We start from the raw sequence: 144179 nt of genomic DNA, 5'->3' as shown, positions 1-144179 counted from the left end.
AGGAAAGTGCGCATTGTGATTGTTGTATTCAATGCCGATGCAATTTCTGTGTTTCATCAACTCCTGGATTGACCACAGATTACAGAATGCCTCCAGATGTGCATCGGAAACTACTACTGGTTTTCGAAGGAACGATCAAAGCATAGATGTTTGAGACATTACTCCCATGGAGGAAAGTGCGCATTGTGACTGTTGTATTCAATCACGATGCAATTTCTGTATTTCATCAACACTTTGAAGGTCCACAGATTACAGAATGCCTCCAGATGTGCATCGGAAACTATTACTGGTCTTCAAGGGAACGATCAAAGCACAGACTGTTTGAGACATTACTCACATTGAGGAAAGTGCGCATGGATGAATGTTGTTTTCAATCCCGATGCAATTTCTGTGTTTCATCAACACTCAGTTAGTCCACAGATTACAGATAGCCTCCAGATGTGCATCGGAAACTTCTACTGGTCTTCCTGGGAACGGCCAAATGCATAGACTGTTTGAGACATTACTCCCATGGAGGAAAGTGCGCATGGTGACTGTTGTATTCAATCCCGATGCAATTTCTGTGTTTCGTCAACACTCGGATAGTGCACAGATTACAGAATGCCTCCAGATGTGCATCGGAAATTTTACTGGTCTAACAGGGAACGATCAAAGCGTAGAATGCTTGAGACATTACTCCCATGGGGGAAAGTGCGCATGATGATTGTTGTATTCAATCCCGATACAATTTCTGTGTTTCATCAACACTCAGATAGTCCACAGATTACAGAATGATTCCAGATGTGGATCGGAAACTACTACTGGTCTTCCAGGGAACGATCAAAGCGTACACTGTTTGAGACATTACTCCCGTGGAGGAAAGTGCGAATGGTGACTGTTGTATTCAATCCCGATGCAATTTCTGTGTTTCGTCAACACTCTGCTAGTCCACAGATTACAGATACCCTCCAGATGTGCATCGGAAACTACTACTTGTCTTCCTGGGAACGATCAAAACATAGACTCTTTGAGACATTACTCCCATGGGGGAAAGTGCGCATGGTGACTGTTGTATTCAATCACGATGCAATTTCTGTATTTCATCAACACTTTGAAGGTCCACAGATTACAGAATGCCTCCAGATGTGCATCGGAAACCACTACTGGTCCTCCAGGGAACGATCAAAGCGTAGACTGTTTGAGACATTACTCCCATGGAGGAAAGTGCGCATTTTGACTGTTGTATTGAATCTTGATGCAATTTCTGTGTTTCGTCAATACTCTGATAGTCCACAGATTACAGAATGCCTCCAGAAGTGTATCGGAAACTTTTACTGGTCTAACAGGGAACGATCAAAGCGTAGAATGTTTGAGACATTACTCCCATGGGGAAAGTGCGCATGGTGATTGTTGTATTCAATCCCGATGCAATTTCTGTGTTTCATCAACACTCTGGTAGTCCACAGATTACAGATAGCCTCTAGATGTGCATCGGAAACTACTACTGGTCTTCCAGGGAACGATCAAAGCATAGACTGTTTGAGACATTACTCCCATGGAGGAAAGTGCGCATGGTGACTGTTGTATTCAATCACGATGCAATTTCTGTGTTTCATCAACACTTTAAAGGTCCACAGATTACAGAATGCCTCCAGATGTGCATCAGTTACTACTACTGGTCTTAGAGGGAACGATCAAAGCAAAGACTGTTTGAGACATTACTCCCGTGGAGGAAAGTGCGCATGGCGACGTTTGTATTCAATCCCTATGCAATATCTGTGTTTCATCAACACTCAGTAGGTCCACAGATTACAGAATGCCTCCTGATGTGCATCGGAAACTACTACTGGTCTTCCAGGGAACGATCAAAGCTTAGACTGTTTCAGACATTACTCCCATGGAGGAAAGTGCGCATGGTGACTGTTGTATTCAATACCGATGCAATTTCTGTGTTTCATCAACACTCAGTTAGTCAACAGAATACAGAATACCTCCAGATGTGCATTGGAAACTACTACTGGTCTTCCAGGGAACGATCAAAGCGTAGACTGTTTGAGACATTACTCCCATGGAGGAAAGTGCGCATGGTGACTGTTGTATTCAATCCCGATGCAATTTCTGTGTTTCATCAACACTCTGATTGTCCACAGATTACAGAATACCTCCAGATGTGCATCGGAAACTACAACTGGTCTTCCAGGGAACCATCAAAGCGTAAACTGTTTGAGACATTACTCCTTGGAGGAATGTGCGCATGGTGACTGTTGTATTCAATCCCGATGCTATTTCTGAGTTTTGTCAACTCTCTGATAGTCCACACAATACAGATTGCCTCCAGATGTGCATCGGAAACTGCAACTGGTCTTCCTGGGAACGTTCAAAGAATAGACTCTTTAAGACATTACTCCCATGGAGGAAAGTGCGCATGGTGACTGTTGTATTCAATCACGATGCAATTTCTGTGTTTCATCAACACTTTGGAGGTCCACAGATTACAGAATGCCTCCAGATGTGCATCGGTAACTACTACAGGCCTTAGAGGGAACGATCAAAGCATAGACTGTTTGAGAAATTACTCCGATGCGCATGGTGACGTTTGTATTCAATCCCGATGCAATATCTGTGTTTCATCAACACTCAGTTAGTCCACAGATTACAGAATGCCTCCAGATGTGCATCGGAAACCATTACTGGTCCTCCAGGGAACGATCAAAGCTTAGACTGTTTGAGACATTACTCCCATGGAGGAAAGTGCGCATTGTGACTATTGTATTCAATCCTGATGCAATTTATATGTTTCATCAACACTCTGATAGTTCACAGATTACAGAATGCCTCCAGATGTGCATCGGAAACTTTTACTGGTGTAACAGGGAACGATCAAAGCGTAGAATGTTTGAGACATTACTCCCATGGGGGAAAGTGCGAATGGTGATAGTTGTATTCAATCCCGATGCAATTTCTGTGTTTCATCAACACTCTGATAGTCCACAGTTTACAGAATACCTCCAGATGTGCATCGGAAACTACTACTGGTCTAACAGGGAACGGTCAAAGCATAGAATGTTTGAGACATTACTCCCATGGGGGAAAGTGCGCATGGTGATTTTTGTATTTATTCCCGATGCAATTTCTGTGTTTCATCAACACTCAGATAGTCCACAGATTACAGAATGCCTCAAGATGTGCATCGGAAACTACTACTCGTCTAACAGGGAACGATCAATGCGTAGAATGTTTGAGACATTACTCCCATGGGGGAAAGTGCGCATTGTGATTGTTGTATTCAATCCCGATGCAATATCTGTGTTTCATCAACACTCAGATAGTCCACAGATTACAGAATGCCTCCAGATGTGCATCAGAAACTACTACTGGTCTTCCAGGGAACGATCAAAGCGTAAACTATTTGAGACATTACTCCAATGGAGGAAAGTGCGCGTGGTGACTGTTGTATTCAATCCCGATGTAATTTGTGTGTTTCATCAATACTCTGATAGTCCACAGATTACAGAATGCCTCCAGAAGTGCATCGGAAACTACTACTGGTCTTCCTGGGAACGATCAAAAGCATAGACTGTTTGAGACGTTACTCCCATGGGGGAAAGTGCGCATGGTGACTGTTGTATTCAATCACGATGCAATTTCTGTATTTCATCAACACTTTGAAGGTCCACAGATTACAGAATGCCTCCAGATGTGCATCGGAAACTACTACTGGTCTTCGAGGGAACGATCAAAGCATAGACTGTTTGAGACATTACTCCCGTGGAGGAAATTGCGCATGGTGACTGTTGTATTCAATCCCGATGCAATTTCTGTGTTTCATCAACACTCAGATAGTCCACAGATTACAGAATACCTCCAGATGTGCATCGGAAACTACTACAGGTCTAACAGGTAACGGTCAAAGCGTAGAATGTTTGAGACATTACTCCCGTGGAGGAAAGTGGTCATGGGGACTGTTGTATTCAATCCCGATGCAATTTCTGTGTTTCATCAACACTCAGTTGGTCCACAGATTACAGAATGCCTCCAGATGTGCATCGGAAACTACTACTGGTCTTCCAGGGATCGATCAAAGCGTAGACTGTTTGAGACATTACTCCCATGGAGGAAAGTGCGCATGGTGACTGTTGTATTCAATCCCGATGCAATTTCTGTGTTTCATCAACACTCTGATAGTCCACAGATTACAGAATGCCTCCAGATGTGCATCGGAAACTACTACTGGTATTCCAGGGAACAATCAAAGCGTAAACTGTTTGAGGCATTACTCCCTTGGAGAAATGTGTGCATCGTCACCGTTGTATTCAATCCCGATGCAATTTCTGTGTTTTATCAACACTCTGATAGTCCACAGATTACAGAATGACTCGAGATGTGCATCGGAAACTACTACTGGTCTTCCAGGGAACGATCAAAGCGTAGTCAGTTTGAGACATTACTTACATGGAGGAAAGTGCGCATGGTGACTGTTGTATTCAATCACGAAGCAATTTCTGTGTTTTATCGATACTCTGATAGTCCACAGATTACAGAATGGCTCCAGATGTGCATCGGAAACTACTACTGGTCTAACAGAAAATGATCCAAGCGTAGAATGTTTGAGACATTACTCCCATGGGGGAAAGTGTGCATCGTAACAGTTGTATTCAATCCCGATGCAATTTCTGTGTTTCATCAACACTCAGATACATGACAGATTACAGAATGCCTCCAGATGTGCATCGGAAACTACTACTGGTCTAACAGGAAAAGATCCAAGCGTAGAATGTTTGAGACATTACTCCCATGGGGGAAAGTGTGCATCGTGACAGTTGTATTCAATCCCGATGCAATTTCTGTGTTTCATCAACACTGAGATAGTTGACAGGTTACAGAATGCCTCCAGATGTGCATCGGAAACTACTACTGGTCTTCCTGGGAACGATCATTTTGTAGACTGTTTGTGACATTACTCCCACGGAGGAAAGTGCGCATGGTGACTGTTGTATTACATCGCGATGCAATTTCTGTGTTCATCGACACCTGGATTGACCACACATTACAGAATGAATCCAGATGTTCATCGGAAACTACTACTGGTCTTCACGGGACGACCGAATCGATCACAGTTTGAGATATTACTACCATTTAGGAAAGTGCTCATGGTGACCGTTGTATTAAATCCCGATGCAATTTCTGTGTTTCATCAACACTCTGATAGTCCACAGATTACAGAATGCCTTCAGATGTGCATCGGAAACTACTACTGATCTTCCAGGGAGCGATCGAAGCGTAGACTGTTTGAGAAATTACTCCCGTGGAGTAAAGTGGTCATGGGGACTGTTGTATTCAATCCCGATGCAATATCTGTGTTTCATCAACACTCAGTTAGTCCACAGATTACAGAATGCCTCCAGATGTGCATCGGAAACTACTACTGGTCTTCCAGGGATCGATCAAAGCGTAGACTGTTTGAGACATTACTCCCATGGAGGAAAGTGCGCATGGTGACTGTTGTTTTCAATCCCGATGCAATTTCTGTGTTTCATCAACACTCTGATAGTCCACAGATTACAGAATGCCTCCAGATGTGCATCGGAAACTACTACTGGTATTCCAGGGAACAATCAAAGCGTAAACTGTTTGAGGCATTACTCCCTTGGAGAAATGTGTGCATCGTCACTGTTGTATTCAATCCCGATGCAATTTCTGTGTTTTATCAACACTCTGATAGTCCACAGATTACAGAATGACTCGAGATGTGCATCGGAAACTACTACTGGTCTTCCAGGGAACGATCAAAGCGTAGTCAGTTTGAGACATTACTTACATGGAGGAAAGTGCGCATGGTGACTGTTGTATTCAATCCCGAAGCAATTTCTGTGTTTTATCGATACTCTGATAGTCCACAGATTACAGAATGGCTCCAGATGTGCATCGGAAACTACTACTGGTCTAACAGGAAATGATCCAAGCGTAGAATGTTTGAGACATTACTCCCATGGGGGAAAGTGTGCATCGTGACAGTTGTATTCAATCCCGAAGCAATTTCTGTGTTTCATCAACACTCAGATACATGACAGATTACAGAATGCCTCCAGATGTGCATCGGAAACTACTACTGGTCTTCCTGGGAACGATCAAAGCGTAGACTGTTTGAGACATTACTCCCATGGAAGAAAGTGCGCATGGTGACTGTTATATTCAATCCCGATGCAATTTCTGTGTTCATCAACAGTCTGATAGTCCACAGATTACAGAATGCCTCCAGAAGTGCATCGGAAACGACTACTGGTCTTCCAGGGAACGATCAAGGCGTAGACTGTTTGAGAATTACTCCCATGGAGGAAAGTGGTCATGGGGACTGTTGTATTCATTCCCGATGCAATTTCTGTGTTTCATCAACACTTTGAAGGTCCACAGATTACAGAATGCCTCCAGATGTGCATCGAAACTACTACTGGTATTTCAGGGAACGATCAAAGCGTAGACTGTTTGAGACATTTCTCCTGTGGAGGAAAGTGCGAATGGTGACTGTTGTATTTAATCCCGATGCAATTTCTGTGTTTCATCAACACTCTGGTAGTCCACAGATTACAGATTGCCTCCAGATGTGCATCGGAAACTACTACTGGTCTTCCTGGGAACGATCAAAGCATAGACTCTTTGAGACATTACTCCCATAGAGGAAAGTGCGCATGGTGACTGTTGTATTCAATCACGATGCAATTTCAGTGTTTCATCAAGACTTTGGAGGTCCACAGAATACAGAATGCCTCCAGATGTGCATCGGTAACTACTACTGGTCTTAGAGGGAACGATCAAAGCGTAGATTTTTTGAGACGTTACTCCCATGAGAGAAAGTGTGCATGGTGACTGTTGTGTTCAATCCCGATGCAATTTCTGTGTTTCATCAACACTCAGATAGTCCACAGATTACAGAATGCCTCCAGATGTGCATCGGAAACTATTACTGATTTTCCAGGGAGCGATCAAAGTGTAGACTGTTTGAGACATTACTCCCATGGAGGAAAGTGCGCATGGTGACTGTTATATTCAATCCCGATGCAATTTCTGTGTTCATCAACAGTCTGATAGTCCACAGATTACAGAATGCCTCCAGATGAGCATCGGAAACTACTACTGGTCTTCCGGGGAACCGTCAAGTCGTAGACTGTTTGAGAATTACTCCCATGGAGGAAAGTATGCATTGTGACTGTTGTATTCAATCCCGATGCAATTTCTGTGTTTCATCAACACTCTGATAGTCCACAGATTACAGAATGCCTCCAGATGTGCATCGGAAACTACTACTGGTATTCCAGGGAACAATCAAAGCGTAAACTGTTTGAGGCATTACTCCCTTGGAGAAATGTGTGCATCGTCACTGTTGTATTCAATCCCGATGCAATTTCTGTGTTTTATCAACACTCTGATAGTCCACAGATTACAGAATGACTCGAGATGTGCATCGGAAACTACTACTGGTCTTCCAGGGAACGATCAAAGCGTAGATTTTTTGAGACGTTACTCCCATGAGAGAATGTGTGCATGGTGACTGTTGTGTTCAACCCCGATGCAATTTCTGTGTTTCATCAACACTCAGATAGTCCACAAATTACGGAATGCCTCCAGATGTGCATGGGAAACTACTGCTGGTGTTCCAGGGAACGATCAAAGCGTAGACTGTTTGAGTCATTACTCCCATGGAGAAAAGTGGGCATCGTGACTGTTGTATTCAATCCCGATGCAATTTCTGTGTTTCATCAACAACTGGATTGACCACAGATTACAGAATGCCTCCAGATGTGCATCGGAAACTATTACTGATTTTCCAGGGAGCGATCAAAGTGTAGACGGTTTGAGACATTACTCCCATGGAGGAAAGTGCGCATGGTGACTGTTATATTCAATCCCGATGCAATTTCTGTGTTCATCAACAGTCTGATAGTCCACAGATTACAGAATGGCTCCAGTTGTGCATCGGAAACTACTACTGATATTCCAGGGAACGATCAAGGCGTAGACTGTTTGAGAATTTCCAGAATGAGATTTTCACTCTGCAGCGGAGTGTGCGCTGATATGAAACTTCCTGGCAGATTAAAACTGTGTGCCCGACCGAGACTCGAACTCGGGACCTTTGCCTTTCGCGGGCAAGAGCTCTACCAACTGCATGCATGTTTCGCAGAAGAGCTTCTGTAAAGTTTGAAAGGTAGGAGACGGATACTGGTAGAAGTAAAGCTGTGAGTACCGGGCGTGAGTCGTGCTTCGGTAGCTCAGTTGGTAGAGCTCTTGCCCGCGAAGGGCAAAGGTCCCGAGTTCGACTCTCGGTCGGGCACACAGTTTCAATCTGCCAAAATGTTTGAGAATTCCTCCCATGGAGGAAAGTGGTCATGGTAACTGTTGTATTGAATCCCGAAGCAATTTCTGTGTTTCATCAACACTCTGGTAGTCCACAGATTACAGATTGCCTCTAGATGTGCATCGGAAACTACTACTGGTCTTCCAGGGAACGATCAAAGCATAGACTGTTTGGGACATTACTCCCATGGAGGAAAGTGCGCATGGTGACTGTTGTATTCAATCACGATGCAATTTCTGTGTTTCATCAACACTGTGGAGGTCCACAGATTACAGAATGCCTCCAGATGTGCATCGGTAACTACTACAGGCCTTAGAGGGAACGATCAAAGCATAGACTGTTTGAGAAATTACTCCGATGCGCATGGTGACGTTTGTATTCAATCCCGATGCAATATCTGTGTTTCATCAACACTCAGTTAGTCCACAGATTACAGAATGCCTCCAGATGTGCATCGGAAACTACTACTGGTCTTCCAGGGAACGATCAAAGCGTAGAATGTTTGAGACATTACTCCCATGGAGGAAAGTGCGCATGGTGACTGTTGTATTCAATCCCGATGCAATTTCTGTGTTTCATCAAGCATCTGATAGTTCACAGATTACAGAATACCTCCAGATGTGCATCGGATACTGCAACTGGTCTTCCAGGGAACGATCAAAGCGTAAACTGTTTGAGACATTACTCCCATGGAGGAATGTGCGCATGGTGACTGTTGTATTCAATCCCGATTCAATTTCTGTGTTTCATCAACACGCTGAAAGTCCACAGATTACAGAATGACTCGAGATGTGCATCGGAAACCACTACTGGTCTTCCAGGGAACGATCAAGGCGTAGACTGTTTGGGACATTACTCCCATGGAGGAAAGTGCGCATGGTGACTGTTGTATTCAATCCCGAAGCAATTTCTGTGTTTCATCAACACTCTGATAGTCCACAGATTACAGAATGGCTCCAGATGTGCATCGGAAACTACTACTGGTCTAACAGGGAAAGATCTAAGCGTAGATTGTTTGACACGTTACTCCCATGAGAGAAAGTGTGCATGGTGACTGTTGTGTTCAATCACGATGCAATTTTTGTGTTTTATCAACACTCAGATACTCATCAGATTACAGAATGCCTCCAGATGTGCATGGGAAACTACTACTGGTCTTCCAGGGAACGATCAAAGCGTAGACTGTTTGAGTCATTACTCCCATGGAGAAAAGTGTGCATCGTCACTGTTGTATTCAATCCCGATGCAATATCTGTGTTTCATCAACACTCAGATACTCATCAGATTACAGAATGCCTCCAGATGCGCATGTGAAACTACTACTGGTCTTCCAGGGAACGATCAAAGCGTAGACTGTTTGAGTCATTACTCCCATGGAGAAAAGTGAGCATCGTGACTATTGTATTCAATCCCGATGCAATTTCTTCGTTTCATCAACACTCAGATAGTCGACAGGTTACAGAATGCCTACAGATGTGCATCGGAAACTACTACTGGTCTTCCAGGGAACGACCAAAGCGTAGACTGTCTGAGTCATTACTCCCACGGAGGAAAGTGCGCATGGTGACTGTTGTATTAAATCGCGATGTAATTTCTGTATTCATCAACAACTGGATTGACCACAGATTACAGAATGCCTCCAGATTTGCATCGGAAACTACTACTGGTCATCACGGAACGATCAAATCGATCACAGTTTGAGACATTACTCCCATGGAGGGAAGTGCGCATGGGACCGTTGTATTCAATCTCGATTAAATTTCTGTGTTTCATCAACACTCTGATAGTCCACAGATTACAGAATGCCTCCAGATGTGCATCGGAAACTACTACTGATCTTCCAGGGAGCGATCAAAGCGTAGACTGTTTGAGACATTACTCCCATGGAGGAAAGTGCGCATGGTGACTGTTGTATTCAATCACGATGCAATTTCTGTGTTCATCAACACCTGGATTGACCACAGATTACCGAATGCCTCCAGATGTGCATCGGAAACTATTACTGATCTTCCAGGGAGCGCTCAAAGCGTAGACTGTTTGAGACATTACTCCCATGGAGGAAAGTGAGCATGGTGACTGTTATATTCAATCCCGATGCAATTTCTGTGTTAATCAACAGTCTGATAGTCCACAGATTACAGAATGCCTCCAGATGTGCATCGGAAACTACTACTGGTCTAACAGGGAACGATCTAAGCGTAGATTGTTTGAGACGTTACTCCCATGAGAGAAAGTGTGCATGGTGACTGTTGTGTTCAATCACGATGCAATTTTTGTGTTTCATCAACACTCAGATACTCATCAGATTACAGAATGCCTCCAGATATGCATGGGAAACTACTACTGGTCTTCCAGGGAACGATCAAAGCGTAGACTGTTTGAGTCATTACTCCCATGGAGAAAAGTGTGCATCGTCAATGTTGTATTCAATCCCGATGCAATATCTGTGTTTCATCAACACTCAGTTAGTCCACAGATTACAGAATGCCTCCAGATGTGCATCGGAAACTACTACTGGTCTTCCAGGGAACGATCAAAGCGTAGACTGTTTGAGACATTACTCCCATGGAGGAAAGTGCGCATGGTGACTGTTGTATTCAATCCCGATGCAATTTCTGAGTTTCATCAACACTCTGATAGTCCACAGATTACAGATTGCCTCCAAATGTGCATTAAAAACTGCTACTGGTCTTCCTTTGAACGATCAAAAATAGACTCTTTCAGACATTACTCCCATGGAGGAAAGTGTGCATCGTGACTGTTGTATTCAATCCCGATTCAATTTCTGTGTTTCATCAACACTCAGATACTCATCAGATTACAGAATGCCTCCAGATGCGCATGTGAAACTACTACTGGTCTTCCAGGGAGTGATCAAAGCGTAGACTGTTTGAGACATTACTCCCATGGAGGAAAGTGCGCATGGTGACTGTTATATTCAATCCCGATGCAATTTCTGTGTTAATTAACAGTCTGATAGTCCGCAGATTACAGAATGCCTCTAGATGTGCATCGGAAACTACTACTGGTCTTCCAGGGAACGATCAAAGCGTAGACTGTTTGAGTCATTACTCCCATGGAGAAAAGTGTGCATCGTGACTGTTGTATTCAATCCCAATGCAATTTCTTCGTTTCATCAACACTCAGGTAGTCGACAGGTTACAGAATGCCTACAGATGTTTATCGGAAACTACTACTGGTTTTCCTGGGAACGATCAAAGTGTAGACTGTTTGTGACATTATTCCCACGGAGGAAAGGGCGCATGGTGACTGTTGTATTCATTCCCGATGCTATTTCTGAGTTTCATCAACACTCTGATAGTCCACAGAATTCAGATTGCCTCGAGATGTGCATCGGAAACTGCTACTGGTCTTCCTGGGAACGATCAAAAAATAGACTCTATGAGACATTACTCCCATGGAGGAAAGTGCGCATGGTGATTGTTGTATTCAATCCCGTTGCAATTTCTGGGTTTCCTCAACACTCAGAAACTCATAAGATTACAGAATGCCTCCAGATTTGCATCGGAAACTACTACTGGTCTTCCAGGGACCGATCAAAGCGTAGACTGTCTGAGTCATTACTCCCATGGAGGAAAGTGCGCATGGTGACTGCTGTATTAAATCGCGATGCAATTTCTGTGTTCATCAACAACTGGATTGCCCACAGATTACAGAATGACTCGAGATGTGAATCGGAAACTACTACTGGTCTTCCAGGGAACGATCAAGGCGTAGACTGTTTGGGATATTACTCCCATAGAGGAAAGTGTGCATGGTGACTTTTGTATTCAATCCCGAAGCAATATCTGAGTTTCATCCACACTCTGATAGTCCACAGATTACAGAATGGCTCCAGATGTGCATCGGAAACTACTACTGGTCTAACAGGGAACGATCAAAGCGTAGATTGTTTGAGACGTTACTCCCATGAGGGAAAGTGTGCATGGTGACTGTTGTGTTCAATCCCGATGCAATATCTGTGTTTCATCAACACTCAGATAGTCCACAGATTACGGAATGCCTCCAGATGTGCATCGGATACTACTACTGGTCTTCCTGGGAACAATCAAAGCGGAGAACGTTTGGGACATTACTCCCACGGAAGGAAAGTGCCCATGATAACTGTTGTATTCAATCCCGAAGCTATTTCTGAGTTTCATCAACACTCTGATAGTCCACAGATTACAGAATGGCTCCAGATGTGCATCGGAAACTACTACTGGTCTAACAGGGAACGATCAAAGCGTAGATTGTTTGAGACGTTACTCCCATGAGGGAAAGTGTGCATGGTGACTGTTGTGTTCAATCCCGATGCAATTTCTGTGTTTCATCAACACTCAGATACTCATCAGATTACAGAATGCCTCCAGATGTGCATGTGAAACTACTACTGGTCTTCCAGGGAACGATCAAAGCGTAGACTGTTTGAGTCATTACTCCCATGGAGAAAAGTGTGCATCGTGACTGTTGTATTCAATCCCGACGCAATTTCTGTGTTTCATCAACACTCACATAGTCGACAGGTTACAGAATTCCTACAGATGTGCATCGGAAACTACTACTGATCGTAGAGGGAACGATCAAAGCATAGACTGTTTGAGACATTACTCCCATGGAGGAAAGTGCGCATGGTGACTGTTGTATTCAATCACGATGCAATTTCGGTGTTTCATCAACACTTTGAAGGTCCACAGATTACAGAATGCCTCCAGATGTGCATCGGTAACTACTACTGATCGTAGAGGGAACGATCAAAGCATAGACTGTTTGAGACATTACTCCTGTGGAGGAAAGTGCGCAAGGTGACGTTTGTATTCAATCCCGATGCAATACCTGTGTTTCATCAACACTCAGTTATTCCACAGATTAGAGAATGCCTCCAGATGTGCATCGGAAACTACTACTGGTCTTCCTGTTAACGATCAAAGAGTAGACTGTTTGTGACATTACTCCCACGGAGGAAAGGGCGCATGGTGACTGTTGTATTCATTCCCGATGCTATTTCTGAGTTTCATCAACACTCTGATAGTCCACAGAATACAGATTGCCTCCAGATGTGCATCGGAAACTGCTACTGGTCTTCCTGGGAACGATCAAAGAATAGACTCTATGAGACATTACTCCCATGGAGGAAAGTGCGCATGGTGATTGTTGTATTCAATCCCGATGCAATTTCTGGGTTTCCTCAACACTCAGAAACTCATAGGATTAAAGAATGCCTCCAGATTTGCATCGGAAACTACTACTGGTCTTCCAGGGAACGATCAAAGCGTAGACTGTCTGAGTCATTACTCCCATGGAGGAAAGTGCGCATGGTGACAGTTGTATTAAATCGCGATGCAATTTCTGTGTTCATCAACAACTGGATTGACCACAGATTACAGAATGGCTCCAGATGTGCATCGGAAACTACTACTGGTCTAACAGGGAACGATCTAAGCGTAGATTGTTTGACCCGTTACTCCCATGAGAGAAAGTGTGCATGGTGACTGTTGTGTTCAATCACGATGCAATTTTTGTGTTTTATCAACACTCAGATACTCATCAGATTACAGAATGCCTCCAGATGTGCATGGGAAACTACTACTGGTCTTCCAGGGAACGATCAAAGCGTAGACTGTTTGAGTCATTACTCCCATGGAGAAAAGTGTGCATCGTCACTGTTGTATTCAATCCCGATGCAATTTATGTGTTTCATCAACACTCAGATACTCATCAGATTACAGAATGCCTCCAGATGCGCATGTGAAACTACTACTGGTCTTCCAGGGAACGATCAAAGCGTAGACTGTTTGAGTCATTACTCCCATGGAGAAAAGTGAGCATCGTGACTATTGTATTCAATCCCGATGCAATTTCTTCGTTTCACCAACACTCAGATAGTCGACAGGTTACAGAATGCCTACAGATGTGCATCGGAAACTACTACTGGTCTTCCAGGGAATGACCAAAGCGTAGACTGTCTGAGTCATTACTCCCACGTAGGAAAGTGCGCATCGTGACTGTTGTATTAAATCGCGATGTAATTTCTGTATTCATCAACAACTGGATTGACCACAGATTACAGAATGCCTCCAGATTTGCATCGAAAACTACTACTGGTCATCACGGAACGATCAAATCGATCACAGTTTGAGACATTACTCCCATGGAGGAAAGTGCGCATGGTGACCGTTGTATTCAATCTCGATTAAATTTATGTGTTTCATCAACACTCTGATAGTCCACAGATTACAGAATGCCTCCAGATGTGCATCGGAAACTACTACTGATCTTCCAGGGAGCGATCAATGCGTAGACTGTTAGAGACATTACTCCCATGGAGGAAAGTGCGCATGGTGACTGTTGTATTCAATCACGATGCAATTTCTGTGTTCATCAACACCTGGATTGACCACAGATTACCGAATGCTTCCAGATGTGCATCGGAAACTATTACTGATCTTCCAATGAGCGCTCAAAGCGTAGACTGTTTGAGACATTACTCCCATGGAGGAAAGTGCGCATGGTGACTGTTATATTCAATCCCGATGCAATTTCTGTGTTAATCAACAGTCTGATAGTCCACAGATTACAGAAAGCCTCCAGATGTGCATCGGAAACTACTACTGGTCTAACAGGGAACGATCTAAGCGTAGATTGTTTGAGACGTTACTCCCATGAGAGAAAGTGTGCATGGTGACTGTTGTGTTCAATCACGATGCAATTTTTGTGTTTCATCAACACTCAGATACTCATCAGATTACAGAATGCCTCCAGATGTGCATGGGAAACTACTACTGGTCTTCCAGGGAACGATCAAAGCGTAGACTGTTTGAGTCATTACTCCCATGGAGAAAAGTGTGCATCGTCACTGTTGTATTCAATCCCGATGCAATATCTGTGTTTCATCAACACTCAGTTAGTCCACAGATTACAGAATGCCTCCAGATGTGCATCGGAAACTACTACTGGTCTTCCAGGGAACGATCAAAGCGTAGACTGTTTTAGACATTACTCCCATGGAGGAAAGTGCGCATGGTGACTGTTGTATTCAATCCATATGCAATTTCTGTGTTTCATCAACACTCTGATAGTTCACAGATAACAGAATACCTCCAGATGTGCAACGGAAACTACAACTGGTCTTCCAGGCAACAATCAAAGCGTAAACTGTTTGAGACATTACTCCCATGGAGGAATGTGCGCATGGTGACTGTTGTATTCAACCCCGATTCAATTTCTGTGTTTCATCAACACACTGATAGCCCACAGATTACAGAATGACTCGAGATGTGAATCGGAAACTACTACTGGTCTTCCAGGGAACGATCAAGGCGTAGACTGTTTGGGATATTACTCCCATAGAGGAAAGTGTGCATGGTGACTTTTGTATTCAATCCCGAAGCAATATCTGAGTTTCATCCACACTCTGATAGTCCACAGATTACAGAATGGCTCCAGATGTGCATCGGAAACTACTACTGGTCTAACAGGGAACGATCAAAGCGTAGATTGTTTGAGACGTTACTCCCATGAGGGAAAGTGTGCATGGTGACTGTTGTGTTCAATCCCGATGCAATATCTGTGTTTCATCAACACTCAGATAGTCCACAGATTACGGAATGCCTCCAGATGTGCATCGGATACTACTACTGGTCTTCCTGGGAACAATCAAAGCGGAGAACGTTTGGGACATTACTCCCACGGAAGGAAAGTGCCCATGATAACTGTTGTATTCAATCCCGAAGCTATTTCTGAGTTTCATCAACACTCTGATAGTCCACAGATTACAGAATGGCTCCAGATGTGCATCGGAAACTACTACTGGTCTAACAGGGAACGATCAAAGCGTAGATTGTTTGAGACGTTACTCCCATGAGGGAAAGTGTGCATGGTGACTGTTGTGTTCAATCCCGATGCAATTTCTGTGTTTCATCAACACTCAGATACTCATCAGATTACAGAATGCCTCCAGATGTGCATGTGAAACTACTACTGGTCTTCCAGGGAACGATCAAAGCGTAGACTGTTTGAGTCATTACTCCCATGGAGAAAAGTGTGCATCGTGACTGTTGTATTCAATCCCGACGCAATTTCTGTGTTTCATCAACACTCACATAGTCGACAGGTTACAGAATGCCTACAGATGTGCATCGAAAACTACTACTGATCGTAGAGGGAACGATCAAAGCATAGACTGTTTGAGACATTACTCCCATGGAGGAAAATGCGCATGGTGACTGTTGTATTCAATCACGATGCAATTTCGGTGTTTCATCAACACTTTGAAGGTCCACAGATTACAGAATGCCTCCAGATGTGCATCGGTAACTACTACTGATCGTAGAGGGAACGATCAAAGCATAGACTGTTTGAGACATTACTCCTGTGGAGGAAAGTGCGCAAGGTGACGTTTGTATTCAATCCCGATGCAATACCTGTGTTTCATCAACACTCAGTTATTCCACAGATTAGAGAATGCCTCCAGATGTGCATCGGAAACTACTACTGGTCTTCCAGGGAACGATCAAAGCGTAGACTGTCTGAGTCATTACTCCCATGGAGGAAAGTGCGCATGGTGACAGTTGTATTAAATCGCGATGCAATTTCTGTGTTCATCAACAACTGGATTGACCACAGATTACAGAATGGCTCCAGATGTGCATCGGAAACTACTACTGGTCTAACAGGGAACGATCTAAGCGTAGATTGTTTGACCCGTTACTCCCATGAGAGAAAGTGTGCATGGTGACTGTTGTGTTCAATCACGATGCAATTTTTGTGTTTTATCAACACTCAGATACTCATCAGATTACAGAATGCCTCCAGATGTGCATGGGAAACTACTACTGGTCTTCCAGGGAACGATCAAAGCGTAGACTGTTTGAGTCATTACTCCCATGGAGAAAAGTGTGCATCGTCACTGTTGTATTCCATCCCGATGCAATTTCTGTGTTTCATCAACACTCAGATACTCATCAGATTACAGAATGCCTCCAGATGCGCATGTGAAACTACTACTGGTCTTCCAGGGAACGATCAAAGCGTAGACTGTTTGAGTCATTACTCCCATGGAGAAAAGTGAGCATCGTGACTATTGTATTCAATCCCGATGCAATTTCTTCGTTTCACCAACACTCAGATAGTCGACAGGTTACAGAATGCCTACAGATGTGCATCGGAAACTACTACTGGTCTTCCAGGGAATGACCAAAGCGTAGACTGTCTGAGTCATTACTCCCACGTAGGAAAGTGCGCATCGTGACTGTTGTATTAAATCGCGATGTAATTTCTGTATTCATCAACAACTGGATTGACCACAGATTACAGAATGCCTCCAGATTTGCATCGAAAACTACTACTGGTCATCACGGAACGATCAAATCGATCACAGTTTGAGACATTACTCCCATGGAGGAAAGTGCGCATGGTGACCGTTGTATTCAATCTCGATTAAATTTATGTGTTTCATCAACACTCTGATAGTCCACAGAATACAGATTGCCTCCAGATGTGCATCGGAAACTGCTACTGGTCTTCCTGGGAACGATCAAAGAATAGACTCTATGAGACATTACTCCCATGGAGGAAAGTGCGCATGGTGATTGTTGTATTCAATCCCGATGCAACTTCTGGGTTTCCTCAACACTCAGAAACTCATAGGATTAAAGAATGCCTCCAGATTTGCATCGGAAACTACTACTGGTCTTCCAGGGAACGATCAAAGCGTAGACTGTCTGAGTCATTACTCCCATGGAGGAAAGTGCGCATGGTGACAGTTGTATTAAATCGCGATGCAATTTCTGTGTTCATCAACAACTGGATTGACCACAGATTACAGAATGGCTCCAGATGTGCATCGGAAACTACTACTGGTCTAACAGGGAACGATCTAAGCGTAGATTGTTTGACCCGTTACTCCCATGAGAGAAAGTGTGCATGGTGACTGTTGTGTTCAATCACGATGCAATTTTTGTGTTTTATCAACACTCAGATACTCATCAGATTACAGAATGCCTCCAGATGTGCATGGGAAACTACTACTGGTCTTCCAGGGAACGATCAAAGCGTAGACTGTTTGAGTCATTACTCCCATGGAGAAAAGTGTGCATCGTCACTGTTGTATTCCATCCCGATGCAATTTCTGTGTTTCATCAACACTCAGATACTCATCAGATTACAGAATGCCTCCAGATGCGCATGTGAAACTACTACTGGTCTTCCAGGGAACGATCAAAGCGTAGACTGTTTGAGTCATTACTCCCATGGAGAAAAGTGAGCATCGTGACTATTGTATTCAATCCCGATGCAATTTCTTCGTTTCACCAACACTCAGATAGTCGACAGGTTACAGAATGCCTACAGATGTGCATCGGAAACTACTACTGGTCTTCCAGGGAATGACCAAAGCGTAGACTGTCTGAGTCATTACTCCCACGTAGGAAAGTGCGCATCGTGACTGTTGTATTAAATCGCGATGTAATTTCTGTATTCATCAACAACTGGATTGACCACAGATTACAGAATGCCTCCAGATTTGCATCGAAAACTACTACTGGTCATCACGGAACGATCAAATCGATCACAGTTTGAGACATTACTCCCATGGAGGAAAGTGCGCATGGTGACCGTTGTATTCAATCTCGATTAAATTTATGTGTTTCATCAACACTCTGATAGTCCACAGATTACAGAATGCCTCCAGATGTGCATCGGAAACTACTACTGATCTTCCAGGGAGCGATCAATGCGTAGACTGTTAGAGACATTACTCCCATGGAGGAAAGTGCGCATGGTGACTGTTGTATTCAATCACGATGCAATTTCTGTGTTCATCAACACCTGGATTGACCACAGATTACCGAATGCTTCCAGATGTGCATCGGAAACTATTACTGATCTTCCAATGAGCGCTCAAAGCGTAGACTGTTTGAGACATTACTCCCATGGAGGAAAGTGCGCATGGTGACTGTTATATTCAATCCCGATGCAATTTCTGTGTTAATCAACAGTCTGATAGTCCACAGATTACAGAAAGCCTCCAGATGTGCATCGGAAACTACTACTGGTCTAACAGGGAACGATCTAAGCGTAGATTGTTTGAGACGTTACTCCCATGAGAGAAAGTGTGCATGGTGACTGTTGTGTTCAATCACGATGCAATTTTTGTGTTTCATCAACACTCAGATACTCATCAGATTACAGAATGCCTCCAGATGTGCATGGGAAACTACTACTGGTCTTCCAGGGAACGATCAAAGCGTAGACTGTTTGAGTCATTACTCCCATGGAGAAAAGTGTGCATCGTCACTGTTGTATTCAATCCCGATGCAATATCTGTGTTTCATCAACACTCAGTTAGTCCACAGATTACAGAATGCCTCCAGATGTGCATCGGAAACTACTACTGGTCTTCCAGGGAACGATCAAAGCGTAGACTGTTTTAGACATTACTCCCATGGAGGAAAGTGCGCATGGTGACTGTTGTATTCAATCCATATGCAATTTCTGTGTTTCATCAACACTCTGATAGTTCACAGATAACAGAATACCTCCAGATGTGCAACGGAAACTACAACTGGTCTTCCAGGCAACAATCAAAGCGTAAACTGTTTGAGACATTACTCCCATGGAGGAATGTGCGCATGGTGACTGTTGTATTCAACCCCGATTCAATTTCTGTGTTTCATCAACACACTGATAGCCCACAGATTACAGAATGACTCGAGATGTGCATCGGAAACTACTACTGGTCTTCCAGGGAACGATCAAGGCGTAGACTGTTTGGGACTTCACTCCCATAGAGGAAAGTGTGCATGGTGACTGTTGTATTCAAGACCGAAGCAATTTCTGAGTTTCATCAACACTCTGATAGTCCACAGTTTACAGAATGGCTCCAGATGTGCATCGGAAACTACTACTGGTCTAGCAGGGAACGATCAAAGCGTAGATTGTTTGAGACGTTACTCCCATGAGGGAAAGTGTGTATGGTGACTGTTGTGTTCAATCCCGATGCCATATCTGTGTTTCATCAACACTCAGATAGTCCACAGATTACGGAATGCCTCCAGATGTGCATCGGATACTACTACTGGTCTTCCTGGGAACAATCAAAGCGTAGAATGTTTGGGACATTACTCCCACGGAAGGAAAGTGCGCATGATGACTGTTGTATTCAATCTCGAAGCTATTTCTGAGTTTCATCAACACTCTGATAGTCCACAGATTACAGATTGCCTCCAGATGTCCATTAAAAACTGCTACTGGTCTTCCTCTGAACGATCAAAAATAGACTCTTTCAGACATTACTCCCATGGAGGAAAGTGTGCATCGTGACTGTTGTATTCAATCCCGATTCAATTTCTGTGTTTCAACAACACTCTGATAGCCTACAGATTACAGAATGACTCGAGATGTGCATCGGAAACTATTACTGATCTTCCAGGGAGTGATCAAAGCGTAGACTGTTTGAGACATTACTCCCATGGAGGAAAGTGCGCATGGTGACTGTTATATTCAATCCCGATGCAATTTCTGTGTTAATTAACAGTCTGATAGTCCGCAGATTACAGAATGCCTCCAGATGTGCATCGGAAACTACTACTGGTCTTCCAGGGAACGATCAAAGCGTAGACTGTTTGATTTATTACTCCCATGGAGAAAAGTGTGCATCGTCACTGTTGTATTCAATCCCGATTCAATTTCTGTGTTTCATCAACACTCAGATACTCATCAGATTACAGAATGCCTCCAGATGCGCATGTGAAACTACTACTGGTCTTCCAGGGAACGATCAAAGCGTAGACTGTTTGAGTCATTACTCCCATGGAGAAAAGTGTGCATCGTGACTGTTGTATTCAATCCCAATGCAATTTCTTCGTTTCATCAACACTCAGATAGTCGACAGGTTACAGAATGCCTACAGATTTTTATCGGAAACTACTACTGGTTTTCCTGGGAACGATCAAAGTGTAGACTGTTTGTGACATTACTCCCACGGAGGAAAGGGCGCATGGTGACTGTTGTATTCAATCCCGAAGATATTTCTGAGTTTCATCAACACTCTGATAGTCCACAGATTACAGAATGGCTCCAGATGTGCATCGGAAACTACTACTGGTCTAACAGGGAACGATCAAAGCGTAGATTGTTTGAGACGTTACTCCCATGAGGGAAAGTGTGCATGGTGACTGTTGTGTTCAATCCCGATGCAATTTCTGTGTTTCATCAACACTCAGATACTCATCAGATTACAGAATGCCTCCAGATGTGCATGTGAAACTACTACTGGTCTTCCAGGGAACGATCAAAGCGTAGACTGTTTGAGTCATTACCCCCATGGAGAAAAGTGTGCATCGTGACTGTTGTATTCAATCCCGACGCAATTTCTGTGTTTCATCAACACTCACATAGTCGACAGGTTACAGAATGCCTACAGATGTGCATCGGAAACTACTACTGATCGTAGAGGGAATGATCAAAGCATAGACTGTTTGAGACATTACTCCCATGGAGGAAAGTGCGCATGGTGACTGTTGTATTCAATCACGATGCAATTTTTGTGTTTCATCAACACTTTGAAGGTCCACAGATTACAGAATGCCTCCAGATGTGCATCGGTAACTACTACTGATCGTAGAGGGAACGATCAAAGCATAGACTGTTTGAGACATTACTCCTGTGGAGGAAAGTGCGCAAGGTGACGTTTGTATTCAATCCCGATGCAATACCTGTGTTTCATCAACACTCAGTTATTCCACAGATTAGAGAATGCCTCCAGATGTGCATCGGAAACTACTACTGGTCTTCCTGTTAACGATCAAAGAGTAGACTGTTTGTGACATTACTCCCACGGAGGAAAGGGCGCATGGTGACTGTTGTATTCATTCCCGATGCTATTTCTGAGTTTCATCAACACTCTGATAGTCCACAGAACACAGATTGCCTCCAGATGTGCATCGGAAACTGCTACTGGTCTTCCTGGGAACGATCAAAGAATAGACTCTATGAGACATTACTCCCATGGAGGAAAGTGCGCATGGTGATTGTTGTATTCAATCCCGATGCAATTTCTGGGTTTCCTCAACACTCAGAAACTCATAGGATTTAAGAATGCCTCCAGATTTACATCGGAAACTACTACTGGTCTTCCAGGGAACGATCAAAGCGTAGACTGTCTGAGTCATTACTCCCATGGAGGAAAGTGCGCATGGTGACAGTTGTATTAAATCGCGATGCAATTTCTGTGTTCATCAACAACTGGATTGACCACAGATTACAGAATGGCTCCAGATGTGCATCGGAAACTACTACTGGTCTAACAGGGAACGATCTAAGCGTAGATTGTTTGACCCGTTACTCCCATGAGAGAAAGTGTGCATGGTGACTGTTGTGTTCAATCACGATGCAATTTTTGTGTTTTATCAACACTCAGATACTCATCAGATTACAGAATGCCTCCAGATGTGCATGGGAAACTACTACTGGTCTTCCAGGGAACGATCAAAGCGTAGACTGTTTGAGTCATTACTCCCATGGAGAAAAGTGTGCATCGTCACTGTTGTATTCAATCCCGATGCAATTTCTGTGTTTCATCAACACTCAGATACTCATCAGATCACAGAATGCCTCCAGATGCGCATGTGAAACTACTACTGGTCTTCCAGGGAACGATCAAAGCGTAGACTGTTTGAGTCATTACTCCCATGGAGAAAAGTGAGCATCGTGACTATTGTATTCAATCCCGATGCAATTTCTTCGTTTCATCAACACTCAGATAGTCGACAGGTTACAGAATGCCTACAGATGTGCATCGGAAACTACTACTGGTCTTCCAGGGAACGACCAAAGCGTAGACTGTCTGAGTCATTACTCCCACGTAGGAAAGTGCGCATCGTGACTGTTGTATTAAATCGCGATGTAATTTCTGTATTCATCAACAACTGGATTGACCACAGATTACAGAATGCCTCCAGATTTGCATCGAAAACTACTACTGGTCATCACGGAACGATCAAATCGATCACAGTTTGAGACATTACTCCCATGGAGGAAAGTGCGCATGGTGACCGTTGTATTCAATCTCGATTAAATTTATGTGTTTCATCAACACTCTGATAGTCCACAGATTACAGAATGCCTCCAGATGTGCATCGGAAACTACTACTGATCTTCCAGGGAGCGATCAAAGCGTAGACTGTTTGAGACATTACTCCCATGGAGGAAAGTGCGCATGGTGACTGTTGTATTCAATCACGATGCAATTTCTGTGTTCATCAACACCTGGATTGACCACAGATTACCGAATGCCTCCAGATGTGCATCGGAAACTATTACTGATCTTCCAATGAGCGCTCAAAGCGTAGACTGTTTGAGACATTACTCCCATGGAGGAAAGTGCGCATGGTGACTGTTATATTCAATCCCGATGCAATTTCTGTGTTAATCAACAGTCTGATAGTCCACAGATTACAGAAAGCCTCCAGATGTGCATCGGAAACTACTACTGGTCTAACAGGGAACGATCTAAGCGTAGATTGTTTGAGACGTTACTCCCATGAGAGAAAGTGTGCATGGTGACTGTTGTGTTCAATCACGATGCAATTTTTGTGTTTCATCAACACTCAGATACTCATCAGATTACAGAATGCCTCCAGATGTGCATGGGAAACTACTACTGGTCTTCCAGGGAACGATCAAAGCGTAGACTGTTTGAGTCATTACTCCCATGGAGAAAAGTGTGCATCGTCACTGTTGTATTCAATCCCGATGCAATATCTGTGTTTCATCAACACTCAGTTAGTCCACAGATTACAGAATGCCTCCAGATGTGCATCGGAAACTAGTACTGGTCTTCCAGGGAACGATCAAAGCGTAGACTGTTTTAGACATTACTCCCATGGAGGAAAGTGCGCATGGTGACTGTTGTATTCAATCCATATGCAATTTCTGTGTTTCATCAACACTCTGATAGTTCACAGATAACAGAATACCTCCAGATGTGCAACGGAAACTACAACTGGTCTTCCAGGCAACAATCAATGCGTAAACTGTTTGAGACATTACTCCCATGGAGGAATGTGCGCATGGTGACTGTTGTATTCAACCCCGATTCAATTTCTGTGTTTCATCAACACACTGATAGCCCACAGATTACAGAATGACTCGAGATGTGCATCGGAAACTACTACTGGTCTTCCAGGGAACGATCAAGGCGTAGACTGTTTTGGACTTCACTCCCATAGAGGAAAGTGTGCATGGTGACTGTTGTATTCAAGACCGAAGCAATTTCTGAGTTTCATCAACACTCTGATAGTCCACAGTTTACAGAATGGCTCCAGATGTGCATCGGAAACTACTACTGGTCTAGCAGGGAACGATCAAAGCGTAGATTGTTTGAGACGTTACTCCCATGAGGGAAAGTGTGTATGGTGACTGTTGTGTTCAATCCCGATGCCATATCTGTGTTTCATCAACACTCAGATAGTCCACAGATTACGGAATGCCTCCAGATGTGCATCGGATACTACTACTGGTCTTCCTGGGAACAATCAAAGCGTAGAATGTTTGGGACATTACTCCCACGGAAGGAAAGTGCGCATGATGACTGTTGTATTCAATCTCGAAGCTATTTCTGAGTTTCATCAACACTCTGATAGTCCATAGATTACAGATTGCCTCCAGATGTCCATTAAAAACTGCTACTGGTCTTCCTCTGAACGATCAAAAATAGACTCTTTCAGACATTACTCCCATGGAGGAAAGTGTGCATCGTGACTGTTGTATTCAATCCCGATTCAATTTCTGTGTTTCAACAACACTCTGATAGCCCACAGATTACAGAATGACTCGAGATGTGCATCGGAAACTATTACTGATCTTCCAGGGAGTGATCAAAGCGTAGACTGTTTGAGACATTACTCCCATGGAGGAAAGTGCGCATGGTGACTGTTATATTCAATCCCGATGCAATTTCTGTGTTAATTAACAGTCTGATAGTCCGCAGATTACAGAATGCCTCCAGATGTGCATCGGAAACTACTACTGGTCTTCCAGGGAACGATCAAAGCGTAGACTGTTTGAGTCATTACTCCCATGGAGAAAAGTGTGCATCGTCACTGTTGTATTCAATCCCGATTCAATTTCTGTGTTTCATCAACACTCAGATACTCATCAGATTACAGAATGCCTCCAGATGCGCATGTGAAACTACTACTGGTCTTCCAGGGAACGATCAAAGCGTAGACTGTTTGAGTCATTACTCCCATGGAGAAAAGTGTGCATCGTGACTGTTGTATTCAATCCCAATGCAATTTCTTCGTTTCATCAACACTCAGATAGTCGACAGGTTACAGAATGCCTACAGATTTTTATCGGAAACTACTACTGGTTTTCCTGGGAACGATCAAGGTGTAGACTGTTTGTGACATTACTCCCACGGAGGAAAGGGCGCATGGTGACTGTTGTATTCATTCCCGATGCTATTTCTGAGTTTCATCAACACTCTGATAGTCCACAGAATACAGATTGCTTCGAGATGTGCATCGGAAACTGCTACTGGTCTTCCTGGGAACAATCAAAGAATAGACTCTATGATACATTACTCCCATGGAGGAAAGTGCGCATGGTGATTGTTGTATTCAATCCCGATGCAATTTCTGGGTTTCCTCAACACTCAGAAACTCATAAGATTACAGAATGCCTCCAGATTTGCATCGGAAACTGCTACTGGTCTTCCAGGGAACGATCAAAGCGTAGACTGTCTGAGTGATTACTCCCATGGAATAAAGTGCGCATGGTGACTGCTGTATTAAATCGCGATGCAATTTCTGTGTTCATCAACAACTGGAATGACCACAGATTACAGAATGCCTCCAGATTTGCATCGGAAACTACTACTGGTCTTCAGGGAACGATTAAATCGATCACAGTTTGAGACATTACTCCCATGGAGGAAAGTGCGCATGGTGACCGTTGTATTCAATCTCGATTAAATTTCTGTGTTTCATCAACACTCTGATAGTCCACAGATTAGAGAATGCCACCAGATGTGCATCGGAAACTACTACTGATCTTCCAGGAAGCGATCAAATCGTAGACTGTTTGAGACATTACTCCCATGGAGGAAAGTGGTCATGGGGACTGTTGTATTCAATCCCGATGCAATATCTGTGTTTCATCAACACTCTGGTAGTCCACAGACTACAGATTGCCTCCAGATGTTCATCTTTAACTATTACTGGTCTTCCTGGGAACGATCAAAGCATAGACTGTTTGAGACATTACTCCCATGGAGGAAAGTGTGCATGGTTACTGTTGTATTCAATCACGATACAATTTCTGTGTTCATCAACACCTGGATTGACCACAGATTACAGAATGCCTCCAGATGTGCATCGGAAACTATTACTGATCTTCCAGGGAGTGATCAAAGCGTAGACTGTTTGAGACATTACTCCCATGGAGGAAAGTGCGCATGGTGACTGTTATATTCAATCCCAATGCAATTTCAGTGTTAATTAACAGTCTGATAGTCCGCAGATTACAGAATGCCTCCAGATGTGCATCGGGAACTACTACTGGTCTTCCAGGGAACGATCAAGGCGTAGACTGTTTGAGAATTACTCCATGGAGGAAAGTGGTCATGGGGTCTGTTGTATTCAATCCCGATGCAATTTCTGTGTTTCATCAACACTCTGATAGTCCACAGATTACATAATACCTCCAGATGTGCATCGGAAACTACAACTGGTCTTCCAGGGAACGATCAAAGCGTAAACTGTTTGAGCCATTACTCCCATGGAGGAATGTGCGCATGGTGACTGTTGTATTCAATCCCGATTCAATTTCTGTGTTTCATCAACACTCTGATTGCCCACAGATTACAGAATGACTCGAGATGTGAATCGGAAACTACTACTGGTCTTCCAGGGAACGATCAAGGCGTAGACTGTTTGGGATATTACTCGAATAGAGGAAAGTGTGCATGGTGACTGTTGTATTCAATCCCGAAGCAATATCTGAGTTTCATCCACACTCTGATAGTCCACAGATTACAGAATGGCTCCAGATGTGCATCGGAAACTACTACTGGTCTAACAGGGAACGATCAAAACGTAGATTGTTTGAGACGTAACTCCCATGAGGGAAAGTGTGCATGGTGACTGTTGTGTTCAATCCCGATGCAATTTCTGTGTTTCATCAACACTCAGATAGTCCACAGATTACGAAATGCCTCCAGATGTGAATCGGATACTACTACTGGTCTTCCTGGGAACAATCAAAGCGTAGAATGTTTGGGACATTACTCCCACGGAAGGAAAGTGCGCATGATGACTGTTGTATTCAATCACGATGCAATTTCTGTGTTTCAACAACAATTTGAAGGTCCACAGATTACAGAATGCCTCCAGATGTGCATCGGTAACTACTACTGATCGTAGAGGGAACGATCAAAGCATAGACTGTTTGAGACATTACTCCTGTGGAGGAAAGTGCGCAAGGTGACCTTTGTATTCAATCCCGATGCAATACCTGTGTTTCATCAACACTCAGTTATTCCACAGATTACAGAATGCCTCCAGATGTGCATCGGAAACTAACACTGGTCTTCCAGTTAACGATCAAGGCGTAGACTGTTTGAGAATTACTCCCATGGAGGAAAGTGGTCATGGTGACTGTTGTATTCAATCCGGATGAAATTTCAGTGTTTCATCAACACTCTGATAGTCCGCAGATTACAGAATGCTACCAGATGTGCATCGGAAACTACTACTGGTCTTCCTGGGAACGATCAAAGAGTAGACTGTTTGTGACATTACTCCCACGGAGGAAAGGGCGCATGGTGACTGTTGTATTCATTCCCGATGCTATTTCTGAGTTTCATCAACACTCTGATAGTCCACAGAATACAGATTGCCTCCAGATGTGCATCGGAAACTGCTACTGGTCTTCCTGGGAACGATCAAAGAATAGACTCTATGAGACATTACTCCCATGGAGGAAAGTGCGCATGGTGATTGTTGTATTCAATCCCGATGCAATTTCTGGGTTTCCTCAACACTCAGAAACTCATAAGATTAAAGAATGCCTCCAGATTTGCATCGGAAACTACTACTGGTCTTCCAGGGAACGATCAAAGCGTAGACTGTCTGAGTCATTACTCCCATGGAGGAAAGTGCGCATGGTGACAGTTGTATTAAATCGCGATGCAATATCTGTGTTCATCAACAACTGGAATGACCACAGATTACAGAATGCCTCCAGATTTGAATCGGAATCTACTACTGATATTCCAGGGAGCGATCAAAGCGTAGACTGTTTGAGACATTAGTCCCATGGAGGAAAGTGCGCATGGTGACTGTTGTATTCAATCCCGATGCAATTTCAGTGTTCATCGCAATCTGATAGTCCACAGATTACAGAATGCCCCCAGATGTGCATCGGAAACTACTACTGGTCTTAATGGGAACGATCAAATCGTAGACTGTTTGAGACATTACTCCCATGGAGGAAAGTGCGCGTGGTGACTGTTGTATTCATTCACGATACAATTTCTGTGTTCATCAACACCTGGATTGACCACAGATTACAGAATGCCTCCAGATGTGCATCGGAAACTATTACTGATCTTCCACGGAGCGATCAAAGCGTAGACTGTTTGAGACATAACTCCCATGGAGGAAAGGGCGCATGGTGACTGTTATATTCAATCCCGATGCAATTTCTGTGTTAATTAACAGTCTAATAGTCCACAGATTACAGAATGCCTCCAGATGTGCATCGGAAACTACTACTGGTATTACAGGGAACGATCAAAGCATAGACTGTTTGAGACATTACTCCCGTGGAGGAAAGTGCGCATGGTGACTGTTGTATTCAATCCCGATGCAATTTCTGTGTTTCATCAACACTCTGATAGTCCACAGATTGCAGAATACCTCCAGATGTGCATCGGAAACTACAACTGGTCTTCCAGGGAACGATCAAAGCGTAAACTGTTTGGGACATTACTCCCATAGAGGAAAGTGTACATGGTGACTGTTGTATTCAATCCCGAAGCAATTTCTGAGTTTCATCAACACACTGATAGTCCACAGATTACAGAATGGCTCCAGATGTGCATCGGAAACTACTACTGGTCTAACAGGGAACGATCAAAGCGTAGATTGTTTGAGACGTTACTCCCATGAGGGAAAGTGAGCATTGAGACTGTTGTGTTCAATCCCGATGCAATTTCTGTGTTTCATCAACACTCAGATATTCCACAGATTACGGAATGCCTCCAGATGTGCATCGGATACTACTACTGGTCTTCCTAGGAACAATCAAAGCGTAGAATGTTTGGGACATTACTCCCACGGAAGGAAAGTGCGCATGATGACTGTTGTATTCAATCCCGAAGCTATTTCTGAGTTTCATCAACACTCTGATAGTCCACAGATTACTGATTGCCTCCAGATGTGCATTGGAAACTGCTACTGGTCTTCTGGGAACGATCAAAAATAGACTCTTTCAGACATTACGCCCATGGAGGAAAGTGTGCATCGTCACTGTTGTATTCAATCCCGATGCAATTTCTGTGTTTCATCAATACTCAGATACTCATCAGATAACAGAATGCCTCCAGATGTGCATGTGAAACTACTACTGGACTTCAAGGGAACGATCAAAGCGTAGACTGTTTGAGTCATTACTCCCATGGAGAAAAGTGTGCATCGTGACTGTTGTATTCAATCCCGACGCAATTTCTTTGTTTGATCAACACTCACATAGTCGACAGGTTACAGAATGCCTACAGATGTGCATCGGAAACTACTACTCTTTTTCCTGGGAACGATCAAGGCGTAGACTGTCTGAGTCATTAGTCCCACGGAGGAAAGTGCGCATGGTGACTGTTGTATTCAATCCCGATGCAATTTCTGTGTTCATCAACAGTCTGATAGTCCAAAGATTACAGAATGCCTCCAGATGTGCATCGGAAACTACTACTGGTCTTCCAGGGAACGATCAAGGCGTAAACTGTTTGAGAATTACACCCATGGAGGAAAGTGGTCATGGGGACTGTTGTATTCAATCCCGATGCAATTTCTGTGTTTCATCAACACTCTGGTAGTCCACAGATTACAGATTGCCTCCAGATGTGCATCGGAAACTACTACTGGTCTTAATGGGAACGATCAAAGCATAGACTGTGTGAGACATTACTCCCATGGAGGAAAGTGCGCATGGTGACTGTTATATTCAATCCCGATGCAATTTCTGTGTTTATTAACAGTCTGATAGTCCACAGATTACAGAATGCCTCCAGATGTGCATCGGAAACTACTACTGGTCTTCCAGGGAACGATCAAAGAATAGACTCTTTGAGACATTACTAACAAGGAGGAAAGTGCTCATTGTGATTGTTGTATTCAATACCAATGCAATTTCTGTGTTTCATCAACTCCTGGATTGACCACAGATTACAGAATGCCTCCAGATGTGCATCGGAAACTACTACTGGTTTTCGAGGGAACGATCAAAGCATAGACTGTTTGAGACATTACTCCCATGGAGGAAAGTGCGCATGGTGACTGTTGTATTCAATCACGATGCAATTTCTGTGTTCATCAACACCTGGATTGACCACAGATTACAGAATGCCTCCAGATGTGCATCGGAAACTAGTACTGATCTTCCAGGGAGCGATCAAAGCATAGACTGTTTGAGACATTACTCCCATGGAGGAAAGTGCGCATGGTGACTGTTATATTCAATCCCGATGCAATTTCTGTTTTCATCAACAGTCTGATAGTCCACAGACTACAGAATGCCTCCAGATGTGCATCGGAAACTACTACTGGTCTTCCAGGGAACGATCAAGGCGTAGACTGTTTGAGAATTACTCCCATGGAGGAAAGTGGTCATGGTTACTGTTGTATTCAATCCCGATGCAATTTCTGTGTTTCATCAACACTTTGAAGGTCCACAGATTACAGAATGCCTCCAGATGTGCATCGGAAACTACTACTGGTATTACAGGGAACGATCAAAGCGTAGACAGTTTGAGACATTACTCCCGTGGAGGAAAGTGCGAATGGTGACTGTTGTACTCAATCCCGATGCAATTTCTGTGTTTCATCAACACTCTGGTAGTCCACAGATTACAGATTGCCTCCAGATGTGCATCGGAAACTACTACTGGTCTTCCTGGGAACGATCAAAGCATAGACTGTTTGAGACATTACTCCCATGGAGGAAAGTGCGCATCGTGACAGTTGTATTCAATCACGATGCAAGTTCTGTGTTTCAGCAACACTTTGAAAGTCCACAGATTACAGAATGCCTCCAGATGTGCATCGGTATTTACTACTGGTCTTAGAGGGAACGATCAAAGCATAGACTGTTTGAGACATTACTCCCGTGGAGGAAAGTGCGCATGGTGACGTTTGTATTCAATCCCGAAGCAATATCTGTGTTTCATCCACACTCAGCTAGTCCACAGATTACAGAATGCCTCCAGATGTGCATCGGAAACTACTATTGGTCTTCCAGGGAACGATCAAAGCGTAGACTGTTTGAGACATTACTCCCATGGAGGAAAGTGCGCATGGTGACTGTTGTATTCAATCCCGATGGAATTTCTGTGTTCATCAACAGTCTGATAGTCCAAAGATTACAGAATGCCTCCAGATGTGCATCGGAAACTACTACTGGTCTTCCAGGGAGCGATCAAGGCGTAGACTGTTTGAGAATTACTCCCATGGAGGAAAGTGGTCATGGGGACTGTTGTATTCAATCCCGATGCAATTTCTCTGTTTCATCAACACTCTGGTAGTCCACAGATTACAGAATGCCTCCAGATGTCCATCGGAAACTACGCTTTGATCGTTCCCCGTAATACCAGTAGTAGACTGTTTGAGACATTACTCCCGTGGAGGAAAGTGCGAATTGTGACTGTTGTATTTAATCCGGATGCAATTTCTGTGTTTCATCAACACTCTGGTAGTCCACAGATTACAGATTGCCTCCAGATGTGCATCGGAAACTACTACTGGTCTTAATGGGAACGATCAAAGCATAGACTGTTTGAGACATTACTCCCATGGAGGAAAGCGCGCGTGGTGACTGTTGTATTCAATCACGATGCAATTTCTGTGTTCATCAACACCTGGATTGACCACAGATTACAGAATGCCTCCAGATGTGCATCGGAAACTATTACTGATCTTCCAGGGAGCGATCAAAGCGTAGACTGTTTGAGACATTACTCCCATGGAGGAAAGTGCGCATGGTGACTGTTATATTCAATCCCGATGCAATTTCTGTGTTTATTAACAGTCTGATAGTCCACAGATTACAGAATGCCTCCAGATGTGCATGTGAAACTACTACTGGTCTTAAAGGGAACGATCAAAGCGTACACTGTTTGAGTCATTACTCCCATGGAGAAAAGTGTGCATCGTGACTGTTGTATTCAATCCCGATGCAATTTCTGTGTTCATCAACAGTCTGATAGTCCAAAGATTACAGAATGCCTCCAGATGTGCATCGGAAACTACTACTGGTCTTCCAGGGAACGATCAAGGCGTAGACTGTTTGAGAATTACTCCCATGGAGGAAAGTGGTCATGGGTCTGTTGTATTCAATCCCGATGCAATTTCTGTGTTTCATCAACACTTTGAAGGTCCACAGATTACAGAATGCCTCCAGATGTGCATCGGAAACTACTACTGGTATTACAGGGAACGATCAAAGCAAAGACTGTTTGAGACATTACTCCCGTGGAGGAAAGTGCGCATGGTGACTGTTGTATTCAATCCCGATGCAATTTCTGTGTTTCATCAACACTCTGATAGTCCACAGATTACAGAATACCTACAGATGTGCATCGGAAACTACAACTGGTCTTCCAGGGAACGATCAAAGCGTAAACTGTTTGAGACATTACTCCCTTGGACGAATGTGCGCATGGTGACTGTTGTATTCAATCCCGATTCAATTTCTGTGTTTCATCAACACTTTGATAGCCCGCAGATTACAGAATGACTCGAGATGTGAATCGGAAACTACTACTGGTCTAACAGGGAACGATCTAAGCGTAGATTGTTTGAGACGTTACTCCCGTGAGGGAAAGTGTGCATGGTGACTGTTGTGTTCAATCCCGATGCAATTTCTGTGTTTCATCAACACTCAGATAGTCCACAGATTACGGAATGCCTCCAGATGTGCATCGGATACTACTACTGGTCTTCCTAGGAACAATCAAAGCGTAGAATGTTTGGGACATTACTCCGACGTAAGGAAAGTGCGCATGATGACTGTTGTATTCAATCCCGAAGCTATTTCTGAGTTTCATCAACACGCTGATAGTCCACAGATTACAGATTGCCTCCAGATGTGCATTGGAAACTGCTACTGGTCTTCTGGGAACGATCAAAAATAGACTCTTTCAGACATTACGCCCATGGAGGAAAGTGTGCATCGTCACTGTTGTATTCAATCCCGATGCAATTTCTGTGTTTCATCAATACTCAGATACTCATCAGATTACAGAATGCCTCCAGATGTGCATGTGAAACTACTACTGGTCTTAAAGGGAACGATCAAAGCGTAGACTGTTTGAGTCATTACTCCCATGGAGAAAAGTGTGCATCGTGACTGTTGTATTCAATCCCCACGCAATTTCTGTGTTTCATCAACACTCACATAGTCGACAGGTTACAGAATGCCTACAGATGTGCATCGGAAACTACTACTGGTTTTCCTGGGAACGATCAAGGCGTAGACTGTCTGAGTCATTAGTCCCACGGAGGAAAGTGCGCATGGTGACTGTTGTATTCTATCCCGAAGCAATTTCTGTGTTCATCAACAGTCTGATAGTCCAAAGATTACAGAATGCCTCCAGATGTGCATCGGAAACTACTACTGGTCTTCCAGGGAACGATCAAGGCGTAGACTGTTTGAGAATTACTCCCATGGAGGAAAGTGGTCATGGGGACTGTTGTATTCAATCCCGATGCAATTTCTGTGTTTCATCAACACTCTGGTAGTCCACAGATTACAGAATGCCTCCAGATGTCCATCGGAAACTACTACTGGTATTACGGGGAACGATCAAAGCGTAGACTGTTTGAGACATTACTCCCATGGAGGAAAGTGGTCATGGTGACTGTTGTATTCAATCCGGATGAAATTTCAGTGTTTCATCAACACTCTGATAGTCCGCAGATTACAGAATGCTACCAGATGTGCATCGGAAACTACTACTGGTCTTCCTGGGAACGATCAAAGAGTAGACTGTTTGTGACATTACTCCCACGGAGGAAAGGGCGCATGGTGACTGTTGTATTCATTCCCGATGCTATTTCTGAGTTTCATCAACACTCTGATAGTCCACAGAATACAGATTGCCTCCAGATGTGCATCGGAAACTGCTACTGGTCTTCCTGGGAACGATCAAAGAATAGACTCTATGAGACATTACTCCCATGGAGGAAAGTGCGCATGGTGATTGTTGTATTCAATCCCGATGCAATTTCTGGGTTTCCTCAACACTCAGAAACTCATAAGATTAAAGAATGCCTCCAGATTTGCATCGGAAACTACTACTGGTCTTCCAGGGAACGATCAAAGCGTAGACTGTCTGAGTCATTACTCCCATGGAGGAAAGTGCGCATGGTGACAGTTGTATTAAATCGCGATGCAATATCTGTGTTCATCAACAACTGGAATGACCACAGATTACAGAATGCCTCCAGATTTGAATCGGAATCTACTACTGATATTCCAGGGAGCGATCAAAGCGTAGACTGTTTGAGACATTACTCCCATGGAGGAAAGTGCGCATGGTGACTGTTGTATTCAATCCCGATGCAATTTCAGTGTTCATCGCAATCTGATAGTCCACAGATTACAGAATGCCCCCAGATGTGCATCGGAAACTACTACTGGTCTTAATGGGAACGATCAAATCGTAGACTGTTTGAGACATTACTCCCATGGAGGAAAGTGCGCGTGGTGACTGTTGTATTCATTCACGATACAATTTCTGTGTTCATCAACACCTGGATTGACCACAGATTACAGAATGCCTCCAGATGTGCATCGGAAACTATTACTGATCTTCCACGGAGCGATCAAAGCGTAGACTGTTTGAGACATAACTCCCATGGAGGAAAGGGCGCATGGTGACTGTTATATTCAATCCCGATGCAATTTCTGTGTTAATTAACAGTCTAATAGTCCACAGATTACAGAATGCCTCCAGATGTGCATCGGAAACTACTACTGGTATTACAGGGAACGATCAAAGCATAGACTGTTTGAGACATTACTCCCGTGGAGGAAAGTGCGCATGGTGACTGTTGTATTCAATCCCGATGCAATTTCTGTGTTTCATCAACACTCTGATAGTCCACAGATTGCAGAATACCTCCAGATGTGCATCGGAAACTACAACTGGTCTTCCAGGGAACGATCAAAGCGTAAACTGTTTGGGACATTACTCCCATAGAGGAAAGTGTACATGGTGACTGTTGTATTCAATCCCGAAGCAATTTCTGAGTTTCATCAACACACTGATAGTCCACAGATTACAGAATGGCTCCAGATGTGCATCGGAAACTACTACTGGTCTAACAGGGAACGATCAAAGCGTAGATTGTTTGAGACGTTACTCCCATGAGGGAAAGTGAGCATTGAGACTGTTGTGTTCAATCCCGATGCAATTTCTGTGTTTCATCAACACTCAGATATTCCACAGATTACGGAATGCCTCCAGATGTGCATCGGATACTACTACTGGTCTTCCTAGGAACAATCAAAGCGTAGAATGTTTGGGACATTACTCCCACGGAAGGAAAGTGCGCATGATGACTGTTGTATTCAATCCCGAAGCTATTTCTGAGTTTCATCAACACTCTGATAGTCCACAGATTACTGATTGCCTCCAGATGTGCATTGGAAACTGCTACTGGTCTTCTGGGAACGATCAAAAATAGACTCTTTCAGACATTACGCCCATGGAGGAAAGTGTGCATCGTCACTGTTGTATTCAATCCCGATGCAATTTCTGTGTTTCATCAATACTCAGATACTCATCAGATAACAGAATGCCTCCAGATGTGCATGTGAAACTACTACTGGACTTCAAGGGAACGATCAAAGCGTAGACTGTTTGAGTCATTACTCCCATGGAGAAAAGTGTGCATCGTGACTGTTGTATTCAATCCCGACGCAATTTCTTTGTTTGATCAACACTCACATAGTCGACAGGTTACAGAATGCCTACAGATGTGCATCGGAAACTACTACTCTTTTTCCTGGGAACGATCAAGGCGTAGACTGTCTGAGTCATTAGTCCCACGGAGGAAAGTGCGCATGGTGACTGTTGTATTCAATCCCGATGCAATTTCTGTGTTCATCAACAGTCTGATAGTCCAAAGATTACAGAATGCCTCCAGATGTGCATCGGAAACTACTACTGGTCTTCCAGGGAACGATCAAGGCGTAAACTGTTTGAGAATTACACCCATGGAGGAAAGTGGTCATGGGGACTGTTGTATTCAATCCCGATGCAATTTCTGTGTTTCATCAACACTCTGGTAGTCCACAGATTACAGATTGCCTCCAGATGTGCATCGGAAACTACTACTGGTCTTAATGGGAACGATCAAAGCATAGACTGTGTGAGACATTACTCCCATGGAGGAAAGTGCGCATGGTGACTGTTATATTCAATCCCGATGCAATTTCTGTGTTTATTAACAGTCTGATAGTCCACAGATTACAGAATGCCTCCAGATGTGCATCGGAAACTACTACTGGTCTTCCAGGGAACGATCAAAGAATAGACTCTTTGAGACATTACTAACAAGGAGGAAAGTGCTCATTGTGATTGTTGTATTCAATACCAATGCAATTTCTGTGTTTCATCAACTCCTGGATTGACCACAGATTACAGAATGCCTCCAGATGTGCATCGGAAACTACTACTGGTTTTCGAGGGAACGATCAAAGCATAGACTGTTTGAGACATTACTCCCATGGAGGAAAGTGCGCATGGTGACTGTTGTATTCAATCACGATGCAATTTCTGTGTTCATCAACACCTGGATTGACCACAGATTACAGTATGCCTCCAGATGTGCATCGGAAACTAGTACTGATCTTCCAGGGAGCGATCAAAGCATAGACTGTTTGAGACATTACTCCCATGGAGGAAAGTGCGCATGGTGACTGTTATATTCAATCCCGATGCAATTTCTGTTTTCATCAACAGTCTGATAGTCCACAGACTACAGAATGCCTCCAGATGTGCATCGGAAACTACTACTGGTCTTCCAGGGAACGATCAAGGCGTAGACTGTTTGAGAATTACTCCCATGGAGGAAAGTGGTCATGGTTACTGTTGTATTCAATCCCGATGCAATTTCTGTGTTTCATCAACACTTTGAAGGTCCACAGATTACAGAATGCCTCCAGATGTGCATCGGAAACTACTACTGGTATTACAGGGAACGATCAAAGCGTAGACAGTTTGAGACATTACTCCCGTGGAGGAAAGTGCGAATGGTGACTGTTGTACTCAATCCCGATGCAATTTCTGTGTTTCATCAACACTCTGGTAGTCCACAGATTACAGATTGCCTCCAGATGTGCATCGGAAACTACTACTGGTCTTCCTGGGAACGATCAAAGCATAGACTGTTTGAGACATTACTCCCATGGAGGAAAGTGCGCATCGTGACAGTTGTATTCAATCACGATGCAAGTTCTGTGTTTCAGCAACACTTTGAAAGTCCACAGATTACAGAATGCCTCCAGATGTGCATCGGTATTTACTACTGGTCTTAGAGGGAACGATCAAAGCATAGACTGTTTGAGACATTACTCCCGTGGAGGAAAGTGCGCATGGTGACGTTTGTATTCAATCCCGAAGCAATATCTGTGTTTCATCCACACTCAGCTAGTCCACAGATTACAGAATGCCTCCAGATGTGCATCGGAAACTACTATTGGTCTTCCAGGGAACGATCAAAGCGTAGACTGTTTGAGACATTACTCCCATGGAGGAAAGTGCGCATGGTGACTGTTGTATTCAATCCCGATGGAATTTCTGTGTTCATCAACAGTCTGATAGTCCAAAGATTACAGAATGCCTCCAGATGTGCATCGGAAACTACTACTGGTCTTCCAGGGAGCGATCAAGGCGTAGACTGTTTGAGAATTACTCCCATGGAGGAAAGTGGTCATGGGGACTGTTGTATTCAATCCCGATGCAATTTCTCTGTTTCATCAACACTCTGGTAGTCCACAGATTACAGAATGCCTCCAGATGTCCATCGGAAACTACGCTTTGATCGTTCCCCGTAATACCAGTAGTAGACTGTTTGAGACATTACTCCCGTGGAGGAAAGTGCGAATTGTGACTGTTGTATTTAATCCGGATGCAATTTCTGTGTTTCATCAACACTCTGGTAGTCCACAGATTACAGATTGCCTCCAGATGTGCATCGGAAACTACTACTGGTCTTAATGGGAACGATCAAAGCATAGACTGTTTGAGACATTACTCCCATGGAGGAAAGCGCGCGTGGTGACTGTTGTATTCAATCACGATGCAATTTCTGTGTTCATCAACACCTGGATTGACCACAGATTACAGAATGCCTCCAGATGTGCATCGGAAACTATTACTGATCTTCCAGGGAGCGATCAAAGCGTAGACTGTTTGAGACATTACTCCCATGGAGGAAAGTGCGCATGGTGACTGTTATATTCAATCCCGATGCAATTTCTGTGTTTATTAACAGTCTGATAGTCCACAGATTACAGAATGCCTCCAGATGTGCATGTGAAACTACTACTGGTCTTAAAGGGAACGATCAAAGCGTAGACTGTTTGAGTCATTACTCCCATGGAGAAAAGTGTGCATCGTGACTGTTGTATTCAATCCCGATGCAATTTCTGTGTTCATCAACAGTCTGATAGTCCAAAGATTACAGAATGCCTCCAGATGTGCATCGGAAACTACTACTGGTCTTCCAGGGAACGATCAAGGCGTAGACTGTTTGAGAATTACTCCCATGGAGGAAAGTGGTCATGGGTCTGTTGTATTCAATCCCGATGCAATTTCTGTGTTTCATCAACACTTTGAAGGTCCACAGATTACAGAATGCCTCCAGATGTGCATCGGAAACTACTACTGGTATTACAGGGAACGATCAAAGCAAAGACTGTTTGAGACATTACTCCCGTGGAGGAAAGTGCGCATGGTGACTGTTGTATTCAATCCCGATGCAATTTCTGTGTTTCATCAACACTCTGATAGTCCACAGATTACAGAATACCTACAGATGTGCATCGGAAACTACAACTGGTCTTCCAGGGAACGATCAAAGCGTAAACTGTTTGAGACATTACTCCCTTGGACGAATGTGCGCATGGTGACTGTTGTATTCAATCCCGATTCAATTTCTGTGTTTCATCAACACTTTGATAGCCCGCAGATTACAGAATGACTCGAGATGTGAATCGGAAACTACTACTGGTCTAACAGGGAACGATCTAAGCGTAGATTGTTTGAGACGTTACTCCCGTGAGGGAAAGTGTGCATGGTGACTGTTGTGTTCAATCCCGATGCAATTTCTGTGTTTCATCAACACTCAGATAGTCCACAGATTACGGAATGCCTCCAGATGTGCATCGGATACTACTACTGGTCTTCCTAGGAACAATCAAAGCGTAGAATGTTTGGGACATTACTCCGACGTAAGGAAAGTGCGCATGATGACTGTTGTATTCAATCCCGAAGCTATTTCTGAGTTTCATCAACACGCTGATAGTCCACAGATTACAGATTGCCTCCAGATGTGCATTGGAAACTGCTACTGGTCTTCTGGGAACGATCAAAAATAGACTCTTTCAGACATTACGCCCATGGAGGAAAGTGTGCATCGTCACTGTTGTATTCAATCCCGATGCAATTTCTGTGTTTCATCAATACTCAGATACTCATCAGATTACAGAATGCCTCCAGATGTGCATGTGAAACTACTACTGGTCTTAAAGGGAACGATCAAAGCGTAGACTGTTTGAGTCATTACTCCCATGGAGAAAAGTGTGCATCGTGACTGTTGTATTCAATCCCCACGCAATTTCTGTGTTTCATCAACACTCACATAGTCGACAGGTTACAGAATGCCTACAGATGTGCATCGGAAACTACTACTGGTTTTCCTGGGAACGATCAAGGCGTAGACTGTCTGAGTCATTAGTCCCACGGAGGAAAGTGCGCATGGTGACTGTTGTATTCTATCCCGAAGCAATTTCTGTGTTCATCAACAGTCTGATAGTCCAAAGATTACAGAATGCCTCCAGATGTGCATCGGAAACTACTACTGGTCTTCCAGGGAACGATCAAGGCGTAGACTGTTTGAGAATTACTCCCATGGAGGAAAGTGGTCATGGGGACTGTTGTATTCAATCCCGATGCAATTTCTGTGTTTCATCAACACTCTGGTAGTCCACAGATTACAGAATGCCTCCAGATGTCCATCGGAAACTACTACTGGTATTACGGGGAACGATCAAAGCGTAGACTGTTTGAGACATTACTCCCGTGGAGGAAAGTGCGAATTGTGACTGTTGTATTTAATCCCGATGCAATTTCTGTGTTGCATCAACACTCTGGTAGTCCACAGATTACAGATTGCCTCCAGATGTGCATCGGAAACTACTACTGGTCTTAATGGGAACGATCAAAGCATAGACTGTTTGAGACATTACTCCCATGGAGGAAAGTGCGCGTGGTGACTGTTGTACTCAATCACGATTCAATTTCTGTGTTTCATCAACACTCTGATAGCCCACAGATTACAGAATGACTCGAGATGTGCATCGGAAACTACTAGTGGTCTTCCAGGGAACGATCAAGGCGTAGACTGTTTGGGACATTACTCATATGGAGGAAAATGCGCATGGTGACTGTTGTATTCAATCCAAAAGCAATTTCTGTGTTTCGTCAACACTCTGATAGTCCACAGATTACAGAATGGCTCCAGATGTGCATCGGAAACTACTACTGGTCTAACAGGGAACGATCAAAGCGTAGATTGTTTGAGACGTTACTCCCACGATGTAAAATGTGCATGGTGACTGTTGTGTTTAATCCCGATGCAATTTCTGTGTTTCATCAACACTCAGATAGTCCACAGATTACGGAATGCCTCCAGATTTGAATCGGATACTACTACTGGTCTTCCTGGGAACGATCAAAAATAGAATATTTCAGACATTACTCCCATGGAGGAAAGTGCGCATGGTGATTGTTGTATTCAATACCGATGCAATTTCTGGGTTTCCTCAACACTCAGATACTCATAAGATTACAGAATGCCTCCAGATTTGCATCGGAAACTACTACTGGTCTTCCAGGGAACGATCAAAGCGTAGACTGTCTGAGTCATTACTCCCATGGAGGAATGAGCGCATGGTGACTGTTGTATTAAATCGCGTTGCAATTTCTGTGTTCATCAACACCTGGATTGACCACAGATTACAGAATGCCTCCAGATTTGCATCGGAAACTACTACTGGTCTTCACGGAACGATCAAATCGATCACAGTTTGAGACATTACTCCCATGGGGGAAAGTGCGTATGGTGACCGTTGTATTCAATCTCGATGCAATTTGTATGTTTCATCAACACACAAATACTCATCAGATTACAGAATGCCTCCAGATGTGCATGTGAAACCACTACTAAACTTCCAGGGAACGATCAAAGCGTAGACTGTTTGAGTCATTACGCCCATGGAGAAAAGGGTGCATCGTGACTGTTGTATTCAATCCCGTTGCAATTTCTGTGTTTCATCAACACTCTGATAGTCCAAAGATTACAGAATGCCTCCAGATGTGCATCGGAAACTACTACTGGTCTTCCAGGGAACGATCAAGGCGTAGACTGTTTGAGAATTACTCCCATGGAGGAAACTGGTCATGGGGACTGTTGTATTCAATCCCGATGCAATTTCTGTGTTTCATCAACACTCTGGTAGTCCACAGATTACAGAATGCCTCCAGATGTCCATCGGAAACTACTACTGGTTTTCCTGGGAACGATCAAGGCGTAGACTGTCTGAGTCATTACTCCCATGGAGGAAAGTGCGCATGGTGGCTGTTGTATTCAATCCCGATGCAATTTGTGTGTTCATCAACAGGATGATAGTCCAAAGATTACAGAATGCCTCCAGATGTGCATCGGAAACCACTACTGGTCATCCAGGGAACGATCAAGGAGTAGACTGTTTAAGAATTACTTCTATGGAGGAAAGTGATCATGGGGACTGTTATATTCAATCACGATGCAATTTCTGTGTTCATCAACACCTGGATTGACCACAGATTACAGAATGCCTCCAGATTTGCATCGGAAACTAATACTGGTCTTCCAGGGATCGATCAAGGCGTAGACTGTCTGAGAATTACTCCCATGGAGGAAAGTGGTCATGGGGACTGTTGTATTCAATCCAGATGCAATTTATGTGTTTCATCAACACTCTGATAGTCCACAGATTACAGAATACCTCCAGATGTGCATCGGAAACTACAACTGTTCTTCCAGGGAACGATCAAAGTGTAAACTGTTTGAGACATTACTCCCTTGGAGGAATGTGCGCATGGTGACTTTTGTATTCAATCCCTATTCAATTTCTGTGTTTCATCAACACTCTGATAGCCCACAGATTACAGAATGACTCGAGATGTGCATCGGAAACTACTACTGGTCTAACAGGGAACGATCAAAGCGTAGATTGTTTGAGACGTTACTCCCACGATGGAAAGTGTGCATGGTGACTGTTGTGTTCAATCCCGATGCAATTTCTGTGTTTCATCAACACTCAGATAGTCCACAGATTACGGAATGCCTCCAGATTTGCATCGGATACTACTACTGGTCTTCCTGGGAACGATCAAAGCGTAGAATGTTTGGGACATTACTCCCACGGAAGGAAAGTGCGCATGGTGACTGTTGTATTCAATCCCGAAGCTATTTCTGAGTTTCATCAACACTCTGATAGTCCAAAGATTACAGATTGCCTCCAGATGTGCATTGGGAACTGCTACTGGTCTTCCTGGGAACGATCAAAAATAGAATATTTCAGACATTACTCACATGGAGGAAAGTGCGCATGGTGATTGTTGTATTCAATCCCGATGCAATTTCTGTGTTTCATCAACACTCAGATACTCATCAGATTACAAAATGCCTCCTGATGTGCATGGGAAACTACTACTGGTCTTCCAGGGAACGATCAAAACGTAGACTGTTTGAGTCATTACTCTCATGGAGAAAAGTGTGCATCGTCACTGTTGTATTCAATCCCGATGCAATTTCTGTGTTTCATCAACACTCAGATAGTCCACAGTTTACAGAATGCCTCCAGATGTGCATGTGAAACTACTACTGGACTTCCAGGGAACGATCAAAGCGTAGACTGTTTGAGGCATTACTCCCATGGAGAAAAGTGTGCATCGTGACTGTTGTATTCAATCCTGATGCAATTTCTGTGTTTCATCAACACTCAGATAGTCAACAGGTTACACAAAGCCTCCAGATGTGCATCGGAAACTACTACTGGTTTTCCTGGGACCGATCAAAGTGTAGACTGTTTGTTACATTACTCCCACGGAGGAAAGGGCGCATGGTGACTGTTGTATTCATTCCCGATGCTATTTCTGAGTTTCATCAACACTCTGATAGTCCACAGAATACAGATTGCCGCCAGATGTGCATCGGAAACTGCTACTGGTCTTCCTGGGAACGATCAAAGAATAGACTCTTTAAGACATTACTCTCATGGAGAAAAGTGTGCATCGTCACTGTTGTATTGAATCCCGATGCAATTTCTGTGTTTCATCAACACTTTGAAGTTCCAGAGATTACAGAATGCCTCCAGATGTGCATCGGAAACTACTACTGGTATTACAGGGAACGATCAAAGCGAGGACTGTTTGAGACATTACTCCCGTGGAGGAAAGTGCGAATGGTGACTGTTGTATTTAATCCCGATGCAATTCCTGTGTTTCATCAACACTCTGGTAGTCCACAGATTACAGATTGCCTCCAGATGTGCATCGGAAACTACTACTGGTCATCCTGGGAACGATCAAAGCATAGACTGTTTGAGACATTACTCCCATGGAGGAAAGTGCGCATGGTGACTGTTGTATTTAATCCCGATGCAATTTCTGTGTTTCATCAACACTCTGGTAGTCCACAGATTACAGATTGCCTCCAGATGTGCATTGGAAACTGCTACTGGTCTTTCTGGGAAGGATCAAAAATAGAATCTTTCAGACATTACTCCCATGGAGGAAAGTGCGCATGGTGATTGTTGTATTCAATCACGATGCAATTTCTGTGTTTCATCAACACTCAGATACTCATCAGGTTACAGAATGCCTCCAGATGTGCATGGGAAACTACTACTGGTCTTCCAGGGAACGATCAAAGCGTAGACTGTTTGAGTCATTACTCCCATGGAGAAAAGTGTGCATCGTCACTGTTGTATTGAATCCCGATGCAATTTCTGTGTTTCATCAACACACAGATACTCATCAGATTACAGAATGCCTCCAGATGTGCATGTGAAACTACTACTGGACTTCCAGGGAAGGATCAAAGCGTAGACTGTTTGAGTCATTACTCCCATGCAGGAAAGTGTGCATCGTGACTGTTGTATTCAATCCCGATGCAATTTCTGTGTTTCATCAACACTCAGATAGTCGACAGGTTACAGAATGCCTCCAGAAGTGCATCGGAAACTACTACTGGTCTTCCAGGGAAAGATCAAGGCGTAGACTGTTTGAGAATTGCTCCCATGGAGGAAAGTGGTCATGGGGACTGTTGTATTGAATCCCGATGCAATTTCTGTGTTTCATCAACACTCTGGTAGTCCACAGATTACAGATTGCCTCCAGATGTGCATCGTAAACTACTACTGGTCTTCCTGGGAACGATCAAAGCATAGACTGTTTGAGACATTACTCCCATGGAGGAAAAAGCGCATGGTGACTGTTGTATTCAATCCCGATGCAATTTCTGTGTTCATCAACACGTGGATTGACCACAGATTACAGAATGCCTCCAGATGTGCATCGGAAACTACTACTGGTCTTCCAGGGAACGATCAAGGCGTAGACTGTTTGAGATTTACTCCCATGGACGAAAAGTGGTCATGGGGACTGTTGTATTCAATCCCGATGCAATTTCTGTGTTTCATCAACACTTTAAAGGTCCACAGATTACAGAATGCCTCCAGATGTGCATCGGAAACTACTACTGGTCTTCCAGGGACGATCAAAGCTTAGACTGTTTGAGACATTACTCCCATGGAGGAAAGTGCGCATGGCGACTGTTGTATTCAATCCCCATGCAATTTCTGTGTTTCATCAACACTCTGATAGTCCACAGATTACAGAATACCTCCAAATGTGCATCGGAAACTACAACTGGTCTTCCGGGGAACGATCAAAGCGTAAACTGTTTGAGACATTAATCCCTTGGAGGTAAGTGCGCATGGTGACTGTTGAATTAAATCGCGATGCAATTTCTGTGTTCATCAACACCTGGATTGACCACAGATGACAGAATGCCTCCAGATTTGCATTGGAAACTACTACTGGTCTTCACGGAACGATCAATTCGATCACAGTTTGAGACATTACTCCCATGGAGGAAAGTGCACATGGTGACTGTTGTATTCAATCCCGATGCAATTTCTGTGTTTCATCAACACTCTGATAGTCCACAGATTGCAGTATGGCTCCAGATGTGGTTCGGAAACTACTACTGGTCTAACAGGGAACGATCAAAGCGTAGATTGTTTGAGACATTACTCCCATGAGGGAAAGTGTGCATGGTGACTGTTGTGTTCAATCCCGATGCAATTTCTATGTTTCATCAACACTCAGATAGTCCACAGATTACGGAATGCCTCCAGATGTGCATCGGATACTACTACTAGTCTTCCTGGGAACGATCAAAGCGTAGAATGTTTGGGACATTACTCCCACGGAGGAAAGTGCCCATGGTTACTGTTGTATTCAATCCCGAAGCTATTTCTGAGTTTCATCAACACTCTGATAGTCCACAGATTACAGATTGCCTAAAGATGTGCATTGGAAACTGCTACTGGTCTTCCTGGGAACGATTTAAAATAGACTCTATCAGACATTTCTCCCATGCAGGAAAGTGCGCACGGTGACTGTTGTATTCAATCCCGATGCAATTCCTGTGTTTCATCAACACTCAGATACTTATCAGATTACCTAATGCCTCCAGATGTGCATGGGAAACTACTACTGGTCTTCCAGGGAACGATCAAAGCGTAGACTGTTTGAGTCATTACTCCCATGGAGGAAAGTGCGCATGGTGACTGTTGTATTCAATCCCGATGCAATTTCTGTGTTTCATGAACACTCTGATAGTCCACAGATTACAGAATGCCTCCAGATGTGCATCGGAAACTACTACTGGTCTTCCAGGGAACGATCAAAGCGTAAACTCTTTGAGACATTACTCCCATGGATGAAAGTGTGCATGGTTACTGTTGTATTCAATCCCGATGCAATTTCTATGTTTCATCAATACTCTGATAGTCCACAGATTACAGAATGCCTCCAGATGTGCATCGGAAACCACTACTGGTCTTCCAGGGAACGATCAAAGTGTAGACTGTTTGAGACATTACTCCCATGGAGGAAAGTGCGCAAGGTGACTGTTGTATTCAATCCCGATGCAATTTCTGTGTTTCATCAACACTCAGATACTCATCAGATTACAGAATGCCTCCAGATGTGCATCGGAAACTACTACTGGTCTGCCAGGGAACGATCTAGGCGTAGACTGTTTGAGAATTACTCCCATGGAGGAAAGTGGTCATGGTGACTGTTGTATTCAATCCGGCTGCAATTACTGTGTTTCATGAGCACTTTGAAGGTCCACAGATTACAGAATGCCTCCAGATGTGCATCGGAAACTACTACTGGTCTTCCAGGGAACGATCAAAGCTTAGACTGTTTGAGACATTACTCCCACGGAGGAAAGTGCGCATGGCGACTGTTGTATTCAATCACGATGCAATTTCTGTGTTTCATCAACACTTTGAAGGTCCACAGATTACAGAATGCCTCCAGATGTGCATCGGAAACTACTACTGGTCTTCGAGGGAGCAATCAAAGCATAGACTGTTTGAGACATTACTCCCGTGGAGGAAAGTGCGCATGGTGACTGATGTATTCAATCCCGATGCAATTTCTGAGTTTCATCAACAATCTGATAGTCCACAGATAGCAGAATGCTTCCAGATGTGCATCGGAAACAACTACTGGTCTTCCAGGGAACGATCAATGCGTAGACTGTTTGAGAAATTACTCCCATGGAGGAAAGTGCGCATTGTGACTGTTGTATTCAATCCCGAAGCAATTTCTGTGTTTCATCAACACTCTGATAGTCCACAGATTACAGAATGGCTCCAGATGTGCATCGGAAACTATTACCGGTCTAACAGGGAACGATCAAAGCGTTGAATGTTTGAGACATTACTCCCAAGGGGGAAAGTGTGCATGGTGACTGTTGTATTCAATCCCGATGGAATTTCTGTGTTTCATCAACACTCAGATAATCCACAGATTACAGAATGCCTTCAGATGTGCATCGGAAACTACTACTCGTCTTCCAGGGAACGATCAAGGCGTAGACTGTTTGAGAATTACTCCCATGGAGGAATGTGGTCATGGTGACTGTTGTATTCAATCCCGATGCAATTTCTGTGTTTCATAAACACTTTGAAGGTCCACAGATTACAGAATGCCTCCACTTGTGCATCGGAAACTACTACTGGCCTTCTTGGGAATGATCAGAGCATAGACTGTTTCAGACATTACTCCCGCGGAGGAAAGTGCGCATGGTGACTGTTGTATTCAATCCCGATGCAATTTCTGTGTTTCATCAACACTCAGTTAGTCACAGATTACAGAATGCCTCCAGATGGGCATCGGAAACTACTACTGGTCTTCCAGGGAACGACCAAAGCGTAGACTGTTTGAGACATTACTCCCATGGAGGAATGTGCGCATGGTGACTGTTGTATTCAATCCCGATGCAATTTCTGTGTTTCATGAACACTCTGATAGTCCACAGATTACAGAATGCCTCCAGATGTGCATCGGAAACTACTACTGGTCTTCCTGGGAACGATCAAAGCATAGACTGTTTGAGACATTACTCCCATGGGGGAAAGTGCGCATGGTGACTTTTGTATTCAATCCCGATGCAATTTCTGTGTTTCATCAACACTCAGTTAGTCCGCAGATTATAGAATGCCTCCAGATGTGCATCGGAAACTACTACTGGTCTTCCAGGGAACGATCAAGTCGTACACTGTTTGAGAATTACTTCCATGGAGGAAAGTGGTCGTGGTGACTGTTGTATTCAGTCCCGATGCAATTGCTGTGTTTCATCAACACTTTGAAGGTCCACAGTTTACAGAATGCCTCCAGATGTGCATTTGAAACTACTATTGGTCTTCGAGGGAAAGATCAAAGCATAGACTGTTTAAGACATTACTCCTGTGGAGGAAAGTGAGCATGGTGACTGTTGTATTCAATCCCGATGCAATTTCTGTGTTTCATCAACAATCAGTTAGTCCACAGATTACAGAATGCCTCGAGATGTGCATCGGAAACTACTACTGGTCTTCCAGGGAACGATCAAGGCGTACACTGTTTGAGAATTACTTCCATGGAGCAAAGTGGTCGTGGTGACTGTTGTATTCAATCCCGATGCAATTTCTGTGTTTCATCAACAATCAGTTAGTCCACAGATTACAGATTGCCTCCAGACGTGCATCGGAAACTACTACTGGTCTTCCTGGGAACGATCAAAGCATAGACTGTTTGAATACAAAAGTCACCATGCGCACTTTCCTCCATGGGAGTAATGTCTCAATCCCGATGCAATTTCTGTGTTTCATCAACACTCAGTTAGTCCGCAGATTATAGAATGCCTCCAGATGTGCATCGGAAACTACTACTGGTCTTCCAGGGAACGATCAAAGCGTAAACTGTTTGAGACATTACTCCCATGGAGGAAAGTGCGCACGGTGACTGTTGTATTCAATCCCGACGCAATCTCTGTGTTTCATCAACACTCTGATAGTCCACAGATTACGGAATGCCTCCAGATGTGCATCGAAAACTACTACTGGTCTTCCAGGGAACGATCAAGGCGTACACTGTTTGAGAATTACTTCCATGGAGGAAAGTGGTCGTGGTGACTGTTGTATTCAATCCTGATGCAATTTCTGAGTTTCATCAACACTTTGAAGGTCCATAGATTACAGAATGCCTCCAGATGTGCATCGGAAACTACTACTGGTCTTCCAGGGAACGATCAAAGCGTAGACTGTTTGAGTCATTACTCCCATGGAGGAAAGTGCGCATGGTGACTGTTGTATTCAATCCCGATGCAATTTCTGTGTTTCATGAACACTCTGATAGTCCACAGATTACAGAATGCCTCCAGATGTGCATCGGAAACTTCTACTGGTCTTCCTGGGAACGATCAAATCATAGACTGTTTGAGACATTACTCCCATGGAGGAATGTGCGCATGGTGACTTTTGTATTCAATCCCGATGCAATTTCTGTGTTTCATCAACACTCAGTTAGTCCGCAGATTATAGAATGCCTCCAGATGTGCATCGGAAACTACTACTGGTCTTCCAGGGAACGATCAAGGCGTACACTGTTTGAGAATTACTTCCATGGAGGAAAGTGGTCGTGGTGACTGTTGTATTCAGTCCCGATGCAATTGCTGTGTTTCATCAATACTTTGAAGGTCCACAGTTTACAGAATGCCTCCAGATGTGCATTTGAAACTACTATTGGTCTTCGAGGGAAAGATCAGAGCATAGACTGTTTAAGACATTACTCCCGTGGAGGAAAGTGCGCATGGTGACTGTTGTATTCAATCCCGATGCAATTTCTGTGTTTCATCAACAATCAGTTAGTCCACAGATTACAGAATGCCTCGAGATGTGCATCGGAAACTACTACTGGTCTTCCAGGGAACGATCAAATCGTAGACTGTTTCAGACGTTACTCCCATGGAGGAAAGTGCGCATGGTGACTGTTGTATTCAATCCCGATTCTATGTCTGTGTTTCATCAACACTCTGATAGTCCACAGATTACAGAATGCAACCAGATGTGCATCGGAAACTACTACTGGTATTCCAGAGAACGAACAAAGCGTAGACTGTTTGAGACATTACTCCCGTGGAGGAAAGTGGGCATGGTGGTTGTTGTATTCAATCCCCATGCATTTTCTGTGTTTCATCAACACTCTGATAGTCCACAGTTTACAGAATGCCACCAGGTGTGCATTGGAAACCACTACTGGTCTTCCAGGGAACGATCAAAGCGTAGACTGTTTGAGACATTACTCCCATGGAGGAAAGTGCGCATGGTGACTGTTGTATTCAATCCCGACGCAATTTCTGTGTTTCATCAACACTCTGATAGTCCACAGATTACAGATTTCTTCCAGTTGTGCATCGGAAACTGCTACTGGTCTTCCTGGGAACGATCAAAGAATAGACTCTTTGAGACATTACTCCCATGTAGGAAAGTGCGCATGGTGATGGTTGTATTCAATCACGATACAATTTCTGTGTTTCATCAACACTCTGGTAGTCTACAGATTACAGATTGCCTCCAGATTTGCATCGGAAACTACTACTGGATTTCGGGGGAACGATCAAAGCATAGACTGTTTGAGACATTACTCCCGTGGAAGAAAGTTCGCATGGTGACTGTTGTATTCAATCCCGATGCAATATCTGTGTTTCATCAACACTCAGTTAGTCACAGATTACAGAATGCCTCCAGATGGGCATCGGAAACTACTACTGGTCTTCCAGGGAACGATCAAAACGTAGACTGTTTGAGACATTATTCCCATGGAGGAAAGTGCGCATGGTGACTGTTGTATTCAATCCCGACGCAATTACTGTGTTTCATCAACACTCTGATAGTCCTCAGATTACAGAGTGCCTCCAGATGTGCATCGGAAACTACTACTGGTCTTCCAGGGAACGATCAAAGCGTAAACTGTTTGAGACATTACTCCCATGGAGGAAAGTGCGCATGGTGACAGTTGTATTCAATCCCGATTCTATTTCTGTATTTCATCAACACTCTGATAGTCCACAGATTACAGAATGCCACCAGATGTGCATCGGAAACTACTACTGGTATTCCAGAGAACAAACAAAGCGTAGACTGTTTGAGACATTACTCCCGTGGAGGAAAGTGGGCATGGTGATTGTTGTATTCAATCCCCATGCATTTTCTGTGTTTCATCAACACTCTGATAGTCCACAGTTTACAGAATGCCACCAGGTGTGCATTGGAAACCACTACTGGTCTTCCAGGGAACGATCAAAGCGTAGACTGTTTGAGACATTACTCCCATGGAGGAAAGTGCGCATGGTGACTGTTGTATTCAATCCCGACGCAATTTCTGTGTTTCATCAACACTCTGATAGTCCACAGATTACAGATTTCTTCCAGTTGTGCATCGGAAACTGCTACTGGTCTTCCTGGGAACGATCAAAGAATAGACTCTTTGAGACATTACTCCCATGTAGGAAAGTGCGCATGGTGATTGTTGTATTCAATAACGATGCAATTTCTGTGTTTCATCAACACTCAGTTAGTCACAGATTACAGAATGCCTCCAGATGGGCATCGGAAACTACTACTGGTCTTCCAGGGAACGATCAAAGCATAGACTGTTTGAATACAAAAGTCACCATGCGCACTTTCCTCCATGGGAGTAATGTCTCAATCCCGATGCAATTTCTGTGTTTCATCAACATTCAGTTAGTCCGCAGATTACAGAATGCCTCCAGATGTGCATCGGAAACTACTACTGGTCTTCCAGGGAACGATCAATGCGTAGACTGTTTGAGTCATTACTCCCATGGAGGAAAGTGCGCATGGTGACTGTTGTATTCAATCCCGATGCAATTTCTGTGTTTCATGAACACCCTGATAGTCCACAGATTACAGATTGCCTCCAGATGTGCATCGGAAACTACTACTGGTCTTCCTGGGAACGATCAAAGCATAGACTGTTTGAGACATTACTCCCATGGAGGAAAGTGCGCATGGTGACTTTTGTATTCAATCCCGATGCAATTTCTGTGTTTCATCAACACTCAGTTAGTCCGCAGATTATAGAATGCCTCCAGATGTGTATCGGAAACTACTACTGGTCTTCCAGGGAACGATCAAGGCGTACACTGTTTGAGAATTACTTCCATGGAGGAAAGTGGTCGTGGTGACTGTTGTATTCAGTCCCGATGCAATTGCTGTGTTTCATCAACACTTTGAAGGTCCACAGTTTACAGAATGCCTCCAGATGTGCATTTGAAACTACTATTGGTCTTCCAGGGAAAGATCAAAGCATAGACTGTTTAAGACATTACTCCATGGAGGAAAGTGCGCATGGTGACTGTTGTATTCAATCCCGATGCAATTTCTGTGTTTCATCAACAATCAGTTAGTCCACAGATTACAGAATGCCTCGAGATGTGCATCGGAAACTACTACTGGTCTTCCAGGGAACGATCAAATCGTAGACTGTTTCAGACGTTACTCCCATGGAGGAAAGTGCGCATGGTGACTTTTGTATTCAATCCCGATGCAATTTCTGTGTTTCATCAACACTCAGTTAGTCCGCAGATTATAGAATGCCTCCAGATGTGCATCGGAAACTACTACTGGTCTTCCAGGGAGCGATCAAGGCGTACACTGTTTGAGAATTACTTCCATGGAGGAAATTGGTCGTGGTGACTGTTGTATTCAGTCCCGATGCAATTGCTGTGTTTCATCAACACTTTGAAGGTCCACAGTTTACAGAATGCCTCCAGATGTGCATTTGAAACTACTATTGGTCTTCCAGGGAAAGATCAAAGCATAGACTGTTTAAGACATTACTCCCATGGAGGAAAGTGCGCATGGTGACTGTTGTATTCAATCCCGATGCAATTTCTGTGTTTCATCAACAATCAGATAGTCCACAGATTACAGAATGCCTCGAGATGTGCATCGGAAACTACTACTGGTCTTCCAGGGAACGATCAAATCGTAGACTGTTTCAGACGTTACTCCCATGGAGGAAAGTGCGCATGGTGACTGTTGTATTCAATCCCGATTCTATGTCTGTGTTTCATCAACACTCTGATAGTCCACAGATTACAGAATGCAACCAGATGTGCATCGGAAACTACTACTGGTATTCCAGAGAACGAACAAAGCGTAGACTGTTTGAGACATTACTCCCGTGGAGGAAAGTGGGCATGGTGATTGTTGTATTCAATCCCCATGCATTTTCTGTGTTTCATCAACACTCTGATAGTCCACAGTTTACAGAATGCCACCAGGTGTGCATTGGAAACCACTACTGGTCTTCCAGGGAACGATCAAAGCGTAGACTGTTTGAGACATTACTCCCATGGAGGAAAGTGCGCATGGTGACTGTTGTATTCAATCCCGACGCTATTTCTGTGTTTCATCAACACTCTGATAGTCCTCAGATTACAGAATGCCTCCAGATGTGCATCGGAAACTACTACTGGTCTTCCAGGGAACGATCAAGGCGTACACTGTTTGAGAATTACTTCCATGGAGGAAAGTGGTCGTGGTGACTGTTGTATTCAATCCCGATGCAATTTCTGTGTTTCATCAACACTCTGGTAGTCCACAGATTACAGGTTGCCTCCAGATGTGCATCGGAAACTACTACTGGTCTTCCTGGGAACGATCAGAGCATAGACTGTTTGAATACAAAAGTCACCATGCGCACTTTCCTCCATGGGAGTAATGTCTCAATGCCGATGCAATTTCTGTGTTTCATCAACACTCAGTTAGTCCGCAGATTATAGAGTGCCTCCAGATGTGCATCGGAAACTACTACTGGTCATCCAGGGAACGATCAAAGCGTAAACTGTTTGAGACATTACTCCCATGGAGGAAAGTGCGCATGGTGACAGTTGTATTCAATCCCGATTCAATTTCTGTATTTCATCAACACTCTGATAGTCCACAGATTACAGAATGACTCGAGATGTGCATCGGAAACTACTACTGGTCTTCCAGGGAACGATCAAAGCGTAGACTGTTTGAGACATTACTAACATGAGGAAAGTGCGCATGGTGACTGTTATATTCAATCCCGACGCAATTTCTGTGTTTCATCAACACTCTGATAGTCCACAGATTACAGAATGCCTCCAGATGTGCATCGGAAACTACTACTGGTATTCCAGGGGACGATCAAAGCGTAAACTCTTTGAGAAATTACTCCCTTGGAGGAATGTGCGAATGGTGACTGTTGTATTCAATCCCGATTCAATTTCTGTGTTTCACCAACACTCTGATAGTCCACAGATTACAGAATGACTCGAGATGTGCATCGGAAACTACTACTGGTCTTCCAGGGACGATCAAAGCGTAGACTGTTTCAGACGTTACTCCCATGTAGGAAAGTGCGCATGGTGACTGTTGTATTCAATCCCGATTCTATGTCTGTGTTTCATCAACACTCTGATAGTCCACAGTTTACAGAATGCCACAAGTTGTGCATTGGAAACCACTACTGGTCTTCCAGGGAACGATCAAAAAATAGACTCTTTGAGACATTACTCCCATGTAGGAAAGTGCGCATGGTGATTGTTGTATTCAATAACGATGCAATTTCTGTGTTTCATCAACACTCTGGTAGTCTACAGATTACAGATTGCCTCCAGATTTGCATCAGAAACTACTACTGGATTTCGGGGGAACGATCAAAGCATAGACTGTTTGAGACATTACTCCCGTGGAGGAAAGTTCGCATGGTGACTGTTGTATTCAATCCCGAAGCAATATCTGTGTTTCATCAACACTCAGTTAGTCACAGATTACAGAATGACTCCAGATGTGCATCGGAAACTACTACTGGTCTTCCTGGGAACGATCAAAGCATAGACTGTTTGAGACATTACTCCCATGGAGGAAAGTGCGCATGATGACTGTTGTATTCAATCCCGAAGCAATTTATGTGTTTTATCAACACTCTGATAGTCCACAGATTACAGAATGACTCGGAATGTGCATCGGAAATTACTACTGGTCTTCCAGGGTACGATCAAAGCGTACACTGTTTGAGACATTACTCCCATGGAGGAAAGTGCGCATGGTGACTGTTGTATTCAATCCCGAAGCAATTTCTGTGTTTCATCAACACTCTGATAGTCCACAGATTACAGAATGGCTCCAGATGTGCATCGGAAACTACTACTGGTCTTCCAGGGAACGATCAAGCCGTAGACTGTTTGAGAATTACTCCCATGGAGGAAAGTGCTCATGGTGACTGTTGTATTCAATCCCGAGGCAATTTCTGTGTTTCATCAACACTTTGAAGGTCCACAGATTACAGAATGTCTCCAGATGTGCATCGGAAACTACTACTGGTCTTCCAGGGAACGATCAAAGCGTAGACTGTTTGAGACATTACTCCCGTTTAGGCAAGTGCGAATGGTGACTGTTGTATTCAATCCCGATGCAATTTCTGTGTTTCATCAACACACTGATAGTCCACAGATTACAGAATGCCTCCAGATGTGCATCGGAAACTACTACTGGTCTTCCTGGGAATGATCAAGGCATAGACTGTTTGTGACATTACTCCCACGGAGGAAAGGGCGTATGGTGGCTGTTGTATTCAATCCCGATGCTATTTCAAAGTTTCATCAACACTCTGATAGTAAACAGATTACAGATTGCCTCCAGATGTGCATCGGAAACTACTACTGGTCTTCCAGGGAACGATCAAAGCGTAGACTGTTTGTGACATTACTCCCACGGAGGAAAGGGCGCATGGTGACTGTTGTATTCAATCCCGACGCAATTTCTGTGGTTCATCAACACTCTGATAGTCCACAGATTACAGAATGCCTCCAGATGTGCATCGGAGACTGCTACTGGTCTTCCTGCGAACGATCAAAGAATAGACTCTTTGAGAATTACTTCCATGGAGGGAAGTGGTCGTGGTGACTGTTGTATTCAATCCCGATGCAATTTCTGTGTTTCATCAACACTTTGAAGGTCCACAGATTACAGAATGCCTCCAAAAGTGCATCGGAAACTACTACTGGTCTTCCACGGAACGATCAAAGCGTAGACTGTTTGAGACATTATTCCCGTGGAGGGAAGTGCGAATGGTGACTGTTGTATTCAATCCCGATGCAATTTCTGTGTTTCATCAACACTCTGGTAGTCCACAGATTACAGATTGCCTCCAGATGTTCATCGGAAACTACTACTGGTCTTCCTGGGAACGATCAAAGCATAGACTGTTTGAGACATTACTCCCATGGAGGAAAGTGCGCATGGTGACTTTTGTATTCAATCCCGAAGCAATTTCTGTGTTTGATCAACACCCTGATAGTCAACAGATTACAGAATGGCTCCAGATTTGCATCGGGAACTACTACTGGTCTAACAGGGAACGATCAAAGCGTAGAATGTTTGAGACATTACTCCCATGGGGAAAGTGTGCATGGTGACTGTTGTATTCAATCCCGATGCAATTTCTGTGTTTCATCAACACACTGATAGTCCACAGATTACAGAATGCCTCCAGATGTGCATCGGAAACTACTACTGGTCTTCTTATGAACGATCAGGGCATAGACTGTTTGAGACATAACTTCCATGGAGGAAAGTGCGCATGGTGACTGTTGTATTCAATCACGATGCAATTTCTGTGTTTCATCAACACTCAGTTTGTCGACAGGTTACAGAATGCCTCCAGATGTGCATCGGAAACTACTACTGGTCTTCCAGAGAACGATCAAAGCGTAGACTGTTTGAGACATTACTCCCATGGAGGAAAGTGCGCATGGTGATTGTTGTATTCAATCCGATGCAATTTCTGTGTTTCATCAACACTCTGATAGTCCGAAGATTACAGAATGACTCGGGATGTGCATCTGTAAATACTAATGGTCTTCCAGGGAACGATCAAAGCGTAGACTGTTTGAGACATTAATCCCATGGAGGAAAGTGCGCATGGTGACAGTTGTATTCAATCCCGAAGCAATTTCTGTGTTTCATCAACACTCTGATAGTAGGCAGATTACAGAAAGGCTCCAGATGTGCATCGGAAACTACTACTGGTCACCCAGGGAACGATCAAGTCGTAGACTGTTTGAGAATTATTCCCAAGGAGGAAAGTGGTCATGGTGACTATTGTATTGAATCCCGAGGCAATATCTGTGTTTCATCAACACTTTGAAGGTCCACAGATTACAGAATGCCTCCAGATGTGCATCGGAAACTACTACTGGTCTTCCAGGGAACGATCAAAGCCTAGACTGTTTGCGACTTTACTCCCACGGAGGAAAGGGCGCATGGTGACTGTTGTATTCAATCCCGATGCTATTTCTGAGTTTCATCAACACTCTGATAGTCCACAGATTACAGATTGCCTTCAGAGGTGCATCGGAAACTGCTACTGGACTTCCTGGGAACGATCAAAGAATAGACTCTTTGAGACAATATTCCCATGGAGGAAAGTGCGCATGGAGACTGTTGTATTCAATCCTGAGGCAATTCCTGTGTTTCATCAACACTCAGATAGTCCACAGATTACAGAATGCCTCCAGATGTGCATCGGAAACTACTACTGGTCTTCCAGGGAACGATCAAGTCGTAGACTGTTTGAGAATTTCTCCCATGGAGGAAAATGGTCATGGTGAATGTTGTATTCAATCCGGATGCAATTACTGTGTTTCATGAACACTTTGGAGGTCCACAGATTACAGAATGCTTCCAGATGTGCATCGGAAACTACTACTGGTCTTCCAGGGAACGATCAAAGCGTAGAATGTTTGAGACATTACTCCCATGAAGGAAAGTACGCATGGTGACTGTTGTATTCAATCCCGATTCAATTTCTGTGTTTCATCAACACTCTGATAGTCGACAGATTACAGAATGACTCGAGATGTGCATCGGAAACTACTACTGGTCTTCCAGGGAACGATCAAAGCGTAGACTGTTTGAGATATTACTCCCATGGAGGAAAGTGCGCATGGTGACTGTTGTATTCAATCCCGATGCAATTTCTGTGTTTCATCAACACTTTGACGGACCACAGATTACAGAATGCCTCCAGATGTGCATCGGAAACTACTACTGGTCTTCGAGGGAACGATCAAAGCATAGACTGTTTGTGACATTACACCCGTGGAGGCAAGTGCGCATGGTGGTTGTTGTATTCAATCCCGATGCAATTTCTGTGTTTCATCAACACTCAGTTAGTCCACAGATTACGGAATGCCTCCAGATGGGCATCGGAAACTACTACTGGTCTTCCAGGGAACGATCAAGGCGTAGACTGTTTGAGACATTACTTTCATGGAGGAAAGTGCGCATGGTGACTGTTGTATTCAATCCCGATGTAATTTCTGTGTTTCATCAACACTCTGATAGTCCACAGATTACAGAATGCCTCCAGATGTGCATCGGAAACTACTACTGGTCTTCCAGGGAAAGATCAAATCTTAAACTGTTTGAGACATTACTCCCTTGGATGTATGTCGCATGGTGTCTGTTGTATTCAATCCCGATTCAATTTCTGTGTTTCATCAACACTCTGATAGTCCACAGATTACAGAATGACTCGAGATGTGCATCGGAAACTACTACTGGTCTTCCAGGGAACGATCAAAGCGTAGACTGTTTGAGACATTACTCCCATGGAGGAAAGTACGCATGGTGACTGTTGTATTCAATCCCGAAACAATTTCTGTGTTTCATCAACACTCTGATAGTCCACAGATTACAGAATGGCTCCAGATGTGCATCGGAAACTACTACTGCTCTTCCAGGGAACGATCAAAGCGTAGACTGTTTGAGACATTACTCCCATGGAGGAAAGTGCGCATGGTGACTGTTGTATTAAATCCCAATGTAATTTCTGTGTTTCATCAACACTCTGATAGACCACAGATTACAGAATGCCTCCAGATGTGCATCGGAAACTACTACTGGTCTTCCTGGGAACGATCAAAGCGTATACTGTTTGAGACATTACTCCCGTTTAGGAAAGTGCGAATGGTGATTCTTGTATTCAATCCCGATGCAATATCTGTGTTTCATCAACACACTGATAGTCCACAGATTACAGAATGCCTCCAGATGTGCATCGGAAACTACTACTGGTCTTCCTGGGAACGATCAAGGCATAGACTGTTTGAGACATTACTCCCATGGAGGAAAGTGCGCATGGTGACTGTTGTATTCATTCACGATGCAATATCTGTGTTTCATCAACACTCAGTTAGTCCACAGATTACAGAATGAATCCAGATGTGCATCGGAAACTACTACTGGTCTTCGAGGGAACGATCAAAGCATAGACTGTTTGAGACATTACACCCGTGTAGGCAAATGCGCATGGTGGTTGTTGTATTCAATCCCGATGCAATTTCTCTGTTTCATCAACACTCGGTTAGTCTACAGATTACAGAATGCCTCCAGATGTGCATCGGAAACTACTACTGGTCTTCCTATGAACGATCAGGGCGTAGACTGTTTGAGACATAACTTCCATGGAGGAAAGTGCGCATGGTGACTGTTGTATTCAATCACGATGCAATTTCTGTGTTTCATCAACACTTTGAAGGTCCACAGATTACAGAATGCCTACAGATGTGCATCGGAAACTACTACTGGTCTTCCAGGGAACGATCAAAGCGTAGACTGTTTGAGATATTACTCCCATGGAGGAAAGTGCGCATGGTGACTGTTGTATTCAATTACGAAGCAATTACTGTAATTCATCATCACTCTGATAGTCCACAGATTACAGAATGCCTCCAGATGTGCATCGGAAACTACCACCGGTCTTCCTGGGAACGATCAAAGCGTAGACTGTTTGTGACATTACTCCCACGGAGGAAAGGGCGCATGGTGGCAGTTGTATTCAATCCCGGTGCTATTTCAAAGTTTCATCAACACTCTGATAGTAAACAGATTACAGATTGCCTCCAGATGTGCATCGGAAACTGCTACTGGTCTTCCCGGGAACGATCAAAGAATAGACTCTTTGAGACATTACTCCTATGGAGGAAAGTGCGCATGGTTATTGTTGTATTCAATCCCGATGCAATTTCTGTGTTTCATCAACACTCAGATACTCATCAGATTACAGAATGCCTCCAGATGTGCATCGGAAACTACTACTGGTCTTCCAGGGAACGATCAAGGCGTAGACTGTTTGTGAATTACTCCCATGGAGGAAAGTGGTCACAGTGACTGTTTGAGACATTACTCCCATGGGGGAAAGTGCACATGGTGACTGTTGTATTCAATCCCGATTCAATTTCTGTGTTTCATCAACACTCTGATAGTCCACAGATCACCGAATGGCTGCAGATGTACATCGGAAACTACTACTGGTCTTCCAGGCAACGATCAAAGCGTAGACTCTTTGAGACATTACTCCCGTTTAGGAAAGTGCGCATGGTGACTGTTGTATTCAATCCCAATGTAATTTCTGTGTTTCATCTACACTCTGATAGTCCACAGATTACAGAATGCCTCCAGATGTGCATCGGAAACTACTACTGGTCTTCCAGGGAACGATCAAAGCGTAAACTGTTTGAGACATTACTCCCTTGGAGGAATGTCGCATGTTGTCTGTTGTATTCAATCCCGATTCAATTTCTGTGTTTGATCAACACTCAGTTAGGCAACAGATTACAGAATGCCTACAGATGTGCATCGGAAACTACTACTGGTCTTCCAGGGAACGATCAAAGCGTAAACTGTTTGAGACATTACACCCGTGGAGGCAAGTGCGCATGGTGGTTGTTGTATTCAATCCCGATGCAATTTCTGTGTTTCATCAACACTCAGTTAGTCCACAGATTACGGAATGCCTCCAGATGGGCATCGGAAACTACTACTGGTCTTCCAGGGAACGATCAAAGCGTAGACTGTTTGAGACATTACTCCCATGGAGGAAAGTGCGCATGGTGACTGTTGTATTCGATCCCGATGCAATTTCTGTGTTTCATCAACACTCTGATAGTCCACAGATTACAGAATGACTCGAGATGTGCATCGGAAACTACAACTGGTCTTCCAGGGAACGATCATAGCGTAGACTGTTTGAGACATTACTCCCATGGAGGAAAGTACGCATGGTGACTGTTGTATTCAGTCCCGAAACAATTTTTGTGTTTCATCAACACTCTGATAGTCCACAGATTACAGAATGGCTCCAGATGTGCATCGGAAAGTACTACTGCTCTTCCAGGGAACGATCAAAGCGTAGACTGTTTGAGACATTACTCCCATGGAGGAAAGTGCGCATGGTGACTGTTGTATTCAATCCCGAGGCAATTTCTGTGTTTCATCAACACTCAGTTAGTCCACAGATTATAGAATGACTCGAGATGTGCATCGGAAACTACCACTGGTCTTCGAGGGAACGATCAAAGCATAGACTGTTTGAGACATTACACCAGTGGAGGCAAGTGCGCATGGTGGTTGTTGTATTCAATCCCGATGCAATTTCTGTGTTTCATCAACACTCAGTTAGTCCACAGATTACAGAATGCCTCCAGATGTGCATCGGAAACTACTACTGGTCTTCCAGGGAACGATCAAAGCGTAGACTGTTTGAGACATTACTCCCATGCAGGAAAGTGCGCTTGGTGACTGTTGTATTCGATCCCGATGCAATTTCTGTGTTTCATCAACACTGTGGTAGTCCACAGATTAGAGATTGCCTCCCGATTTGCATCGGAAACTACTACTGGTCTTCCTGGGAACGATCAAAGCATAGACTGTTTGAGACATTACTCCCATGAAGGAAAGTACGCATGGTGACTGTTGTATTCAATCACGATGCAATTTCTGTGTTTCATCAAGACTTTGAAGGTCCACAGATTACAGAATGCCTCCAGATGTGCATCGGAAACTACTACTGGTCTTCGGGGGAACGATCAAAGCATAGACTGTTTGAGACATTACTCCCGTGGAGGAAAATGCGCATGGTGACTGTTGTATTCAATCCCGATGCAATTTCTGTGTTTCATCAACACTCTGATAGACCACAGATTACAGAATGCCTCCAGATGTGCATCGGAAACTACTACTGGTCTTCCTGGGAACGATCAAAGCGTATACTGTTTGAGACATTACTCCCGTTTAGGAAAGTGCGAATGGTGATTCTTGTATTCAATCCCGATGCAATATCTGTGTTTCATCAACACACTGATAGTCCACAGATTACAGAATGCCTCCAGATGTGCATCGGAAACTACTACTGGTCTTCCTGGGAACGATCAAGGCATAGACTGTTTGAGACATTACTCCCATGGAGGAAAGTGCGCATGGTGACTGTTGTATTCATTCACGATGCAATATCTGTGTTTCATCAACACTCAGTTAGTCCACAGATTACAGAATGAATCCAGATGTGCATCGGAAACTACTACTGGTCTTCGAGGGAACGATCAAAGCATAGACTGTTTGAGACATTACACCCGTGTAGGCAAATGCGCATGGTGGTTGTTGTATTCAATCCCGATGCAATTTCTCTGTTTCATCAACACTCGGTTAGTCTACAGATTACAGAATGCCTCCAGATGTGCATCGGAAACTACTACTGGTCTTCCTATGAACGATCAGGGCGTAGACTGTTTGAGACATAACTTCCATGGAGGAAAGTGCGCATGGTGACTGTTGTATTCAATCACGATGCAATTTCTGTGTTTCATCAACACTTTGAAGGTCCACAGATTACAGAATGCCTACAGATGTGCATCGGAAACTACTACTGGTCTTCCAGGGAACGATCAAAGCGTAGACTGTTTGAGATATTACTCCCATGGAGGAAAGTGCGCATGGTGACTGTTGTATTCAATTACGAAGCAATTACTGTAATTCATCATCACTCTGATAGTCCACAGATTACAGAATGCCTCCAGATGTGCATCGGAAACTACCACCGGTCTTCCTGGGAACGATCAAAGCGTAGACTGTTTGTGACATTACTCCCACGGAGGAAAGGGCGCATGGTGGCAGTTGTATTCAATCCCGGTGCTATTTCAAAGTTTCATCAACACTCTGATAGTAAACAGATTACAGATTGCCTCCAGATGTGCATCGGAAACTGCTACTGGTCTTCCCGGGAACGATCAAAGAATAGACTCTTTGAGACATTACTCCTATGGAGGAAAGTGCGCATGGTTATTGTTGTATTCAATCCCGATGCAATTTCTGTGTTTCATCAACACTCAGATACTCATCAGATTACAGAATGCCTCCAGATGTGCATCGGAAACTACTACTGGTCTTCCAGGGAACGATCAAGGCGTAGACTGTTTGTGAATTACTCCCATGGAGGAAAGTGGTCACAGTGACTGTTTGAGACATTACTCCCATGGGGGAAAGTGCACATGGTGACTGTTGTATTCAATCCCGATTCAATTTCTGTGTTTCATCAACACTCTGATAGTCCACAGATCACCGAATGGCTGCAGATGTACATCGGAAACTACTACTGGTCTTCCAGGCAACGATCAAAGCGTAGACTCTTTGAGACATTACTCCCGTTTAGGAAAGTGCGCATGGTGACTGTTGTATTCAATCCCAATGTAATTTCTGTGTTTCATCTACACTCTGATAGTCCACAGATTACAGAATGCCTCCAGATGTGCATCGGAAACTACTACTGGTCTTCCAGGGAACGATCAAAGCGTAAACTGTTTGAGACATTACTCCCTTGGAGGAATGTCGCATGTTGTCTGTTGTATTCAATCCCGATTCAATTTCTGTGTTTGATCAACACTCAGTTAGGCAACAGATTACAGAATGCCTACAGATGTGCATCGGAAACTACTACTGGTCTTCCAGGGAACGATCAAAGCGTAAACTGTTTGAGACATTACACCCGTGGAGGCAAGTGCGCATGGTGGTTGTTGTATTCAATCCCGATGCAATTTCTGTGTTTCATCAACACTCAGTTAGTCCACAGATTACGGAATGCCTCCAGATGGGCATCGGAAACTACTACTGGTCTTCCAGGGAACGATCAAAGCGTAGACTGTTTGAGACATTACTCCCATGGAGGAAAGTGCGCATGGTGACTGTTGTATTCGATCCCGATGCAATTTCTGTGTTTCATCAACACTCTGATAGTCCACAGATTACAGAATGACTCGAGATGTGCATCGGAAACTACAACTGGTCTTCCAGGGAACGATCATAGCGTAGACTGTTTGAGACATTACTCCCATGGAGGAAAGTACGCATGGTGACTGTTGTATTCAGTCCCGAAACAATTTTTGTGTTTCATCAACACTCTGATAGTCCACAGATTACAGAATGGCTCCAGATGTGCATCGGAAAGTACTACTGCTCTTCCAGGGAACGATCAAAGCGTAGACTGTTTGAGACATTACTCCCATGGAGGAAAGTGCGCATGGTGACTGTTGTATTCAATCCCGAGGCAATTTCTGTGTTTCATCAACACTCAGTTAGTCCACAGATTATAGAATGACTCGAGATGTGCATCGGAAACTACCACTGGTCTTCGAGGGAACGATCAAAGCATAGACTGTTTGAGACATTACACCAGTGGAGGCAAGTGCGCATGGTGGTTGTTGTATTCAATCCCGATGCAATTTCTGTGTTTCATCAACACTCAGTTAGTCCACAGATTACAGAATGCCTCCAGATGTGCATCGGAAACTACTACTGGTCTTCCAGGGAACGATCAAAGCGTAGACTGTTTGAGACATTACTCCCATGCAGGAAAGTGCGCTTGGTGACTGTTGTATTCGATCCCGATGCAATTTCTGTGTTTCATCAACACTGTGGTAGTCCACAGATTAGAGATTGCCTCCCGATTTGCATCGGAAACTACTACTGGTCTTCCTGGGAACGATCAAAGCATAGACTGTTTGAGACATTACTCCCATGAAGGAAAGTACGCATGGTGACTGTTGTATTCAATCACGATGCAATTTCTGTGTTTCATCAAGACTTTGAAGGTCCACAGATTACAGAATGCCTCCAGATGTGCATCGGAAACTACTACTGGTCTTCGGGGGAACGATCAAAGCATAGACTGTTTGAGACATTACTCCCGTGGAGGAAAATGCGCATGGTGACTGTTGTATTCAATCCCGATGCAATTTCTGTGTTTCATCAACACTCAGTTAGTCCACAGATTACAGAATGCCTCCAGATGTGCATCGGAAACTACTACTGGTCTTCGAGGGAACGATCAAAGCATAGACTGTTTGAGACATTACACCCGTGGAGGCAAGTGCGCATGGTGGTTGTTGTATTCAATCCCGATGCAATTTCTGTGTTTCATCAACACTCAGTTAGTCCAGAGATTACAGAATGCGTCCAGATGTGCATCGGAAACTACTACTGGTCTCCCAGGGAACGAACAAAGCGTAGACTGTTTGAGACATTCCTCCCATGGAGGAAAGTGCGCATGGTGACTGTTGTATTCGATCCCGATGCAATTTCTATGTTTCATCAACACTCTGATAGTCCACAGATTACAGAATGACTCGAGATGTGCATCGGAAAGTACTACTGGTCTTCCAGGGAACGATCAAAGCGTAGACTGTTTGAGACATTACTCCCGTTTAGGCAAGTGCGAATGGTGACTGTTGTATTCAATCCCGATGCAATTTCTGTGTTTCATCAACACACTGATAGTCCACAGATTACAGAATGCCTCCAGATGTGCATCGGAAACTACTACTGGTCTTCCTGGGAATGATCAAGGCATAGACTGTTTGTGACATTACTCCCACGGAGGAAAGGGCGTATGGTGGCTGTTGTATTCAATCCCGATGCTATTTCAAAGTTTCATCAACACTCTGATAGTAAACAGATTACAGATTGCCTCCAGATGTGCATCGGAAACTACTACTGGTCTTCCAGGGAACGATCAAAGCGTAGACTGTTTGTGACATTACTCCCACGGAGGAAAGGGCGCATGGTGACTGTTGTATTCAATCCCGACGCAATTTCTGTGGTTCATCAACACTCTGATAGTCCACAGATTACAGAATGCCTCCAGATGTGCATCGGAGACTGCTACTGGTCTTCCTGCGAACGATCAAAGAATAGACTCTTTGAGAATTACTTCCATGGAGGGAAGTGGTCGTGGTGACTGTTGTATTCAATCCCGATGCAATTTCTGTGTTTCATCAACACTTTGAAGGTCCACAGATTACAGAATGCCTCCAAAAGTGCATCGGAAACTACTACTGGTCTTCCACGGAACGATCAAAGCGTAGACTGTTTGAGACATTATTCCCGTGGAGGGAAGTGCGAATGGTGACTGTTGTATTCAATCCCGATGCAATTTCTGTGTTTCATCAACACTCTGGTAGTCCACAGATTACAGATTGCCTCCAGATGTTCATCGGAAACTACTACTGGTCTTCCTGGGAACGATCAAAGCATAGACTGTTTGAGACATTACTCCCATGGAGGAAAGTGCGCATGGTGACTTTTGTATTCAATCCCGAAGCAATTTCTGTGTTTGATCAACACCCTGATAGTCAACAGATTACAGAATGGCTCCAGATTTGCATCGGGAACTACTACTGGTCTAACAGGGAACGATCAAAGCGTAGAATGTTTGAGACATTACTCCCATGGGGAAAGTGTGCATGGTGACTGTTGTATTCAATCCCGATGCAATTTCTGTGTTTCATCAACACACTGATAGTCCACAGATTACAGAATGCCTCCAGATGTGCATCGGAAACTACTACTGGTCTTCTTATGAACGATCAGGGCATAGACTGTTTGAGACATAACTTCCATGGAGGAAAGTGCGCATGGTGACTGTTGTATTCAATCACGATGCAATTTCTGTGTTTCATCAACACTCAGTTTGTCGACAGGTTACAGAATGCCTCCAGATGTGCATCGGAAACTACTACTGGTCTTCCAGAGAACGATCAAAGCGTAGACTGTTTGAGACATTACTCCCATGGAGGAAAGTGCGCATGGTGATTGTTGTATTCAATCCGATGCAATTTCTGTGTTTCATCAACACTCTGATAGTCCGAAGATTACAGAATGACTCGGGATGTGCATCTGTAAATACTAATGGTCTTCCAGGGAACGATCAAAGCGTAGACTGTTTGAGACATTAATCCCATGGAGGAAAGTGCGCATGGTGACAGTTGTATTCAATCCCGAAGCAATTTCTGTGTTTCATCAACACTCTGATAGTAGGCAGATTACAGAAAGGCTCCAGATGTGCATCGGAAACTACTACTGGTCACCCAGGGAACGATCAAGTCGTAGACTGTTTGAGAATTATTCCCAAGGAGGAAAGTGGTCATGGTGACTATTGTATTGAATCCCGAGGCAATATCTGTGTTTCATCAACACTTTGAAGGTCCACAGATTACAGAATGCCTCCAGATGTGCATCGGAAACTACTACTGGTCTTCCAGGGAACGATCAAAGCCTAGACTGTTTGCGACTTTACTCCCACGGAGGAAAGGGCGCATGGTGACTGTTGTATTCAATCCCGATGCTATTTCTGAGTTTCATCAACACTCTGATAGTCCACAGATTACAGATTGCCTTCAGAGGTGCATCGGAAACTGCTACTGGACTTCCTGGGAACGATCAAAGAATAGACTCTTTGAGACAATATTCCCATGGAGGAAAGTGCGCATGGAGACTGTTGTATTCAATCCTGAGGCAATTCCTGTGTTTCATCAACACTCAGATAGTCCACAGATTACAGAATGCCTCCAGATGTGCATCGGAAACTACTACTGGTCTTCCAGGGAACGATCAAGTCGTAGACTGTTTGAGAATTTCTCCCATGGAGGAAAATGGTCATGGTGAATGTTGTATTCAATCCGGATGCAATTACTGTGTTTCATGAACACTTTGGAGGTCCACAGATTACAGAATGCTTCCAGATGTGCATCGGAAACTACTACTGGTCTTCCAGGGAACGATCAAAGCGTAGAATGTTTGAGACATTACTCCCATGAAGGAAAGTACGCATGGTGACTGTTGTATTCAATCCCGATTCAATTTCTGTGTTTCATCAACACTCTGATAGTCGACAGATTACAGAATGACTCGAGATGTGCATCGGAAACTACTACTGGTCTTCCAGGGAACGATCAAAGCGTAGACTGTTTGAGATATTACTCCCATGGAGGAAAGTGCGCATGGTGACTGTTGTATTCAATCCCGATGCAATTTCTGTGTTTCATCAACACTTTGACGGACCACAGATTACAGAATGCCTCCAGATGTGCATCGGAAACTACTACTGGTCTTCGAGGGAACGATCAAAGCATAGACTGTTTGTGACATTACACCCGTGGAGGCAAGTGCGCATGGTGGTTGTTGTATTCAATCCCGATGCAATTTCTGTGTTTCATCAACACTCAGTTAGTCCACAGATTACGGAATGCCTCCAGATGGGCATCGGAAACTACTACTGGTCTTCCAGGGAACGATCAAGGCGTAGACTGTTTGAGACATTACTTTCATGGAGGAAAGTGCGCATGGTGACTGTTGTATTCAATCCCGATGTAATTTCTGTGTTTCATCAACACTCTGATAGTCCACAGATTACAGAATGCCTCCAGATGTGCATCGGAAACTACTACTGGTCTTCCAGGGAAAGATCAAATCTTAAACTGTTTGAGACATTACTCCCTTGGATGTATGTCGCATGGTGTCTGTTGTATTCAATCCCGATTCAATTTCTGTGTTTCATCAACACTCTGATAGTCCACAGATTACAGAATGACTCGAGATGTGCATCGGAAACTACTACTGGTCTTCCAGGGAACGATCAAAGCGTAGACTGTTTGAGACATTACTCCCATGGAGGAAAGTACGCATGGTGACTGTTGTATTCAATCCCGAAACAATTTCTGTGTTTCATCAACACTCTGATAGTCCACAGATTACAGAATGGCTCCAGATGTGCATCGGAAACTACTACTGCTCTTCCAGGGAACGATCAAAGCGTAGACTGTTTGAGACATTACTCCCATGGAGGAAAGTGCGCATGGTGACTGTTGTATTAAATCCCAATGTAATTTCTGTGTTTCATCAACACTCTGATAGACCACAGATTACAGAATGCCTCCAGATGTGCATCGGAAACTACTACTGGTCTTCCTGGGAACGATCAAAGCGTATACTGTTTGAGACATTACTCCCGTTTAGGAAAGTGCGAATGGTGATTCTTGTATTCAATCCCGATGCAATATCTGTGTTTCATCAACACACTGATAGTCCACAGATTACAGAATGCCTCCAGATGTGCATCGGAAACTACTACTGGTCTTCCTGGGAACGATCAAGGCATAGACTGTTTGAGACATTACTCCCATGGAGGAAAGTGCGCATGGTGACTGTTGTATTCATTCACGATGCAATATCTGTGTTTCATCAACACTCAGTTAGTCCACAGATTACAGAATGAATCCAGATGTGCATCGGAAACTACTACTGGTCTTCGAGGGAACGATCAAAGCATAGACTGTTTGAGACATTACACCCGTGTAGGCAAATGCGCATGGTGGTTGTTGTATTCAATCCCGATGCAATTTCTCTGTTTCATCAACACTCGGTTAGTCTACAGATTACAGAATGCCTCCAGATGTGCATCGGAAACTACTACTGGTCTTCCTATGAACGATCAGGGCGTAGACTGTTTGAGACATAACTTCCATGGAGGAAAGTGCGCATGGTGACTGTTGTATTCAATCACGATGCAATTTCTGTGTTTCATCAACACTTTGAAGGTCCACAGATTACAGAATGCCTACAGATGTGCATCGGAAACTACTACTGGTCTTCCAGGGAACGATCAAAGCGTAGACTGTTTGAGATATTACTCCCATGGAGGAAAGTGCGCATGGTGACTGTTGTATTCAATTACGAAGCAATTACTGTAATTCATCATCACTCTGATAGTCCACAGATTACAGAATGCCTCCAGATGTGCATCGGAAACTACCACCGGTCTTCCTGGGAACGATCAAAGCGTAGACTGTTTGTGACATTACTCCCACGGAGGAAAGGGCGCATGGTGGCAGTTGTATTCAATCCCGGTGCTATTTCAAAGTTTCATCAACACTCTGATAGTAAACAGATTACAGATTGCCTCCAGATGTGCATCGGAAACTGCTACTGGTCTTCCCGGGAACGATCAAAGAATAGACTCTTTGAGACATTACTCCTATGGAGGAAAGTGCGCATGGTTATTGTTGTATTCAATCCCGATGCAATTTCTGTGTTTCATCAACACTCAGATACTCATCAGATTACAGAATGCCTCCAGATGTGCATCGGAAACTACTACTGGTCTTCCAGGGAACGATCAAGGCGTAGACTGTTTGTGAATTACTCCCATGGAGGAAAGTGGTCACAGTGACTGTTTGAGACATTACTCCCATGGGGGAAAGTGCACATGGTGACTGTTGTATTCAATCCCGATTCAATTTCTGTGTTTCATCAACACTCTGATAGTCCACAGATCACCGAATGGCTGCAGATGTACATCGGAAACTACTACTGGTCTTCCAGGCAACGATCAAAGCGTAGACTCTTTGAGACATTACTCCCGTTTAGGAAAGTGCGCATGGTGACTGTTGTATTCAATCCCAATGTAATTTCTGTGTTTCATCTACACTCTGATAGTCCACAGATTACAGAATGCCTCCAGATGTGCATCGGAAACTACTACTGGTCTTCCAGGGAACGATCAAAGCGTAAACTGTTTGAGACATTACTCCCTTGGAGGAATGTCGCATGTTGTCTGTTGTATTCAATCCCGATTCAATTTCTGTGTTTGATCAACACTCAGTTAGGCAACAGATTACAGAATGCCTACAGATGTGCATCGGAAACTACTACTGGTCTTCCAGGGAACGATCAAAGCGTAAACTGTTTGAGACATTACACCCGTGGAGGCAAGTGCGCATGGTGGTTGTTGTATTCAATCCCGATGCAATTTCTGTGTTTCATCAACACTCAGTTAGTCCACAGATTACGGAATGCCTCCAGATGGGCATCGGAAACTACTACTGGTCTTCCAGGGAACGATCAAAGCGTAGACTGTTTGAGACATTACTCCCATGGAGGAAAGTGCGCATGGTGACTGTTGTATTCGATCCCGATGCAATTTCTGTGTTTCATCAACACTCTGATAGTCCACAGATTACAGAATGACTCGAGATGTGCATCGGAAACTACAACTGGTCTTCCAGGGAACGATCATAGCGTAGACTGTTTGAGACATTACTCCCATGGAGGAAAGTACGCATGGTGACTGTTGTATTCAGTCCCGAAACAATTTTTGTGTTTCATCAACACTCTGATAGTCCACAGATTACAGAATGGCTCCAGATGTGCATCGGAAAGTACTACTGCTCTTCCAGGGAACGATCAAAGCGTAGACTGTTTGAGACATTACTCCCATGGAGGAAAGTGCGCATGGTGACTGTTGTATTCAATCCCGAGGCAATTTCTGTGTTTCATCAACACTCAGTTAGTCCACAGATTATAGAATGACTCGAGATGTGCATCGGAAACTACCACTGGTCTTCGAGGGAACGATCAAAGCATAGACTGTTTGAGACATTACACCAGTGGAGGCAAGTGCGCATGGTGGTTGTTGTATTCAATCCCGATGCAATTTCTGTGTTTCATCAACACTCAGTTAGTCCACAGATTACAGAATGCCTCCAGATGTGCATCGGAAACTACTACTGGTCTTCCAGGGAACGATCAAAGCGTAGACTGTTTGAGACATTACTCCCATGCAGGAAAGTGCGCTTGGTGACTGTTGTATTCGATCCCGATGCAATTTCTGTGTTTCATCAACACTGTGGTAGTCCACAGATTAGAGATTGCCTCCCGATTTGCATCGGAAACTACTACTGGTCTTCCTGGGAACGATCAAAGCATAGACTGTTTGAGACATTACTCCCATGAAGGAAAGTACGCATGGTGACTGTTGTATTCAATCACGATGCAATTTCTGTGTTTCATCAAGACTTTGAAGGTCCACAGATTACAGAATGCCTCCAGATGTGCATCGGAAACTACTACTGGTCTTCGGGGGAACGATCAAAGCATAGACTGTTTGAGACATTACTCCCGTGGAGGAAAATGCGCATGGTGACTGTTGTATTCAATCCCGATGCAATTTCTGTGTTTCATCAACACTCAGTTAGTCCACAGATTACAGAATGCCTCCAGATGTGCATCGGAAACTACTACTGGTCTTCGAGGGAACGATCAAAGCATAGACTGTTTGAGACATTACACCCGTGGAGGCAAGTGCGCATGGTGGTTGTTGTATTCAATCCCGATGCAATTTCTGTGTTTCATCAACACTCAGTTAGTCCAGAGATTACAGAATGCGTCCAGATGTGCATCGGAAACTACTACTGGTCTCCCAGGGAACGAACAAAGCGTAGACTGTTTGAGACATTCCTCCCATGGAGGAAAGTGCGCATGGTGACTGTTGTATTCGATCCCGATGCAATTTCTATGTTTCATCAACACTCTGATAGTCCACAGATTACAGAATGACTCGAGATGTGCATCGGAAAGTACTACTGGTCTTCCAGGGAACGATCAAAGCGTAGACTGTTTGAGACATTACTCCCATGGAGGAAAGTACGCATGGTGACTGTTGTATTCAGTCCCGAAGCAATTTCTGTGTTTCATCAACACTCTGATAGTCCACAGATTACAGAATGCCTCCAGATGTGCATCGGAAACTACTACTGGTCTTCCAGGGAACGATCAAAACGTAAACTGTTTGAGACATTACTCCCTTGGAGGAATGTCACTTGTTGTCTGTTGTATTTAATCCCGATTCAATTTCTGTGTTTCATCAACACTTTGAAGGTGCACAGATTACAGAATGCCTCCAGATGTGCATCGGAAACTACTACTGGTCTTCCAGGGAACGATCAAAGCGTAGACTGTTTGAGACATTACTCCCATGGAGGAAAGTGCGCATGGTGACTGTTGTATTCAATCCCGATGCAATTTCTGTGTATCATCAACACTGTGGTAGTCCACAGATTAGAGATTGCCTCCCGATTTGCATCGGAAACTACTACTGGTCTTCCTGGGAACGATCAAAGCATAGACTGTTTGAGACATTACTCCCATGAAGGAAAGTGCGCATGGTGACTGTTGTATTCAATCACGATGCAATTTCTGTGTTTCATCAACACTTTGAAGGGCCACAGATTACAGAATGCCTCCAGATGTGCATCGGAAACCACTACTGGTCTTCGGGGGAACGATCAAAGCATAGACTGTTTGAGACATTACTCCCGTGGAGAAAATGCGCATGGTGACTGTTGTATTCAATCCCGATGCAATTTCTGTGTTTCATCAACACTCAGTTAGTCCACAGATTACAGAATGTCTCCAATGTGCATCGGAAACTACTACTGGTCTTCGAGGGAACGATCAAAGCATAGACTGTTTGAGACATTACACCCGTGGAGGCAAGTGCGCATGGTGGTTGTTGTATTCAATCCCGATGAAAATTCTGTGTTTCATCATCACTCAGTTAGTCCGGAGATTACAGAATGCGTCCAGATGTCCATCGGAAACTACTACTGGTCTCCCAGGGAACGAACAAAGCGTAGACTGTTTGAGACATTACTCCCATGGAGGAAATTGCGCATGGTGACTGTTGTATTCGATCCCGATGCAATTTCTGTGTTTCATCAACACTCTGATAGTCCACAGATTACAGAATGACTCGAGATGTGCATCGGAAAGTACTACTGGTCTTCCAGGGAACGATCAAAGCGTAGACTGTTTGAGACATTACTCCCATGGAGGAAAGTACGCATGGGGACTGTTGTATTCAGTTTTGAAGCAATTTCTGTGTTTCATCAACACTCTGATAGTCCACAGATTACAGAATGCCTCCAGATGTGCATCGGAAACTACTACTATCTTCCAGGGAACGATCAAAGCGTAAACTGTTTGAGACATTACTCCCTTGGAGGAATGTCAATTGTTGTCTGTTGTATTTAATCCCGATTCAATTTCTGTGTTTCATCAACACCCTGATAGTCCACAGATTACAGAATGACTCGAGATGTGCATCGGAAAGTACTACTGGTCTTCCAGGGAACGATCAAAGCATAGACTGTTTGAGACATTACTCCCATGAAGGAAAGTGCGCATGGTGACTGTTGTATTCAATCACGATGCAATTTCTGTGTTTCATCAACACTTTGAAGGTGCACAGATTAAAGAATGCCTCCAGATGTGCATCGGAAACTACTACTGGTCTTCGGGGGAACGATCAAAGCATAGACTGTTTGAGACATTACTCCCATGGAGGAAAGTGCGCATGGTGACTGTTGTATTCGATCCCGATGCAATTTCTGTGTTTCATCAACACTCTGATAGTCCACAGATTACAGAATGACTCGAGATGTGCATCGGAAAGTACTACTGGTCTTCCAGGGCACGATCATAGCGTAGACTGTTTTGAGACATTACTCCCATGGAGGAAAGTACGCATGGTGACGGTTGTATTCAGTCCCGAGGCAATTTCTGTGTTTCATCAACACTCTGATAGTCCACAGATTACTGAATGGCTCCAGATGTGCATCGGAAAGTACTACTTGTCTAACAGGGAACGATCAAAGCGTAGAATGTTTGAGACATTACTCCCATGGGGGAAAGTGCGCATGGTGACTGTTGTGTTCAATCCCGAGGCAAGCCCTGTGTTTCATCAACACTTTGAAGGTCCACAGATTAAAGAATGCCTCCAGATGTGCATCGGAAACTACTACTGGTCTTCGGGTGAACGATCAAAGCATAGACTGTTAGAGACATTACTCCCGTTTAGGAAAGTGCGCATGGTGACTGTTGTATTCAATCCCAATGTAATTTCTGTGTTTCGTCAACACACTGATAGTCCACAGATTACAGAATGCCTCCAGATGTGTTTCGGAAACTACTACTGGTCTTCCAGGGAACGATCAAGGCGTAGACTGTTTGAGAATTACTCCCATGGTGGAAAGTACGCATGGTGACTGTTGTATTCAATCCCGATGGAATTTCTGTGTTTCATCAACACTCAGTTAGTCCACAGATTACAGAATGCCTCCAGATGTGCATCGGAAACTACTACTGGTCTTCCAGGGCACGATCAAAGTGTAGACTGTTTGAGACATTACTCCCATGGAGGATAGTACGCATGGTGACTGTTGTATTCAATCCCGAAGCAATTTCTGTGTTTCATCAACACTCTGATAGTCCACAGATTACAGAATGCCTCCAGATGTGCATCGGAAACTACTACTGGTCTTCCAGGGAACGATCAAAGCGTAAACTGTTTGAGACAATACTCCCTTGGAGGAATGTCACTTGTTGTCTGTTGTATTTAATCCCGATTCAATTTCTGTGTTTCATCAACACCCTGATAGTCCACAGATTACAGAATGACTCGAGATGTGCATCGGAAAGTACTACTGGTCTTCCAGGGAACGATCAAAGCATAGACTGTTTGAGACATTACTCCCATGAAGGAAAGTGCGCATGGTGACTGTTGTATTCAATCACGATGCAATTTCTGTGTTTCATCAACACTTTGAAGGTGCACAGATTAAAGAATGCCTCCAGATGTGCATCGGAAACTACTACTGGTCTTCGGGGGAACGATCAAAGCATAGACTGTTTGAGACATTACTCCCATGGAGGAAAGTGCGCATGGTGACTGTTGTATTCGATCCCGATGCAATTTCTGTGTTTCATCAACACTCTGATAGTCCACAGATTACAGAATGACTCGAGATGTGCATCGGAAAGTACTACTGGTCTTCCAGGGAACGATCATAGCGTAGACTGTTTTGAGACATTACTCCCATGGAGGAAAGTACGCATAGTGACGGTTGTATTCAGTCCCGAGGCAATTTCTGTGTTTCATCAACACTCTGATAGTCCACAGATTACTGAATGGCTCCAGATGTGCATCGGAAAGTACTACTTGTCTAACAGGGAACGATCAAAGCGTAGAATGTTTGAGACATTACTCCCATGGGGGAAAGTGCGCATGGTGACTGTTGTGTTCAATCCCGAGGCAAGCTCTGTGTTTCATCAACACTTTGAAGGTCCACAGATTAAAGAATGCCTCCAGATGTTCATCGGAAACTACTACTGGTCTTCGGGTGAACGATCAAAGCATAGACTGTTAGAGACATTACTCCCGTTTAGGAAAGTGCGCATGGTGACTGTTGTATTCAATCCCAATGTAATTTCTGTGTTTCGTCAACACACTGATAGTCCACAGATTACGGAATGCCTCCAGATGTGTTTCGGAAACTACTACTGGTCTTCCAGGGAACGATCAAGGCGTAGACTGTTTGAGAATTACTCCCATGGTGGAAAGTACGCATGGTGACTGTTGTATTCAATCCCGATGGAATTTCTGTGTTTCATCAACACTCAGTTAGTCCACAGATTACAGAATGCCTTCAGATGTGCATCGGAAACTACTACTGGTCTTCCAGGGCACGATCAAAGTGTAGACTGTTTGAGACATTACTCCCATGGAGGATAGTACGCATGGTGACTGTTGTATTCAATCCCGATGCAATTTCTGTGTTTAATGAACACTCTGAGAGTCCACAGATTACAGAATGGCTCCAGATGTGCATCGGAAACTACTACTGGTCTAACAGGGAACGATCAAAGCGTAGAATGTTTGAGACATTACTCCCATGGGGGAAAGTGCGCATGATGATTGTTGTACTCAATCCCGATGCTATTTCTGAGTTTCATCAACACACTGATAGTCCACAGATTACAGATTGCCTCCAGATGTGCATCGGAAACTGCTACTGGACTTCCTGGGAACGATCAAAGGACAGACTCTTTGAGACAATACTCCCATGGAGGAAAGTGCGCTTGGAGACTGTTGTATTCAATCCCGAAGCAATTTCTGTGTTTCATCAACACTCTGATAGTCCACATATCACAGAATGGCTCCTGATGTGCATCGGAAACTACTACTGGTCTTCCAGGGAACGATCAAAGCGTACACTGTTTGAGACATTACTCCCGTTTAGGAAAGTGCGCATGGTAACTGTTGTATTCAATCCCAATGTAATTTCTGTGTTTCATCAACACTCTGATAGTTCACAGATTACAGAATGCCTCCAGATGTGCATCTGAAACTACTACTGGTCTTCCAGGGAACGATCAAAGCGTAAACTGTTTGAGACATTACTCCCTTGGGGGAATGACGCTTGTTGTCTGTTGTATTTAATCCCGATTCAATTTCTGTGTTTCATCAACACTCTGATAGTCCACAGATTACAGAATGACTCGAGATGTGCATCGGAAACTACTACTGCTCATCCAGGCAACGATCAAAGCGCAGACTGGTTGAGACATTACTCCCATGGAGGCAAGTGCGCATGGTGGTTGTTGTATTCAATCCCGATGCAATTTCTGTGTTTCATCAACACTCAGTTAGTCCACAGATTACAGAATGCCTCCAGATGTGCATCGGAAACTACTACTGGTCTTCCAGGGAACGATCAAAGCGTATACTGTTTGAGACATTACTCCCATGGAGGAAAGTGCGCATGGTGACTGTTGTATTCGATCCCGATGCAATTTCTGTGTTTCATCAACACTCTGATAGTCCACAGATTACAGAATGACTCGAGATGTGCATCGGAAAGTACTACTGGTCTTCCAGGGAACGATCATAGCGTAGACTGTTTTGAGACATTACTCCCATGGAGGAAAGTACGCATGGTGACGGTTGTATTCAGTCCCGAGGCAATTTCTGTGTTTCATCAACACTATGATAGTCCACAGATTACTGAATGGCTCCAGATGTGCATCGGAAAGTACTACTGGTCTAACAGGGAACGATCAAAGCGTAGAATGTTTGAGACATTACTCCCATGGGGGAAAGTGCGCATGGTGACTGTTATATTCAATCACGACGCAAGCTCTGTGTTTCATCAACACTTTGAAGGTCCACAGATTAAAGAATGCCTCCAGATGTGCATCGGAAACTACTACTGGTCTTCGGGTGAACGATCAAAGCATAGACAGTTTGAGACATTACTCCCGTTTAGGAAAGTGCGCATGGTGACTGTTGTATTCAATCCCAATGTAATTTCGGTGTTTCGTCAACACACTGATAGTCCACAGATTACAGAATGCGTCCAGATGTGCATCGGAAACTACTACTGGTCTCCCAGGGAACGAACAAAGCGTAGACTGTTTGAGACATTACTCCCATGGAGGAAAGTGCGCACGGTGACTGTTGTATTCGATCCCGATGCAAATTCTGTGTTTCATCAACACTCTGATAGTCCACAGATTACAGAATGACTCGAGATGTGCATCGGAAAGTACTACTGGTCTTCCAGGGAACGATCAAAGCGTAGACTGTTTGTGACATTACTCCCATGGAGGAGAGTACGCATGGTGACTGTTGTATTCAGTCCCGAAGCAATTTCTGTGTTTCATCAACACTCTGATAGTCCACAGATTACAGAATGCCTCCTGATGTGCATCGGAAACTACTACAGGTCTTCCAGGGAACGATCAAAGCGTAAACTGTTTGAGACATTACTCCCTTGGAGGAATGTCACTTGTTGTCTGTTGTATTTAATCCCGATTCAATTTCTGTGTTTCATCAACACCCTGATAGTCCACAGATTACAGAATGACTCGAGATGTGCATCGGAAAGTACTACTGGTCTTCCAGGGAACGATCAAAGCGTAGACTGTTTGAGACATTACTCCCATGAAGGAAAGTGCGCATGGTGACTGTTGTATTCAATCACGATGCAATTTATGTGTTTCATCAACACTTTGAAGGTCCACAGATAAAAGAATGCCTCCAGATGTGCATCGGAAACTACTACTGGTCTTCGGGGGAACGATCAAAGCATAGACTGTTTGAGACATTACTCCCGTTTAGGAAAGTGCGCATGGTGACTGTTGTATTCAATCCCAATGTAATTTCTGTGTTTCATCAACAATCTGATAGTCCACAGATTACAGAATGCCTCCAGATGTGCATCTGAAACTACTACTGGTCTTCCAGGGAACGATCAAAGCGTAAACTGTTTGAGACATTACTCCCTTGGGGGAATGACGCTTGTTGTCTGTTGTATTTAATCCCGATTCAATTTCTGTGTTTCATCAACACTCTGATAGTCCACAGATTACAGAATGACTCGAGATGTGCATCGGAAACTACTACTGCTCATCCAGGCAACGATCAAAGCGCAGACTGGTTGAGACATTACTCCCGTGGAGGCAAGTGCGCATGGTGGTTGTTGTATTCAATCCCGATGCAATTTCTGTGTTTCATCAACACTCAGTTAGTCCACAGATTACAGAATGCCTCCAGATGTGCATCGGAAACTACTACTGGTCTTCCAGGGAACGATCAAAGCGTATACTGTTTGAGACATTACTCCCATGGAGGAAAGTGCGCATGGTGACTGTTGTATTCGATCCCGATGCAATTTCTGTGTTTCATCAACACTCTGATAGTCCACAGATTACAGAATGACTCGAGATGTGCATCGGAAAGTACTACTGGTCTTCCAGGGAACGATCATAGCGTAGACTGTTTTGAGACATTACTCCCATCGAGGAAAGTACGCATGGTGACGGTTGTATTCAGTCCCGAGGCAATTTCTGTGTTTCATCAACACTATGATAGTCCACAGATTACTGAATGGCTCCAGATGTGCATCGGAAAGTACTACTGGTCTAACAGGGATCGATCAAAGCGTAGAATGTTTGAGACATTACTCCCATGGGGGAAAGTGCGCATGGTGACTGTTATATTCAATCACGACGCAAGCTCTGTGTTTCATCAACACTTTGAAGGTCCACAGATTAAAGAATGCCTCCAGATGTGCATCGGAAACTACTACTGGTCTTCGGGTGAACGATCAAAGCATAGACTGTTTGAGACATTACTCCCGTTTAGGAAAGTGCGCATGGTGACTGTTGTATTCAATCCCAATGTAATTTCTGTGTTTCGTCAACACACTGATAGTCCACAGATTACAGAATGCCTCCAGATGTGTTTCGGAAACTACTACTGGTCTTCCAGGGAACGATCAAGGCGTAGACTGTTTGAGAATTACTCCCATGGTGGAAAGTACGCATGGTGACTGTTGAATTCAATCCCGATGGAATTTCTGTGTTTCATCAACACTCAGTTAGTCCACAGATTACAGAATGCCTCCAGATGTGCATCGGAAACTACTACTGGTCTTCAAGGACACGATCAAAGCGTAGTCTGTTTGAGACATTACTCCCATGGAGGATAGTACGCATGGTGACTGTTGTATTCAATCCCGATGCAATTGCTGTGTTTAATGAACACTCTGAGAGTCCACAGATTACAGAATGGCTCCAGATGTGCATCGGAAACTACTACTGGTCTAACAGGGAACGATCAAAGCGTAGAATGTTTGAGACATTACTCCCATGGGGGAAAGTGCGCATGATGATTGTTGTACTCAATCCCGATGCAATTTCTGTGTTTCATTAACACTCAGATAGTCCACAGATTACAGAATGCTTCGAGATGTGCATCGGAAACTACTACTGGTCTTCCAGGGAACGATCAAAGCGTAGACTGTTTGAGACATTACTCCATTGGAGGAAAATGCGCATGGTGACTGTTGTATTCAATCCCGATGCTATTTCTGAGTTTCATCAACACACTGATAGTCCACAGATTACAGATTGCCTCCAGCTGTGCATCGGAAACTGCTACTGGACTTCCCGGAACGATCAAAGGATAGACTCTTTGAGACAATACTCCCATGGAGGAAAGTGCGCATGGAGACTGTTGTGTTCAATCCCGATGCAATATCTGTGTTTCATCAACACTCGGTTAGTCCACAGATTACAGAATGCCTTCAAATGTGCATCGGAAACTACTACTGGTCTTCCAGGGCACGATCAAAGCGTAGACTGTTTGAGACATTACTCCCATGGAGGAAAGTACGCATGGTGACTGTTGTATTCAATCCCGATGCAATTACTGTGTTTCATGAACACTTTGAAGGTCCACAGATTACAGAATGCTTCCAGATGTGCACTGGAAACTACTACTGGTCGTCCAGGGAACGATCAAAGCGTAGACTGTTTGAGACATTACTCCCGTGGAGGAAAATGCGCGTGGTGACTGTTGTATTCAATCCCGATGCAATATCTGTGTTTCATCAACACTCGGTTAGTCCACAGATTACAGAATGCCTTCAAATGTGCATCGGAAACTACTACTGGTCTTCCAGGGCACGATCAAAGCGTAGACTGTTTGAGACATTACTCCCATGGAGGAAAGTACGCATGGTGACTGTTGTATTCAATCCCGATGCAATTACTGTGTTTCATGAACACTCTGATAGTCCACAGATTACAGAATGGCTCCAGATGTGCATCGGAAACTACTACTGGTCTTCCAGCTAACGATCAAAGCGTAGACTGTTTGAGACATTACTCCCATGGAGGAAAGTGCGCATGGTGACTGTTGTATTCAATCCCGATGTAATTTCTGTGTTTGATCAACACTCTGATTGTCCACAGATTACAGAATGCCTACAGATGTGCATCGGAAACTACTACTGGTCTTCCAGGGAACGATCAAAGCGTAGACTGTTTGAGACATTACTCCCATGGAGGAAAGTATGCATGGTGACTGTTGTATTCAATCCCGAAGCAACTTCTGTGTTTCATCAACACTCTGATAGTCCACAGATCACAGAATGGCTCCAGAGGAGCATCGGAAACTACTACTGGTCTTCAAGGGAACGATCAAAGCGTAGACTGTTTTAGACATTACTCCCGTTTAGGAAAGTGCGCATGGTGACTGTTGTATTCAATCCCAATGTAATTTCTGTGTTTCATCAACACTCTGATAGTCCACAGATTACAGAATGGCTCCAGATGTGCAACGGAAACTACTACTGGTCTTCCAGGGAACGATCAAATCGTAGACTGTTTGAGACATTTCTCCCATGGAGGAAAGTGTGCATGGTGACTGTTGTATTCAATCCCGATGCAATTTCTGTCTTTCATCAACACTTTGAAGGTCCACAGATTACAGAATGCCTCCAGATGTGCATCGGAAACTACTACTGGTCTTCCAGGGAACGATCAAGGCGTAGAAAGTTTGAGATTTACTCCCATGGAGGAAAGTGGTCATGGTGACGGTTGTATTCAATCCCGAGGCAAATTCTGTGTTTCATCAAGACTTTGAAGGTGCACAGATTACAGAATGCCTCCAGATGTGCATATGAAACTACTACTGGTCTTCCAGGGAACGATCAAAGCGTAGACTCTTTGAGACATTACTCCCGTTTAGGAAAGTGCGAATGGTGACTGTTGTATTCAATCCCGATGCAATTTCTGTGTTTCATCAACACACTGATAGTCCACAGATTACAGAATGACTCCAGATGTGTTTCGGAAACTACAACTGGTCTTCCAGGGAACGATCAAGGCGTAGACTGTTTGAGAATTACTCCCATGGTGGAAAGTACGCATGGTGACTGTTGTATTCAATCCCGATGCAATTTCTGTGTTTCATGAACACTCTGATAGTCCACAGATTACAGAATGGCTCCAGATGTGCATCGGAAACTACTACTGGTCTAACAGGGAACGATCAAAGCGTAGATTGTTTGAGACATTACTCCCATGGGAGAAAGTGCGCATGGTGATTGTTGTATTCAAGCCCGATGCAATTTCTGTGTTTCATCAACACTCAGATAGTCCACAGATTACAGAATGCTTCGAGATGTGCATCGGAAACTACTACTGGTATTCCAGGGAACGATCAAGGCGTAGTCTGTTTGAGAATTACTCCCATGGAGGAAAGTGGTCATGGTGACTGTTGTATTCAATCCCGATGCAATTTCTGTGTTTCATCAACACTTTGGAGGTCCACAGATTACAGAATGCCCCCAGATGTGCATCGGAAACTACTACTGGTCTTCCAGGGAACGATCAAAGCGTAGACTCTTTGAGACAATACTCCCATGGAGAAAAGTGCGCATGGAGACTGTTGTATACAATCCCGATGCAATTTCTGTGCTTCATCTACACTCTGATAGTCCACAGATTACAGAATGCCTCCAGATGTGCATCGGAAACTACTACTGGTCTTCCAGTTAACGATCAAGGCGTAGACTGTTTGAGAATTACCCCCATGGAGGAAAGTGGTCATGGTGACTGTTGTATTCAATCCGGATGCAATTACTGTGTTTCATGAACACTTTGAAGGTCCACAGATTACAGAATGCTTCCAGATGTGCATTGGAAACTACTACTGGTCTTCCAGGGAACGATCAAAGCGTAGACTGTTTCAGACATTACTCCCATGGAGGAAAGTACGCATGGTGACTGTTGTATTCAATCCCGATGTAATTTCTGTGCTTCATCTACACTCTGATAGTCCACAGATTACAGAATGCCTCCAGATGTGCATCGGAAACTACTACTGGTCTTCCAGCTAACGATCAAAGCGTAGACTGTTTGAGACATTACTCCCAAGGAGGAAAGTGCGCATGGTGACTGCGAACGATGCAATTTCTGTGTTTCATCAACACTTTGAAGGTCCACAGATTACAGAATGCCTCCACTTGTGCATCGGAAACTACTACTGGTCTTCGGGGGAACGATCAAAGCATAGACTGTTTGAGACATAACTCCCGTGTAGGAAAATGCGCATGCTGACTGTTGTATTCAATCTCGATGCAATTTCTGTATTTCATCAACTCTCAGTTAGTCCACAGATTACAGAATGCCTCCAGATGTGCATCGGACACTACTACTGGTCTTCCAGGGAACGATCAAAGCGTAGACTGTTTGAGACATTACTCCCATGGAGGAAAGTGCGCATGGTGACTGTTGTATTCAATCCCGATGTAATTTCTGTGTTTCATCAACACTCTGATAGTCCACCCATTACAGAATGCCTACAGATGTGCATTGGAAACTACTACTGGTCTTCCAGGGAACGATCAAAGCGTAAACTGTTTTAAACATTACTCCCTTGGAGGAATGTCGCATGATGTCTGTTGTATTCAATCCCGATTCAATTTCTTTGTTTCATCAACACTCTGATAGTCCACAGATTACAGAATGGCTCCAGATGTGCATCAGAAACTACTACTGGCCTTCCAGGGATCGATCAAAGCGTAGATTGTTTGAGACATTACTCCCATGGAGGAAAGTGCGAATGGTGACTGTTGTATTCAATCCCGATGCAATTTCTGTGTTTCATCAAGACTTTGAAGGTCCACAGATTACAGAATGCCTCCAGATGTGCATCGGAAACTACTACTGTTCTTCGAGGGAACGATCAAAGAATAGACTGTTTGAGACATCACACCCGTGGAGGCAAGTGCGCATGGTGGTTGTTGTAGGTGGTAGTTGTATTCAATCCCGATGCAATTTCTGTGTTTCATCAACACTCAGTTAGTCCACAGATTACAGAATGCCTCCAGATGTGCATCGGAAACTACTACTGGTCTTCCAGGGAACGATCAAAGCGTAGACTGTTTGAGACATTACACCCGTGGAGGCAATTGCGCATGGTGGTTGTTGTATTCAATCCCGATGCAATTTTTGTGTTTCATCAACACTCAGTTAGTCCACAGATTACAGAATGCCTCCAGATGTGCATCGGAAACTACTACTGGTCTTCCAGGGAACGATGAAAGCGTAGACTGTTTGAGACATTACTCCCATGGAGGAAAGTGCCCATGGTGACTGTTGTATTCAATCCCGATGCAATTTCTGTGTTTCATGAACACTCTGATGGTCCACAGATTACAGAATGGCTCCAGATGTGCATCGGAAACTACTACTGGTCTAACAGGGAACGATCAAAGCGTAGATTGTTTGAGACATTACTCCCATGGGAGAAAGTGCGCATGGTGATTGATGTATTCAATCCCGATGCAATTTCTGTGTTTCATCAACACTCAGATAGTCCACAGATTACAGAAAGCCTCCAGATGTGCATCGGAAACTACTACTGGCCTTCCAGGGAACGATCAAGGCGTAGAATGTTTGAGAATTACTCCCATGGAGGAAAGTGGTCATGGTGACTGTTGTATTCAATCCCGATGCAATTTCTGTGTTTCATCAACACTTTGGAGGTCCACAGATTACACAATGCCTCCAGATGTGCATCGGAAACTACTACTGGTCTTCCAGCTAACAATCAAAGCGTAGACTGTTTGAGACATTACCCCCATGGAGGAAAGTTCGCATGGTGACTGTTGTATTCAATTCCGATACATTTTCTGTGTTTCATCAACACTCTGGTAGTCCACAGATTAGAGATTGCCTCCAGATTTGCATCGGAAACTACTACTGGTCTTCCAGGGAACGATCAAAGCAGAGACTGTTTGAGACATTACTCCCATGAAGGAAAGCGCGCATGGTGACTGCGCACGATGCAATTTCTGTGTTTCATCAACACTTTGAAGGTCCACAGATTACAGAATGCCTAATGATGTGCATCGGAAACTACTACTGGTCTTCGGGGGAACGATCAAAGCATAGACTGTTTGAGACATTACTCCCGTGTAGGAAAATGCGCATGCTGACTGTTGTATTCAATCTCGATACAATTTATGTATTTCATCAACACTCAGTTAGTCCACAGATTACAGAATGCCTCCAGATGTGCATCGGACACTACTACTAGGCTTCCAGGGAACGATCAAATCGTAGACTGTTTGAGACATTACTCCCATGGAGGAAAGTGCGCATGGTGACTGTTGTATTCAATCCCGATGTAATTTCTGTGTTTCATCAACACTCTGATAGTCCACACATTACAGAATGCCTGCAGATGTGCATCGGAAACTATTACTGGTCTTCCAGGGAACGATCAAAGCGTAAAGTGTTTGAGACATTACTCCCTTGGAAGAATGTCGGATGGTGTCTGTTGTATTCAATCCCGATTCAATTTCTGTGTTTCATCAACACTATGATAGTCCACAGATTACAGAATGACTCGAGATGTGCATCGGAAACTACTACTGGTCTTCGAGGGAACGATCAAAGCATAGACTGTTTGAGACATTACACCCGTGGAGGCAATTGCGCATGGTAGTTGTTGTATTCAATCCCGATGCAATTTCTGTGTTCCATCAACACTCAGTTAGTCCACAGATTACAGAATGCCTCCAGATGTGCATCGGAAACTACTACTGGTCTTCCAGGGAACGATGAAAGCGTAGACTGTTTGAGACATTACTCCCACGGAGGAAAGGGCGCATGGTGACTGTTGTATTCAATCCCGATGCTATTTGTGAGATTCATCAACACTCTGATAGTCCACAGATTGCAGATTGCCTTCACATGTGCATCGGAAACTACTACTGGTCTTCCAGGGAACGATCAAAGCGTAAACTGTTTGAGACATAACTCCCTTGGAGGAATGTGCGCATGGTGACTGTTGTATTCACCCCGATTCAATTTCTGTGTTTCATCAACACTCTGATAGTCCACAGATTTCAGAATGACTCGAGATGTGCATCGGAAAGTACTACTGGTCTTATAGGGAACGATAAAAGCGTAGACTGTTTGAGACATTACTCCCACGGAGGAAAGGGCGCATGGTGACTGTTGTATTCAATCCCGATGTTATTTGTGAGATTCATCAACACTCTGATAGTCCACAGATTGCAGATTGCCTCCAGATGTGCATCGGAAACTGCTACTGGTCTTCCTGGGAACGATCAAAGAATAGACTCTTTGAGACAATACTCCCATGGAGGAAAGTGCGCATGGAGACTGTTGTATTCAATCACGACGCTATTTCTGTGTTCCATCAACACTTTGAAGGTCCACAGATTACAGAATGCCTCCAGATGTGTATCGGAAACTACTACTGGTCTTCCAGGGAACTATCAAGGCGTAGACTGTTGGGACATTACTCCCATGGAGGAAAGTACGCATGGTGACTGTTGTATTCAATCCCGATTCAATTCCTGTGTTTCATCAACACTCTGATAGTCCACAGATTACAGAATGGCTCCAGATGTGCATCGGAAACTACTACGGGTCTTCCAGGGAACGATCAAAGCGGAGACTGTTTGAGACATTACTCCCATGGAGGAAAGTGCGCATGGTGACTGTTGTATTCAATCCCGATGCATTTTCTGTGTTCCATCAACACTTTGAAGGTCCACAGATTACAGAATGCCTCTAGATGTGCATCGGAAACTACTACTGGACTTCGAGGGAACGATCAAAGCATAGACTGTTTGAGACATTACACCCGTGGAGGCAAGTGCGCATGGTAGTTGTTGTATTCAATCCCGATGCATTTTCTGTGTTTCATCAATACTCAGTTAGTCCACAGATTACAGATTGCCTTCAGATGTGCATCGGAAACTACTACTGGTCTTCCAGGGCACGATCAAAGCGTAGACAGTTTGAGACATTACTCCCATGGAGGAAAGTACCCATGGTGACTGTTGTATTCAATCCCGATGCAATTTCTGTGTTTCATGAACACTCTGATAGTCCACAGATTACAGAATGGCTCCAGATGTGCATCGGAAACTACTACTGGTCTTCCAGGGAACGATCAAAGCGTAGACTGTTTGAGACATTACTCCCATGGAGGAAAGTGGTCATGGTGACTGTTGTATTCAATCCGGAAGCAATTACTGTGTTTCATGAACACTTTGAAGGTCCATAGATTACAGAATGCTTCCAGATGTGCATTGGAAACTACTACTGGCCATCCAGGGAACGATCAAAGCGTAGACTGTTTCAGACATTACTCCCATGGAGGAAAGTACGCATGGTGACTGTTGTATTCAATCCCGATGTAATTTCTGTGTTTCATGAACACTCTGATAGTCCACAGATTACAGAATGGCTCCAGATGTGCATCGGAAACTACTACTGGTCTAACAGGGAACGATCAAAGCGTAGATTGTTTGAGACATTATTCCCATGGAGGAAAGTGCGCATGGTGACTTGTATTCAATCCCGATGCAATTTCTGTGTTTCATCAACACTCAGGTAGTCCACAATTAGAGATTGCCTCCAGATTTGCATCGGAAACTACTACTGGTCTTCCAGCGAACGATCAAAGCAGAGACTGTTTGAGACATTACTCCCATGAAGGAAAGTGCGCATGGTGACTGCGCACGATGCAATTTCTGTGTTTCATCAGCACTTTGAAGGTCCACAGATTACACAATGCCTAAAGATGTGCATCGGAAACTACTACTGGTCTTCGGGGGAACGATCAAAGCATAGACTGTTTGAGACATTACTCCCATGTTGGAAAATGCGCATGCTGACTGTTGTATTCAATCTCGATGCAATTTCTGTATTTCATCAACACTCAGTTAGTCCACAGATTACAGAATGCCTCCAGATGTGCATCGGACACTACTACTGGTCTTCCAGGGAACGATCAAATCGTAGACTGTTTGAGACATTACTCCCATGGAGGAAAGTGCGCATGGTGACTGTTGTATTCAATCCCGATGTAATTTCTGTGTTTCATCAACACTCTGATAGTCCACCCATTACAGAATGCCTCCAGATGCGCATTGGAAACTACTACTGGTCTTCCAGGGAACGATCAAAGCGTAAACTGTTTGAAAGATTACTCCCTTGGAGGAATGTCGCATGATGTCTGTTGTATTCAATCCCGGTCCAATTTCTGTGTTTCATCAACACTCTGATAGTCCACAGATTACAGAATGGCTCCAGATGTGCATCGGAAACTACTACTGGCCTTCCAGGGATCGATCAAAGCGTAGACTGTTTGGGACATTACTCCCATGGAGGAAAGTGCGCATGGTGACTGTTGTATTCAATCCCGAAGCAATTTCTGTGTTTCATCAACACTCTGATAGTCCACAGATTACAGAATGGCTCCAGATGTGCATCGGAAACTACTACTGGTCTTCCAGGGATCGATCAAAAACGTAGACTGTTTGAGACATTACTCCCATGGAGGAAAGTGCGCATGGTGACTGTTGTATTCAATCCCGATGCATTTTCAGTGTTCCATCAACACTTTGAAGGTCCACAGATTACAGAATGCCTCCAGATGTGCATCGGAAACTACTACTGGTCTTCGAGGGAACGATCAAAGCATAGACTGTTTGAGACATTACACCCGTGGAGGCAAGTGCGCATGGTGGTTGTTGTATTCAATCCCGATGCAATTTCTGTGTTTCATCAACACTCAGTCAGTCCACAGATTACAGAATGCCTTCAGATGTGCATCGGAAACTACTACTGGTCTTCCAGGGCACGATCAAAGCGTAGACTGTTTGAGACATTACTCCCATGGAGGAAAGTACGCATGGTGACTGTTGTAAACAATCCCGATGCAATTTCTGTGTTTCATGAACACTCTCATAGTCCACAGATTACAGAATGGCTCGAGATGTGCATAGGAAACTACTACTGGTCTAACAGGGAACGATCAAAGCGTAGAATGTTTGAGACACTACTCCCATGGTGGAAAGTGCGCATGGTGATTGTTGTATTCAATCCCGATGCAATTTCTGTGTTTCATCAACACTCAGATAGTCCACAGATTACAGAATGCTTCGAGATGTGCATCGGAAACTACTACTGGTCTTCCAGGGAACGATCAAGGCGTAGACTGTTTGAGAATTACTCCCATAAAGGAAAGTGGTCATGGTGACTGGTGTAATCAATCCCGATGCAATTTCTGTGTTTCATCAACACTTTGGAGGTCCACAGATTACAGAATGCCTCCAGATGTGCATCGGAAACTACTACTGGCCTTCCAGGGATCGATCAAAGCGTAGACTGTTTGAGACATTACTCCCATGGAGGAAAGTGCGCATGGTGACTGTTGTATTCAATCCCGATGCAATTTCTGTGTTTCATCAACTCTTAGAAGGTCCACAGGTTACAGAATGCCTCCAGATGTGCATCGGAAACTACTACTGGTCTTCCAGGGAACGATCAAAGCTCAAACTGTTTGAGACATTACTCCCTTGGAGGAATGTCGCATGGTGTCTGTTGTATTCAATCCCGATTCAATTTCTGTGTTTCATCAACACTCTGATAGTTTACAGATTATAGAATGACTCGAGATGTGCATCGGAAACTACTACTGGTCTTCCAGGAAACGAACAAAGCGCAGACTGTTTGAGACATTACTCCCATGGAGGAAAGTACGCATGGTGACTGTTGTATTCAATCCCGAAGCAATTTCTGTGTTTCATCAACACTCTGATAGTCCACAGATCACAGAATGGCTCCAGATGTGCATCGGAAACTACTACTGGTCTTCAAGGGAACGATCAAAGCGTAGACTGTTTGAGACATTACTCCCGTTTAGGAAAGTGCGCATGGTGACTGTTGTATTCAATCCCAATGTAATTTCTGTGTTTCATCAACACTCTGATAGTCCGAAGATTACAGAATGGCTCCAGATGTGCATCGGAAACTACTACTGGTCTTCCAGGGAACGATCAAATCGTAGACTGTTTGAGACATTTCTCCAATGGAGGAAAGTGCGCATGGTGACTGTTGTATTCAATCCCGATGCAGTTTCTGTCTTTCATCATCACTTTGAAGGTTCACAGATTACAGAATGCCTCCAGATGTGCATCGGAAACTACTACTGGTCTTCGAGGGAACGATCAAACATAGAAGTTTGAGACATTACACCCGTGGAGGCAAGTGCGCATGGTGGTTGTTGCATTCAATCCCGATGCAATTTCTGTGTTTCATCAACACTCAGTTAGTCCACAGATTACAGAATGCCTCCAGATGTGCATCGGAAGCTACTACTGGTCTTCCAGGGAACGATCAAAGCGTAGACTGTTTGAGACATTACTCCCATGGAGGAAAGTACGCATGGTGACTGTTGTATTCAGTCCCGAAGCAATTTCTGTGTTTCATCAACACTCTGATAGTCCACAGATTACAGAATGGCTCCAGATGTGAATCGGAAAGTACTACTGGTCTTCCAGGGAACGATCAAAGCGTAGACTGTTTGAGACATTACTCCCATGGAGGAAAGTGCGCATGGTGACTGTTTTATTCAATCCCGATGCAATTTCTGTGTTTCATCAACACTCCGATGCACATCTGGAGCCATTCTGTAATCTGTGGACTATCAGAAAGTACTACTGGTCTTCCAGGGAACGATCAAAGCGTAGACTGTTTGAGACATTACTCCCATGGAGGAAAGTGCGCATGGTGACTGTTTTATTCAATCCCGATGCAATTTCTGTGTTTCATCAACACTCTGATAGTCCACAGATTACAGAATGGCTCCAGATGTGCGTCGGAAACTACTACTGGTCTTCCAGGGAACGATCAAGGCGTAGACAGTTTGAGATTTACTCCCATGGAGGAAAGTGGTCATGGTGACGGTTGTATTCAATCCCGAGGCAAATTCTGTGTTTCATCAACACTTTGAAGGTGCACAGATTACAGAATGCCTCCAGATGTGCATTGGAAACTACTACTGGTCTTCCAGGGAACGATCAAAGCGTAGACTCTTTGAGACATTACTCCCGTTTAGGAAAGTGCGAATGGTGACTGTTGTATTCAATCCCGATGCAATTTCTGTGTTTCATCAACACACTGATAGTCCACAGATTACAGAATGCCTCCAGATGTGTTTCGGAAACTACAACTGGTCTTCCAGGGAACGATCAAGGCGTAGACTGTTTGAGAATTACTCCCATGGTGGAAAGTACGCATGGTGACTGTTGTATTCAATCCCGATGCAATCCCTGTGTTTCATCAACACTCTGATAGTCCACAGATTACAGAATGGCTCCAGATGTGCATCGGAAACTACTACTGGTCTAACAGGGATCGATCAAAGCGTAGGATGTTTGAGACATTACTCCCATGGGGGAAAGTGCGCATGGTGATTGTTGTATTCAAGCCCGATGCAATTTCTGTGTTTCATCAACACTCAGATAGTCCACAGATTACAGAATGCTTCGAGATGTGCATCGGAAACTACTACTGGTATTCCAGGGAACGATCAAGGCGTAGTCTGTTTGAGAATTACTCCCATGGAGGAAAGTGGTCATGGTGACTGTTGTATTCAATCCCGATGCAATTTCTGTGTTTCATCAACACTTTGGAGGTCCACAGATTACAGAATGCCTCCAGATGTGCATCGGAAACTACTACTGGTCTTCCAGGGAACGATCAATGCGTAGACTGTTTGAGACATTACTCCCATGGAGGAAAGTGCGCATAGTGACTGTTGTATTCAATCCCGATGCTATTTCTGAGTCTCATCAACACACTGATAGTCCACAAGATTACAGATTGCCTCCAGATGTGCATCGGAAACTGCTACTGGACTTCCTGGGAACGATCAAAGAATAGACCCTTTGAGACAATACTCCCATGGAGAAAAGTGCGCATGGAGACTGTTGTATACAATCCCGATGCAATTTCTGTGCTTCATCTACACTCTGATAGTCCACAGATTACAGAATGCCTCCAGATGTGCATCGGAAACTACTACTGGTCTTCCAGTTAACGATCAAGGCGTAGACTGTTTGAGAATTACTCCCATGGAGGAAAGTGGTCATGGTGACTGTTGTATTCAATCCGGATGCAATTACTGTGTTTCATGAACACTTTGAAGGTCCACAGATTACAGAATGCTTCCAGATGTGCATTGGAAACTACTACTGGTCTTCCAGGGAACGATCAAAGCGTAGACTGTTTCAGACATTACTTCCATGGAGGAAAGTACGCATGGTGACTGTTGTATTCAATCCCGATGTAATTTCTGTGTTTCATGAACACTCTGATAGTCCACAGATTACAGAATGGCTCCAGATGTGCTTCGGAAACTACTACTGATCTAACAGGGAACGATCAAAGCGTAGATTGTTTGAGACATTACTCCCATGGGAGAAAGTGCTCATGGTGATTGTAGTATTCAATCCCGATGCAATATCTGTGTTTCATCAACACTCAGATAGTCCACAGATTACAGAATGCCTCCAGATGTGCATCAGAAACTACTACTGGCCTTCCAGGGAACGATCAAGGCGTAGAATGTTTGAGAATTACTCCCATGGAGGAAAGTGGTCATGGTGACTGTTGTATTCAATCCCGATGCAATTTCTGTGTTTCATCAACACTCTGGAGGTCCACAGATTACAGAATGCCTCCAGATGTGCATCGGAAACTACTACTGGTCTTCCAGCTAACGATCAAAGCGTAGACTGTTTGAGACATTACTCCCAAGGAGGAAAGTGCGCATGGTGACTGCGAACGATGCAATTTCTGTGTTTCATCAACACTTTGAAGGTCCACAGATTACAGAATGCCTAAAGATGTGCATCGGAAACTACTACTGGTCTTCGGGGGAACGATCAAAGCATAGACTGTTTGAGACATAACTCCCGTGTAGGAAAATGCGCATGCTGACTGTTGTATTCAATCTCGATGCAATTTCTGTATTTCATCAACTCTCAGTTAGTCCACAGATTACAGAATGCCTCCAGATGTGCATCGGACACTACTACTGGTCTTCCAGGGAACGATCAAAGCGTAGACTGTTTGAGACATTACTCCCATGGAGGAAAGTGCGCATGGTGACTGTTGTATTCAATCCCGATGTAATTTCTGTGTTTCATCAACACTCTGATAGTCCACCCATTACAGAATGCCTCCAGATGTGCATTGGAAACTACTACTGGTCTTCCAGGGAACGATCAAAGCGTAAACTGTTTTAAACATTACTCCCTTGGAGGAATGTCGCATGATGTCTGTTGTATTCAATCCCGATTCAATTTCTGTGTTTCATCAACACTCTGATAGTCCACAGATTACAGAATGGCTCCAGATGTGCATCAGAAACTACTACTGGCCTTCCAGGGATCGATCAAAGCGTAGACTGTTTGAGACATTACTCCCATGGAGGAAAGTGCGAATGGTGACTGTTGTATTCAATCCCGATGCAATTTCTGTGTTTCATCAACACTCAGTTAGTCCACAGATTACAGAATGCCTCCAGATGTGCATCGGAAACTACTACTGGTCTAACAGGGAACGATCAAAGCGTAGATTGTTTGAGAGATTACTCCCATGGGAGAAAGTGCGCATGGTGATTGATGTATTCAATCCCGATGCAATTTCTGTGTTTCATCAACAATCAGATAGTCCACAGATTACAGAATGCCTCCAGATCTGCATCGGAAACTACTACTGGCCTTCCAGGGAACGATCAAGGCGTAGAATGTTTGAGAATTACTCCCATGGAGGAAAGTGGTCATGGTGACTGTTGTATTCAATCCCGATGCAATTTCTGTGTTTCATCAACACTTTGGAGGTCCACAGATTACACAATGAGTCCAGATGTGCATCGGAAACTACTACTGATCTTCCAGCTAACGATCAAAGCGTAGACTGTTTGAGACATTACCCCCATGGAGGAAAGTTCGCATGGTGACTGTTGTATTCAATCCCGATACAATTTCTGTGTTTCATCAACACTCTGGTAGTCCACAGATTAGAGATTGCATCCAGATTTGCATCGGAAACTACTACTGGTCTTCCAGGGAACGATCAAAGCAGAGACTGTTTGAGACATTACTCCCATGAAGGAAAGCGCGCATGGTGACTGCGCACGATGCAATTTCTGTGTTTCATCAACACTTTGAAGGTCCACAGATTACAGAATGCCTAAAGATGTGCATCGGAAACTACTACTGGTCTTCGGGGGAACGATCAAAGCATAGACTGTTTGAGACATTACTCCCGTGTAGGAAAATGCGCATGCTGACTGTTGTATTCAATCTCGATACAATTTCTGTATTTCATCAACACTCAGTTAGTCCACAGATTACAGAATGCCTCCAGATGTGCATCGGAGACTACTACTAGGCTTCCAGGGAACGATCAAATCGTAGACTGTTTGAGACATTACTCCCATGGAGGAAAGTGCGCATGGTGACTGTTGTATTCAATCCCGATGTAATTTCTGTGTTTCATCAACACTCTGATAGTCCACACATTACAGAATGCCTGCAGATGTGCATCGGAAACTATTACTGGTCTTCCAGGGAACGATCAAAACGTAAACTGTTTGAGACATTACTCCCTTGGAGGAATGTCGGATGGTGTCTGTTGTATTCAATCCCGATTCAATTTCTGTGTTTCATCAACACTATGATAGTCCACAGATTACAGAATGACTCGAGATGTGCATCGGAAACTACTACTGGTCTTCCAGGGAACGATGAAAGCGTAGACTGTTTGAGACATTACTCCCATGGAGGAAAGTGCCTATGGTGACTGTTGTATACAATCCCGATGCAATTTCTGTGTTTCATCAACACTCTGATAGTCCACAGATTACAGAATGCCTTCACATGTGCATCGGAAACTACTACTGGTCTTCCAGGGAACGATCAAAGCGTAAACTGTTTGAGACATAACTCCCTTGGAGGAATGTGCGCATGGTGACTGTTGTATTCACCCCGATTCAATTTCTGTGTTTCATCAACACTCTGATAGTCCACAGATTTCAGAATGACTCGAGATGTGCATCGGAAAGTACTACTGGTCTTATAGGGAACGATCAAAGCGTAGACTGTTTGAGACATTACTCCCACGGAGGAAAGGGCGCATGGTGACTGTTGTATTCAATCCCGATGCTATTTGTGAGATTCATCAACACTCTGATAGTCCACAGATTGCAGATTGCCTCCAGATGTGCATCGGAAACTGCTACTGGTCTTCCTGGGAACGATCAAAGAATAGACTCTTTGAGACAATACTCCCATGGAGGAAAGTGCGCATGGAGACTGTTGTATTCAATCACGACGCTATTTCTGTGTTTCATCAACACTTTGAGGGTCCACAGATTACAGAATGCCTACAGATGTGTATCGGAAACTACTACTGGTCTTCCAGGGAACTATCAAGGCGTAGACTGTTGGGACATTACTCCCATGGAGGAAAGTACGCATGGTGACTGTTGTATTCAATCCCGAAGCAATTCCTGTGTTTCATCAACACTCTGATAGTCCACAGATTACAGAATGGCTCCAGATGTGCATCGGAAACTACTACGGGTCTAACAGGGAACGATCAAAGCGTAGATTGTTTGAGACATTATTCCCATGGAGGAAAGTGCGCATGGTGACTGTTGTATTCAATCCCGATGCAATTTCTGTGTTTCATCAACACTCTGGTAGTCCACAATTAGAGATTGCCTCCAGATTTGCATCGGAAACTACTACTGGTCTTCCAGGGAACGATCAAAGCAGAGACTGTTTGAGACATTACTCCCATGAAGGAAAGTGCGCATGGTGACTGCGCACGATGCAATTTCTGTGTTTCATCAACACTTTGAAGGTCCACAGATTACAGAATGCCTAAAGATGTGCATCGGAAACTACTACTGGTCTTCGGGGGAACGATCAAAGCATAGACTGTTTGAGACATAACTCCCGTGTAGGAAAATGCGCATGCTGACTGTTGTATTCAATCTCGATGCAATTTCTGTATTTCATCAACACTCAGTTAGTCCACAGATTACAGAATGCCTCCAGATGTGCATCGGACACTACTACTGGTCTTCCAGGGAACGATCAAATCGTAGACTGTTTCAGACATTACTCCCATGGAGGAAAGTGCGCATGGTGACTGTTGTATTCAATCCCGATGTAATTTCTGTGTTTCATCAACACTCTGATAGTCCACCCATTACAGAATGCCTCCAGATGCGCATTGGAAACTACTACTGGTCTTCCAGGGAACGATCAAAGCGTAAACTGTTTGAAAGATTACTCCCTTGGAGGAATGTCGCATGATGTCTGCTGTATTCAATCCCGGTCCAATTTCTGTGTTTCATCAACACTCTGATAGTCCACAGATTACAGAATGGCTCCAGATGTGCATCGGAAACTACTACTGGCCTTCCAGGGATCGATCAAAGCGTAGACTGTTTGGGACATTACTCCCATGGAGGAAAGTGCGCATGGTGACTGTTGTATTCAATTCCGATGCAATTTCTGTGTTTCATCAACACTTTGAAGGTCCACAGATTACAGAATGCCTCCAGATGTGCATCGGAAACTACTACTGTTCTTCCAGGGAACGATCAAAAAATAGACTGTTTGAGACATCACACCCGTGGAGGCAAGTGCGCATGGTGGTTGTTGTAGGTGGTAGTTCTATTCAAGCCCGATGCAATTTCTGTGTTTCATCAACACTCAGATAGTCCACAGATTACAGAATGCTTCGAGATGTGCATCGGAAACTACTACTGGTATTCCAGGGAACGATCAAGGCGTAGTCTGTTTGAGAATTACTCCCATGGAGGAAAGTGCTCATGGTGACTGTTGTATTCAATCCCGATGCAATTTCTGTGTTTCATCAACACTTTGGAGGTCCACAGATTACAGAATGCCTCCAGATGTGCATCGGAAACTACTACTGGTCTTCCAGGGAACGATCAATGCGTAGACTGTTTGAGACATTACTCCCATGGAGGAAAGTGCGCATAGTGACTGTTGTATTCAATCCCGATGCTATTTCTGAGTTTCATCAACACACTGATAGTCCACAAGATTACAGATTGCCTCCAGATGTGCATCGGAAACTGCTACTGGACTTCCTGGGAACGATCAAAAAATAGACTCTTTGAGACAATACTCCCATGGAGAAAAGTGCGCATGGAGACTGTTGTATACAATCCCGATGCAATTTCTGTGCTTCATCTACACTCTGATAGTCCACAGATTAAAGAATGCCTCCAGATGTGCATCGGAAACTACTACTGGTCTTCCAGTTAAAGATCAAGGCGTAGACTGTTTGAGAATTACTCCCATGGAGGAAAGTGGTCATGGTGACTGTTGTATTCAATCCGGATGCAATTACTGTGTTTCATGAACACTTTGATGGTCCACAGATTACAGAATGCTTCCAGATGTGCATTGGAAACTACTACTGGTCTTCCAGGGAACGATCAAAGCGTAGACTGTTTCAGACATTACTTCCATGGAGGAAAGTACGCATGGTGACTGTTGTATTCAATCCCGATGTAATTTCTGTGTTTCATGAACACTCTGATAGTCCACAGATTACAGAATGGCTCCAGATGTGCTTCGGAAACTACTACTGATCTAACAGGGAACGATCAAAGCGTAGATTGTTTGAGACATTACGCCCATGGGAGAAAGTGCTCATGGTGATTGTTGTATTCAATCCCGATGCAATATCTGTGTTTCATCAACACTCAGATAGTCCACAGATTACAGAATGCCTCCAGATGTGCATCAGAAACTACTACTGGCCTTCCAGGGAACGATCAAGGCGTAGAATGTTTGAGAATTACTCCCATGGAGGAAAGTGGTCATGGTGACTGTTGTATTCAATCCCGATGCAATTTCTGTGTTTCATCAACACTCTGGAGGTCCACAGATTACATAATGCCTCCAGATGTGCATCGGAAACTACTACTGGTCTTCCAGCTAACGATCAAAGCGTAGACTGTTTGAGACATTACTCCCAAGGAGGAAAGTGCGCATGGTGACTGCGAACGATGCAATTTCTGTGTTTCATCAACACTTTGAAGGTCCACAGATTACAGAATGCCTAAAGATGTGCATCGGAAACTACTACTGGTCTTCGGGATAACGATCAAAGCATAGACTGTTTGAGACATAACTCCCGTGTAGGAAAATGCGCATGCTGACTGTTGTATTCAATCTCGATGCAATTTCTGTATTTCATCAACTCTCAGTTAGTCCACAGATTACAGAATGCCTCCAGATGTGCATCGGACACTACTACTGGTCTTCCAGGGAACGATCAAAGCGTAGACTGTTTGAGACATTACTCCCATGGAGGAAAGTGCGCATGGTGACTGTTGTATTCAATCCCGATGTAATTTCTGTGTTTCATCAACACTCTGATAGTCCACCCATTACAGAATGCCTCCAGATGTGCATTGGAAACTACTACTGGTCTTCCAGGGAACGATCAAAGCGTAAACTGTTTTAATCATTACTCCCTTGGAGGAATGTCGCATGATGTCTGTTGTATTCAATCCCGATTCAATTTCTGTGTTTCATCAACACTCTGATAGTCCACAGATTACAGAATGCCTCCAGATGTGCATCGGAAACTACTACTGGTCTAACAGGGAACGATCAAAGCGTAGATTGTTTGAGACATTACTCCCATGGGAGAAAGTGCGCATGGTGATTGATGTATTCAATCCCGAAGCAATTTCTGTGTTTCATCAACACTCAGATAGTCCACAGATTACAGAATGCCTCCAGATGTGCATCGGAAACTACTACTGGCCTTCCAGGGAACGATCAAGGCGTAGAATGTTTGAGAATTACTCCCATGGAGGAAAGTGGTCATGGTGACTGTTGTATTCAATCCCGATGCAATTTCTGTGTTTCATCAACACTTTGGAGGTCCACAGATTACACAATGAGTCCAGATGTGCATCGGAAACTACTACTGATCTTCCAGCTAACGATCAAAGCGTAGACTGTTTGAGACATTACCCCCATGGAGGAAAGTTCGCATGGTGACTGTTGTATTCAATCCCGATACAATTTCTGTGTTTCATCAACACTCTGGTAGTCCACAGATTAGAGATTGCCTCCAGATTTGCATCGGAAACTACTACTGGTCTTCCAGGGAACGATCAAAGCAGAGACTGTTTGAGACATTACTCCCATGAAGGAAAGCGCGCATGGTGACTGCGCACGATGCAATTTCTGTGTTTCATCAACACTTTGAAGGTCCACAGATTACAGAATGCCTAAAGATGTGCGTCGGAAACTACTACTGGTCTTCGGGGGAACGATCAAAGCATAGACTGTTTGAGACATTACTCCCGTGTAGGAAAATGCGCATGCTGACTGTTGTATTCAATCTCGATACAATTTCTGTATTTCATCAACACTCAGTTAGTCCACAGATTACAGAATGCCTCCAGATGTGCATCGGACACTACTACTAGGCTTCCAGGGAACGATCAAATCGTAGACTGTTTGAGACATTACTCCCATGGAGGAAAGTGCGCATGGTGACTGTTGTATTCAATCCCGATGTAATTTCTGTGTTTCATCAACACTCTGATAGTCCACACATTACAGAATGCCTGCAGATGTGCATCGGAAACTATTACTGGTCTTCCAGGGAACGATCAAAGCGTAAACTGTTTGAGACATTACTCCCTTGGAGGAATGTCGGATGGTGTCTGTTGTATTCAATCCCGATTCAATTTCTGTGTTTCATCAACACTATGATAGTCCACAGATTACAGAATGACTCGAGATGTGCATCGGAAACTACTACTGGTCTTCGAGGGAACGATCAAAGCATAGACTGTTTGAGACATTACACCCGTGGAGGCAATTGCGCATGGTAGTTGTTGTATTCAATCCCGATGCAATTTCTGTGTTCCATCAACACTCAGTTAGTCCACAGATTACAGAATGCCTCCAGATGTGCATCGGAAACTACTACTGGTCTTCCAGGGAACGATGAAAGCGTAGACTGTTTGAGACATTACTCCCATGGAGGAAAGTGCCCATGGTGACTGTTGTATACAATCCCGATGCAATTTCTGTGTTTCATCAACACTCTGATAGTCCACAGATTACAGAATGCCTTCACATGTGCATCGGAAACTACTACTGGTCTTCCAGGGAACGATCAAAGCGTAAACTGTTTGAGACATAACTCCCTTGGAGGAATGTGCGCATGGTGACTGTTGTATTCACCCCGATTCAATTTCTGTGTTTCATCAACACTCTGATAGTCCACAGATTTCAGAATGACTCGAGATGTGCATCGGAAAGTACTACTGGTCTTATAGGGAACGAACAAAGCGTAGACTGTTTGAGACATTACTCCCACGGAGGAAAGGGCGCATGGTGACTGTTGTATTCAATCCCGATGCTATTTGTGAGATTCATCAACACTCTGATAGTCCACAGATTGCAGATTGCCTCCAGATGTGCATCGGAAACTGCTACTGGTCTTCCTGGGAACGATCAAAGAATAGACTCTTTGAGACAATACTCCCATGGAGGAAAGTGCGCATGGAGACTGTTGTATTCAATCACGACGCTATTTCTGTGTTTCATCAACACTTTGAGGGTCCACAGATTACAGAATGCCTACAGATGTGTATCGGAAACTACTACTGGTCTTCCAGGGAACTATCAAGGCGTAGACTGTTGGGACATTACTCCCATGGAGGAAAGTACGCATGGTGACTGTTGTATTCAATCCCGAAGCAATTCCTGTGTTTCATCAACACTCTGATAGTCCACAGATTACAGAATGGCTCCAGATGTGCATCGGAAACTACTACGGGTCTTCCAGGGAACGATCAAAGCGGAGACTGTTTGAGACATTACTCCCATGGAGGAAAGTGCGCATGGTGACTGTTGTATTCAATCCCGATGTATTTTCTGTGTTCCATCAACACTTTGAAGGTCCACAGATTACAGAATGCCTCCAGATGTGCATCGGAAACTACTACTGGACTTCGAGGGAACGATCAAAGCATAGACTGTTTGAGACATTACACCCGTGGGGGCAAGTGCGCATGGTAGTTGTTGTATTCAATCCCGATGCATTTTCTGTGTTTCATCAATACTCAGTTAGTCCACAGATTACAGATTGCCTTCAGATGTGCATCGGAAACTACTACTGGTCTTCCAGGGCACGATCAAAGCGTAGACAGTTTGAGACATTACTCCCATGGAGGAAAGTACCCATGGTAACTGTTGTATTCAATCCCGATGCAATTTCTGTGTTTCATGAACACTCTGATAGTCCACAGATTACAGAATGGCTCCAGATGTGAATCGGAAACTACTACTGGTCTTCCAGGGAACGATCAAAGCGTAGACTGTTTGAGACATTACTCCCATGGAGGAAAGTGGTCATGGTGACTGTTGTATTCAATCCGGACGCAATTACTGTGTTTCATGAACACTTTGAAGGTCCATAGATTACAGAATGCTTCCAGATGTGCATTGGAAACTACTACTGGCCATCCAGGGAACGATCAAAGCGTAGACTGTTTCAGACATTACTCCCATGGAGGAAAGTACGCATGGTGACTGTTGTATTCAATCCCGATGTAATTTCTGTGTTTCATGAACACTCTGATAGTCCACAGATTACAGAATGCCTCCAGATGTGCATCGGAAACTACTACTGGTCTAACAGGGAACGATCAAAGCGTAGATTGTTTGAGACATTATTCCCATGGAGGAAAGTGCGCATGGTGACTGTTGTATTCAATCCCGATGCAATTTCTGTGTTTCATCAACACTCTGGTAGTCCACAATTAGAGATTGCCTCCAGATTTGCATCGGAAACTACTACTGGTCTTCCAGGGAACGATCAAAGCAGAGACTGTTTGAGACATTACTCCCATGAAGGAAAGTGCGCATGGTGACTGCGCACGATGCAATTTCTGTGTTTCATCAACACTTTGAAGGTCCACAGATTACAGAATGCCTAAAGATGTGCATCGGAAACTACTACTGGTCTTCGGGGGAACGATCAAAGCATAGACTGTTTGAGACGTAACTCCCGTGTAGGAAAATGCGCATGCTGACTGTTGTATTCAATCTCGATGCAATTTCTGTATTTCATCAACACTCAGTTAGTCCACAGATTACAGAATGCCTCCAGATGTGCATCGGACACTACTACTGGTCTTCCAGGGAACGATCAAATCGTAGACTGTTTGAGACATTACTCCCATGGAGGAAAGTGCGCATGGTGACTGTTGTATTCAATCCCGATGTAATTTCTGTGTTTCATCAACACTCTGATAGTCCACCCATTACAGAATGCCTCCAGATGCGCATTGGAAACTACTACTGGTCTTCCAGGGAACGATCAAAGCGTAAACTGTTTGAAAGATTACTCCCTTGGAGGAATGTCGCATGATGTCTGCTGTATTCAATCCCGGTCCAATTTCTGTGTTTCATCAACACTCTGATAGTCCACAGATTACAGAATGGCTCCAGATGTGCATCGGAAACTACTAGTGGCCTTCCAGGGATCGATCAAAGCGTAGACTGTTTGGGACATTACTCCCATGGAGGAAAGTGCGCATGGTGACTGTTGTATTCAATTCCGATGCAATATCTGTGTTTCATCAACACTTTGAAGGTCCACAGATTACAGAATGCCTCCAGATGTGCATCGGAAACTACTACTGTTCTTCCAGGGAACGATCAAAAAATAGACTGTTTGAGACATCACACCCGTGGAGGCAAGTGCGCATGTTGGTTGTTGTAGGTGGTAGTTCTATTCAATCCCGATGCAATTTCTGTGTTTCATCAACACTCAGTTAGTCCACAGATTACAGAATGCCTCTAGATGTGCATCGGAAACTACTACTGGTCTTCCAGGGAACGATTATAGCGTAGACTGTTGAGACATTACTCCCATGGAGGAAAGTACGCATGGTGACTGTTGTATTCAATCCCGAAGCAATTTCTGTCTTTCATCAACACTCTGATAGTCCACAGATTACAGAATGGCTCCAGATGTGCATCGGAAACTACTACTGGTCTTCCAGGGATCGATCAAAAACGTAGACTCTTTGAGACATTACTCCCATGGAGGAAAGTGCGCATGGTGACTGTTGTATTCAATCCCGATGTAATTTCTGTGTTTCATCAACACTCTGATAGTCCACCCATTACAGAATGCCTCCAGATGCGCATTGGAAACTACTACTGGTCTTCCAGGGAACGATCAAAGCGTAAACTGTTTGAAAGATTACTCCCTTGGAGGAATGTCGCATGATGTCTGTTGTATTCAATCCCGGTCCAATTTCTGTGTTTCATCAACACTCTGATAGTCCACAGATTACAGAATGGCTCCAGATGTGCATCGGAAACTACTACTGGCCTTCCAGGTATCGATCAAAGCGTAGACTGTTTGGGACATTACTCCCATGGAGGAAAGTACGCATGGTGATGTTGTAAACAATCCCGATGCAATTTCTGTGTTTCATGAACACTCTCATAGTCCACAGATTACAGAAAGCCTCCAGATGTGCATCGGAAACTACTACTGGCTTTCCAGGGATCGATCAAAGCGTAGACTGTTTGAGACATTACTCCCATGGAGGAAAGTGCGCATGGTGACTGTTGTATTCAATCCCGATGCAATTTCTGTGTTTCATCAACTCTTATAAGGTCCACAGGTTACAGAATGCCTCCAGATGTGCATCGGAAACTACTACTGGTATTCCAGGGAACGATCAAAGCGTAAACTGTTTGAAACATTACTCCCTTGGAGGAATGTCGCATGATGTCTGTTGTATTCAATCCCGATTCAATTTCTGTGTTTCATCAAAACTCTGATAGTCCACAGATTACAGAATGGCTCCAGATGTGCATCGGAAACTACTACTGGCCTTCCAGGGATCGATCAAAGCGTAGACTGTTTGAGACATTACTCCCATGGAGGAAAGTGCGCATGGTGACTGTTGTATTCAATCCCGATGTAATTTCTGTGTTTCATCAACACCCTGATAGTCCACACATTACAGAATGCCTGCAGATGTGCATCGGAAACTATTACTGGTCTTCCAGGGAACGATCAAAGCGTAAACTGTTTGAGACATTACTCCCTTGGAGGATTGTCGCATGGTGTCTGTTGTATTCAATCCCGATTCAATTTCTGTGTTTCATCAACACTATGATAGTCCACAGATTACAGAATGACTCGAGATGTGCATCGGAAACTACTACTGGTCTTCGAGGGAACGATCAAAGCATAGACTGTTTGAGACATTACACCCGTGGAGGCAATTGCGCATGGTAGTTGTTGTATTCAATCCCGATGCTATTTCTGTGTTCCATCAACACTCAGTTAGTCCACAGATTACAGAATGCCTCCAGATGTGCATCGGAAACTACTACTGCTCTTCCAGGGAACGATGAAAGCGTAGACTGTTTGAGACATTACTCCCATGGAGGAAAGTGCCCATGGTGACTGTTGTATACAATCCCGATGCAATTTCTGTGTTTCATCAACACTCTGATAGTCCACAGATTACAGAATGCCTTCACATGTGCATCGGAAACTACTACTGGTCTTCCAGGGAACGATCAAAGCGTAAACTGTTTGAGACATAACTCCCTTGGAGGAATGTGCGCATGGTGACTGTTGTATTCACCCCGATTCAATTTCTGTGTTTCATCAACACTCTGATAGTCCACAGATTTCAGAATGACTCGAGATGTGCATCGGAAAGTACTACTGGTCTTATAGGGAACGATCAAAGCGTAGACTGTTTGAGACATTACTCCCACGGAGGAAAGGGCGCATGGTGACTGTTGTATTCAATCCCGATGCTATTTGTGAGATTCATCAACACTCTGATAGTCCACAGATTGCAGATTGCCTCCAGATGTGCATCGGAAACTGCTACTGGTCTTCCTGGGAACGATCAAAGAATAGACTCTTTGAGACAATACTCCCATGGAGGAAAGTGCGCATGGAGACTGTTGTATTCAATCACGACGCTATTTCTGTGTTTCATCAACACTTTGAGGGTCCACAGATTACAGAATGCCTACAGATGTGTATCGGAAACTACTACTGGTCTTCCAGGGAACTATCAAGGCGTAGACTGCTGGGACATTACTCCCATGAAGGAAAGTACGCATGGTGACTGTTGTATTCAATCCCGAAGCAATTCCTGTGTTTCATCAACACTCTGATAGTCCACAGATTACAGAATGGCTCCAGATGTGCATCGGAAACTACTACTGGTCTTCCAGGGAACGATCAAAGCGGAGACTGTTTGAGACATTACTCCCATGGAGGAAAGTGCGCATGGTGACTGTTGTATTCAATCCCGATGCATTTTCAGTGTTCCATCAACACTTTGAAGGTCCACAGATTACAGAATGCCTCCAGATGTGCATCGGAAACTACTACTGGTCTTCGAGGGAACGATCAAAGCATAGACTGTTTGAGACATTACACCCGTGGAGGCAAGTGCGCATGGTGGTTGTTGTATTCAATTCCGATGCAATTTCTGTGTTTCATCAACACTCAGTCAGTCCACAGATTACAGAATGCCTTCAGATGTGCATCGGAAACTACTACTGGTCTTCCAGGGCACGATCAAATCGTAGACTGTTTGAGACATTACTCCCATGGAGGAATGTACGCATGGTGACTGTTGTAAACAATCCCGATGCAATTTCTGTGTTTCATGAACACTCTCATAGTCCACAGATTACAGAATGGCTCCAGATGTGCATCGGAAACTACTACTGGTCTAACAGGGAACGATCAAAGCGTAGAATGTTTGAGACACTACTCCCATGGTGGAAAGTGCGCATGGTGATTGTTGTATTCAATCCCGATGCAATTTCTGTGTTTCATCAACACTCAGATAGTCCACAGATTACAGAATGCTTCGAGATGTGCATCGGAAACTACTACTGGTCTTCCAGGGAACGATCAAGGCGTAGACTGTTTGAGAATTACTCCCATAAAGGAAAGTGGTCATGGTGACTGGTGTAATCAATCCCGATGCAATTTCTGTGTTTCATCAACACTTTGGAGGTCCACAGATTACAGAAAGCCTCCAGATGTGCATCGGAAACTACTACTGGCTTTCCAGGGATCGATCAAAGCGTAGACTGTTTGAGACATTACTCCCATGGAGGAAAGTGCGCATGGTGACTGTTGTAATCAATCCCGATGCAATTTCTGTGTTTCATCAACTCTTAGAAGGTCCACAGGTTACAGAATGCCTCCAGATGTGCATCGGAAACTACTACTGGTATTCCAGGGAACGATCAAAGCGTAAACTGTTTGAAACATTACTCCCTTGGAGGAATGTCGCATGATGTCTGTTGTATTCAATCCCGATTCAATTTCTGTGTTTCATCAAAACTCTGATAGTCCACAGATTACAGAATGGCTCCAGATGTGCATCGGAAACTACTACTGGCCTTCCAGGGATCGATCAAAGCGTAGACTGTTTGAGACATTACTCCCATTGAGGAAAGTGCGCATGGTGACTGTTGTATTCAATCCCGATGTAATTTCTGTGTTTCATCAACACCCTGATAGTCCACACATTACAGAATGCCTGCAGATGTGCATCGGAAACTATTACTGGTCTTCCAGGGAACGATCAAAGCGTAAACTGTTTGAGACATTACTCCCTTGGAGGAATGTCGCATGGTGTCTGTTGTATTCAATCCCGATTCAATTTCTGTGTTTCATCAACACTATGATAGTCCACAGATTACAGAATGACTCGAGATGTGCATCGGAAACTACTACTGGTCTTCGAGGGAACGATCAAAGCATAGACTGTTTGAGACATTACACCCGTGGAGGCAATTGCGCATGGTAGTTGTTGTATTCAATCCCGATGCAATTTCTGTGTTCCATCAACACTCAGTTAGTCCACAGATTACAGAATGCCTCCAGATGTGCATCGGAAACTACTACTGCTCTTCCAGGGAACGATGAAAGCGTAGACTGTTTGAGACATTACTCCCATGGAGGAAAGTGCCCATGGTGACTGTTGTATACAATCCCGAAGCAATTTCTGTGTTTCATCAACACTCTGATAGTCCACAGATTACAGAATGGCTCCAGATGTGCATCGGAAACTACTACTGGTCTTCCAGGGATCGATCAAAAACGTAGACTGTTTGAGACATTACTCCCATGGAGGAAAGTGCGCATGGTGACTGTTGTATTCAATCCCGATGCATTTTCAGTGTTCCATCAACACTTTGAAGGTCCACAGATTACAGAATGCCTCCAGATGTGCATCGGAAACTACTACTGGTCTTCGAGGGAACGATCAAAGCATAGACTGTTTGAGACATTACACCCGTGGAGGCAAGTGCGCATGGTGGTTGTTGTATTCAATCCCGATGCAATTTCTGTGTTTCATCAACACTCAGTCAGTCCACAGATTACAGAATGCCTTCAGATGTGCATCGGAAACTACTACTGGTCTTCCAGGGCACGATCAAAGCGTAGACTGTTTGAGACATTACTCCCATGGGGGAAAGTACGCATGGTGATGTTGTAAACAATCCCGATGCAATTTCTGTGTTTCATGAACACTCTCATAGTCCACAGATTACAGAATGGCTCCAGATGTGCATCGGAAACTACTACTGGTCTAACAGGGAACGATCAAAGCGTAGAATGTTTGAGACACTACTCCCATGGTGGAAAGTGCGCATGGTGATTGTTGTATTCAATCCCGATGCAATTTCTGTGTTTCATCAACACTCAGATAGTCCACAGATTACAGAATGCTTCGAGATGTGCATCGGAAACTACTACTGGTCTTCCAGGGAACGATCAAGGCGTAGACTGTTTGAGAATTACTCCCATAAAGGAAAGTGGTCATGGTGACTGGTGTAATCAATCCCGATGCAATTTCTGTGTTTCATCAACACTTTGGAGGTCCACAGATTACAGAAAGCCTCCAGATGTGCATCGGAAACTACTACTGGCTTTCCAGGGATCGATCAAAGCGTAGACTGTTTGAGACATTACTCCCATGGAGGAAAGTGCGCATGGTGACTGTTGTATTCAATCCCGATGCAATTTCTGTGTTTCATCAACTCTTATAAGGTCCACAGGTTACAGAATGCCTCCAGATGTGCATCGGAAACTACTACTGGTATTCCAGGGAACGATCAAAGCGTAAACTGTTTGAAACATTACTCCCTTGGAGGAATGTCGCATGATGTCTGTTGTATTCAATCCCGATTCAATTTCTGTGTTTCATCAAAACTCTGATAGTCCACAGATTACAGAATGGCTCCAGATGTGCATCGGAAACTACTACTGGCCTTCCAGGGATCGATCAAAGCGTAGACTGTTTGAGACATTACTCCCATGGAGGAAAGTGCGCATGGTGACTGTTGTATTCAATCCCGATGTAATTTCTGTGTTTCATCAACACCCTGATAGTCCACACATTACAGAATGCCTGCAGATGTGCATCGGAAACTATTACTGGTCTTCCAGGGAACGATCAAAGCGTAAACTGTTTGAGACATTACTCCCTTGGAGGAATGTCGCATGGTGTCTGTTGTATTCAATCCCGATTCAATTTCTGTGTTTCATCAACACTATGATAGTCCACAGATTACAGAATGACTCGAGATGTGCATCGGAAACTACTACTGGTCTTCGAGGGAACGATCAAAGCATAGACTGTTTGAGACATTACACCCGTGGAGGCAATTGCGCATGGTAGTTGTTGTATTCAATCCCGATGCAATTTCTGTGTTCCATCAACACTCAGTTAGTCCACAGATTACAGAATGCCTCCAGATGTGCATCGGAAACTACTACTGCTCTTCCAGGGAACGATGAAAGCGTAGACTGTTTGAGACATTACTCCCATGGAGGAAAGTGCCCATGGTGACTGTTGTATACAATCCCGATGCAATTTCTGTGTTTCATCAACACTCTGATAGTCCACAGATTACAGAATGCCTTCACATGTGCATCGGAAACTACTACTGGTCTTCCAGGGAACGATCAAAGCGTAAACTGTTTGAGACATAACTCCCTTGGAGGAATGTGCGCATGGTGACTGTTGTATTCACCCCGATACAATTTCTGTGTTTCATCAACACTCTGATAGTCCACAGATTTCAGAATGACTCGAGATGTGCATCGGAAAGTACTACTGGTCTTATAGGGAACGATCAAAGCGTAGACTGTTTGAGACATTACTCCCACGGAGGAAAGGGCGCATGGTGACTGTTGTATTCAATCCCGATGCTATTTGTGAGATTCATCAACACTCTGATAGTCCACAGATTGCAGATTGCCTCCAGATGTGCATCAGAAACTGCTACTGGTCTTCCTGGGAACGATCAAAGAATAGACTCTTTGAGACAATACTCCCATGGAGGAAAGTGCGCATGGAGACTGTTGTATTCAATCACGACGCTATTTCTGTGTTTCATCAACACTTTGAGGGTCCACAGATTACAGAATGCCTACAGATGTGTATCGGAAACTACTACTGGTCTTCCAGGGAACTATCAAGGCGTAGACTGCTGGGACATTACTCCCATGAAGGAAAGTACGCATGGTGACTGTTGTATTCAATCCCGAAGCAATTCCTGTGTTTCATCAACAATCTGATAGTCCACAGATTACAGAATGGCTCCAGATGTGCATCGGAAACTACTACTGGTCTTCCAGGGAACGATCAAAGCGGAGACTGTTTGAGACATTACTCCCATGGAGGAAAGTGCGCATGGTGACTGTTGTATTCAATCCCGATGCATTTTCAGTGTTCCATCAACACTTTGAAGGTCCACAGATTACAGAATGCCTCCAGATGTGCATCGGAAACTACTACTGGTCTTCGAGGGAACGATCAAAGCATAGACTGTTTGAGACATTACACCCGTGGAGGCAAGTGCGCATGGTGGTTGTTGTATTCAATTCCGATGCAATTTCTGTGTTTCATCAACACTCAGTCAGTCCACAGATTACAGAATGCCTTCAGATGTGCATCGGAAACTACTACTGGTCTTCCAGGGCACGATCAAAGCGTAGACTGTTTGAGACATTACTCCCATGGAGGAATGTACGCATGGTGACTGTTGTAAACAATCCCGATGCAATTTCTGTGTTTCATGAACACTCTCATAGTCCACAGATTACAGAATGGCTCCAGATGTGCATCGGAAACTACTACTGGTCTAACAGGGAACGATCAAAGCGTAGAATGTTTGAGACACTACTCCCATGGTGGAAAGTGCGCATGGTGATTGTTGTATTCAATCCCGATGCAATTTCTGTGTTTCATCAACACTCAGATAGTCCACAGATTACAGAATGCTTCGAGATGTGCATCGGAAACTACTACTGGTCTTCCAGGGAACGATCAAGGCGTAGACTGTTTGAGAATTACTCCCATAAAGGAAAGTGGTCATGGTGACTGGTGTAATCAATCCCGATGCAATTTCTGTGTTTCATCAACACTTTGGAGGTCCACAGATTACAGAAAGCCTCCAGATGTGCATCGGAAACTACTACTGGCTTTCCAGGGATCGATCAAAGCGTAGACTGTTTGAGACATTACTCCCATGGAGGAAAGTGCGCATGGTGACTGTTGTATTCAATCCCGATGCAATTTCTGTGTTTCATCAACTCTTAGAAGGTCCACAGGTTACAGAATGCCTCCAGATGTGCATCGGAAACTACTACTGGTATTCCAGGGAACGATCAAAGCGTAAACTGTTTGAAACATTACTCCCTTGGAGGAATGTCGCATGATGTCTGTTGTATTCAATCCCGATTCAATTTCTGTGTTTCATCAAAACTCTGATAGTCCACAGATTACAGAATGCCTTCACATGTGCATCGGAAACTACTACTGGTCTTCCAGGGAACGATCAAATCGTAAACTGTTTGAGACATAACTCCCTTGGAGGAATGTGCGCATGGTGACTGTTGTATTCACCCCGATTCAATTTCTGTGTTTCATCAACACTCTGATTGTCCACAGATTTCAGAATGACTCGAGATGTGCATCGGAAAGTACTACTGGTCTTATAGGGAACGATCAAAGCGTAGACTGTTTGAGACATTACTCCCACGGAGGAAAGGGCGCATGGTGACTGTTGTATTCAAACCCGATGCTATTTGTGAGATTCATCAACACTCTGATAGTCCACAGATTGCAGATTGCATCCAGATGTGCATCGGAAACTGCTACTGGTCTTCCTGGGAACGATCAAAGAATAGACTCTTTGAGACAATACTCCCATGGAGGAAAGTGCGCATGGAGACTGTTGTATTCAATCACGACGCTATTTCTCTGTTTCATCAACACTTTGAGGGTCCACAGATTACAGAATGCCTACAGATGTCTATCGGAAACTACTACTGGTCTTCCAGGGAACTATCAAGGCGTAGACTGCTGGGACATTACTCCCATGAAGGAAAGTACGCATGGTGACTGTTGTATTCAATCCCGAAGCAATTCCTGTGTTTCATCAACACTCTGATAGTCCACAGATTACAGAATGGCTCCAGATGTGCATCGGAAACTATTACTGGTCTTCCAGGGAACGATCAAAGCGGAGACTGTTTGAGACATTACTCCCATGGAGGAAAGTGGTCATGGTGAATGTTGTATTCAATCCGGACGCAATTACTGTGATTCATGAACACTTTGAAGGTCCATAGATTACAGAATGCTTCCAGATGTGCATTGGAAACTACTACTGGCCTTCCAGGGAACGATCAAAGCGTAGACTGTTTCAGACATTACTCCCATGGAGGAAAGTACGCATGGTGACTGTTGTATTCAATCCCGATGTAATTTCTGTGTTTCATGAACACTCTGATAGTCCACAGATTACAGAATGGCTCCAGATGTGCATCGGAAACTACTACTGGTCTAACAGGGAACGATCAAAGCGTAGATTGTTTGAGACATTACTCCCATGGAGGAAAGTGCGCATGGTGACTGTTGTATTCAATCCCGATGCAAATTCTGTGTTTCATCAACACTCTGGTAGTCCACAGATTAGAGATTGCCTCCAGATTTGCATCGGAAACTACTACTGGTCTTCCAGGGAACGATCAAAGCAGAGACTGTTTGAGACATTACTCCCATGAAGGAAAGTGCGCATGGTGACTGCGCACGATGCAATTTCTGTGTTTCATCAACACTTTGAAGGTCCACAGATTACAGAATGCCTAAAGATGTGCATCGGAAACTACTACTGGTCTTCGGGGGAACGATCAAAGCATAGACTGTTTGAGACATTACTCCCGTGTAGGAAAATGCGCATGCTGACTGTTGTATTCAATCTCGATGCAATTTCTGTATTACATCAACACTCAGTTAGTCCACAGATTACAGAATGCCTGCAGATGTGCATCGGACACTACTACTGGTCTTCCAGGGAACGATCAAATCGTAGACTGTTTGAGACATTACTCCCATGGAGGAAAGTGCGCATGGTGACTGTTGTATTCAATCCCGATGTAATTTCTGTCTTTCATCAACACTCTGATAGTCCACCCATTACAGAATGCCTCCAGATGCGCATTGGAAACTACTACTGGTCTTCCAGGGAACGATCAAAGCGTAAACTGTTTGAAAGATTACTCCCTTGGAGGAATGTCGCATGATGTCTGTTGTATTCAATCCCGGTCCAATTTCTGTGTTTCATCAACACTCTGATAATCCACAGATTACAGAATGGCTCCAGATGTGCATCGGAAACTACTACTGGCCTTCCAGGGATCGATCAAAGCGTAGACTGTTTGGGACATTACTCCCATGGAGGAAAGTGCGCATGGTGACTGTTGTATTCAATCCCGATGCAATTTCTGTGTTTCATCAACACTTTGAAGGTCCACAGATTACAGAATGCCTCCAGATGTGCATCGGAAACTACTACTGTTCTTCCAGGGAACGATCAAAAGATAGACTGTTTGAGACATCACACCCGTGGAGGCAAGTGCGCATGGTGGTTGTTGTAGGTGGTAGTTCTATTCAATCCCGATGCAATTTCTGTGTTTCATCAACACTCAGTTAGTCCACAGATTACAGAATGCCTCTAGATGTGCATCGGAAACTACTACTGGTCTTCCAGGGAACGATCATAGCTTAGACTGTTGAGACATTACTCCCATGGAGGAAAGTACGCATGGTGACTGATGTATTCAATCCCGAAGCAATTTCTGTGTTTCATCAACACTCTGATAGTCCACAGATTACAGAATGGCTCCAGATGTGCATCGGAAACTACTACTGGTCTTCCAGGGATCGATCAAAAACGTAGACTGTTTGAGACATTACTCCCATGAAGGAAAGTGCGCATGGTGACTGTTGTATTCAATCCCGATGCATTTTCAGTGTTCCATCAACACTTTGAAGGTCCACAGATTACAGAATGCCTCCAGATGTGCATCGGAAACTACTACTGGTCTTCGAGGGAACGATCAAAGCATAGACTGTTTGAGACATTACACCCGTGGAGGCAAGTGCGCATGGTGGTTGTTGTATTCAATCCCGATGCAATTTCTGTGTTTCATCAACACTCAGTTAGTCCACAGATTACAGAATGCCTCCAGATGTGCATCGGAAACTACTACCGGTCTTCCAGGGCACGATCAAAGCGTAGACTGTTTGAGACATTACTCCCATGGAGGAAAGTACGTATGGTGACTGTTGTAAACAATCCCGATGCAATTTCTGTGTTTCATCAACACTCAGATAGTCCACAGATTACAGAATGCTTCGAGATGTGCATCGGAAACTACTACTGGTTTTCCAGGGAACGATCAAGGCGTAGACTGTTTGAGAATTACTCCCATAAAGGAAAGTGGTCATGGTGACTGGTGTAATCAATCCCGATGCAATTTCTGTGTTTCATCAACACTTTGGAGGTCCACAGATTACAGAATGCCTCCAGATGTGCATCGGAAACTACTACTGGCCTTGCAGGGATCGATCAAAGCGTAGACTGTTTGAGACATTACTCCCATGGAGGAAAGTGCGCATGGTGACTGTTGTATTCAATCCCGATGCAATTTCTGTGTTTCATCAACTCTTAGAAGGTCCACAGGTTACAGAATGCCTCCAGATGTGCATCGGAAACTACTACTGGTATTCCAGGAAACGATCAAAACGTAGACTGTTTGAGACATTACTCCCATGAAGGAAAGTGCGCATGGTGACTGTTGTATTCAATCCTGATGAAATTTCTGTGTTTCAACAACACTCTGATAGTCCACAGATTAATTAATGATACCAGATGTGCATCGGAAACTACTAGTGGTCTGCCAGGGAACGATCAAATCGTAGACTGTTTGAGATATTACTCCCATGGAGGAAAATTGCGCATGGTGACTGTTGTATTCCATCCCGATGCAATTTCTGTGTTTCAACAACACTCTGATAGTCCACAGATTAATTAATGATACCAGATGTGCATCCCAAACTACTAGTGGTCTGCCGGGGAACGATCAAAACGTAGACTGTTTGAGACATTACTCCCCTGGAGGAAAGTGCCCATGGTGGCTGTTGTATTCAATCCCGATGAAATATCTGTGTTTCATCAACACTCTGATAGTCCACAGATTACAGAATTCCTCCAGATGTGCCTCGGAAACTACTACTGGTCCACCAGGAAACGGTTAAAGCGTAGACTGTTTGAGACATTACTCCCATGGAGGAAAGTACGAATGGAGACTGTTGTATTCAATCCCGATGCAATTTCTGTGTTTCAACAACACTCTGATAGTCCACAGATTACAGAATGACACCAGATGTGCATCGGAAACTACTACTGGACTTCCAGGAAACGATCAAAGCGTAAACTGATTGAGACATTAATCCCAAGGAGGAAAGTGCGCATGGTCACTGTTGTATTCAATCCCGAGGCAATTTCTGTGTTTCGTCAACACTTTGAAGGTCCACAGATTACAGAATGCCTCCAAATGTGCAACGGAAACTACTACTGGTCTTCCAGGGAAAGTTTAAAGCGTAGACTGTTTGAGACATTACTCCCATGGAGGAAAGTGCGCATGGTGACTGTTGTATTCAATCCCGATGCAATTTCTGTGTTTCATCAACACTTTGAAGGTCCACAGATTACAGAATGCCTCCAGATGTGCATCGGAAACTACTACTGGTCTTCCAGGGAACGATCAAAGCGTAAACTGTTTGAGACATTACTCCCATGGAGGATAATTGCGCATGGTGACTGTTGTAATCAATCCCGATGCATTTTCTGTGTTTCAACAACGCTCTGATAGTCCACACATTACAGAATGTCCATAGATATTCATCGGAAACTACTACTCGTCTTCCAGGGAACGATCAAAGCGTAGACTGTTTGAGACATTACTCCCATGGAGGAAAGTGCCCATGGTGACTGTTGTATTCAATCCCGATGAAATTTCTGTGTTTCATCAACACTCTGATAGTCCACAGATTACGGAATGCCTCCAGATGTGCATCGGAAACTACTACTGGTCTTCCAGGAAACGATCAAATCGTAGACTATTTGAGATATTACTCCCATGGAGGAATATTGCGCATGGTGACTGTTGTATTCCATCCCGATGCAATTTCTGTGTTTCAGCAACACTCTGATAGTCCACAGATTAATTAATGATACCAGATGTGCATCGGAAACTACTAGTGGTCTGCCAGGGACCGATCAAAGCGTAGACTGTTCGAGACATTACTCCCATGGAGGAAAGTGCCCATGGTGACTGTTGTATTCAATCCCGATGAAATTTCTGTGTTTCATCAACACTCTGATAGTCCACAGATTACAGAATGCCTCCAGATGTGCATCGGAAACTACTACTTTTCTTCCAGTTAACGTTTAAAGCGTAGACTGTTTGAGACATTACTCCCATGGATTAAAGTGCGCCTGGTGACTGTTGAATTCAATCCCGATGCAATTTCTGTGTTTCATCAACACTTTGAAGGTCCACAGACTAAAGAATGCCTCCAGATGTGCATCGGAAACTACTACTGGTCCTCCAGGAAACGATCCAGGCGTAGACTGCTTGGGACATTACTCCCATGGAGGAAAGTGCGCATGGTGACTGTTCTATTCAATCCCGATGCAATTTCTGTGTTTCAACAACACTCTGATAGTCCACCGATTACAGAATGCCTCCACATGTGCATCGGAAACTACTACTGTTCTTCCAGGGAACGATCAGTGCGTAGACCGTTTGAGACATTTCTCCAATGGAGGAAAGTGCGCATTGTGACTGTTGTATTCAATCCCGATGCAATTTCTGTGTTTCTACAACACTCTGATAGTCCACAGATAAAAGAATGCATCCAGATGTGCATCGGAAACTACTACTGGTCTTCCAGGGAACGATCAAACAGTAGACTGTTTGAGACATTACTCCCAAGGAGGAAAGTGCGCATGGTGACTGTTGTATTCAATCCCAAAGCAATTTCTGTGTTTCATCAACATTTCGAAGGTCAACAGATTACAGAATGCCTCCTGATGTGAAACGGAAACTAATACTTGTCTTTCAGGGAACGATCAAATCTCAGACTGTTTGAGACATTACTCCCATGCAGGAAAGAGCGCATGGTGTCTGTTGTATTCAATCCCGATGAAATTTCTGTGTTTCATCTACACTCTGATAGTCCACAGATTACAGAATGCCTCCAGATGTGCATCGGAAACTACTAATAGTCTTCCAGGGAACGATCAAAGCGTAAACTGTTTGAGACATTACTCCCATGGCGGAAAATGCGCATGGTGACTGTTGTATTCAATCCCGATGCAATTTCTGTGTTTCAACAACACTTTGAAGGTCCACAGATTACAGAATGACTCCAGATGTGCATAGGAAACTACTACTGGTCTTCCAGGAAACGATCAAAGCGTAAACTGTTTGAGACATTACTCCCATGGAGGAAAATGCGCATGGTGACTGTTGTATTCAATCCCAAAGCAATTTCTGTGTTTCATCAACATTTTGAAGGTTAACAGATTACAGAAAGCCTCTTGATGTGCAACGGAAACTAATACTGGTCTTTCAGGGAACGATCAAATCTCAGACTGTTTCAGACATTACGCCCATGGAGGAAAGTGCGCATGGTGACTGTTGTATTCAATCCCGATGCAATTTCGGTGTTTCTACAACCTTCTGATAGTCCACAGATAACATAATGCATCCAGATGTGCATCGGAAGCTACTACTGGTCTTCCAGGGAACGATCAAAGAGTAGACTCTTTGAAACATTACTCCCAAGGAGGAAAGTGCGCATGGTGACCGTAGTATTCAATCTCAAAGCAATTTCTGTGTTTCATCAACACTTTGATGGTCCACAGATTACAGAATGCCTCCAGATGTGCAACGGAAACTACTACTGGTCTTCCAGGAAACGATCATATCGTAGACTGTTTGAGATATTACTCCCATGGAGGAAAATTGCGCATGGTGACTGATGTATTAAATCCCGATGCAATTTCTGTGTTTCTACAACACTCTGATAGTCCACAGATTAAATAATGATACCAGATGTGCATCGGAAACTACTAGTGGTCTGCCAGGGAAAGATCAAAGCGTAGACTGTTTGAGACATTACTCCCATGAAGGAAAGTGCGCATGGTGACTGTTGTATTCAATCCCGATGCATTTTCTGTGTTTCAACAACACTCTGATAGTCCACAGATTACAGAATGCCTCCAGATTTGCATCGGAAACTACTACTAGTCTTCCAGGGAACGATCAAAGCGTAAACTGTTTGAGACATTACTCCCATGGAGGAAAATGCGCATGGTGACTGTTGTATTCAATCCCGATGCAATTTCTGTGTTTCAACAACACTTTGAAGGTCCACAGATTACAGAATGACTCCAGATGTGCATAGGAAACTACTACTGGTCTTCCAGGAAACGATCAAATCGTAGACTGTTTGAGATATTACTCCCATGGAGGAAAATTGCGCATGGTGACTGTTGTATTACATCGCGATGCAATTTCTGTGTTTCAACAACACTCTGATAATCCACAGACTAAATAATGATACCAGATGTGCATCGGAAACTACTAGTGGTCTGTCAGGGAACAATCAAAGCGTAGACTGTTTGAGACATTACTCCCATGGAGGAAAGTGCGCATGGTGACTGTTGTATTCAATCCCGATGCAATTTCTGTGTTTCATCAACTCTTTGAAGGTCCACAGATTACAGAATGCTTCCAGATGTGCATCGGAAACTACTACTGGTATTCCAGGAAACGATCAAAGCGTAGACTGTTTGAGACATTACTCCCATGAAGGAAAGTGCGCATGGTGACTGTTGTATTCAATCCCGATGCAATTTCTTTGTTTCAACAACACTCTGATAGTCCACAGATGGCAGAATGCCTCCAGATGTGCATCGGAAACTACAACTGGTCTTCCAGGGAACGATCAAATCGTAGACTGTTTGAGACATTACTCCCATGGAGGAAAATTGCGCATGGTGACTGTTGTAATCCATCCCGATGCAATTTCTGTGTTTCATCAACACTTTGAAGGTCCACAGATTACAGAATGCCTCAAGATGTGCATAGGAAACTACTACTGGTCTTCCAGGAAACGATCAAATCGTAGACTGTTTGAGATATTACTCCCATGGAGGAAAATTGCGCATGGTGACTGTTGTATTCCATCGCGATGCAATTTCTGTGTTTCAACAACACTCTGATAATCCACAGATTAAATAATGATACCAGATGTGCATCGGAAACTACTAGTGGTCTGCCAGGGAACAACCAAAGTGTAGACTGTTTGAGACATTACTCCCATGGAGGAAAGTGCCCATGGTGACTGTTGTATTCAATTCCGATGAAATATCTGTGTTTCATCAACACTTTGAAGGTCCACAGATTACAGAATGCCTCCAGATGTGCATCGGAAACTACTACTGGTCTTCCAGGAAACGATCCAGGAGTAGACTGCTTGAGACATTACTCCTATGGAGGAAAGTGCGCATTTTGACTGTTGTATTCAATCCCGATGCAATTTCTGTGTTTCTACAACACTCTGATAGTCCACAGACTACAGAATGCCTCAAGATGTGCATCGGAAACTACTACAGGTCTTCCAGGGAATGATCAAATCGTAGACTGTTTGAGACAATACTCCCATGGAGGAAAATTGCGCATGGTGACTGATGTATTACATCCCGATGCGATTTCTGTGTTTCAACCACACTCTGATAGTCCACACATTACAGAATGCCCCCAGATGTTCATCGGAAACTACTACTGGTCTTCCAGGGAACAATCAAAGCGTAAACTGTTTGAGACATTACTCCAATGGAGGAAAGTGCCCACGGTGACTGTTGTATTCAATCCCGATGCAATTTCTGTGTTTCATCAACACTTTGAAGATCCACAGATTACAGAATGCCTCCAGATGTGCATCGGAAACTTCTACTGGTCTTCCAGGAAACGATCCAGGAGTAGACTGCTTGAGACATTACTCCCGTGGAGGAAAGTGCGCATGGTGACTGTTGTATTCAATCCCGATGCAATTTCTGTGTGTCTACAACACTCTGATAGTCCACAGATAACAGAATGCATCCAGATGTGCATCGGAATTTACTACTGGTCTTCCAGGGAAGATCAAAGAGTATACTGTTTGAGACATTACTCCCAAGGAGGAAAGTGCGCATGGTGACTGCTCTATTCAATCCCAAAGCAATTTCTGTGTTTCAACAACACTCTGATAGTCCACAGATTGCAGAATGCCTCCAGATGTGCATCGGAAACTACTACTGGTCTACCAGGGAACGATCAAATCGAAGACTGTTTGAGACATTACTCCCATGGAGGAAAATTGCGCATGGTGACTGTTGTATTCCATCCCGATGCAATTTCTGTGTTTGAACAACCCTCTGATAGTCAACAGATTAAATAATGATACCAGATGTGCATCGGAAACTACTATTGGTCTGCCAGGGAACGATCAAAGCGTAGACTGTTTGAGACATTACTCCCATGGAGGAAAGAGCCCATGGTGACTGTTGTATTCAATCCCGATGAAATTTCTGTGTTTCATCAACACTCTGATAGTCTACAGATTACAGAATGCCTCCAGATGTGCATCGGAAACTACTACTGGTCATCCAGGGAACGACCAAAGCGTAAACTGTTTGAGACATTACTCCCATGGAGGAAAATGTGCATGGTGACTGTTGTATTCAATACCGATGCAATTTCTGTATTTCATCAACACTTTGAAGGTCCCCAGATTACAGAATGCCTACAGATGGGCATCGGAAACTACTACTGGTCTTCCAGGAAACGATCCAGGCGTAGACTGCTTGAGACATTTCTCCCATGTAGGAAAGTGCGCATCGTGAGTGTTGTATTCAATTCCGATGCAATTTCTGTGTTTCAACATCACTCTGATAGTCCAGATTACAGAATGCCTCCCGATGTGCAACGGAATCTACTACTGGTCTTCCAGGGAACGATCAAATCGTATACTATTTGAGACATTACTCCCATGGAGGAAAGGGCGCATGGTGACTGTTGTATTCAATCCCGATCAAATTTCTGTTATTCAACAACACTCTGATAGTCCACAGATTACAGAACGCCTCCAGTTGTGCATCGGAAACTACTACTGTTCTTCCAGGGAACGATCTAATCGTAGACTGTTTGAGACATAACTCCCATGGAGGAAAGTGCGCATGGTGACTGTTGTATTCAATCCCGATGCAATTTCTGTGTTTCTACAACACTCTGATAGTCCACAGATAACAGAATGCATCCAGATGTGCAACGGAATCTACTACTAGTCTTCCAGGGAACGATCAAATCGTATACTATTTGAGACATTACTCCCATGGAGGAAAGTGCGCATGGTGACTGTTGTATTCAATCCCGATCAAATTTCTGTGATTCAACAACACTCTGATAGTCCACAGATTACAGAACGCCTCCAGATGTGCATCGGACACTACTACTGGTCTTCCCGGGAACGATCAATGCGTAAACTGTTTGATACATTACTCCCATGGAGGAAAGTGTGCATGGTGACTGTTGTATTCAATCCCGATGCAATTTCTGTGTGTCATCAACACTTAGAAGGTCCACAGATTACAGAATGCCTCCAGATGTGCATCGGAAACCACTACTGGTCTTCCAGTCAACGATCAGAGCGTAGACTGTTTGAGACATTACTGCCACGGACTAAAGTGCGCATGGTGACTGTTGTTTTCAATCCCGATGCAATTTCTGTGTTTCAACAATACACTGATAGTCCACAGATTACCGAATGCCTCCAGATGTGCATCGGAAACTACTACTGGTCTTCCAGGGAACAATCAAAGCGTAGACTGTTTGAGACATTACTCCCATGGAGGAAAGTGCGCATGGTGACTGTTGTATTCAATCCCGATGCAATTTCTGTGTTTCATCAACACTTTGAAGGCCAACAGATTACAGAATGCCTCCAGATGTGCATCGGAAACTACTACTGGTCTTCCAGGGAACGATCAAAACGTAAACTCTTTCAGACATTACTCCATGGAGGAAAGTGCGCATAGTGACTGTTGTATTCAATCCCGATGCAATTTCTGTGTTTCATCAACACTTTGAAGGTCACAGATTACAGAATGCTTCCAGATGTGCATCGGAAACTACTACTAGTCTTCCAGGGAACGATCAGAGCGTAGACTGTTTGAGACATTACTCCCATGGAGGAAAGTGCGCATGGTGACTGTTGTATTTAATCCCAATGCAATTTCTGTGTTTCATCAACACTTTGAAGGTCACAGATTACAGAATGCCTCCAGATGTGCATCGGAAACTACTACTAGTTTTCCAGGGAACGATCAAAGCGTAGACTGTTTGAGACATTACTCCCATGGAGGAAAGTGCGCATGGTGACTGTTGTATTCAATCCCGATGCAATATCTGTGTTTCAACAACACTTTGAAGGTCCACAGATTACAGAATGACTCCAGATGTGCATAGGAAACTACTACTGGTCTTCCAGGAAACGATCAAATCGTAGACTGTTTGAGATATTACTCCCATGGAGGAAAATTGCGCATGGTGACTGTTGTATTACATCGCGATGCAATTTCTGTGTTTCAACAACACTCTGATAATCCACAGACTAAATAATGATACCAGATGTGCATCGGAAACTACTAGTGGTCTGTCAGGGAACAATCAAAGCGTAGACTGTTTGAGACATTACTCCCATGGAGGAAAGTGCGCATGGTGACTGTTGTATTCAATCCCGATGCAATTTCTGTGTTTCATCAACTCTTTGAAGGTCCACAGATTACAGAATGCTTCCAGATGTGCATCGGAAACTACTACTGGTATTCCAGGAAACGATCAAAGCGTAGACTGTTTGAGACATTACTCCCATGAAGGAAAGTGCGCATGGTGACTGTTGTATTCAATCCCGATGCAATTTCTTTGTTTCAACAACACTCTGATAGTCCACAGATGGCAGAATGCCTCCAGATGTGCATCGGAAACTACAACTGGTCTTCCAGGGAACGATCAAATCGTAGACTGTTTGAGACATTACTCCCATGGAGGAAAATTGCGCATGGTGACTGTTGTAATCCATCCCGATGCAATTTCTGTGTTTCATCAACACTTTGAAGGTCCACAGATTACAGAATGCCTCAAGATGTGCATAGGAAACTACTACTGGTCTTCCAGGAAACGATCAAATCGTAGACTGTTTGAGATATTACTCCCATGGAGGAAAATTGCGCATGGTGACTGTTGTATTCCATCGCGATGCAATTTCTGTGTTTCAACAACACTCTGATAATCCACAGATTAAATAATGATACCAGATGTGCATCGGAAACTACTAGTGGTCTGCCAGGGAACAACCAAAGTGTAGACTGTTTGAGACATTACTCCCATGGAGGAAAGTGCCCATGGTGACTGTTGTATTCAATTCCGATGAAATATCTGTGTTTCATCAACACTTTGAAGGTCCACAGATTACAGAATGCCTCCAGATGTGCATCGGAAACTACTACTGGTCTTCCAGGAAACGATCCAGGAGTAGACTGCTTGAGACATTACTCCTATGGAGGAAAGTGCGCATTTTGACTGTTGTATTCAATCCCGATGCAATTTCTGTGTTTCTACAACACTCTGATAGTCCACAGACTACAGAATGCCTCAAGATGTGCATCGGAAACTACTACAGGTCTTCCAGGGAATGATCAAATCGTAGACTGTTTGAGACAATACTCCCATGGAGGAAAATTGCGCATGGTGACTGATGTATTACATCCCGATGCGATTTCTGTGTTTCAACCACACTCTGATAGTCCACACATTACAGAATGCCCCCAGATGTTCATCGGAAACTACTACTGGTCTTCCAGGGAACAATCAAAGCGTAAACTGTTTGAGACATTACTCCAATGGAGGAAAGTGCCCACGGTGACTGTTGTATTCAATCCCGATGCAATTTCTGTGTTTCATCAACACTTTGAAGATCCACAGATTACAGAATGCCTCCAGATGTGCATCGGAAACTTCTACTGGTCTTCCAGGAAACGATCCAGGAGTAGACTGCTTGAGACATTACTCCCGTGGAGGAAAGTGCGCATGGTGACTGTTGTATTCAATCCCGATGCAATTTCTGTGTGTCTACAACACTCTGATAGTCCACAGATAACAGAATGCATCCAGATGTGCATCGGAATTTACTACTGGTCTTCCAGGGAAGATCAAAGAGTATACTGTTTGAGACATTACTCCCAAGGAGGAAAGTGCGCATGGTGACTGCTCTATTCAATCCCAAAGCAATTTCTGTGTTTCAACAACACTCTGATAGTCCACAGATTGCAGAATGCCTCCAGATGTGCATCGGAAACTACTACTGGTCTACCAGGGAACGATCAAATCGAAGACTGTTTGAGACATTACTCCCATGGAGGAAAATTGCGCATGGTGACTGTTGTATTCCATCCCGATGCAATTTCTGTGTTTGAACAACCCTCTGATAGTCAACAGATTAAATAATGATACCAGATGTGCATCGGAAACTACTATTGGTCTGCCAGGGAACGATCAAAGCGTAGACTGTTTGAGACATTACTCCCATGGAGGAAAGAGCCCATGGTGACTGTTGTATTCAATCCCGATGAAATTTCTGTGTTTCATCAACACTCTGATAGTCTACAGATTACAGAATGCCTCCAGATGTGCATCGGAAACTACTACTGGTCATCCAGGGAACGACCAAAGCGTAAACTGTTTGAGACATTACTCCCATGGAGGAAAATGTGCATGGTGACTGTTGTATTCAATACCGATGCAATTTCTGTATTTCATCAACACTTTGAAGGTCCCCAGATTACAGAATGCCTACAGATGGGCATCGGAAACTACTACTGGTCTTCCAGGAAACGATCCAGGCGTAGACTGCTTGAGACATTTCTCCCATGTAGGAAAGTGCGCATCGTGAGTGTTGTATTCAATTCCGATGCAATTTCTGTGTTTCAACATCACTCTGATAGTCCAGATTACAGAATGCCTCCCGATGTGCAACGGAATCTACTACTGGTCTTCCAGGGAACGATCAAATCGTATACTATTTGAGACATTACTCCCATGGAGGAAAGGGCGCATGGTGACTGTTGTATTCAATCCCGATCAAATTTCTGTTATTCAACAACACTCTGATAGTCCACAGATTACAGAACGCCTCCAGTTGTGCATCGGAAACTACTACTGTTCTTCCAGGGAACGATCTAATCGTAGACTGTTTGAGACATAACTCCCATGGAGGAAAGTGCGCATGGTGACTGTTGTATTCAATCCCGATGCAATTTCTGTGTTTCTACAACACTCTGATAGTCCACAGATAACAGAATGAATCCAGATGTGCAACGGAATCTACTACTAGTCTTCCAGGGAACGATCAAATCGTATACTATTTGAGACATTACTCCCATGGAGGAAAGTGCGCATGGTGACTGTTGTATTCAATCCCGATCAAATTTCTGTGATTCAACAACACTCTGATAGTCCACAGATTACAGAACGCCTCCAGATGTGCATCGGACACTACTACTGGTCTTCCCGGGAACGATCAATGCGTAAACTGTTTGATACATTACTCCCATGGAGGAAAGTGTGCATGGTGACTGTTGTATTCAATCCCGATGCAATTTCTGTGTGTCATCAACACTTAGAAGGTCCACAGATTACAGAATGCCTCCAGATGTGCATCGGAAACCACTACTGGTCTTCCAGTCAACGATCAGAGCGTAGACTGTTTGAGACATTACTGCCACGGACTAAAGTGCGCATGGTGACTGTTGTTTTCAATCCCGATGCAATTTCTGTGTTTCAACAATACACTGATAGTCCACAGATTACCGAATGCCTCCAGATGTGCATCGGAAACTACTACTGGTCTTCCAGGGAACAATCAAAGCGTAGACTGTTTGAGACATTACTCCCATGGAGGAAAGTGCGCATGGTGACTGTTGTATTCAATCCCGATGCAATTTCTGTGTTTCATCAACACTTTGAAGGCCAACAGATTACAGAATGCCTCCAGATGTGCATCGGAAACTACTACTGGTCTTCCAGGGAACGATCAAAACGTAAACTCTTTCAGACATTACTCCATGGAGGAAAGTGCGCATGGTGACTGTTGTATTCAATCCCGATGCAATTTCTGTGTTTCATCAACACTTTGAAGGTCACAGATTACAGAATGCTTCCAGATGTGCATCGGAAACTACTACTAGTCTTCCAGGGAACGATCAGAGCGTAGACTGTTTGAGACATTACTCCCATGGAGGAAAGTGCGCATGGTGACTGTTGTATTTAATCCCAATGCAATTTCTGTGTTTCATCAACACTTTGAAGGTCACAGATTACAGAATGCCTCCAGATGTGCATCGGAAACTACTACTAGTTTTCCAGGGAACGATCAAAGCGTAGACTGTTTGAGACATTACTCCCATGGAGGAAAGTGCGCATGGTGACTGTTGTATTCAATCCCGATGCAATTACTGTGTTTCATCAACACTTTGAAGGTCAACAGATTACAGAATGCCTCCAGATGTGCATCGGAAACTACTACTGGTCTTCCAGGGAACGATCAAAGCGTAAACTGTTTGAGACATTACTCCATGGAGGAAAGTGCGCATGGTGACTGTTGTATTCAATCCCGATGCAATTTCTGTGTTTCAACAAAACTCTGATAGTCCCCAAATTACAGAATGCCCCCAGATGTTCATCGGAAACTACTACTGGTCTTCCAGGGAACGTTCAAAAACGTAGACTGTTTGAGACATTACTCCCATGGAGGAAAATGCGCATGGTGATTGGTTGGTTGATTTGTGGGGGTTAAAGGGACCAGACTACTTAGGACATCGGTCCCTCGTTCCACGACCATAATAATACACGAAGAAAAGTCCAACAAGCAATAAACACATAACGGAGACGACAAGGGACGACACAGTACTAGAAAGACATAGACGAAGACCAGAGAAAAGAGGTTAAAAGACACACAGAGTGCGACGGTCATTGGCCGACCATGAAAATAAAACTGGAAAGGCCAACAACCAAGGGACACATTAAAACACCACAAACTAAAACCCCAGGCCAAAAGCCACAGTCGACACTAAAAAAATAAAAAGGGACTCTCATATTGAATGATAAAAACCCCCTGCTCGAATAAAACGGAGAACTAAGTCAGCCATAGTAGAGTCATCGGTTAAAAGAGCAGGGAGTGTATCAGGCAGCGCGAACGTCTGCCTGAGGGCAGTTAAAAGTGGGCAGTCTAGTAAGACGTGTACCACGGTCAGGGCCAATCCGCAGCGACAGAGAGGCGGGTCGTCACGGCACAAGAGATACGCGTGCGTGAGCCGGGTATGTCCTATGCGGAGCCGGCAGAGGACGACAGCGTCCTTGCGAGACCCCCGCATGGAGGAGCGCCACACACTGGTTGTCTCCTTGACTGCCCGAAGTTTGTTGGGAGAGGGCAGGGTGCGCCACTCATCACGCCAAGGAGCAAGGACCTTCTGCCGCAATACGGATCGGACGTCACTCTCTAAAAGACCGATCTCCATGGCCGGGGAACTGACCGCCTGTTTCGCCAGTTCGTCAACCCGCTCGTTACCCGGGATGCCGACGTGACCCGGGGACCAAACATAGGTGACAGAGCGGCCGCAACGGACGAGAGTATGGAGGGACTCCTGGATGGCCATCACCAGACGGGAACGAGGGAAACACTGGTCCAGAGCTCGTAAACCGCTCAGGGAGTCTCTACAGATGACAAAGGACTCACCTGAGCGGGAGCGGAGAAACTCTAGGACACGATAGATGGCAACCAACTCGGCAGTGTATACACTGGAGCCAGCTGCCAATGACCGTTGCTCACAATAATCCCGTAGAGTGAGAGCGTAACCAGTGTGACCAGAGACCACCGAACCGTCGGTGTAGGCCACCGCCGCGTTCGGAAACTCGGCCAGGATGGAAAGAAAGCGGCGGCGGAGGGCCTCCGGAGGCACTGAGACCTTCGGACCCTGTGCCAAGTCGAGCCGAAGGCACGGTCGGGGCACACTCCACGGGGCAGACGGAGATTGGCCCGGAAAACAGGCGGCAGAGGAAAAAAGTCAAGGCCACGGAGAAGGTCCCGGAGGCGAACCGCAATGGGACACCCTGACTGGGGCCACCTGTCTGGAACATGGACGATCGAGCGCGGGAACAGGAGACGGTAGTTTGGATGCCCTGGCATGCTATAAACGTGCGCGGCATAGGCGGCCAGAAGGCGGTCACGCCGGAACCGCAATGGAGGGACACCAGCCTCCACAAGTATGCTGTCGACGGGGCTTGTCCGGAACGCTCCCGTGGCGAGGCGGATCCCGCAGTGGTGTATGGGATCCAGCAATCGCAATGCTGAAGGCGAGGCAGAACCGTACGCCACACACCCATAATCAAGGCGGGACTGGATCAGCGCTTGATATAGGTGGAGGAGGGTGGACCGGTCGGCACCCCACCTGGTGTGACTTAAGCAACGGAGAGCGTTTAAGTGCCGCCAGCATGTTTGCTTCAGCTGCCTAATATGGGGCAGCCAAGTCAACCGGGTATCGAACACCAGTCCCAAGAACCGATGCGTCGCGACAACAGCAAGAGGTTCACCGTCAAGGTAAAGGCGCGGCTCAGGGTGAACCGTGCGACGCCGGCAGAAATGCATAACGCAGGTCTTCGCGGCCGAAAACTGGAAGCCGTGCGCTACAGCCCATGACTGCGCCTTGCGGATGGCACCTTGCAGCTGCCGTTCAGCAGCGGCGATGCCACTGGAGCTGTAATATAGGCAGAAGTCGTCCGCATATAAAGAAGCCGCGACGGACGACCCCACCGCCTCAACGAGCCCATTGATGGCAATTAAAAACAGGGACACACTGAGGACAGACCCCTGTGGGACCCCGTTCTCCTGGACCCGGGAGGAACTATGCAACGCAGCTACTTGCACGCGGAAGGAACGATACGAAAGAAAATTCTGAATAAAAATCGGGAGCGGGCCCCTAAGGCCCCACCCATGAAGTGTGGCCAGAATGTGATGGCGCCAAGTCCTATCGTATGCCTTCCGCATGTCGAAGAAGACGGCAACCAGATGTTGGCGGCGCGCAAAGGCTGTACGGATGGCAGACTCCAGGGAGACCAGATTATCGACGGCAGAGCGGCCTTTACGGAACCCACCCTGAGACGGAGCCAGAAGGCCCCGAGACTCGAGGAGCCAACTCAACCTCCGGCTCACCATACGTTCCAGCAACTTGCAAGGAACGTTGGTGAGGCTTATGGGGCGATAGCTGTCCACCTCCAGCGGGTTCTTGCCAGGTTTCAATACGGGGAGGACTATGCTTTCCCGCCATTGAGATGGGAAAACACCCTCGACCCAGACGCAAAGATCTAGGAGGCGTCGCTGGCAAGGCACTGAGAGGTGTTTCAGCATCTGGCTGTGAATGCGGTCTGGTCCAGGAGCCGTATCAGGGCAAGCAGAAAGTGCGCTCTGGAATTCCCATTCGCTGAAAGGAGCATTGTACGACTCCGCGTGGCGCGTGTGAAAGGAAAGCCTCCGACTTTCCAACCGCTCTTTCCGGGAGCGGAAGGCCAACGGGTAGTTCGTTGACGCGGAACACTGAGCAAAATGCTCTGCTAACCGGTCCGCAATCGTGTCGGAGTCGGTGCACACTGCTCCATTCAGCGAAAGCCCAGGGACAGAGACAGATGGCCGATAGCCTTGGAGTCGCCGAATCTTGGCCCAAACCTGCGATGCAGAGGTACGGACGCCAATGGTGGAAACATAACGTTCCCAGCACTCCTGCTTCCGTTGGCGAATAAGGCGTCGGGCTCGGGCGCGGAACTGTTTAAAAGCAATGAGGGTCTCCAACGACGGGTGCCGCTTATGGCGCTGAAGAGCCCGCCGGCGATCTCGAATCGCCTCTGCGATCTCGGGTGACCACCACGGCACAGTCCTCCGCCGAGGTGACCCGGATGTACAGGGAATCGCAGATGCCGCCGCAGAAACGATGCTGGTGGTGACCGACTGAACCACCGCATCAATCGGATCAGTGGAAGGAGGTGCGATCACTGCGACAGATGTAAATAAGTCCCAATCAGCTTTATTCAGAGCCCATCTGGAGGGGCGTTCAGAAGAGTGACGCTGTGGCAGTGACAGATAGATGGGGAAATGGTCACTACCACATAAGTCGTCATGGACCCTCCAGTGGATGGATGGTGAAAGTCCGGGGCTGCAAATAGAAAGGTCAATGGCCGGAAACGAGCCATGGACCGCACTAAAGTGGGTCGCCTCTCCCGTGTTTAAAAGGCAGAGGTCAAGCTGTGACAGAAGAGTCTCGACATCTCTGCCCCGGCCAGTAATCGCGGCGCTACCCCACAAGGGGTTATGGGCGTTAAAGTCGCCCAGCAACACAAAGGGAGGAGGCAGTTGTCCTATCAATGCAGCCAACACAGGACGAGAGACATCACCATCCGGCGGAAGGTACAAACTGCAGACAGTAATAGGCTGAGGCGTCCACATCCTTACAGCGACAGCCTCTAAGGGGTTATGAAGAGGCACACACTCGCTGTAGATAGAGTTAAGGGCGTAGACGCAGACTCCACCAGACACCCTCTCATAAGCTGCCCGGTTCTTATAATAACCCCGATACTCTCGTAGGGCAGGTTTCCGCATTGCCGGAAACCACGTTTCCTGGAGGACAATGCAGAAGAAAGGGTGACTGCTGACGAGTTGGCGGAGCTCAGCAAGGTGGTGGAAAAAACCGCTGCAGTTCCACTGGAGAATCACCTTGTCCATGGGCGAAATAGGCGTGAAGGGACCGAGGAGGCAGATCACGTCACTGGGTCACCTGCTGTCACTGATCGAGGACCAGTACAATCGGCGTCCTTGGCGTCTGAGGGTATGGCGAGATCCAGGTCCTCAGCGGACGCCAGGATCTCCACCTCATCCTCAGACGCAGAGCCTGTATGGAGCGGTGGGGTGGATGCCACCGCGCGTTCCTTGGCCTTAGAGGCCTTCTTCTTCTTCGTCTTCTCTCTCTGCTCCTTGGGCTTTACTGGCTGGGAGGGCTCCACCGAGTCAGTCTCCGGGACGGAGGAGGAGCGGGAAGCCCTGCGACCAGCCGCTGGCCTGCTTTTCAGCCATTGGCTGACGTCACCCTTCCCAGAGGTGGAAACCTGGGAAGGGAGGGACCCGAGGGATCCCTTGCGAGAGAGAGTCGCCGAAGAAGTCGGACGCTTCTCCGGCTTAGAGTTGGGGACTTGTGTCCCCGATGGTTGGGGGGTCGTTGCTCCTGAGGTAGGTGGTGCAGGAGCAACAGATGGGGAAGTGCCCCCCACCATCAAGGGGGCAGGTGTAGTACTCCGGCTCAGAGTGTTCAGTGGAATCGGTGCAGCAGATGACAAAACTACTGTTTTGGCAGCGGTGGCATAGGAGCTGGTCAGAGCCACAGGATGAAGCCTCTCGTATTTCCGCTTAGCCTCAGTATAGGTCATGCGGTCCAGGGCCTTATATTCCATGATCCTTCGTTCTTTCAGTAGAACCTTGCAGTCTGGCGAGCAAGGGGAATGGTGTTCGCCGCAGTTCACATAGATGGGAGGCGGCGCACATGCAGTATTAGGATGTGAAGGGCGTCCACAATCTCTGCATGTCATGCTGGAAGTACACCGAGATGACATGTGGCCGAACTTCCAGCATTTGAAACACCTCATCGGGGGAGGGATATAGGGCTTCACATCACATCGGTAGACCATCACCTTGACCTTTTCGGGTAGGACGTCACCCTCGAAGGCCAAGATGAAGGCACTGGTGGCTACCTGATTATCCCTCGGACCCCGATGGACGCGCTGGACGAAGTGAACACCCCGCCGTTCTAAATTGGCGCGTAGCTCGTCGTCTGACTGCAAGAGTAGGTCCCTATGGAATATAATGCCCTGGACCATGTTGAGACTCTTATGGGGTGTGATCGTGACGGAAACATCCCCAAACTTGTCACAAGCGAGTAACCGCCGTGACTGTGCAGAGGATGCCGTTTTGATCAATACTGCCCCAGAGCGCATTTTGGACAAGCCCTCCACCTCCCCAAACTTGTCCTCCAAGTGCTCGACAAAAAACTGAGGCTTGGTCGCCATAAACGATTCCCCATCGACACGTGTACAGACTAAATAGCGAGGTGAATAAGGTTCGCTGCCAACCGTAGCCTTTCGTTCCTCCCATGGTGTGGCCAGGGAGGGGAACGATTGTGGATCATATGCCTGAGCGTTGTATTGAGGCCGAGAACGCTTAGAGACTGCTGGCAGCTGGCCGCCAGCAAGAGATGATGTACCACGCTTCATCGTGGGTCATCCGCCCTGATGCCACCTACTCCGACCAAGTGCCCTCCCCACGGGCGCCACCCAGCCTCAGCAACGACCACCTGGCGGGATGGCCATTGCCGGGAGTCCCGATGCCCCAAGGAGACAGGCATCTACTCCTTGGCATACGCGGGGAGTTAACGGCGCAGACATCAGTAGAGCGATCCCTGTGTTGTCAGGGGGCTACAACCGACAGGGTACATGGCGGCCCCACCACAACGGACTGGCTACCGTGATGGATTTCAGGTGAAATGTAGCCCATGATCGTCATTGGCGCATAAAGCGACAAAGCAGAGCAGACTGCAAAAACCGCACCCAGGAACAAAGCCACGCCCTAGAGATGGTGAGTGGGCGGGACAGCTATGCGACGACGACCAACCAAGCTAGAGATGGTAATGAGCGATGGACACATTGCACCTTGTAAGGCGCCCTTCCCCAATCAGCTCGCTCTTCGGAAGAATTTAGAGGATGGAGGTCAAACCCGGTAGGGGACCATCACATAAGGCCGAAATGTTTGAGACTCCTTTTAGTCGCCTCTTACGACAGGCAGGAATACCGTGGGCCTATTCTTACCCCCGAACCCACAGGGGGGGCGCATGGTGAGTGTTGTATTTAATCCCAATGCAATTTCTGTGTTTCAACAACACTTTGAAGGTCACAGATTACAGAATACCTCCAGATGTGCATCGGAAACTACTACTAGTCTTCCAGGGAACGATCAAAGCGTAGACTGTTTAAGACATTACTCCCATGGAGGAAAATTGCGCATGGTGACTGTTGTATTCAATCCCGATGAAATATCTGTGTTTCAACAACACTCTGACAGTCCACAGATTACAGGATGACACCAGATGTGCATCGGTAACTACTACTGGTCTGCCAGGGAACGATCAAAGCGTAAACTGTTTGAGACATTACTCCCATGGAGGGAAGTACGAATGGTGACTGTTGTATTTCATCCCAATGAAATTTCTGTGCTTCATCAACACACTGATATTCCACACATTACAGAATGCCCCCCGATTTTCATCGGAAACTACTACCGGTCTTCCAGGGAACGATACAAGCGTAGACTGTTTGAGACATTACTCCCATGGAGGAAAGTGCGCATGGTGACTGTTGTATTCAATCCCGATGCAATTTCTTTGTTTCATCAACACTTTGAAGGTCCACGGATTACAGAATGCCTCCAGATGTGCATCGGAAACTACTACTGGTCTGCCAGGGAACGATCAAGGCGTACACTGTTTGAGACATTATTCCCATGGAGAAAAATTGCGCATGGTGACAGTCGTATTCCATCCCGATGCAATCTCTGTGTTTCAACAACACTCTGATAGTCCACAGATTAAATAATGATACCAGATGTGCATCGGAAACTACTAGTGGTCTGCCAGGAAACGATCAAAGCGTAGACTCTTTGAGACATTACTCCCATGGAGGAAAGTACGAATGGTGACTGTTGTATTCAATCCCGATGCAATTTCTGTGTTTCAACAACACTCTGATAGTCCACAGATTACAGAATGCCTCCAGATGTGCATCGGAAACTACTACTGCTCTTCCAGGGAACGATCAAAGCATAAACTGTTTGAGACATTACTCCCATGGAGGAAAATGCGCATGGTGACTGTTGTATTCAATCCCGATGCAATTTCTGTGTTTCATCAACACTTTGAAGGTCCACAGATTACAGAATGACTCCAGATGTGCATCGGAAACTACTACTGGTAGTCCAGGAAACGATCAAAGCGTAGACTCTTTGAGACATTACTCCCATGGAGGAAAGTACGAATGGTGACTGTTGTATTCAATCCCGATGCAATTTCTATGTTTCAACAACACTCTGATAGTCCACAGATTACAGAATGCCTCCAGATGTGCATCGGTAACTACTACTGGTCTTCCAGGGAAAGATCAAAGCGTAAACTGTTTGAGACATTACTCCCAGGGAGGAAAATGCGCATGGTGACTGTTGTAATCAAACCCGATGCAATTTCTGTGTTTCATCAACACTTTGAAGGTCCACAGATTACAGAATGCCTCCAGATGTGCATAGGAAACTATTACTAATCTTCCAGGAAACGATCAGGCGTAGACTGCTTTAGACATTACTCCCATACAGGAAATTGCGCATGGTGGCTGTTGTATTCAATCCCGATGCAATATCTGTGTTTCAACAACGCTCTGACAGTCCAGACATTACAGAATGAGCATAGATGTTCATTGGAAACTACTACTCGTCTTCCAGGGAACGATCAAAGCGTAAACTGTTTCTAAGCATTACTCCCATGGAGGAAAATTGCGCATGGTGACTGTTGTATTCAATCCCGATGCAATTTCTGTGTTTCAACAACACTCTGAGAGTCCACAGATTACAGAATGCCTCCAGATGTGCATCGGAAACTACTACTGGTCTTCCAGAGAACGATCAAAGCGTAAACTGTTTGAGACATTACTCCCAAGGAAGAAAGTGCGCATGGTGACTGTTGTATTCAATCCCAAGGCAATATCTGTGTTTCATCAACTTTTTGAAGGTCCACAGGCTACAGAATGCCTCCAGATGTGCAACGGAAACTACTACTGGTCTTCCAGGGAACGATAAAATCGTAGACTGTTTGACACATTACTCCCATGCAGGAAAGTGCGCAAGGTGACTGTTGTATACAATCCCTATGCAATTTCTGTGATTCATCAACACTTTGAAGGTCCACAGATTACAGAATGCCTCCAGATGTGCATAGGAAACTACTACTACTCTTCCAGGAAACGATCCAGGCGTAGACTGCTTTAGACATTACTCCCATTCAGGAAAGTGCGCATGGTGGCTGTTGTATTCAATCCCGATGCAATTTCTGTGTTTCAACAACACTCTGATAGTCCACAGATTACAGAATGCCTCCAGATGTGCATCGGAAAGTACTACTGGTCTTCCAGGGAACGATCAAATCGTAGACTGTTTGAGACATTACTCCCATGGAGGAAAATGCGCATGGTGACTGTTGTATTCAATCCCTATGCAATTTCTGTGTTTCATCAACACTTTGAAGGTCCACAGATTACAGAATGCCTCCAGATGTGCATAGGAAACTACTACTAGTCTTCCAGGAAACGATCCAGGCGTAGACTGCCTGAGACATTACTCCCATTCAGGAAAGTGCGCATGGTGGCTGTTGTATTCAATCCCGATGCAATTTCTGTGTTTCAACAACGCTCTGATAGTCCACACATTGCAGAATGCCCATAGATGTTCATCGGAAACTACTACTCGTCTTCCAGGGAACGATCAAAGCGTAAACTTTTTGAGACATTACTCCCATGGGGGAAAGTGCGCATGGTGACTGTGGTATTCAATCCCGATGTAATTTCTGTGTTTCAACAACACTCTGATAGTCCACAGATTACAGAATGCCTCCAGATGTGCATCGGAAGCTACCGCTGGTCTTCCAGGGAACGATCAATGCGTAGACTGTTTGAGACATTTCTCCAATAGAGGAAAGTTCGCATGTTGACTGTTGTATTCAATCCCGATGCAATTTCTGTGTTTCAACAACACTCTGATAGTCCACAGATTAAAAAATGATACCAGATGTGCATCGGTAACTATTAGTGGTCTGCCAGGGAAAGATCAAAGCGTAGACTGTTTGAGACATTACTCCCATGAAGAAAAGTGCGCATGGTGACTGTTGTATTCAATCCCGATGCAATTTCTGTGTTTCAACAACGCTCTGATAGTCCACAGATTACAGAATGCCTCCAGATGTGCATCGGTAACTACTACTGGTCTTCCAGGGAAAGATCAAAGCGTAAACTGTTCGAGACATTACTCATAGGGAGGAAAATGCGCATGGTGACTGTTGTAATCAAACCCGATGCAATTTCTGTGTTTCATCAACACTTTGAAGGTCCACAGATTACAGAATGCCTCCAGATGTGCATAGGAAACTATTACTACTCTTCCAGGAAACGATCCAGGCGTAGACTGCTTTAGACATTACTCCCATACAGGAAATTGCGCATGGTTGCTGCTGTATTCAATCCCGATGAAATTTCTGTGTTTCAACAACACTCTGATAGTCCACAGATTACAGAATGCTTCCAGATGTGCATCGGAAACTACTACTGGTCTTCCAATGAAGGATCAAAGCGAAAACTGTTTGAGACATTACTCCCATGGAGGAAAATGCGCATGGTGAATGTTGCATTCAATCCCGATGCAATTTCTGTGTTTCAACAACACTCTGATAGTCCACAGACTACAGAATGCCTCCAGATGTGCATCGGAAACTACTACTGGTCTTCCAGGGAACGATCAAATCGTAGACTGTTTGAGACATTACTCCCATGGAGGAAAATAGCGCATGGTGACTGTTGTATTCAATCCCGATGCAATTTCTGTGCTTCAACAACACTCTGATAGTCCACAGATTAAATAATGATACCATATGTGCATCGGAAACTACTAGTGGTCTGGCAGGGAAGGATCAAAGCGTAGACTGTTTGAGACATTACTCCCATGAAGGCAAATTGCGCATGGTGACTGATGTATTAAATCCCGATGCAATTTCTGTGTTTCAACAACACTCTGACAGTCCACACATTACAGAATGCCCCCAGATGTTCATTGGAAACTACTACTGGTCTTCCAGGGAACAATCAAAGTGTAAACTGTTTGAGACATTACTCCCATGGAGGAAAGTGCGAATGGTGACTGTTGTATTCAATCCCGATGCAATTTCTGTGTTTCATCAACACTTTGAAAGTCCACAGATTACAGAATGCATCCAGATGTGCATCGGAAACTACTACTGGTCTTCCAGGGAACGATCAAATCGTAAACTGTTTGAGACATTACTCCCATGGAGGAAAATTGCGCATTGTGACTGTTGTATTCAATACCGATGCAATTTCTGTGTTTTAACAACACTCGGTAGTCCACAGATTACAGAATGCCTCCAGATGTGCATCGGAAACTACTACTGGTCTTCCAGGGAACGATCAAAGCGTAAACTGTTTGAGACATTACTCCCAAGGAGGAAAGTGCGCATGGTGACTGTTGTATTCAATCCCGAGGCAATTTCTGTGTTTCATCAACGCTTTGAAAGTCCACAGATTACAGAATGCCTCCAGATGTGAATCGGAAACTACTACTGGCCTTCCAGGAAGCGATCCAGTCGTAGACTGCTCGAAACATTACTCCCATGGAGGGAAGTGCGCATGGTGACTGTTGTATTCAATTCCGATGCAATTTCTGTGTTTCAACAACACTCTGATAGTCCACAGGCCTCAGAATGCCTCCAGATGTGCATCGGAAACTACTACTGGTCTTCCAGGGAACGATCAAATCGTAGACTGTTTGAGACATTACTCCCATGGAGGAAAATTGCGCATGGTACTATTGTATTCAATCCCAATGCAATTTCTGTGTTTCAACAACACTCTGATAGTCCACAGATTAAATAATGATACCAGATGTGCATCGGAAACTACTACTGGTCTTCCAGGGAAGGATCAAAGCGTAGACTGTTTGAGACATTACTCCCATGGAGGAAAATTGCGCATGGTGACAGATGTATTAAATCACGACGCAATTTCTGTGTTTCAACATCACTCTGATAGTCCGCACATTACAGAATGCCCCAGATGTTCATCGGAAACTACTACCGGTCTTCCAGGGAACAATCAATGCGTAAACTGTTTGATACATTACTCCCATGGAGGAAAGTGCGCATGGTGACTGTTGTATTCAATCCCGATGCAATTTCTGTGTTTCATCAACACTTTGACGGTTAACAGAGTACAGAATGCCTCCAGATGTGCATCGGAATCTTACTGGTCTTCCAGGAAACGATCAAAGCGTAGACTGTTTGAGACATTACTCCCATGCAGGAAAGTGCGAATTGTGACTGTTGTATTCAATCCCGATGCAATATCTGTGTTCCATCAATACTCTGATAATCCACAGATTACAGAATGCCACCAGACGTGCATCGGAAACTACAACTGGTCTTCTAGGGAACGATCAAATCGTAGACTGTTTGAGACATTACTCCCGTGGAGGAAAGTGCGCATCTTGACTGTTGTATTCAATCCCGATGCAATATCTGTGTTTCTACAACACTCTGATAGTCCACAGATAACAGAATTCATCCAGATGTGCATCGGAAACTACTACTGGTCTTCCAGGAAACGATCAAAGCGTAGACTGTTTGAGACATTACTCCCATGCAGGAAAGTGCGAATGGTGACTGTTGTATTCAATCCCGATGCAATTTCTGTGTTTCAACAACACTCTAATAGTCCACAGATTACAGAATGCCTACAGATGTGCATCGGAAAGTACTACTGGTCTTCCACGGAACGATCAAATCGTAGACTGTTTGAGACATTACTCCCATGGAGGAAAGTGCGAATGGTGACTGTTGTATTCAATCCCGATGCAATTTCTGTGTTTCATCAACACTTTGAAGATCCACAGATTACAGTATTCCTCCAGATGTGCATCGGAAACTACTACTGGTCTGCCAGGGAACAATCAAAGCATAGACTGTTTGACACATTACTCCCATGGAGGGAAATTGCGCATGGTGGCTGTTGTATTCATTCCCGATGCAATTTCTGTGTTTCATCAACACTATGAGAGTCCACAGATTACAGAATGCATCCAGATGTGAATCGGAAACTACTATTGGACTTCCAGGAAACAATCAAAACGTAGACTGTTTGAGACATTCTTCCAGGGAACGATCAAAACAAGGACTGTTTGAGACATTACTCCCGTGGAAGAAAGTGCGCATTGTGACTGTTGTATTCAATCCCGAAGGAATTTCTGTGTTTCTACAACACTCTGATAGTCCAAAGATAACAGAATGCATCCGGATGTGCATCGGAAACTACTACTGATCTTCCAGGGAACGATCAAAGCGTAGACAGTTTGAGACATTACTCCCATGGAGGAAAGTGCGCATGGTGACTGTTGTATACAATCCCGATGCAATTTCTGTGTTTCAACAACACTCTGATAGCCCCCAGATTACAGAATGCCTTCAGATGTGCATTGGAAACTACGACTGGTCTTCCAGGAAACGATCAAAGCGTAGACTATTTAAGACATTACTCCCATTTAGGAAAATTGCTCATGGTGACTGTTGTATTCAATCTCGATGCAATTTCTGTGTTTCAACAACACTCTGACAGTCCACAGATTACAGAATGACACCAGATGTGCATCGGAAACTACTACTGGTCTGCCAGGGAACGATCAAAGCGTAAACTGTTTGAGACATTACTCCCATGGAGGAAAGTACGAATGGTTACTGTTGTATTCAATCCCGATGAAATTTCTGTGCTTCAACAACACACTGATAGTCCACACATTACAGAATGCCCCCAGATGTTCATCGGCAACTACTACTGGTCTTCCATCGAACGGTCAAAGCGTAGACTGTTTGAGACATTACTCCCAAGGAGGAAAGTGCGCATGGTGACTGTTGTATTCAATCCCGAGGCAAATTCTGTGTTTCATCAACACTTTGAAGGTCCACAGATTACAGAATGCCTCCAGATGTGCATCGGAAACTACTACTGGTCTTCCAGGGAACAATCAAAGCGTAAACTGTTTGAGACATTACTCTAACGGAGGAAAGTGCGCATGGTGACTTTTGTATTCAATCCCGATGCAATTTCTGTGTTTCATCAACACTCTGACAGTCTACACATCACAGAATGGCCCCAGATGTGCATCGGAAACAACTACTGGTCTTCCAGGGAACCATCAAAGCGTAAACTGTTTGAGACATTACTCTAACGGAGGAAAGTGCGCATGGTGACTTTTGTATTCAATCCCGATGCAATTTCTGTGTTTCATCAAAACTCTGATAGTAAACAGATTACAGAATGAAACCAGATGTGCATCGGAAACCTCTACTGGTCTTCCAGGGAACCATCAAAGCGTTAACTGTTTGAGACATTACTCCCATTGAAGAAAGTGCGCATGGTGGCTGTTGTATTCATTCCCGATGCAATTTCTGTGTTTCATCAACACTCTGACAGTCCACACATTACAGAATGCCCCCAGATGTGCATCGGAAACTACTACTGGTCTTCCAGGGAAGGGATCAAAGCGTAGACTGTTTGAGACATTTCTCCCATGGAGAAAGTGAACATGGTGACTGATGTATTCAATCCCGATGCAATTTCTGTGTTTCATCAACACTCTGATAGTCCACAGATTACAGAATGCCACCAGACGTGCATCAGAAACTACAACTGGTCTTCCAGGGAACGATCAGAGCGTAGACTGTTTGAGACGTTACTCCCGTGGAGGAAAGTGGGCATCTTGACTGTTGTATTCAATCCCGATGCAATTTCTGTGTTTCATTAACACTTTGAAGGTCCACAGATTACAGAATGCCTCCAGATGTGCATCGGAAACTACTACTAGTCTGCCACGGAACGATCAAAGCATAGACTGTTTGACATTACTCCCATGGAGGAAAATTGCGCATGGTGACTGTTGTATTCAATACCGATGCAATTTCTGTGTTTCATCAACACTCTGATAGTCCACAGATTACAGAATGCCATCAGACGTGCATCAGAAACTACAACTGGTCTTCCAGGGAACGATCAAAGCGTAGACTGTTTGAGACATTACTCCCGTGGAGGAAAGTGGGCATCTTGACTGTTGTATTCAATCCCGATGCAGATTCTGTGTTTCATCAACACTTTGAAGGTCCAGAGATTACAGAATGCATCCAGATGTGCATCGGAAACTACTACTAGTCTGCCACGGAACGATCAAAGCATAGACTGTTTGACATTACTCCCATGGAGGAAAATTGCGCATGGTGACTGTTGTATTCAATCCCGAAGGAATTTCTGTGTTTCTACAACACTCTGATAGTCCAAAGATAACAGAATGCATCCGGATGTGCATCGGAAACTACTACTGATCTTCCAGGGAACGATCAAAGCGTAGACTGTTTGAGACATTACTCCCATGGAGGAAAGTGCGCATGGTGACTGTTGTATACAATCCCGATGCAATTTCTGTGTTTCAACAACACTCTGATAGCCCCCAGATTACAGAATGCCTTCAGATGTGCATTGGAAACTACGACTGGTCTTCCAGGAAACGATCAAAGCGTAGACTATTTAAGACATTACTCCCATTTAGGAAAATTGCTCATGGTGACTGTTGTATTCAATCTCGATGCAATTTCTGTGTTTCAACAACACTCTGACAGTCCACAGATTACAGAATGACACCAGATGTGCATCGGAAACTACTACTGGTCTGCCAGGGAACGATCAAAGCGTAAACTGTTTGAGACATTACTCCCATGGAGGAAAGTACGAATGGTTACTGTTGTATTCAATCCCGATGAAATTTCTGTGCTTCAACAACACACTGATAGTCCACACATTACAGAATGCCCCCAGATGTTCATCGGCAACTACTACTGGTCTTCCATCGAACGGTCAAAGCGTAGACTGTTTGAGACATTACTCCCAAGGAGGAAAGTGCGCATGGTGACTGTTGTATTCAATCCCGAGGCAAATTCTGTGTTTCATCAACACTTTGAAGGTCCACAGATTACAGAATGCCTCCAGATGTGCATCGGAAACTACTACTGGTCTTCCAGGGAACAATCAAAGCGTAAACTGTTTGAGACATTACTCTAACGGAGGAAAGTGCGCATGGTGACTTTTGTATTCAATCCCGATGCAATTTCTGTGTTTCATCAACACTCTGACAGTCTACACATCACAGAATGGCCCCAGATGTGCATCGGAAACAACTACTGGTCTTCCAGGGAACCATCAAAGCGTAAACTGTTTGAGACATTACTCTAACGGAGGAAAGTGCGCATGGTGACTTTTGTATTCAATCCCGATGCAATTTCTGTGTTTCATCAAAACTCTGATAGTAAACAGATTACAGAATGAAACCAGATGTGCATCGGAAACCTCTACTGGTCTTCCAGGGAACCATCAAAGCGTTAACTGTTTGAGACATTACTCCCATTGAAGAAAGTGCGCATGGTGGCTGTTGTATTCATTCCCGATGCAATTTCTGTGTTTCATCAACACTCTGACAGTCCACACATTACAGAATGCCCCCAGATGTGCATCGGAAACTACTACTGGTCTTCCAGGGAAGGGATCAAAGCGTAGACTGTTTGAGACATTTCTCCCATGGAGAAAGTGAACATGGTGACTGATGTATTCAATCCCGATGCAATTTCTGTGTTTCATCAACACTCTGATAGTCCACAGATTACAGAATGCCACCAGACGTCCATCAGAAACTACAACTGGTCTTCCAGGGAACGATCAGAGCGTAGACTGTTTGAGACGTTACTCCCGTGGAGGAAAGTGGGCATCTTGACTGTTGTATTCAATCCCGATGCAATTTCTGTGTTTCATTAACACTTTGAAGGTCCACAGATTACAGAATGCCTCCAGATGTGCATCGGAAACTACTACTAGTCTGCCACGGAACGATCAAAGCATAGACTGTTTGACATTACTCCCATGGAGGAAAATTGCGCATGGTGACTGTTGTATTCAATACCGATGCAATTTCTGTGTTTCATCAACACTCTGATAGTCCACAGATTACAGAATGCCATCAGACGTGCATCAGAAACTACAACTGGTCTTCCAGGGAACGATCAAAGCGTAGACTGTTTGAGACATTACTCCCGTGGAGGAAAGTGGGCATCTTGACTGTTGTATTCAATCCCGATGCAGATTCTGTGTTTCATCAACACTTTGAAGGTCCAGAGATTACAGAATGCATCCAGATGTGCATCGGAAACTACTACTAGTCTGCCACGGAACGATCAAAGCATAGACTGTTTGACATTACTCCCATGGAGGAAAATTGCGCATGGTGACTGTTGTATTCAATCCCGATGCAATTTCTGTGTTTCATCAACGCTCTGATAGTCCACACATTACAGAATGCCCCCAGATGTTTATCGGAAACTACTACAGGTCTTCCAGGGAACAATCAAAGGATAAACTGTTGAGACATTACTCAAATGGAGTAAAGTGCGCATGGTGACTGTTGTATTCAATCCCGATGCAATTTGTTTCCTTAACACTTTGAAGGTCCACAGATTACAGAATGCCTCCAGATGTGCATCGGAAACTACTACTAGTCTGCCAC

This window comes from Schistocerca gregaria, unplaced genomic scaffold (assembly GCF_023897955.1).
Source record: "Schistocerca gregaria isolate iqSchGreg1 unplaced genomic scaffold, iqSchGreg1.2 ptg000178l, whole genome shotgun sequence".
Taxonomy (NCBI): Eukaryota; Metazoa; Arthropoda; class Insecta; order Orthoptera; family Acrididae; genus Schistocerca; species Schistocerca gregaria.
The sequence above is the reverse complement of the archived record's forward strand: the minus strand, read 5'-3'. Positions refer to the sequence as shown.